The sequence below is a fragment of the Nannobrachium achirus genome, assembly GCF_963921795.1.
Source record: "Nannobrachium achirus genome assembly, chromosome: 24".
Taxonomy (NCBI): domain Eukaryota; kingdom Metazoa; phylum Chordata; class Actinopteri; order Myctophiformes; family Myctophidae; genus Nannobrachium; species Nannobrachium achirus.
The window spans coordinates 43,663,601-43,770,078 of NC_137831.1; the positions used below are offsets into that span (position 1 = coordinate 43,663,601).

The 106,478-nt window shown below is 42.0% G+C and overlaps 2 protein-coding genes across 2 annotated transcripts; one reads left to right on the plus strand and one right to left on the minus strand.

Annotated features, from left to right (window-relative positions):
- Positions 1–45,201: 45,201 nt before the first annotated feature.
- On the minus strand, positions 45,202–67,479 carry stoml2 (stomatin (EPB72)-like 2). The gene is made up of 10 exons (XM_080720665.1): positions 67,339–67,479; positions 63,674–63,829; positions 60,091–60,190; positions 57,029–57,087; positions 55,979–56,080; positions 53,622–53,756; positions 51,019–51,163; positions 49,120–49,199; positions 46,610–46,738; positions 45,202–45,350 (listed from the first exon to the last, which is right to left on the minus strand). The coding sequence occupies exons 1-10, from the start codon at positions 67,396–67,398 to the stop codon at positions 45,231–45,233; spliced, it is 1,086 nt and encodes a 361-aa protein (XP_080576791.1). The 5' UTR covers positions 67,399–67,479; the 3' UTR covers positions 45,202–45,230.
- A 3,189-nt stretch (positions 67,480–70,668) lies between these two features.
- Positions 70,669–78,763, plus strand: LOC308280318 (carboxypeptidase O-like; the record flags this gene model as incomplete). The annotated part of the gene is made up of 8 exons (XM_080720580.1): positions 70,669–70,713; positions 71,332–71,433; positions 71,997–72,101; positions 72,693–72,809; positions 74,048–74,150; positions 75,177–75,379; positions 76,031–76,112; positions 78,486–78,763. 8 exons carry the CDS (start codon positions 70,669–70,671, stop codon positions 78,761–78,763), a joined length of 1,035 nt encoding a protein of 344 aa, XP_080576706.1.
- Positions 78,764–106,478: the final 27,715 nt, after the last annotated feature.

The following is a 106,478-nucleotide window of genomic DNA, read 5'->3' on the forward strand; positions in this document are numbered from 1 at the left end:
GAGAGAGATCTCTCTCTATAGCGCGCAATGAGGGCCACTACAACTCTTTTTCCCGGGCTGAATCAGGGGCCCAGCATGTCCCTGTTTCAGACAATGCACGCAAACAATGCTTAGACAAGTCTCTTTAAATTGGTTCACTCTGGCGCAATCTTGGAAACATCCCCAGGCAGTAAATTCTGACTGACAAGACACGACTCCTATCTCTTTGAACAGGGACTGGGAGCCATCTAAATCTTAAGTTCAGACATACGTATTATCATAAAAATGTTGTATTTAGATACAGTGGCATATTATGGCATGTTACATTTAATTCCAAACTTAATTAATGAATTAGAAAAAAATAAATCTTAATGCTTTGCATCTTTAGCGTTTCAACTTTTCTCCTTTAATATGTTCTAGAGATATGCTGTATCCTGCTGCTGCCAGAATGCCAATATAGCCTCTGCTAAATTCAGAACACTTGAAAAACAAATGTTTAACCACTTGAACGCTAGCATCCCTATTCAGGGGGGAACGCATTGCTGAAAATAGCATATATTGCAGGGTTCCCCAATTAGTTTTCCCCAAGGGCTGAATTATGTCTAGGGTACCAAGCCGAGGGCCACAACATTGCAGGAGGCGACGGTGGCGTTCCGGCTACTCCAGCGACAGTTCAGATATCGTCGTTGTCGGGTGAAAATCTTGTATGTCCAAAACCGTTTGTTTTGCATTTATCATTTTAAAAATGATTTAAACTAGTGAAAACAGCCGATCTACAAGCACACAATGCCTCGCAGCTTGTAGATCTGCTGTTTTCACTACTTTTGTTCGACGGCCTTGTATGATGAAGCAAGGCTTTACTTTGCGAAAGAACATACAAATAATAATATACTAGTGTTGTTGCTGCTCTTATACCACCATTATTACTGGGGTTGGTGGGGTGGCCCACGGGCCGCCTATTGGGAAACCCTGATATATTGCATTGCGCTGTGAGGCGTTGTGAGCTTAGTTGTACATCACCTGTTTTCAAAAAAGAGATTTGTTGTAGAGGGAGAAACAGAGCGGACCAAGTACAGAGCCGACCACAGTCAACTAAGTATTTGTTTACTAATTATAGCAGGTATAAGGGGCATGCCATCCGCTATTCACTGGCAGAACAGGACCACCCATCAGCATGTGTGAAATAGTTGTCATGGAAACTATTTAACTTTAAAGGGGTCATGACATAAAAAATAAAAAAATATATATATATATATATTTTTTTTTGTGTGGCTTTTTTCATGTTTCCTGACCTCAGTTACACCCCCCAAAAAATGAACATTCAACATTGTGTGGTTTTTCTGTAATCTGTAGTTTTTGGAATATTGGCTCAGAAAAGTGGGTGAATTTGCCTCTGGACTAACGCATCATCATCCAGGGGAGCTGAACTGGTAAATGGTAAATGGTGCATTGGAACGATACAAACACAGTGGAAAGTAACATCAAAGGTGATACACCCTCTTCTACAACCACATCCTCTCCTGGATGATGATGCGTACGTCCAGAGGAAAATGAACTCACTTTTCTGAGCCTTATTATTCAAAAAACTACAGATTACAGAAAAACCACTGAATGTTGAATGTTCATTTTTTGGGGGTGTAATTGAGGTCAGGAAATAATATATATATAATATAAAAAGCCACACATTGTTTTTTTTTTTTTAATGTCATGACCCCTTTAATGGCAGATGTGTTACAATAAATAACCCTAGTGTAAGAGAATGTTTCTCTATGTCCTCAGTCATCCTCGAGGAGATACAGAGAACTATGTGTCAGCCCAGAGAAGTGTGCGTGGAGGTCTCTAAAGAATACCCAGAATCCACCAGTCAGTTCTACCTCCCCCGCTGCGTGGCGTTGCACCGCTGTGGCGGATGCTGCAACAACGAAGCCTGGTATTGCACCAACACCAGTCACGCACTGGTTAACAAGACGGTAAGCACCTACTAGCACTTACTATGTGTAGCACGAGGACAGGAGAGGAATTAGCAAACCTTTCTGAGTATGGCCGCAGTGTAATTACTAGACAATAGACATCCTAACATAATGTAATGGCTTTAGATGTGTTTGATTTTCACGCTACCTTTGTAGTGTTTAGCCTATTGAGTAAGCACCATAGGATCTTGGATCAAACCACCATTCGTCACCGGTCAAAAACATCAGCCCAAATAACCCCCATAAGTTGGCCAACTCCACTGGCTCCCAGTGCACTGGGAGACAGTGAGTAAAGGCCCATTCCCACTGGGCCAGATAAACAAAAATATCTTTCTCCATTCAAGTGGATGGTAAGATGCAGATATTTAAAAAAAATCTGTCACAGATATTTTTTATCTGTAGCTTACCATCCACTTGAACGGAGAAAAAAAAAAATATTTTTTATCTGTTTATCTGGTCCAGTGGGAATGGGCCTTAAAGCATTAAGGCCCAATTTTACAAACCTCTGTGCGACGGGCAAGTCGGGCTAAGATAGACTGGGAGGGGGTTCCAGAGGCATGTAGAAGAGGAGCAGAAAGCTCGGTCTCCCATCGTCTGGAGACGTAGGGGGGATGTGGAGCAGAGGGGATTGGCTAGAGCGTCAGGGTTTTGTGGGCGGTTATGAGGTCACTGATGTAACAGGGACTTTGGCCAACGGGTACACATTATTGTGTATCATTATTTAATGCTTTAACTATTGAAAAACAGCAGACATACAAGCTCACCAATTTTTTTTTGACCTGATTCTAAAAGTGTCTTTTGAATCCCTCTAAGGTGTTTCTATGTCAGCAATCTGGCCAGCCATCGTCAAAGAAAAGGTCCTTTTCACTTAACTGGAGCTCAGTTAGTCTGTTCTTGAGAGACTACTGTATGTCAGTGGTTCTCGAACCTTTTCACGTGAAGGACCCCCAACATGATATTTATTTGGCCACGGACCCGCATCTCTAAATATTTAGTTCCAGGGACCCCACAGAAGCAAAGTAATTCTAGGCCTAAATGGGTTAACCCATTTAGGCCTAGAATTATTGAATGCCTTAACCAGTGAAAAACAGCAGATATACAAGCTCGCAGCGCGGCACCGAGTGCCGCGCTGCGAGCTTGTAGATCACACACACACACACACACACACACACACACACACACACACACACACACACACACACACACACGCGTGCGCATGCCTAAACTATAATTTGAACACAGCCCCCGAAATTAACTCATCACTACCCCTAAAAGGGGCTAGAAGCGATGTTTCCGTATTGTTTTGTGGAATTTGTTGAAGCCTAACATAACTCTCTCTCTCTATCTCTCACACACACACACACACACACACACACACACACACACACACACACACACACACACACACACACACACACACACACACACACACACACACTAACCACTCTCTCATTTCTTCCCCTGTCCATCAGTTGGTGGAATTGTCCCCGCCACGGATGGACCGGTCCGTTGTCATGGTGACGTTCGTCAACCACACATCCTGTGAGTGCCTGCACAAACGACCCCTGCATTCCATCATACGGCGAGCTGCCAATGAACACCTGTGAGTGAAACAGTGCGTGCAAGGGTCTCCATGTCATGTGTGAGTGTGTGTGTGTGTGTGTGTGTGTGTGTGTGTGTGTGTGTGTGTGTGTGTGTGTGTATGCGTGCGTCCGTGCATGCGTGTGTGCGTGTGTGTGTGTGTGTGTGTGTGTGTGTGTGTGTGTGTGTGTGCGCGCGTGTTTTTTTTTATTTTTTATGTGTGCACGATAATAGAACTACGTATGCATGCATTTAGTTTATTTGTGGTGTGTGTGTGTTAGAATCAGGGACATGCTGGGCCCCTGATTCAGCCCTGGAAAAAGAGTTTGAGAGGCCCTCATTGCGCGCTATAGAGAGAGATCTCTCTCTATAGCGCTGCTGCCACTCAAAGATTTGACATTTCAGATCATGACAAGTGACAAGCCAGTGGGCAAATTATTGTACATGAATATGTCCAAAACTGTTTGTTTTGTATTTATCATTTTAAAAATGATTTAAACTAGTGAAAACAGCCGATCTACAAGCACACAACGCCTCGCACCGCAAGGCGTTGTGTGCTTGTAGATCGGCTGTTTTCACTATTTTTGTGCAACGGCCTTGTATGATGAAGCAGGGCTTTGCTTTGCGAAAAAAAGTATAAATTTGAAACTTGGAGATACAAGGTTTCTGCCCGACAGTGATGATTTACTTTGTTGGCCGCCCAGCCCCCAAAATGGAACGATGGCCAACATTTTATTTTAATTTTCTTCCTAATGGCCGGCCTGCACTGGCTGGGAATGAACCGGCCGTTCGGGAGTTGTCCCGCTTTTCCCAATGGCCAGCACGTCACTGGTTAGAATTCAGGACTTACTTGTAGCCTAACAGAGTATTTCTACATTGCAGTATTGATACTTTTACTTAACACTTTGACTGCCAGACCCCCCCACCCCCCTCCCCCGGCCAATGCCACCATCAAGGCCCATTCATTTCTGCCCCCATTCCAGAGAATAAATTGAAAATGATGCGATGTGAATATCGGAACAAAAATGGGAGATTTGGTAAAAGAGGATTTTCTTTTTTACCAAAAAGATTTTGGAGTGATTTCGGTGAGCGGTTTTGGAGATAGGTGCTCGAGAGTGCACACTGCGCAAACCAGTCAATAACCTCAGAAATCTAGATTCTGAGATATTTGAGTTCAAAGAAAAAAAACTTTAGGAAGCCATAGCAACAAATTGGTAAATGGTAACGGAACACAAGTACCCTTGACAGAAAGAATAGCATGCCTACTTTAATTTTCTGCAAAGAAAGTGAAAAAAATATTGTACCATCGTCTAGTTTCAAGGGGGCAAAGTGAAAAAGTATGAAATGACTCAGAAGGTGGAAATTGCCTTACATTTTGATAGAACTATGCACTGTGAATTCACTGTGTTTTTACCTGGTCTAAAAGGTCAGGAAGACAAAAAGTCAGAAAAGCGATGTCAACCTTTTATTTTATGGCAACATCGAACCCTAACCCTGGTGAGTACCTCACACATCCAGCATGAACATATTTATGTTCAACAATATTTACAAATATTTCCCAAAAAAAAAAAAATCACAAATATGACTTCACAAAAATAAAATATAACTGGATAAAAGTAAAATAAAATAAATGTGCAGCAAGTAAAGAATAAATAAAATAATATAAAAGTCAAAATAAAGTACTGTATTCTCAAAAAGGCATTCAACAAGCCAACATTCAGGAGTCAAAGGCACCACAAATCAAGGTCAAAGATGGTACTGTTCACCGTGTGTGTGTGTGTGTGTGTGTGTGTGTGTGTGTGTGTGTGTGTGTGTGTGTGTGTGTGTGTGTGTGTGTGTGTGTGTGTGTGTGTGTGTGTGCGTGCGTGCTTGCGTGCGTGCGTGCACCTCAGGTACCTCAAAATGGCCTGGTACCTGTTCCTTGCCATTGTTCTGGGAAAGTACGGCATGGCAATGTTTTTTGACCAGTGCATGGCTCTCCGGCTTGTGAACGATAGCTGTGAGGAAGAGAAGTCCCAGAAAGTTCTTCAGCTCCCCTAGAGTGACATTGGTCCAGGCAGCGAACCTACAGTGTGTATGACCTATGCCTGACTCCTCCGCTCTCGCTATATCCGCCATCATACTGTCCTCTGCGTTGTCATTGGTCTGGTTGCAGATCGGGCTCCCATCCTTCCTCCATCCAGTCAGACTCCACGGGCCCTGTATATGATAGAAATAAATAAAAAATACTAAATGATCGTGCTTCTGTATAATTTGTATGTTCTTTAGCAAAGGCTGTCGCACAAAAGTAGTGAAAACAGCAGATCTACAAGCACAAAACGCCTCGCACCGCGAGGCGTTGTGTGCTTGTAGACACACACACACACACACACACACACACACACACACACACACACACACACACACACACACACACACACACACACACAGATTGTATTACTAAACTATCTATCTAGGTATACACACACAATAAAAAACTAAACTATAAAGAAATGTATTCTTACTGGAAGAAGTTGGAGGAACTTCATACACCACAAACCATGGATTGACATCTAGACCTACTGCACATACAGTATGAAACAGAGCTGATACCTTTATGTACTATGAGGAAAATAATGCTGCTATTTGTACCCTGTATATATATAAAATGACACAATGCGACATAGCTCTGTTTGAACAATGCTGTACCCCCTCCAACTGTATATTTTCAACTGTTTTTTTTATTGTATTTGTGATACTTGCTTTGGCAATGTAAACGTATGTTTTCTCATGCCAATAAAGCTCCTTTGAATTGAATTGTATATTACCAAATGCACCCTACGTGGAAAAAAAACAATAGCAGGTCAGGCTTATTGATTGATTGAAGAATGTATTACAAGCTTGCATTAGAAAGAAGTAGACCTACAGATTCATGGCTCATTTCCACAGGAACACACTTTATGCATCTCATACAGTGGTGTGTTCTAGACTTTTTTTGAGGGCATACGATCAGCTACTATTCGTTTGGCCAGGGCAGACGCTATAGTACATAATCCCTATCAAATACGCTACTTTGAAAGGTTCACGAGGGCAGACGCCATTCATATTTTATTGTTCCTCCATCACGGAGGTATAGAGGCCGGCGCCTGGCGGCGCCGTGCCCGCGTGTGGAGGGTAGTCCCTGGTGCTATGGAGGTTCCAGCGACCCCCTGGGCTAATCCTACCTGCCCCTGCCTTTTATTTTCCGACAGCAGACGCCGTATACGTGCGTTATAGGTAGAACACAGCACTGATCTCATATAACATTGAAAGACAGACGTAAAGAACAAAGTGAATCGTAGAGAACATAAACTTTGTAACGCTTACCGGGTTCGCTGATCACAGCTCAGCAGTGCTTCCTACAGGGCGCGGGGAGAGACCGCACCGATCGGTGGTCTGCCTCGGGCAGCATGCATGTCACCGCCGGAGACTGCGGGCTTGTTGTCCAGAGTTAGACTGTCCACGGGGCATGGCGCGGGGAGAAACCGCCGCGATCGGTGGTCTGCCACGGGCAGCATGCATGCCGCGCCATCGGCGGAGGCTGGGGGCTGAGTGTCCACGGCCACGGGGCATATGGTTCGGCTGCCTGCTTGGTCTCCATGTGCGGCCATGACTTGCTCTCTGATCAGCGGAGCAACGGTCCGGTCTAATGATTTTATAACTAATTCTAGCTCATTCTCTCAATATATCTCTCTCTCCCTCTGATTGCTGTGTGTCCGGTTACGGTAAAGTCACTGAACTCTTGTTGTGTGTATAATGGGCCTCTAGACCCTTGTGTCTGGGGGGAACCGGCCAACCGGAGTGCTCGAATTTGGTCACATGACGTGTGACTTCACAATCCCATAGCCCAGAGGGCCCAGTCTTTGCTGAGGGCAAGATCAGACTGTGTGCTACTGTAATATGAAAAAAAAAGCATCTGGCGTCATATGACGCCAATATTATTTTCTGGCATCATTGCCAAGTGCGTGTCTGACGTCATATGACGCCCTGGCACTCAAAGTGTTAAAGGAGCTATAGTCAACTTTTTCTTGAAAAACGGATGCTAAAATAAAAATAATGTTTGAATGGAAAATATTTTATAAAAAAAATTAAGCTTCATACAGTATGTGTTTCTTTTCAAAAATGACCACAAAAAGCGCAAAATAATGATAAAATAATCATTTTGGCCGTTGTCAGGCTGACTTTGTTTACATCCTTCAAGAATAGAAGAGGGATGTAAACAAAGTCAGCCTGACAACAGCCAAAATGAAAAAGTTGACTATAGCTCCTTTAACACACGGGTGATTAATTTAACTGATTTTGAGATCGCAAAGTGCAATAACTCTCCCCGTGAAGGTCTCAGAAAGTTCCCCTTCCATGACTTTTCCTAAATACTCAAGACATATGTTCTCGTCCCCCCCCCGTCCCCCCCCCCCTTCTGAAATGTTTCCTAAGTATGAAATTATATACCATTATACCACTCTGACTGTTCGGTCATCGGTCATAAAGACAGGTCTCGCCCATTCCTACCCCTCCCAGAAGCAAGGAGAGAATTTCACACCTTTTGCGCTCCCTATTTGAGAGGTCAATAGAAATGCTCATTCACATTTGGAAGACAATAGAACCCCCGCTGGCAGTAGGGGAGGAGGTGTTGCTCTCCTGGGCCAAAATAGAGAGAATTTACCTGTCAATTTGACTGATAAATGCAGTCAGAGTGGAAGTGATTTTTTTCAGTCACCCGAGTGTTAAGTAAAAACATCTAGTACTTTTTCCACTAATGGTGTTTGTGTGTGTGTGTGTGCAGGTGCCCTCGCCCTCAGAGCCCCTGTTCTCCTGGACTAGTATGGGATCCAGTCCATTGTCTGTGTGTGCCGCTGGACAGCACCAACTACTCTGAGAGAGAGTCGGGTATGTGTGCACACTGGGGCTTCTGGCAGGGGCGCAGGAGCAGTGCTCATTTAACTCTGCACTCATGTGAATGTCTCTTTGCCTATCTGTTCTGGTTATTATGTTGTTAAATTACAGTAAAATAACTACAAATGCAAAATTTTACAAAATGGTCACTTTAATAAGGTATTATAATTATATTCTCCACACTTGTATTCTCCCCATCTTGACAAAATGGTAAATTCCCAGGTTCTGCAGGTCAGCTGCACAGGTGCAATGCATTATTGTTAATTGCGGCACGTTTACTAGCATCATGCCAAGTTTAGTTGCTCTAAATCATGCCAAGATATGGCAACATGACTGGTGTCTTGCACGCGCGCCTTTACGCGCATGCAAGACAACAGTCATGTTGCCATACCTTACCTTTTTCTGAACTGACGCCACTGTTTGTGCCGTGTGTTTTACCGTGTGTCTTGTTCTGCTGTGGTCTCCAGAGGCCTTGGACTCGGGGCTGCTGGCTCTGTGTGGCTCCAGCAGGGTTCTGGATCAGTCCAGCTGCGAGTGCGTCTGTCGTAACGGCTTGACCGAGGCCAGCTGCGACCCTGGCTGGACACTGGACCACGACACCTGTGAGGGGATTTAAAAGTTATTCAAACAGCATTCCATGACTACATAAAATATTGTCGTATTGCCAGCGTTACAATTGTAATATTAGATTTGATACAATATATTATGCATGTAAATGCTGAAAATGTATCATATTAAAATATTTGAACTAGGCACCGAAATGGAAAATGATTTGACAGCCCACATTGGTCTTCATTAGTGATCAATTCATTTCGTCGACTGTTTTTTTGTTTCGTTTTTTTCATTCAGTAAATGTTTGTCACAAAATGCAATACAATATACATACAGTAAGATCTAACCTTTAAGACCTGGAACGAGTCTGTGTCACTTTAGATTTAAACTGTTTTAACCATTATTTTATACTGTGGCTATTAATAGCATGAGCTTGTAGATCTTTTATTTTTGAAAAATCGCAAAAAACCTTAGATAGCCGAGGAGCCACAGGCCGAAAATCTGAGAGGACCTGTGATGTCATAACATACTTTTTATTTTATTTTCTTCTACTAATTTGGTCAATAAGGTACACAGAATGAGAGGCCTGCTCTGCCGGAAACATTGCGAAAAAAAAAAAGTCCCATCGACTTCACTATACAGGAAAAGAATACAAAAATAAAAAAACAATCTGCTTTAAGTAGCATGTGAGGGGTCAAACTAGGGTTTCTTCATGATTCTGAATCCATTGCAAGCATTTGTTTTGCATGAAAAACATTCCTTGGGCTAGATTTGAGCCCCACAAAACGGTGAAAAGTGATGAGTCATCTAAAATCACAGTTTTGAGAGGCCAAAATCTAGCCCAAGGAATGTTTTTAATGCAAAACAAATGCTTGCAATGGATTCAGAATCATGAAGAACCCTTAGTTTGACGCCTCACATGCTACTTAAAGCAGATTTATTGTTTGTATTCTTTTCCTGTATAGTGAAGTCGATGGAGTGAATATACAAATGGCCATAACCTTTTTTCGCAATGTTTCCGGCAGAGCAGGCCTCTCATTCTGTGTACCTTAACACTTTGCTAGCCGAAATAGAATGGCTGTTGATAGATTAGCCGTGAAATTTCTATTATTGTATTATATCTGAGACATAATATTATGTTTATAAACATGAGCCCGCCACCCCTCCTTCTTGGACCGCGCCGTTGTTTTTTCTTTTTTTTTCAATCCCCAGGTCGTTAGCTCACCGTGATTATCTGGATCTCCATTGGGATAGAGTGGCAGTTTTGGCCGAGGCATCTTCTCCCCGTGCGTTTCGCGTGCACGATCCGTGCGCATATAATCCAAGAATGACTGAACAGTCGATGTGACCATTTTTGCTATCTTAGCCCTTAGCACTCCAGCTATGCTAATGTTATCATAAACAGTAAACGGACGGCTGCTGGGAAGCCTCTGGAAGGAATGGACCTGACGTCACTTCTGCTTCATGTCAGACGAGCCATGCGCTATCGATGGACGAGTGGTGACTAGGGAAGGTTAGACGATCGCCGATTTTCGGATAAAAATCATTTATTTTGTTTTTAATGACCCAGTACGGTAGACGGCGCGGCTGAGACTCCTTGCTCAGATGTCCGGTATATTCCGGTTTTAATATTAAGGGGCTCCCCGTGGCTTGCAAAGTGTTAATGACCAAATGAATAGAAAAAACTAAAATAAAAAGTATGTCATGACGTCACAGGTAAAACCCTATTCTTTGAGCTTTTGGACCTGTGGCTCCCCAACTAAGAAGGATCACCTCATCTGACATATATAGCGTTCTCTTCTGTCCGCCACCCCTCTCCTCTCCCAGGCGAGTGTCAGTGTGAGGTGCAGGGCGACGGCAGGTGGTGCCCCCCCGGCCAGCGCTGGGACATGGAGCTCTGTGGGTGTGTGTGCGAGGCGGAGTGCCCCGGCAGCCAGCCCCTGAACCCAGACACCTGCCAGTGTCAGTGCAGGGAGAGCCCGCAGTCCTGCCTGCGCCAGGGGAAGAGATTTAACCCCAACACATGCAGGTAAGACGAGCGTGGGGGTCGTCAATTATGTCTGTACACAGCAGGGCATTAACGAAAAAGTCGACAAGTCGACTCAGTCGTTTTCATCACACAAGTCGACTCCCACCAGAGAAAGTCAAAAGTCGAGGTTGAAAAAAAAAAAAAAAAAAAAAAAACGTTCTATTGTGAAAATAGCAGATCTCCATGCTCACAACGCCTCGCATGAAATAATAAAATAAAGTTGTGAAAATGAATTAAAATTATTATTGTCCTGCATCAAACAAAATGTTTTGTGGCCATTTAGAAATTATAGCAGAGATTATCAAATGGTTTATTCTTATTGGCACCCTAGGGCAAATGTCAAACCAGTGGCGTCAGTTCAGAAAAAGGTAAGGTATGGCAACATGACTGGTGTCTTGCGCACGTGCAAGTCACCAGTCATGTTGCTAAACTTGGCATAATATAGTAAACGTGCCACGTAACCCTAACTAAATTCGGACTAATGAACCTTCGGACTAATGAACCTTCGGAATTATGGGCAGTCCCCAGACAGGGAGACATTCATGGATTTATATTTTAAAGTAACTTGTATTCTCCCCCCTGGACCCAGGGTATGGCAGCTGCATACCCCTGCCATACCCAATTGACGCCCCTGTGTCAAACTACGCCTATGATGCCTGGGTGATAATCTATACCTGCCATTAATGATCCTCCAGGATGTCCCACACTCAGCGAACAGATGCTGTCCATGGTGCTGAACAGCCTTCTCTGTTGCTATAGGGATGCAGTTATACCTACCTACATACTTCATGAAAGGTTTAGATAGACAATGAAGGAGATACAAGTATATTCATTACAGGTCTAAAGAACAGATATGACGTTGTTGTCGGATGGAAACCTAATATGTCCAAAACTGTTCGTTTTGCATTTATCCTTTTAAAAATGATTTAAACTAGTGAAAACAGCCGATCTACAAGCACACAGCGCCTCGCACCGCGAGGCGTTGTGTGCTTGTAGATCTGCTGTTTTCACTACCTTTGTGCGACGGCCTTGTATGATGAAGCAGGGCTTTACTATGCGAAAGAACGAACAAATTTGAAACTTGGAGATACGAGGTAGCCACCCGACAACGACGATAAACAGATACAAACCTGGAAATAACGGCGATATGATTATATGGCTACACTAACAGGTCGATTCACCACCACGCATGTGACTTTTAGCATGGCTAACCAACAAGCACAGCGCACCGACTCTGAGATTAATAATTTGTAATAATAGTTTTTAAAATAACCTGCCCATCATGGAAAAGGGAGTATTTTCTGGTCCCCATGGGACCGTTACTGCTTTGCCGAGCAGATGGCTGCTCAGATGGCTCTGATGAGCACACTAGAGGAGCTGCTATGGCAGGGGTTTTCAAAGTGGGTGACGGGGCACCCTGGGGTGCCGTGACGGCAGTCCAGGGGTGCCGCGAGATCATTTGATAATATTTGGAATGTATTTGGACACTTGAAAAAATATTTAGTTTAGTAAACTTGAAGTACAAAGTTATTTTCAGTCAGTTCTAAATCAAAATGGCTATATGTCAACGTTTTCCTCGCAACATAATCAATAAATATCGTCACTGTCAGGCAGAAACCTTGTATCTCCAAGTTTCAAATGTTTGGTAAAGCAAAGCCCTGCTTCATCATAAAAGACTGTCACGCAAAACTAGTGAAAACAGCCGATCTACAAGCACACAACGCCTCGCGATGCGAGGCGTTGTGTGCTTGTAGATCTGCTGTTTTCACTAGTTTAGTACATTTTATAGATGATAAATACAAAATGAGCGGTTTTGGACATACAAGGTTTCCACCCGACAACGAAGATATGCTTTAAGTATAAGGTGCTGGGAGTGAAAACAATTATAATGTAGGGGTGCCTCGGATTTAAAAAAATATTTATGGGGTGCCCGGAGACAAAAAGGTTTGGGAACCCCTGTGCTATGGGTTGTCTAGCTCAGGATCACTCCGTCACATAGACTGGACAAGGGGGTCAAACCGGGGATCTTCCGATTCCCAGACGGCCTTTCTACCCACTCAGCTGCTGCTACCCACGAGCCACAAAGAGAGACAGAGACAGACAGATGTATTAATGCAATGCACGCTGTGCACACACACACGGATAAAAGCATGGATACACGATAGAACGGAAAAAAAGACAGAAACAAAGAGAGAAGTGGGTGCTTTGAGAGAAAGGCATCTAGAGGGGGAGAGAGAGAGAGAGAGAGAGAGAGAGAGAATGCTATCGAGAGCATAATCTCAATGGGCATTTCATACATTCCACCCCTCAGAAAGAAAGAACGCTTTCTTTCTCCTTTTCTTGCCTTTCCTTTCGCTGCCCGGCAGATATTTCCATGGCCTTTTATGGCCAAATGTCCAAACTGCACTGGCCTGTTCTCAGCTGTGTGTGTGCATGTGTGTCTGTGAGTATGTTTAACCCATTTAGGCCTAGAATTATTTAATTCTTTAGCTACTGACAAATAGCAGATATACAAGCTCACAGCGCTGCACCGAGTGCCGCGCTGTGAGCTTGTAGATCTGCTATTTTTGAAAAAGTCGTGAAAACGTGTGCAAATCTTTGAACATATGTATTTTTAAAGCGAACGCTTGTATCTCGAATTTTGCTTTTGGGGGGTCCCTGGAACTAAATATTTTGAAATGGGGGTCCGTGGCCAAATACATGTCATTTTGGGGGTCCTTCACATGAAAAAGGTTTGAGAACCGCTGACATAGTAGTCTCTCAAGAACAGACTAACTGAGCTCCAGTTAGGTGAAAAGGACCTTTTCTTTGACGATGGCTGGCCAGATTACTGACATAGAAACATAGGTTTTTCCGAAAACCTTAAGAAGGATTCAAAAGACACTTATAGAATCAGGTCAAAATTCAAATTTCCACGATTCTTCGAAAATTGCAGATCTACAAGCTCGCAGCGCCGCGCTGTGAGCTTGTATATCTGCTATTTTTCAATAGTTAAAGCATAAAATAATGATACACTATAATGTGTACCCGTTGTAAATGGGTTTAATATGTTCCCAGAACTTGTATGCAAGAGATCGAGCTCTCTGACCCAAGAGAGAGAGAGGAGGGTCATATATGTATATGTCGTATACATGCTACAATCATATGAAGAGGGTTGTTTAAATTCAGTAACATATAGAAACCATATATGGTCACCATAAGCCATCTCTATGAAATGGCCTCTGCAAGGGATTGTCTGGATGATTTCTCATCCACGCTAATGAAAACATCGTACAAAGAGGTTGTGACACTGGGACGTTTTAACCCATTCAGAACGGGTACACTATATTGTGTATCATTACTTTTTGCTTTAATTATTGAAAAATAGCAGATATACAAGCTCACAGCGCGGCACCGAGTGCCGCACTGCGAGCTTGTAGATCTGCTATTTTTGAAAAATTGTGAAAATTAGAATTTTGACCCGATTCTATAAGTGTCTTTTGAATCCTTCTAAGGTTTTTTTTATGTTTCTATGTCAGCAATCTGTCTGGCCATCGTCAAAGAAAAGGTCCTTTTCACTTAACTGGAGCTCAGTTAGTCTGTTCTTGAGAGCCTACTATGTCAGTGGTTCTCAAACCTTTTCATGTGAAGGACCCCCAAAATGATATGTATTTGGCCACGGACCCGCATCTCAAAATATTTAGTTCCAGGGACCACCCAGAAGCAACATTTTTGTTACAAACGTTCGCTTTGAAAATACATATATCGAAAGATTTGCTCACATTTTCACGACCTTCTCAAAAATAGCAGATCTACAAGCTCGCAGCGCGGCACTCGGTGCCGCGCTGTGAGCTTGTATATCTGCTATTTTTCACTGGTTAAAGCATTCAATAATTCTAGGCCTATAAATTTAACCCAGTTTATTTTTATGCCACACTAAAACCAATTCATTGTGGGAAGCTGCTGTGAGAGATACAAACTCCTTGCTCTGGCGTTTAAGGCTGTTTTATACTCCTTAAGACAAGAACAACAGAGTGAGATTGAGAGTCTGTTATTTTTTGCCGGCCTGCAGCTCTGCACCGATGACAGACACTCTCACGAGCATGGCTTTATTCAGGCTTTATCTCTTCCGACATTCTTTTCATTGTTTGTCATCTTTTGGGAGTTTTGATTTTGACATCTGGTCACAGGAGGTGGTACGCGCACACATACGCAGTACTCACTGACCCACAAAGCACAAGTGTTCATTTGTACAAGCACGCGCATACACAGACACACACATGACATGGGACATAGTACACCTGCTGTCCACCCCCTTTGAAGAAGAGGAAGAGAGAGTTCTCAGCAGGGGCGTCTCAAGGGGGGGGGGGGGGGGGGGGGGGGGGGGCAGGCCCAAGGTGGAGGGGCCTTCATTATTTTATACTTTAGCTATTGAAAAATAGCAGATCTACAAGCTCGAGTGCTGTGCTGCGAGCTTGTAGATCTGCTATTTTTGAAAAGTCACGAAAATGGGTGAAGCGAACGTTTGTAACAAAAGTTTTGCTTCTGGGGGGGTCCCTGGAACTAAATATTTTGAGATGGGGGGTCCGTGGCCAAATAGATATCCTTTTTGGGGGTCCTTCAAATTAAAACGTTTGAGCACCATTGACATAGAAACATAGGTTTTTCAAAAAGCCTTAGAAGGATTTGAAATATTCGAAGACTTGCACACATTTTCATGATTTTTCTAGCAGATCTACAAGCTCGCAGCGTGGCATTCTGCGCCACGCTGCGAGCTTGTATATCTGCTATTTTTCAATAGTTAAAGCACAACATGTGAGTGAATCCATGTACCCAGGGCCCAGAATTTGGTGTGACGCCCCTGGGTTCTCAGAAACAACCGAATTCCCATCCATTCCCTAGGGAAAAACACGTGCACGCACACATGCACGCTCACTATACACAGGCATGGGCTTGGATCATATTTTATCCACAAGGGGATGTGAGGATTTGGAAGATCAAGAGCATTCATGCCAAGTGATCAGGGGCGTCACACCAAACTCTGGGCCCTGGGTACAAGGATTCACTGTGGGCCCCCCATGAATGTTAACTATTGAAAAAATAGCAGATATACAAGCTCGCAGCGCGGCACCGCTGCGAGCTTGTAGATCTGCTATTTTTGAAAAATTGTGAAAATGTGTGCAAGAAACCTATGTTTCCATGTCAGTGATGCTCAAACTTTTTCATATGAAGGACCCCCAAAATTATATGTATTTGGCCACGGACCCCCATCTCAAAACATATAGTTCCAGGGACACCCCGGAAGCAAAATTTGAGTTACAAATGTTCGCTTAAAAATACATATATTCAAAGATTTGCACACATTTTCCCAACTTTTCAAAAATAGCAGATCTACAAGCTTGCAGCGCGGCACTCGGTGCCGCGCTGTGAGCTTGTATATCTGCTATTTTTCAATAGCTAAAGTTACTAGGGCTCCTCCAACTTGGGCCCTAGTAACTCAGTCCCACTTTCCTACCCCTTGTGACGCCCCTGCAAGTGATATAATCTCTTTCCCACTAAACATCTTTTCATTCTTGCTCTCTCTATCTCCCTTTCCCACCCACTCTCTCCAACTCCCCTTCCTCCTCCTCCTCCTCCCTCTCTCTCTCTATTTCCATTTTCTTTCTTACTGTTCCAATTCTCCCCCTCTTTCTCCCCTCCGATATCTCCATCCCACTCTCCTCATCTGCTCAGTGCTCACCGTCTACTGAACTATCATCCATCCATATATTTACCCATCTATCTACTATGGCAGTGTTTCTCAATCTTTTTTGGCTTGAGTACCCCCTTTCCCTGATTTCTGAATCCAAGTACCCCCTTTACCCGACAACATTTTGCTTATAAAACTGCAATTGAAATATACATAAATGGAGGTATATGATGCTGTGATAACCCCCCATTTCAAGAATATAAAATCACAAATAAGAAGTTTTCATGTCAATAACTTCAATACATTAAAACACATCCCAGTTTCCTGGTCCTATGTAATTTGGGCAACTCAAGTTTCTCCATGTGTCTTCATTAAACATAACAGTACAGTTTTTCCCCTCCTAATTCAATTTGAGTTAATTCCTTAACTATGAACAATATTAGCATGATTTATCCTTCTATTATTATTTTTGGGGAGCATTTTCGAGTACCCCCTGCAGTATCACCACGTATCCCTAGGGGTACACGTACCCCCATTTGAGAAACACTGTACTATGGTATTCACGGATAGTGATTTTTAGTGTTCGAATGATTCGACCTCAAAGTATTCGAATAGTCGAATATTCGACAGGACTCGCCAAACTGGCCAAACTGTCAAATATTAAGTAAGCAAGAGGCGAACATTGTGAAAATAGCCGATCTACATGCTCACAACGCCTCGCGTTGCTCTATACCCCTGGTATAGACCATTAACAAATTCATCCACCAGGGGCATTGACAACTAATTCTTATGACTTCCTATCTAGCCAAGCTTTATAAACTATATATTTTTTAAAGAGAAAACAATAGAAAAATAAAAATGAGCGAATATTCGACTTTGGTGAACAACGTCGAATAGTGACATTGATATTCTAATATTCTAATATTTGGTGAATGCCCTACTATCTACTATCTACCATTCCTCTCTTACTCTCCCCAGTCACCACATCTCCCTCCCACTGTTCCATCCTGTCCAGCGATGGACAAAGTACTCAACTCCAATACTTGAGTCAACCCCAAGTATAGATAATCCTGGTCAAATATTACTCAACTACAAGAGAGTTGAGTCATGTACTCAAGTAAAGATACTCAAAAATGTAAGTAAGTAAGCCTTGCCATGAGGCCCATAGAGCAGGAGCCCATCTCCTGTTTCTTTGGAAGATGACGCTACCCCCAATCCAACCCTTGATGCTGACTGAGTGCCAAGCAGGGAGGCACTGGGTCCTTGGTATGACCCGGCTGGGGATCGAACCTCGACCTCCCAGTCTCAGGGCGGACACTCTGAGCACTAGGCCATTGAGCTGTACTCAAAAATGTCATCACTGTCCGCGCACGGACACATTTGACCGTGGAAAATACTTGGCCTTGTCCGTGGCCAATTTTAGATTTCCTGTTTTACACAACATTATAATATTCCTATTTTGATCATAATACCCAAATACCGAATGTCAAGTCTCCAGGTTTTCTTCAGAATATGTATGATACAAAGACAATGTAACTCTCTGAGCTACAGACCTGTTATGGTCTCTTTCTGGTAGTAATATTGTCTGTTCTTTTTGTACGTGTGTGGTAGGGCATTCACGAATAGTGATTTTTAGTATTCGAATTATTCGACCTCAAAGTATTCCAATAGTCGAATATTCAACAGGACAGGCCAAACTGTCAAATATTAAGTAAGCAAGAACATGGCGAACATTGTGAAAATAGCCGATCTACATGCTCACGCGAGGCATTGTGAGCATGTAGATCTGCTATTTTCACTATATTTATCTGCGGAACCGAGTCACATTAAATGTAATACCTACAATTCCAAGTGCTTGTCAGGGTTGGGGTCCCCAGTTCAAATATGCTTATTTGGGGGCCACGGCCTGAAAAGGTTTGAGAAGCCCTGGTATAGAGCATTAACAAATATGACTTCCTATCTAGCCAAGTTGTATATACTCTATATTTTTTAAAGAGAAAATAATAAAAAATAAATAAATAAGCGAATATTCGGTGAACACCGTCGAATAGTGACTTTGATATTCGAATATTCGAATATTCTAATATTTCGTGAATGCCCTAGTGCCCTAGTGCCCCAGTGTGGCAAAAAAAAAAAAAAAAAAAAAAAAGTCAAAACCACAAGCCAACAAGCCAGTAAACGTACATTGTTAACATCCACCTCTGATCCTGTCCTCCATTCCGTCTCTGTCCAGTTGTTACAGGTTGCCCTGCAGGAAGCCCAGGAAGTGTCAGAGTGGTTTCTACTACAGCCACCAGGTCTGCCAGTGTATCCCAAACCACATGAGGCCAGAGTGGAAGTAACCAGTCACGGGAAGGCAGAAGTAGCTGAACTCTTATTGGACAATATGGACGTCAAACTGTGGCCATAAGGGAGGAGGAACATTCTGACCTTCCTCTCAGATGGAGAAATTATTGGGGAAATCTCGCTCTTTCGAACGACTGTCAGTTCGACAAAGGAGCGTCGGGAGGGTTAGCGACTCACCCCACGGAGGTTAGGGTAAGGGTAAGGGTTGGGTGTCGAACAGATGACACGTAGTAACAGCGAAACGCTCCCCGAAATTATTTGGGATCAACTGCTTTTTAATGGAGCCAAGAAGATGGAGCCGGAGTGAGGAAAGAGGAACAACCTAATTTACATGAGGTTTGAAGAATTTTAGAAGACCACAAATGGCACATCATGAGTCATATAGAGTGGGCATGTAATGACTCACTTCCAAACAGTAACTGTGTACAAGGCCAGAGTGAAGAGAATTACTGAAATGGAAACTGTATATGACTCAATGAACCAATCGAAAGGAGGGAGGATGGAGCAATCTGATCTGGCCTTGGGGCTAAGAGTCAACAAACAGAATCAACCTGGAATGACATTAATCATGGCAAGATGGTGAGATGTTTCACTTCTTGCAATCTAACCAGGTTACTCTTTTTGAAAGGGTAGATCTGGTTGCAAGATATATTTCAAAGGACTATGATGATTAGAATGGGGTCATAGCGACAGTCACATCATTCATCTGGATCCTAAAGACTTTTTGCCCCAAAACGCATGATGTTCTTGGCTGGAACTGAACAATCCCAGTTTGGATTAACGTTTCCTGTTAATCCACAATTATGGTCTTTGGGGATCTTCATTAGCATGCTCCTGTGATGATTATTTGATAACACCCAGTCTCATGAATGTACTCTCCTTAAGTTCTTTCTTTGTATACAACCTAATCAGTTTGGTTGAACATTCAAAAGACAGCTGTGGAGTGTTACCTTAACTAGTTTCACTTAAATGTCTATTGGATCCCAAAGTCTCATATATGCTAACAACTTTGCCCTTAAGGTGTGTTTTGGTTTCCTCCAGGGCTTAGTCCTATTCTTTTCACTTTGCATTGTCTTCCTCTGTGAGTAAATATTTAAACATTTCAACATATTTAAAGTATTGATACTTGTAAGGATGTAATATTCTGTAATTGCATATTATTTAATTAATGTAACCCTTTTCTGCAAAATGGATGATAAGTTTCTGGTTTTGTAAAGAAACGTTATGTCTTTATACTCTAAAATCATTTACGGAGCTTTTGATGACTGCAAGGTATGGGAAAATGCAGAAATCTGAAGGAAAGTGCATTCAGTGTTTCCCCGATGCATTCTCCATGTTTTGTAGAGATAGTAGTAGTGTGGTAGTAGTGGTTCAGTTCCAGTTTTGGTCTTGCTCCTATGTGTATTTTAATGGGAGATTGGGGTAAGTTAAATAAGATTTTTTTTATTTCCCATTTTCTCTAGCAGTGCAGGGTGGTGTTATTGCTGCTACACAGCTATGGGGGAGACTAACAACTGCAGAGAAACTGCTGTCTCCAAGCGCTTATTGAACATTGAAACGTAATGAATTAAAACTCTCACTGGGGCGACTTGTTTGTGTCCTTGTTACTTCAAAGGTGCTGTCTTGAGCGCACTCCTGTAGAGGTTTACAAAGATATAACTGCTTCAGCAAGATAATATCTCTTCAGCCAAAGATACAAACTGCTTGGAATGAATCAATTATTGCACGACCATGTATACAGACTAGGGCATTAACGAAAAAGTCGACAAGTCGTCTCAGTCGACTTCATTACACAAGTCGACTCCCACCAGAGAAAGTCGAAAGTCGAAGTCGAAAAAAAGTAATAGTTTCTATTGTGAAAATAGTAGATCTACATGCCCACAACGCCTCGCATCGCATATTCATTTTCCCCCTTCCAGGACCTTCCTATACAAACCCATTATAACGTCAAACTCCATTTTAACCATGATAGATTCAATTAAAACACCTGTCCTTTTTTCTGGTGACTCCTGACACCCTCCGAAAATGTGAGCAGGCCGTGTTTTTTCAATAAAGATTTTCATTGATTTCTATTAATGTTTTGGGGAAATGAAAATTATTAAATACAATAAATGATTATAAAAAATAAATGAAAAAGGTTATCGAAAAAACACGGCCTGCTCACATATTCGCGGAGGGTGTTAGGAGCCACCAGAAAAAAAGTACAGTTGTTTTCATTGAATCTATCATGGTAAACATGGAAGGTCCTGGAAGGGGGCAAATGGGGAAAAATTAATATCAAATATCTAAATACCGAATGAAGAAATTCAAAAACTGTCCTGGGTGTTCCCAAAAGCCCGATTAGATGATAAAATGACAAAAAGTTTTTTTGAAAGTGAAATATTCCTTTAACCATCTGGGGACCCCCCAAAATAATTGGGGGGTCGTGTGTGATGGGATGACGTCATCAAACGATAAAGTCGACTTCAACTCAACTTTTTACTGAGTCGAGTTAATTCCCAAATACAGAAATGGCGCGATACTATAATGTAGGCCTAGTTCACTTGCTCCTGGAATTTATAAACAACCCCACCACAAACACAACCTCAAAACCCATTCACAAGCGCGCACCTGTGGTGGAATTTGACTCTTCCATTCTCCTGTTTTCCTGAAAACAAAGATCATCTTTCAGTCACACGTGTGTGTGTGTGCACGCGTGTGTGCCTGGTTCTCTGGCTAAACACCATTCTGTCTAGCTGCCTGGCCCTTGCCATCTGTCTGTTTAATATTTACTGGGGTTTACTCTCAAGCAGTGGAGGAAAAACTACTCACATTTTCTCTTTATAAAGCATCAATACTGCAATGTAGAAATACTCTGTTCAAGTAAAATTCCAGAATAAAAAATGTACTTGAGTAAAAGTAAAAAAAAAAGTATTGTTATCAAAATGTACTTCAAGTGCCCAAAGTAAAAATAGGACCTACTCATTTAGCTATTTTCTCTTGAAGAAATTAGACCATAGAACCAGTGATTAAATTAAAACCCACAAATAACCTACTTATTATTAATTAATCAAAATGGCATAATTTGGGCAGGCAATCCACCTCTGTGAAGTTGGCAGCCCATATGATGAAAATATAATATAAATTGTGTCATTCTTTAGTGCTGGATTTGTGCTGAATTGTGCCGTAAATATTATAATTTGTGCTGGTATAATTATTTAGATATTCTACACACCACCACTGTTTCTGCTGCTATGTTCTACTTGCCTGGCTCCAGCCAATAGACCCACCCGCCCAACTCTCTGAGTGGACTGCTTCTCTTGGTCTGGAAGTGGCATATGACGCGACTCTTTCTGTCGGTGTCTTGGCGCACCGACCAATGACATCAATGCAAGACGGAGGAGGGGTGGGTCTAACTTTTGAAAATCAACAGAAACAGTGGAGGGAGGGGTGGCTCACCAGAGCTCTTAATTGCTCCCTTTGAACTTCAAAGGGGTTCTGAACTGCAGTCATTGATTGAGCCATACAAGTGTAAATAGCTCGTTAGTGCTTCTCTCTAATGAATGAAACATCAAAGACAACAACTTGATGCCTGTCATACAGGGGGAGGGGGAATGTTTTGTGTACACAAGTCAAACACAACCCCTCCCACCAGATCTCTTGTGATTGGGAATTTCAAATTTTAAATCCCCTCCCCTTTTAAATCAAATAGAATAGGGACAACTTCAGACTCGAGCTCCAGCGCAGAGTCTGAAATCAGGCTAATGTTCTACTAGCCTACTACTGCTGCTCTACAACACCCTCTGTATGGCACTTGACTGTACATCTGCTAAATTCTGCTAATAACCATATTAATATTTATGTATAGGCCTATAAATATTATATATAAACACAGTTGATGATTTCAACGACACAAATTAGAGCACATCCAGCACTAAAGAATGAGACCCTTTTTTCTGATTTGGAGCCAAAACATTGGGGTGCAAGGCTCAGCAAACGTATAAGTTAAAATATCTCAGAAATGATATCGGCAGAAATTATAAAATTTATGGCACAATCAGTGGTCTAAGTACAATTTTGAGGTATTTGTACTTTACTTGAGTATGTCCAATACTTTTATTTCTACATCTTGGATCCAAATATTGTGCTTTTACTCCACAATATTTCTTTGAAAACTTTAGTTACTAGTTACTTTGCAGATATACATTCTAATGTTATAATACGTACATAAATCACTTTAGCCCTATTTTATACCGTGGCTATTTGAAAACAGCAGATCTACAAGCTATGATGCGAAACATTGTGAGCTTGTAGATCTGCTATTTTCAAACATTTTGTACTTTTACTTTTGGTACTTTGAGTACATTTATATACCAATACTTTTGTACTTTTACTCAAGTACATTTTGCATTCCAATCTTTTACTTGTAACGGTCAGAGTATGTCTATATTGCAGTATTGATACTTTTACTTAAGAAAGGAACACCACTGTTTAATAGTGACTGGGTGTTTTGGATGTGCTTCAGGACACTGCTACCAAACCTGTCACAGCAGAGGTGTTCAAGACTAGCATACCAGAGGATCCAGGTGCAAACAGGGACGTGCTGGCCATTGGGAAAAGCGGGACAACTCCCGAACGGCCGGTTCATTCCCGGCCATTAGGAAAAAAATTAAAATAAAATGTCGTTCCATTTTGGGGGCTGGGCGGCCAACAAAGTAAACTGTCACTGTCGGGCAGAAACCTCGTATCTCCAAGTTTCAAATTTGTACATTTTTTGCAAAGCAAAGCCCTGCTTCATCATACAAGGCTGTCGCACAAAAGTAGTGAAAACAGCAGATCTACAAGCACACAACGTGCTTGTACATCGGCTGTTTTCACTAGTTTAAATCATTTTTAAAATGGTTTTGGACATACAAGGTTTCCACCCGACAATGACAAAATATAACTCATGTAATTGGCCCACTGGCTTGTCACTTGTCATGATCTGAAATGGCAAATCTTTGAGTAGCAGCAGCGCTATAGAGAGAGATCTCTCTCTATAGCGCGCAATGAGGGCCTCTCCAACTCTTTTCCCGGGCTGAATCAGGGGCCCAGCAGGTCCCTGGGTGCACACATGACAGATGGGGTACTGGGTTCTCCTCCAGCACAGCACAGACAGACAGACAGACAGATGGGGTACTGGGTTCTCCTCCAGCACAGCACAGACAGACAGACAGACAGACAGACAGACAGACAGACAGACAGACAGACAGATGGGGTGCTGGGTTCTCCTCCAGCACAGCACAGACAGACAGACAGATGGGGTGCTGGGTTCTCCTCCAGCACAGCACAGACAGACAGACAGACAGACAGATGGGGTGCTGGGTTCTCCTCCAGCACAGCACAGACAGACAGACAGACAGATGGGGTGCTGGGTTCATCTCCGGCACTCCACTCATCATACATCACTCAACATACTGACAGTAGACTTAAGGGTCATTCCCACCGGGCAAGATAAAGATAAAGAAATATTGTTCTCAATTGAAGTAGCCTGATTTCAGAGAACCAGTCTGCTCTGTCTGCACGGTCAGTCTGTCTATGGGCTGGAGCCAGGCAACAATTGAAGTGGATGGTAGCATCCAGTGTGGACACTACCATCAGGGTTCCCACACATTTTAACCGTTTGAAGCATGCCTGGACTGTACAGATTGGGACACTTTTAAGAACGGTTCATTAGATGAAATCGCCACCGTTACAAACGACTATATTAATGTTTGTGTACAGTTGGTTGTCCCCACAAGGGAGATAAAAATCTACCCAAATAACAAAACATATGTGACCAAAGACATTAAAGAAATTATAAATGAAAGAAAAACGGCCTTTGTAAACAAAGATTTTGGTGCTATGAAATTGGCAGATAAAAAGATAAAAATCAAAATGAGGCAGGCAAAATTGGCACATAGACAGCGGTTGGAGGACGCATTTAATGCCAATAATCACAAAAGGGTGTGGGATACGATGAAATCCATGACAGGAATGTCATCCCCCACGAAACCTATTGTGGCAGATAATGAGCTTGGCTTTGCCAACGACCTAAATACATTCTTTGCTAGATATGAATCATTGGACAACTCCTCAAAGTGCACTGATATACTGAAGGCTGTAACACCTGCCCCCTCAGACCGAATTACTATCACGGAAGAGGATGTAAGGAAAGTGTTTCAGTGTACTAACACGAGGAAAGCTAATGGGCCGGACGTGTGCAGTGCTTTTCTCCTCAAAAATTTTGCATCTGAGTTGGCTCCAGTGTGACAACCATTATTTCAAACCTCTGTAGACACACACACAATTCCTCTGCCTTGGAAAACATCATACATAAAACCACTGCCTAAAATCCAATGTCCAAAAGAACATAAGGATTATAGACCCATAGCTCTCACTTCAGTGATTATGAAATCACTAGAAAGAATACTCTTGCACCATCTTGTTAGTATGACCAAAGACAAATTCGACCCCTGCCAGTTTGCATACAAGAAAGGTTGCGGTACAGAGGATGCGGTTGTCACACTAGTCCACTTAATTACAAAACACCTAGATAAGTATAACATGAATCATGCAAGGGTGCTGTTCTTAGACTTTTCTTCAGCTTTCAACACAATACAGTCTGATATACTAGTGTCAAAGATGGTGCAGTTGGAACTGAATCCATACTTAATACACTGGTATGCTGCCTTTCTCACCAACAGGGTACAGAGGGTGAAAGTGAACGGAACCCTCTCCTCAGCAGTAACTACTAATGTTGGGGCCCCCCAAGGTTGTGTAAGCTCAGCTATACTTTTCACCCTTTATACTGACAGCTGTCGTACTGAGGAATGTCTGTCTGAATGTCGTACTAACAAACCAGACCAACACATTCTAAAGTACTCTGATGATACAGTTTTAATTTCACTCTTAGATAGTTCCAGTGATCGTGGACTGCACCAACACAGAGTAAATAAGGTGGTTGAATGGAGTGATAACAACGCTCTCATCATTAACACAAAAAAGACAGAAGAGATTGTTTTTGGTGCACCACCAGATACACACAGATCTCCCATTACTATTCATGGTGAACAGATCAACCAGGTATGTTCGTATACGTACCTTGGAGTAGTAATAGACCATATTTTGTCATGGAAAGATCAGATTGAATCTGTGTGTAAGAAAACAAAGCAAAGAATCTACTTCCTTCGCCGTTTAAGATCATTTGGTGCTAGTAGACAGATTCTTCTTATGTTTTTCACGTCTGTCATTATGAGTGTTCTTCAGTACTGTAGTACCACCTGGTATAGTCTGCAGCCCTTAAGTCACAACTGCTGCAACAACTGAACATTTGTTCAAAGATAGTTGGACAACCACTTCAGAGGCTATATACGACTACGTATGATAACAGCATTCTAAGGTTGGCAAGAAATATTACCTCTAATAGTAGCCATGTGTTGCATAGAGAATATAGGTTGCTGCCTTCAGGAAGGAGATATGGTGTTCCAGAATACAATAAGGTCAGACTAAAAAGGTCCTTTGTCCATCAGTCGACTTTAAGGCTTAATCAGGAGTTTGGCCATAGGTAGGCTTGGCGGTGGACACTGCTCTTGTCTATATTATCCTTATGTATGTAAACCTGTCTTGTTTTTGTTACATGTGTTAAAATGTTTGTTTATATGTTATGTGTCGCATAGTGTCGCAAGACACATTTCAGTGTGAACTGACAATAAAGTACTATATCATATCATATATCATATCAATTCATTTCCAAAACTTTTCCAGAATATTTAACCCAATTTCAAGGCCTATATAACACCCATTCAACGCAACAAGTCTCTTACTCCTACAGTATGTGCAATGCCCAAAGACAGGCAGCGTAGCAAAAATAAAGCATAGAATGGTGATGGAATGAGATTGTAAATATGTTTTTGTCACATATATTTAGGCTGCAATCACGACTGTTTGGCAACAAAAAAAAAGACTTGCTGCATGTTACATATCTTGTCGATGTTTTACATGTTTTAGAAAATGTTTTTATTAACAAAATTAATAGCCAAAAACAATGCTTAGCCAAATATTTTACCACAACAATTCCAGGACCCTTGATCAATTCCAAAACTTTTCCAGTACTGTAAAAAAAAAAAAAAAAAAAAAAAAAATCTAATATTTCCAGGAATTTCATGACCGTGGGAACCCTGTACCGTCCACTTCAATTGAGAAAGATATATTTTTATCTTCATTCTTCATCTTTATCTTGCTTGGTGGGAATGACCCTTCACAGTACATGTTTCCAACTGCTTGGAGAAATGGATGTAAAATATATTAAGCATGCGCTGCCTGCATCCTGTAAGCCTACAGAGCTGTACAGCGAGGCGCTCCTCAGCCATAGGCGGATTATGAGAAAATGGGCCCCCAGAAACCGAAATGTAAAGGCCCCCCTCCCCCCTTCTTACGACCGCAACAGCCGCAGATTTTTTTGTTTTTTGTTTTTAATGTCCCAAAAACTGAAATGCATAGAATAGTTATAACACACAATATTGTGTAGCTTATTGCGACCGTAGCAAGTTTAGGTCACAGCTTGTCCGTATTTATGTATGAAATACATACACATTTCTTGAATAAAAAAAAAAAAAATCTAACAATACTGTATATAAAATTGGTTGCCGACTTATTTATTTCAGATATATCATCATATATCTTTTAATAATAATAACCTCAGCTAATTGAAGGCTGTGTTCATGAATTGAGGCATTTTGATCAAAACGGACCAATCCTGCAAACTTTGGAATCCAATGTTAGGCAATCAGGATAGAATATGAAATATCGAACAAATCCGTCTTGATCTCATCTCGGCATATCATTTCAGTCAATTTGTGTTACAGCTTAAATGCTTTTATTTTAAATGTGTTGGGCATTATAATAAGGTTGTAACGCTCTTTTAGATGGTCTGCCAAATAAAACAATTGCAAAATTACAATTATTACAGAATGCTGCAGCGCATGTCCTCTCCTCGCCTGGTCTACTCGATTGTCCAATTAATCGCAAATTAAACACATATAAGTTTCAAGTTTAAATACTCTTATCAACATGGGAATAGACAGGTGTTTGCTTTAAGCAAATGCATATTTATTATAGGAACAAAATACTGTCCAGAATCTTCAAGTAACAAAAGGTTTGCATGAAAAAAAGCTGAAATCATAAACTCAAGCCCAACAAACAAAACTTGGTTTCAGTAAAAAGGAGCCTCTCAGGTGCAGTATAGTGACTGGGCATGTTTTTATTTCTCCAAAAATTATGTTTTAGCTAATTCAACATAAAAAAGGCAGAACCAGAATGCGGGACAAGGCAGAAAGAGCCTTCTGGTTAGTCAGTCAATCAGAAGGCTGACAAAGGGTGTGAATTTGATCCTCCCAGTGACATATTTTATAGTAGAATGTGTCCCCCCCCCCCCCCTTGGTGTGAAAGTTTTTTTTTTTTCCTTTTCTTCTTCTCCAGTGTGGAATATGAATACACTGGTGAAACACTTGTTACACTGGTGACATCAATTAGGTTTTTCTCCAGTGTGGACACGCTGGTGGTCTTTCAGGATAGATGACCGACTGAAACTCTTATCACAATGTTTACAGTGAAAAGGTTTTTCTCCAGTGTGAACACGCTGGTGGTCTTTCAAACTAGATGAATGACTGTAACTCTTGTCACATTGTTTACAGTGAAAAGGTTTTTCTCCAGTGTGAACACGCTGGTGTCTGTTCAGCTGAGATGACGTACTGAAACTCTTATCACAATGTTTACAGTGAAAAGATTTTTCTCCAGTGTGGACACGCTGGTGGTCCTTCAAATGAGATGACGTCATGAAACTCTTTTCACAATGATCACAGTGAAAAGATTTTTCTCCAGTGTGGACACGCTGGTGGTTGTTCAAATTAGATGACCGACTGAAACTCTTATCACAATGTTTACAGTGAAAAGGTCTTTCTCCAGTGTGGACACGCTGGTGGTTCTTCAAATTAGATGACTTACTGAAACTCTTATCACAATGATCACAGTGAAAAGGTTTTTCTCCAGTGTGGACACGCTGGTGGTTCTTCAGGCTAAATAACACTCTGAAACTCTTATCACAATGTTTACAGTGAAAGGGTTTTTCTCCAGTGTGGGTACGCTTATGTGCCTTCAGGTTAGATGACTGACTGAAACTCTTATCACAATGTTCACAGTGAAAAGGTTTTTCACCAGTGTCTCCTGAGAGAGAGAGAGAGAGAGAGAGAGAGAGAGAGAGAGAGAGAGAGAGAGAGAGAGAGAGAGAGAGAGAGAGAGATTAAAAAATGAGGAACAATTACAGCGTCCATGTTAATATTACTGATTTAATTGTATGTTTCATCAACCTCTTTTATTCCAACTCCCAGTTTATTTTCCACCCCATTTTTAACACTGACTGACCTCCATTAGTCGCCTCCCAATCGTCACTGTCTTCAGTGACTTCAGAGTCAGATTCAAGCTCGACTTCAACTCCAGAACAGTGCGAAGAGATGGCTTCATCACCGACCTCACTTTTCACTGCTGGCAACGTTGACCCATCATGCTTCTCTGGTCTTTGAAGTAGCTCCTCCTGTTCCTCCTTAATGTGTGGAGGCTCTGGTTCCTCCTGTTCCTCTTTAATGTGTGGAGGCTGGTGAACCGTGTTCAGAGGGAGTTTGTGAAGGACTACCACTGCATGCTTTATAGTAGCCAATAGAAGAGAAAGCTCCTCTGATGTTTGAAGTATCTCTGCCTGGTCCTCTTTAATGTGTGGAGGCTCTGGTTCCTCCTGATCCTCTTTAATGTGTGGAGGCTCTGGTTCCTCCTGTTCCTCTTTAATGTGTGGAGGCTCTGGTTCCTCCTGGAGCAGACTGGAGCTCCTCTCCTGTTCAGGAGAAACCTCCTCTTTACACACAACCATGTGGAGGATGTCTAGGAGAAGAAAAACAAACAAATATCCATGAATTCAAGGCTCCATTGGGTGAGTAATCAATAGGAAAAAAATGGGGTGAACTATCCCTTTAAGTGGTGATGATGATGATATACATGTTTTTCTTTTTTCTTTTTTAAGGCCCACACCGCCAATTTTTTTCACCTGTAGCACTACAGGTTAATCGTTTAAGATTCTCTTACCAGATAATCTAAACACGCTCACACTAACCGATTTGAAAAGATTCTATCCAGATTGAGTCAGGCCCGAACACAGCAATAATAAATAATATAATGAATACAAAATGTCACGGGGGCTGCCTTTCTGAGAGCTTCACACACACACACACACACACACACACACACACACACACACACACACACACACACACACACACACACACACACACACACACACACACACACACACACACACACACACACACACACACACACACACACACACACACACACACACACAGTGTCATCAATATTCTGTGTAATATTCATATCTGTGATGGCTGGTTCAGACAGGGATCTCCATGTATGGGCATAACAGAGATTGTATGTATGTCAGATGTGATAGACGTCACAGCCATGGTGGAATTCGGAAATCTGTGAATCAATGAAACTCAGAGACAAAAAATACTCTGAGAAACGCAAATATAATCACAAACTCAAAAAAGGCCCCAATAAACACCTTGAAGCCAAATTCCAAATAGTCAGTTTAGAGGCTAATAAACTGAGAAATCGGACAACCTCCTTAATCCTTTCTGCCAAAAAAAAATACTTGGATGAGAAAATTTAGGAAAACATCCACAAACCACGAGACCTATGGAAGCTATTTAAAACCCAGCTAGGCTGTGGTGCTAAACTTGATCCATAGCCAGCAACATATCCATTCAAACTCCCATCACCCTCCTCACTGACAGTCTTGATGTAGCCAAAAATCTCAACATCTACTTCACCTCCATGGCCAAAAATCTGGTCAATAAACTGCCCACTCCATCTGGGCTGTTTGGTGTTAGGCACATCTTGAAATTCTACAGGAACCTTGGGGTATGCAAAGACAACTTTAAACTTGCCACAACTGATGAAGTGTTTAAAAAAACTGCGCACCCTACCTCAATTCAAGGCCGCTGGCCATGATAAAATCGCCCCCAAATTTCTCATAGACTCAGCTGCCACCATTGCCCTAATCATTACCCATATTATTAATCTATCTATCAAGCAGGGTTATGTCCCCCAGGACTTCAAATTAGCTAAGGTAACCCCCCTGCACAAAAAAGGCTGTAAACTTGACCCTGGCAACTACAGGCCAATCTCAATCCTTAGTTCCATCTCTAAGGTAATGGAAAAAATTGTCTATGAACAGGTGGCTAAATATCTTGAAGAGAATAAACTGATCTACGAGTTCCAGTCTGGCTTCAGAGAGTCCCATTCCACAGATACAGGCCACATCTATTTGAATGATTACATCAAACGTGAAATTCACGATGGCAAATATTGCTGCATGGTCATGCTGGACCTCCAGAAGGCATTTGACACCGTTGATCATTCTATTCTGATTGAAAAACTCAAAGCTATTGGTCTTGACAGCACAGCAGTGAGATAGATGCACTCTTACTTGGTGGGGAGGGAACAGATGGTGGAAGTCAACGGAACCCTGTCCCCCCCCCCTCCCAGTAAACTGTGGAGTACCTCAAGGGAGTATACTAGGACCACTGTTGTTCTTAATATACGTAAACGACATGTCATCTGCTTGTGACTGCAATCTGTTTCTGTTCGCGGATGACTCGGCTCTCCTAGTCTCAGGCAGAGACATATTGCAGGTTGAAAAGGCCCTTAACTGTTAACTTAACAAGATCTGCACCTGGCTCAATGACAACAGACTCTCAATTCACCTAGGCAAAACTGAATGTATCCTCTTTGGATCTAGTCAGAAACTTAGCCTAGTTGAGAACTTCACAATTAACGTAGGTGACACTGTGATAGAAAGAAAAAAACACATCTGCTACCTGGGTTGCATCCTGGAGGCTAACCTATCCAGTGAAAAAATGACCACCAAGGTAATCAATAAAGTCAACCAACGAATTTGTTTCTTGCAAAGGGTTGCCCCGCTGATCAATATTACATCCCGAAAGACACTAGGAGGTGCTCTTATTGGGCCCCTCATTGATTACGGAGTCCTTGTCTGGTATCGCGACGCCCCAGCTGCCTTAAAGTTAAAGCTCCAAACAGCCCAAAACAAACTAATTAGGGTTGTGCTTGGTCTCCCTCCTCAGACCCACCTTACCGATCATCACCACGAAAGCGTGGGGTGGCTCAAAGTAGCTGACAGAGTACAGCATCTTGCAATGGGCCTGGTGTACAAGATACACTACACCTCCAAGATTCCCATGTACCTGACAAACTACTTCTTAAAGGTCAAGGATGTTCACGATCACAACACCAGAGGTAGCTCCACTAATCATCATCAACGTAGATTTAACACTAAACAAGGCTCTAACTCGTTCTCCTGCTATACCATCAACATGTGGAACGCCCTTCCACAAGCCCTAAAGGAGAGCAAATCCCTAGCCTCCTTCAAAATTGGTATGAAAAGTCACCTTCAGACAGCTGCTACCCGTGACTTGTAAATAGACTAAGCCCGCATGCCCTCTTCTAGCGCCACCTTCAGGCCGATTTTTAAAACACATTTTTGGACACTGCTCCTACAGTTTTTGCCCTAAAATCACGCAAATCGCTACACAGTATGTCTACACTCATCCCATCAACATGAATCTGTCCCATATAGCGCCACCTTCAGGCCAATTTTTAAAAACACATTTTTGGACACTGCTCCTACAGACTTTGCCCGAAAATCACCACACAGTATGTCTACACTCATGTCATCAACATGGATCAGGAAGATTTTGGAAAAACACATTTTTGCCCTATTTGTGGCGATATCTCCCGATTAGGGAGTCTTACTGGTATATGATGTTATGCTTTTTAAACTGATATTATCCTAGATAAAGTACTATGTTCTATCCGTCTGTCTTTCAATGTTATTGCGACCGTCAGGTCGCAGTTACTGTCAAAACCTCGACCAGCTGTGAGTCCGTCAGTCAGTCAGTCTGTCACACGTCACACGTCACACTTTTGCCCTGCTCATATCTCCGCAACCGTTGCCCCGATCCATGCCAAATTTTGCACACACACTCCTTGCCTGCGAAACCACAACCTCATTTCTCACATGGCCCTCTTCTAGCGCCACCGTGAGGCCAATTCTTGCAAAACACATTTTTGGACACTGCTCCTACAAATTTTGCCCTAAAATTACGCAAATCAGTACACACTTGCTCTACACTCATGTCATCAACATGGATCGCTCCCATTTAGCACCACCTTCAGGCAGATTTTTTAAAACACATTTTTGGACACTACTCCTACAGATTTTGCCCTAAAATCACGCAAATCGCTACACAGTATGTCTACACTCATGTCATCAACATGAATCTCTCCCATTTAGCGCCACCTTCGAGCCGATTTTTTAAAACACATTTTTGGACACTGCTCCTACAGATTTTGCCCTAAAATCACGCAAATCGGTACACAATATGTCTACACTCATCTCATCAATATGGATTTCCCATATAGCGCCACCATCAGGCTGATTTTTTCAACCACATTTTTGGACACTGCTCCTACACATTTTGCCCTAAAATCACGCTGCGACCTGACGGTCGCTTATCTCCCGATTAGGGAGTCTTACTGAGATACTTAAAGTGTGGTTCCTGTGGAAATAAGCCTCGGCTTTCTAGGATCTCCTTTTAGTTGACCTTGTACCAGTGATTTGTACTGTCATGAAACTGTACTCTTTTCTATTGCAAACTTCTAATAAATTCTTCAATCAATCAATCAGTCATAGGATTTTCACATAACGAATAACTGAGAAGCATGTTTGGGGTCTCGCAGCATATCTCCATATACAGTACATGGATCTCCATATACAATATGGGTAACTGGTCCGATATACATCACTGGACAGACGGCCAAGACATTGCGCGAATTCACCCTTTAGGGCGAGGTTGCTTGTCGCCCTGAGGCGTCTTACTAGTATGTGAACGGTCACTGTGATGTCAGGAGAACCACTCTGATGAGTTGGGAAAAGGCTCTGTCAAAGTCCTTAAATCTGGGTACGAACTATCGGCTATAGGAAACATGGATGCACCATCCAGCAAGTCATCCACAAAGCCACTGCCTTCATATCAGCCAAGCCCCCAGAACGGCTTGTAAACGTTGAAGCGGCTGCCCTACTGGCCAAAGATGGAATTTCAGGCAGGGTGAAACATACATGCACGAGCATAAGAGCGTGCCGCTGTGGTCTACAATGGTGTTCAATGGACGTCGACGTTGTTCGTGACGTCATTACGTCTCGACATCAAACATTTTGGAACCGAACCTGGTTCCAATTTCCCCCAGAATGCACCTGGATTCAGCTACTTCCGCGAGCACTTGCATTGAAGTGAATGGCTGGGGGCGGGGCTGTCCGCTCTCTATTATATATAATATACTCTAGTATGATATCAGCCTGTTATGGCATATAGAAGAGCAGCGACATGTCACACAGACTACTGTACTAGATTGGGAGAGAAAGAATGGGAAAAACATACATCTGCTCCAAACCACCGACCAAGGAGTCGGTGGTATTGAGAATAAAGGCTCTAACAGAGTCCAGGGTGAAGAGCTATTCACTTCACCGCGGTGTAGTTTTCTAGCTATCACCTAAAAATACATAAAGCCTAGGTGATAGCTAGAAAACTACACCACGGTGAATTGAATAGCTCTTCACCCTGGACTCTGATAGAGGCTTAAGAGGGCCCACTTTCAAGCAGCTTTGTGGTGAAATGTTGATGGGCATCTTCCACCAGCATGGGACCCAATGAAATGTGGATGGAACAATACATGTCTGACACACCACTGAGCCCGACCACTCTACCTGAAGGTTGCAAACCTGCCCCAGGCTACATTTCGCATATGTAGCTGGTGTTTCAGGTGTGAAGGAATTAATATCTCAAATGTTCTTCTAATGTGAAAAATATTAGAAGATTTTACTTTTGCATGGAATGCCATACAACTATTTTGTGTGGATTTTTTTGTTTTGTTTTGGGCATTTAAGGGTTAATAACTAAAAGATGGAAGGCCTGAAAGGGTTAATATGCATTCATCTGAAAGGGAGTAGAAAGCATACCTGATGCATTTGATTTGATTTCTGTGCATGTACAATTTCACAATATATCAGTTTAAAGATTTTGCTGTTCTGGGCATGAAGGGGTTAAAAATGCATAAATATTAAATCTAATGCACTGTCCATATTCACTTTCATGGATAAACACTGTAAAAAGCAAACTTTATGCATTTAGATCAAGTATTTAGCATGAGATGCCATAAAACTCAATTTTGGGTGGATTTTAAGTGGATTGGGCCTTAAGGGGTTAAAGGGGAAGATACCTTAGAGGAGTTGTGTGGAAATTGAAAAAACGTTCCCCCTCTTCTGTGTTGCCTAGAACTGGAGGATTGATTTGGGGGTTTGTATTGCAAATCACAATGTGACGACATCACACTGTTGTACTTTACAATACAAACCCCAAAATCAATCCTCCAGTTCTAGGCAACACAGAAGAGGGGGAACTTTTTTTTAAATTTCCACACAACTCCTCTAAGGTATATTAATGACATAGTTCAATATTGAAAATGGGTGGTCTTCCCCTTTAATAACTAAAAATGCTCAAGGGATAACACTGGGCACACTCTTGAATCCTTGGGTGACTCTAAGCTACAAGAGTCAGTTGAGAAAAAAAATCAAACCTCGTTTCGAAGTGAAGCGGTGAACTTTTATTCTATGTGTTCTAGAGTTATGAACTCTGTGATCTATACATTCTTTATATTCTGAATGAATTAATGATTTTATCTGGAGGGCCGAATTGTCATGTGAAGCTTGACCAATCCTCAAAGTATCCAATCATCAGACCGGGACGGACACTACACACAGGACGGACGTACGGGACAGATAAAACCTGTTCATTCTGAACTGAAATGGCCATATATGGACATGGGACACACCTATTCATTCTGGACTGATATATCTGGACGTACGGGACAGAAAAAACCTGTTCATTCTGGACTGGAGTGACCATACATGGACATGAGGTGACATACATTTTGTTTTTGAAAAAGCCTGTTCATTCTGGACTGAAATGACCATATATATGGGCGTGGGACACACAAAGCCACTCGTTGGAAGCGGTTTTCACCGCTTCAAAAACCTTTACTGATGAAACCACGTTTACCCCCACAGCTCCCGGACTATTATAATACTTCACAAGACGTGAGCTTGTAGAATGTAGATCGACTATTTTCAGCAAACGTTCCCCCTGCATAGCGAGGCTAGGGTTCAAGTGGTTAAACTTACTCAAGTGTGGCTGATCTTCAGGTTCCTCCTGTTTAATAGAAACGGCCCTGGCTGAGTCTGGAGAGTTCATCTTCACCTGCAGTCTGGACTCCACACAATGGTCTGAAATGAAACAATTCAACAAGGACTTTAATAACCTCAGACCTAGGGGTGTCAAGAATATGAAAATAATGGTCTAAAAGTGAATAAGGTGAAAGTAGACAATCTGCTTTTAATGTTTAACCTTGAGCCAGGGACCTGCTGGCCATTGGGAAAAGCGGAACAACTCCCGAACGGGTGGTTCATTCCCGGCCGGTCCAGGCCGGCCATTAGGAAAAAAATAAAAATGTAATGTCGGCCTTCGTTCCATTTTGGGGACTGGGCGGCCAACAAAGTAAATCGTCACTGCCGGGCAAAAACCTCGCATCTCCAAGTTTCAGATTTGTACATTTTTTCGCAACGCAAAGCCCTGTTTCATCATACAAGGCCGTCGCACAAAACTAGTTTAAATCATTTTTAAAATGATAAATACAAAAGAAACGGTTTTGGACATACAAGGTTTCCACCCGACAACGAGGAAATATAACTCATGTAATTGGCCCACTGGCTTGTCACTTGTCATGATCTGAAATGGCAAATCTTTTCTCTATAGCGCGCAATGAGGGCCTCTCTGTATCAGGGGTCCAGCATGTCCCTGCCTTGAGCTGTTAATTATAGCACAGTTGTATTGTATTCATTTCACCCTTAGAAAAAGGGAAGAAAGCAAGAGAGTGAAACCTGCTGCCGTCTGGCTGGTCAGACACACACACACACACACACACACACACACACACACACACACACACACACACACACACACACACACACACACACACACACACACACACACACACACACACACACACACACACACACACACACACACACACACACACACACACACACACACACACACACACACACACACACACACACACACACACACACACAGCTGTGCCTCATGCTAGATGCAGAATAGATATGCCTCATGCTAGATGCAGAATAGATACAGGATAAAAATGCTAATATACAGCATACGATTTGTGAAAGTGACAAACGGGCTTCACAGTTATGTCAGGTGTGTTCATATGCTAATGGTGATGCGGATTCAGATCAATTGCTCCAGCCACCGTGGAGATAGTCGGACAGACAGACACTCAGACAGACAGACAGACAGACAGACAGACAGACAGACAGTCGGAGAATTATATGTTTGATGGGTTTGTATAGGAAGGTCCTGGAAGGGGGAAAATGGGAGGAAATGAATATCAAATATATCTAAATACTGATTGAAGAAATTCAAAAACTGTCCTGGATGTTCCCAAAAGCCTGATTAGATGATAAAATGACAAAAAGTTTCTTTGAAAGTGAAATATCCCTTTAAGATCCTTTTTCACTTCAATATGTTTTGTTGCGACCGTCAGGTCGTAAGTTACTATGAAAAGCTGTCTGTCCGTCCGCCTGTCCGTCACGTCACACTTTTGCCCTACTCTCTCTGGCACCGTTGGTCCCATCGATGCCAGACTTTGCACACACAACTCCTTGAATGGCAAATCACAACCTCGAGCCCTGATTTCTCACATAGCCCTCTTCTAGCGCCACCATCAGGCCGATTTTTGCAAAACACATTTTCAGACACTGCTCCTACAGACTTCGGCCTAAACTCACGCAAAGCGGTACACAGTATCTCTGTAGCCATGTCATCAACATGGATCTGACCCATATTCCCTCCTGATTGGCTACGATTGTCTTCTAATGTTTATGTATGCAATTTGATGGTTGCTTACCTCCTGATTAGGGAGTCTTACTGGTCTTTAAAGGGATATTCCACTTTCAAAAAAACGTTTGCTAATGTTATCGTCTAATCAGGCGTTTATGAATATGAACACCCTGAACAGCTTTTAATTTGCTTCATTCAATATTTAGATATTTGATGTAAATGTTACCAGGCCCAGGGCCTCTCCCCACACACACCCATTGTAAGTTCAAACTTCATTTTAACCACGATAGATTAATTAAAAACACCCATTATTTTGTTCTGGTGTCTCATACTACCCTCCTAATACTTTTTTTTTTTTCTATTTTCCCAAATTATAATTAAAAAAAAGCCTGCTCATGTATTAGGAGGGTAGTATGAGTCATCAGAAATGAAGTTTGAAGTTACAATGGGTGTGTGAGGGGAGAAAAGCCCATACAGTGTTTGCCTGTTGAAAGTGGAATATCCCTACATTATGTGTAACTGCCTCTAAAGTGCTCTTCTGGTACAGAATGCACTATGGCTCAACAGATCTTTATCTATCTATAAATGCGAGAAGTCTCTGCGTGTGTGTTTGTAATCCGCGTATCTCGAGAACCGTTCGTCCCACCGGCTTCAGATTCGGCACGCGCGCTCCCCGCCGCGGCACGGAGTGCAGTGCCGGGCCTCGACCCGACCCGACGCGCGGTTTTCCCTAACCGGCACGAAACGTTCGGAATCTCCTTATGCGGGGCTGATTGTTGACATCAGGCTGTTCCGGAGGAAATCGGCGCAAAATCGGTCATTGTGACATCACTGCAGTGCCGGGCGCAAGCGCTGACTCATTGTGACATCACTGCAGTGCCGGGCCTTGCCTCGACCCGACAGATATCTCCGTATATGGGCATAAGACTGAGAACTCCATATATGGGCATATGGGCAGATACAGAGATCTCCATACAGTATATGGGCATATATAGACAGATATCTCCGTATATAGGCATAAAAGGGACACAGACCCTAGACCCGACAGATATCTCCGTATAATGAGAACTCCATATATGGGCATCTTGCCTCGACCCGACAGATATCTCCGTATATGGGCATAAGACTGAGAACTGAAACCGGTGCAAGCGCTGACTCATTGTGAGATTTGTGACATCACCTCATAAAAGGCTCTGACATCACGTACGCCACATGAGTCAACAAAAAATCTCTGTGAGTGTGTATGTATGTATGTAATCCGCGTATCTCGAGAACCGTTCGTCCCACCGGCACGCGCGTTCTCCATATATGGGAATAAAATGAATGCCCGTATGCGGAGCTGATGTCTGACATCAGAGTTTTCCGCAACCGGTACTGTGTGTCTAGAGATATTCATATATGGGCATAAGTGGACAAAGACAAACAGATGGTCAAAACGGGTCCTATGACAACAGGTATATTGGGGTTTGCATTAAAGGGTGGGGCATTCATGGGGTTTGCATTAAAGGGTGGGGCATTCATTCCCTATTTCAAATTCGGCACGCGCGTTCCCCACCGCAGCAGGTAGTGCAGTGCTCGGCCTCGACCCGACCCGATACACGATTTTCTGTAACCAGCACGAAAGGTTCGGATTCTGATGTCTGACATCAGGATTTTCCGGAACTGACACTGTGTCTGCATAGATCTCCATATATGGGCATAAAATGGATGCAGACAGACAGATACAGATATCTCCATATATGGGCATAAATGGACACAGGCAAACAGATGGTCAAAGATCTCCATATATGGGCATAAAGTGGACGCAGACAGACAGATACAGATATCTCCATATATGGGCATAAATGGACACAGGCAAACAGATGGTCAAAACGGGTCCTATGACAACAGGTATAATGGGGTTTGCATTAAGTTTGTCTCCTCCTCCATCTGTTTGTCTGTGTCCCTTTATTCCCATTATGGAGATCTCTGTATCTGTCTGTGCCTCCGACTGTGTTGCAGACACAGTGCCGGTTCCCCCTTTAATGCAAACCCCATTATACCTATTGTCATAGGACCCGTTTTGACCATCTGTTTGAAAAAGCGACAGAGATCTCATATATGGGCATAAAATGGACGCAGATAAACAGATATCTCCATATATGGCATATATGGGCATACAATGGACGCAGAATCACAAAGTTCTCCATATACGGGCATAAAAGGGACACAGACAGACAGATACAGAGATCTCCATATATGGGCATAAAATGGACGCAGATAGACAGATATCTCCATATATGGGCATATAATGGACCCAGAACTATAACTGCAGTGATCTCTATATGGACATAAAATGGACGCCGACAGACAGACAGATACAGATATCTCCATATATGGGCATAAATGGACACAGGCAGACAGATGGTCAAAACAGGTCCTATGAAAACAGGTATAATGGGGTTTGCATTAAAGGGCGGGGCATTCATTCCCTATTTACATTGTTCCGAGTTGGCCAGGTCGCCGACTAGACGCTGGGCCGCCCGAAGGGCGGCCCAGCTTCTAGTGTCCTCAATGACCAAACACTGTGAAATACTGTGAAAATGACAATAGCCTACATACTGTACAAATATTAGCCACAAAACACATGCATCATAAAATATCTCAATTACAAAACACATGCATCATAAAATATCTCAAACAGACAATCATGCTCAAAAATGTGTCAAAGTACTGCTAAATTCCAAACAGACAGCAGACTTACAGAGAAAGGAATTCCAAGTCTTTAGTGAAATAATATATGCTTTTTTTTTTTTTTGCAATAACAAACAAACTTAAGTCTGTTCTCATCTTGCAACCTGCACCTCAGCAGGTGGGACTTATATACACACTAATTGGCATCACGTGACCTGTGCCATACAATGACACTACCTCAACCATAGATGGCACCAAACGTCACCCAAATACTAGACCATTTACACATTTCCAGCCCAACAATAAAATATTTTTTACCTAGCCCCGCCATTGCTGGGACAGCTACACTTCCCCCAAAATTACAAATACATATTTACTGCTATTTTGTCTAAAGAATTTTGTAATTGTCTCTTTTAATAAACCCAAAGTGTCATATTATTTTACCTTTAACCAACCAACATTCTTTTGTTTTGACCTTTAATCTGACCCCCCCCCCCCTACATTTTTCCCTTTTATGTTATGTAACAAACAGACAGTTCTTTTCTTTGTTTACCTCGCATCAATTATATCGCATTGATATTCTGTGTATTCAGTTCTTGTTTAAACTTGGTGTCAGTAAAAAGGAACATCTCAGGTGCAGCATAGTTAGCGGGGCATTTCATGTTTTTCTTTTCTTTTCTCTAAAAATTATGTTTTAGCCAATTCAACATGATTAAGGCGGAACCAGGGCAGAGCAAGGCAGAATGAGCCTGCTGATTGGTCAGTTATGGACCAACCAGTAGGCTGACAAAGGGTGATGTCACCTACCTTTTTCCATTTTCTGTCAGAGCAGGGGTTAAACTGTTTCCGGTGGATAGTTCCGGCCAAATTGTAGTCCTTTGAGTACTACAACATGACGTTTTGTGGTTTCCGCTCCAGACCGGTTACAAACCCGAAAAGTGAAGTGATCCCAGACTACCTCATCAGTTACTGAGACACAGCTTTCCATTTTCTTCTTAAAGGAGTAGTTCACCCCCAAAATGACTTTTTTTCTACTCACTTAGGAATCTTAGGAATGTGACAAATTAAAAAAAATACATTATTATATTATATATTCTTGAAATCAAGTCTCCATGGCTCCAAATGGCGTTGTGAGTTACCATGAACCCACATAGGATATTCTCCTTTATATCTGACTCACATTTCTGGAGTTGGTACACATTCCTCCAGATCACAGTTTGAGCATTCCTCCTTTAGTTTAAATCTGGCATATGAACCTCTGATTTAAAGTTATTATATAAGGACGGAAACCTTTTCTCTCTCTTTTTAATTTCCTGATCTAACAATTTGGTTGGGTGGTTTTCCACTTCTAATTCGACATTGTCAATTTTAGGTTCAGCTCGTAGCTCTGATTGCATTACATAATGTCTGAAGTACTCATCAATTTCTGCTGTTACATCTTGAATTGTTTGGCTTCCTGATGCCTCATTGATTTCAATTTCAGGTGGTAGTTTTAAGTCTTCTTGGCTGGCAAAGAAAGCATACATAAATCTCGATTATTGTTCTGTAATTATTTGTCTTTCTGACTTGTCAGTTTCAGTTTCCAAAAAATCCTCTGGGTAAAGCTTTTCTTCTTGTAAGGCTGCAAGGATTTGGTCTGGGGTAAAGCCATCCATTTTTCTTGTGCCTTGCCCAAAGGAATTATAATTACACACCCCAGAATAAAGTGACCTTTTGCTCATAATTATTGCACTCCTCAAAATAAAGTGCTTTGCTCAGAAGATCTTTTGGAACACACTTTGGAAATACACTTTCTCAAACTTGATAAAAAATACTTATTAGCCTATCTCTTAGCAGGTTTACAACATAATATTGCAGTGGAATATTCCATCTATTTTAATAAATATTCAAACAATAATAAGATGTCAGTGTCCAATATTACTTTTGACCATAAAATAACAATAAAATGTTCAATTTGTTAAAGTGCCCTTTTTCCTTTTCTCGCACCATACATACAGTCTGACTTGATATCCAGAGCTAATAGACTAAGTTGCACAGAACCTCCAACCTCCTTTACTTTAACATTCAGAACGGGTAGGCTACACATTATTGTGTATCATTATTTTATGCTTTAACTATTGAAAAATAGCAGATATACAAGCTCACAGCGCAGCACCGAGTGCCGCGCTGCGAGCTTGTAGATCTGCTATTTTTTTTAAATTGTGAAAATTAGAATTTTGACCCGATTCTATAAGTGTCTTTTGAATCCTTCTAAAGGTTTTTTGAAAAACCTGATTCTACGTCAGCAATATGGCCGGCCATCGTCAAAGAAAAGGTCCTTTTCAATTAAATGGAGCTCAGTTAGTCTGTTCTTGAGAGACTACTATGTCAGTGGTTCTCAAACCTTTTCACGTGAAGGACCCCCACAATGATATGTATTTGGCCACAGACCCCCATCTCAAAATATTGAGATTCCAGTGACCCCCCCAGAAGCAAAATTTTAGTTACTCTGTCTCTGCTATTTCTCACTGGTTAAAGCATTCAATAATTCTAGGCCTAAATGGGTTAACGACATGAATGCTGCCTGTAACTGCAAACTGTTCCTGTTAGCTGATGACTCAGCACTCCTGATCTCGAGAGAGGACAGATTGCAGGTTGAGGAAGCTCTCAGCACAGAAGTCACCAACATTCATACTTGGCTTACTGACTTACTTAACAAACTGTCTACACCTTGGTAAAACAGAATCCATTCTTTTTTGGGACCAGACATTCTCTGAGGGAGATAAATGTAAACAATTTCAAGGTCAAAGTTAATGACACAGTAATCTCTAGCAAGGAAGAGATTACCTAATTGGGCTGTATTCTTGACAAATACCTGTCTGGGGATGACATGGCAACAATGGTGATCCAAAAAGTAAATCAAAGAACAAGATTCCTTGGCAGAATCTCCACTTTTGCCAACAAAAGTGCCTCAGTACTCTTGCTGGGGCCCTCATTCAGTCCCACTTTGACTACGCTTGCACGTCATGGTACTCCAACATCAAAGAGCCACTAAAGACTAAGCTCCAAACCTCCCAAAACAAACTGATTCGGCTACTTCTCGACCTGGGGCCCATGAACCATGTTTCTCCCACACATTTTGCTAGCTTAAGTTGGCTCAGCGTTGAAGACGGGGTTAAACAACTAAAAATGCGATTGACTTTCAAAATAGTCAATGCAAATCTGCCCTCCATCTCCTCCTCCAAACATCTCCAAAAAGTTAGCGACACCCACAGCACCAGAGGGAGCGCATACAAGCTGATAACAAACCCATAAAGACCATAAATAAAGAGGGCTTCCAATGTAAAAAAAGACTGTAAAAGGTCTTATTTGGGATGTTCCTTTTAGGCAGGGTGTTCAACTGTACTTGTACTGTACTACATTTCAATTGTAGCCTATTGACTATACTTGTACTGTTCTCCATTTTTGTCGAATAAAATAATCAATCAATTCTCTTGTAGAGACCGAAGGACCAGAGGAGACGATGCTGCCTTCTAGTAGCCAACTCGCCGACGCTCTCCAGGCAAGGAGACTGTCGCGTCTCGGCGTCGTTTTGGGGCTCCGAAACAGTCTTCAACTCAGCTTGGCAGAGTTGGCAGTGAATGGCTCCTAATGTTCTGGTACAGAATGGACTACGGCTAAACTGACTAACTATTTGACAAATATTTGTTTTTACAATTTAGAAAACTACATTTGAAAGCAAGGGACACCATGCAGGGTTAATATGGTTCATAGTAATCTTTGTGCACAACTGTGCTCAAAGACTAGATGTGGGAATGTACTGTATTTGGCAAGTTGCATGGCAAGTCCGATTTAGGTGAAATATTTGAGGCAAAACTATTCCATCAATGTAAACATGAATGGTCCACATCGAAAGTCCACATCGGTACAGTTTTGTTAAATCAAACAATTTACTCAACATAGAAAATAAATGTTTTATCTGTCACTGCATTAGTTGAGTACAACACTGAAGTTTGACTCGCATAAATGCATTTTCAGTATACACACACGTGGAAAGATGGAAATCCCACATCATAGATAAACCATGTAACTATAATTTGTGTTAAATTACTTCAGTTCCATATAGTAAATCAAACACTGAGTTGTTATCTCTTTTGCTCCTCTAGTGAGTGTCAACACTGCATTTTGATTCATATACATAAAAGCATATTTATGAGTACACTAGTGTACTGAATAGTGTACCTGAAAAGGTTTGAACGATGAACAAATGCTTTGAAATCCTTTACATTGGCACAAAAATGCCCATATATTTTAATCACAATGTTTATATCCAAAAAAAAAGGAGAGAACAAAAAAATGAGAACACATTTTCTTTAAACAGAACAACGCAGTCGTGCAACAAACTATATAAATTATCCTTCCTATTGTGTCCTGGAGCTCGACTCCTGGGTTGACTCTTCTTTGCTGGTCTGCTCCACTGTGGTTGGTGGTGTTGAGGCCTTTGGGCTCTGCTTGGCCAGTGTGCTGTAAATGGTCATAGCCTGAGGGGCAGAAGATGGATGGACATCACAATCCGATTCATAACACAACCCCGCACTTTATTGTCGAGTAGGGATGGGACGATACGAAAATGTCATATCACGATTATTGTGACAAAAGAAATCGCGATTGACAATATTAGCGCGATAATCAAAATCCATTATCCTGGGGGCGGAACATTTGCCAAAAAAAAAAATAGCAGCTCTACAAGCTCACAACTCGATCGGCAATTTTTTGGCAAAGACATTTGATAAGAGTGAAAAAATTACTGTATCGAGTACGTATATTATAAGTACGTTTTACCAATAGAGGATTTAAGTGGTACCGGATATGCAGCTCAGCAAATAAAAGGTGAATTGATCACAGTGCATGACGGAGGACGATATCACGATATATTATATCTCCACGATACGATTATCGTGAGTGTTTTTTGTCACGATAGACGATAATACAGTATCGCTTATCGTCCCATCCCTATTGTCGAGTCTAGAGAGGTCATACATGGATATATACTCCTCTTTGGTAGTCATTTAAAGATACCGCAGAGCTACGGATAAAGAATGCGACCAGGAATGTGACTATGGAGTCCCCACCCACCCACACGTACTTACTTGAACTGGGGACCCCCCACCCTGACAAGTAGTTGGAATTTAGGAGTTGAAGCATTACATTCAGTTTTACTATTCCACTGATAAATATCGTGAAAATAGCAGATCTACATTCTACAAGCTTAGAGCCTTTGGACTGAAAGACCTGCAAAAAACACTCTCCCAAGCCCGTATAGCCAACATGTGACATGAGACACATTTGAACTTAGGGCTGTCACGATTATGACATTTTACATGACGATTCATTTTCTCTCAAATATTTGCGATTAACGATTTAATTGTGTTTTTGTCGTTGACAATTACATTTTCTGTTTGGCTTTTAGGCTTTGGAGTTACACATGGCAGATATGACACATAACCTAAATATACAAAGAAATGACTTGACATTTGACAACTTTATACTTAAAAAAAAGAACATTGATAGTGGAAATAGCCGATCTACAAGCTCACAACGCGTCGCGATGCGACGCGTTGTGAGCTTGTAGATCTGCTATTTCCACTATTTTTTACATGGAAACTATTATGACGATTATGAAAAATAATCACGATTATGTCAAATAATCACGATTAGACGATTATGTAATAATTGTGACAGCCCTCTTTGAACTGAGTATCATTTACATGTATGAAAATAACTGTGCATGCACACATACCTGCGTGACCATCCCACTAATGTCACCAGTGTTCGTAGGCAGAAGGATGGTGTTTGACTCTTTGGCCAGCTTTGAGAACGCAGAGACGTATTGTTCAGCCACGCTGAGGGAGGCTGCTGCGTTTCCATTCTGTACAAACAGAAACATCAAGATCCCCGGATTACTCCTGATGTCATTTTCAATGAGGTTCTGACAGGAGTCATTGCCATGCTGGCTTGTGGTGGTCAGTAATTGGGTTTTATGATGAAAATAAGAAACTTTTAATGGTGTTGACCAGTATTGACTTCGTCGACTGATGAAAAATTATCGACTGTGTATCGACTAAATAAAAACTAAGCTGTGATGACTAAGACTAAATATATTGACAATTTGTCAACAAAATAAAAACTAGACTAAAACTTTAGGGAGGGACTAGTGGAGAGAAGAGAGTAATTTTATGTTTGGTTGCTCTCAGGTGTTGCGTGCTGAAAATAGCAGATCTACAAGCTCACAACGCGTCGCGCTGCGACGCGTTGTGAGCTTGTAGATGTGCTATTTTCAGCACACAACCAAGTGTAAAATCAGTCATTACGATGCCTTAAAGGCCTACCAAAATACATTTCAGTTGACTAAATCAACTGTAGTTTTAGTCGCCTAAAATCCTATATTTAGTCGACTAAAATTAGACTAAAACTAACACTTTTCAGGTGACTAAATTATGACTAAAACTAAATGACATTTTATTAAAAAGATTGCCTAAAAGAAAATCAAATTTTGTTGTAAAAAAATAACACTGGTGTTGACAAAACCAAGTTAGTCCAGTTTAGTATGTCCAAACATGAAAGGTTCGTTAAAATTTTCGGGGGATTTTGAAAACTATATATTTTTGAGTCCAGACAGAACTATGGTTTAGTGATGAGTCATCACTTTTCACAGTCTCGTGGGGGCTGTTTTTAGCCCAAGGAATGTTTTTCATGCTAAACAAATGATGGATTCAGAATCATTCAAAACCCCCTAGTTTCACCCCTCACATGCTACTTAAAGCCGATTTTTTGGGGGTATTTTTGGAGCTGTGTGGAACACAAGCTCCCCTATACGTGGCCGTGTGTGTAGGTATGTGGGTGGGTGGGTGGGTGGGTCTGTATGTAGCCTGTATGTAGTAACCCTGGGTGACCAGAGAGGTGCTGTTGAGTCTAGCCTTCCCTGAGCATCAACTGCAATACACACACACACACACACACACACACACACACACACACACACACACACACACACAAACACACACACAGCTCCACTTCGAACAGAGGTTCGATTTTTTTCTTTTATAGTATAGTGTATAGTAAGTGAGACAGACACAAACTTTCAGCAGCTGTCAAAAATGTCCCTACGGATTTTGCAAATGGAATCATGGATTTTCTGATTTGTTATACTCTTAAGTTTCCAAAAATATATAGTTTTCATAATCCCCCCAAAATCTGAAGGAAATTACACAAGAGACTTGACTAAAGCCCTTTGCACACAGGACAGTTGCGTTTTTTTTTCTCGTTTGCTGCATGAATAAAACGCATTGGATTTGGTGTGCAAGGCTGTGCGGTTGCAAATGGAATCATGGATTTTCTGATTTGTTATACTCTTAAGTTTCCAAAAATATATAGTTTTCATAATCCCCCCAAAATCTGAAGGAAATTACACAAGAGACTTGACTAAAGCCCTTTGCACACAGGACAGTTGCGTTTTTTTTTCTCGTTTGCTGCATGAATAAAACGCATTGGATTTGGTGTGCAAGGCTGTGCGGTTGCAAATGGAATCATGGATTTTCTGATTTGTTATACTCTTAAGTTTCCAAAAATATATAGTTTTCATAATCCCCCCAAAATCTGAAGGAAATTACACAAGAGACTTGACTAAAGCCCTTTGCACACAGGACAGTTGCGTTTTTTTTTCTCGTTTGCTGCATGAATAAAACGCATTGGATTTGGTGTGCAAGGCTGTGCGGTTGCAAATGGAATCATGGATTTTCTGATTTGTTATACTCTTAAGTTTCCAAAAATATATAGTTTTCATAATCCCCCCAAAATCTGAAGGAAATTACACAAGAGACTTGACTAAAGCCCTTTGCACACAGGACAGTTGCGTTTTTTTTTCTCGTTTGCTGCATGAATAAAACGCATTGGATTTGGTGTGCAATGCTGTGCGGAATCGGCGCTGCGGATCCCAAAAGGAGTCATAAAAGGAGTGATGAGTTTTTTTTTACCGCATGCGACAAGACGCACAAATCGAACTGGGTTCGATCGAGAAAGAAACGCACGGCCGCAGCCACTCGTCGCACGGCTAATTCGGATCCGGTGTGCATGAGGTCGTAGAGAATCATTGTTTTCTTTTTAAAAAAATGAAATTGTCCGTTTTATCCGTGCGGATAAACGCGCCTGTGTGCAAAGGGCTTTAGTCTTGCCACAAACACATTTTGTCTGTGTACAGATATGTTGATGACCGCCTGGGTTCTGATTATGAAAGCGCCTGGTTCACTGTACCTGTTCAGCCAGAGCGTCTGACAGGAGACGGATGGCCTTGGACTTGGCCTCTGCTTTGGCTAGGACGGCCTGGGCCTCACCTTGGGGGAAGCACAAGGACAAGCTGGACGTCACAAACTACGACCTCGCATAGCTCACGGAGACACGACGTTCAGAAAGATACATCTTTAAAGGAGTCATCCAGACCAAAACACATATAGGGTTAAATCTGCCTTTTATCATACCTCTTCATACCTGCTTTAGTCGATTTTTTTCATAGCTGCCCCTGTTGCTAGATTTCGGCTGCCCCTGTCGCTAGATTTCGTGGGCCCTCTCATAACTAACACGGTGGATTGTCCTCAGGCGAGTGCGGTTATTTCTTTAGCTTCAAAGTTAGTATTTTTTATTGGATTGTGTTTACACAACGTCCTGAGACCAACCAAACCGCTGTTTTGACCTCACAGGCACCCTTACTTTTCAAACAGACGAGAAGACCCTCTGCTCCTCCCCTCCCTTTCTAGGCTCTCCTCTCTCTGCTCTGGTGCAGAGCAGAAGCTGTTTGACTAAATACTAACTTTGAAGCACTCGCCTGAGGACAATCCACTGTGTTAGTTATGAGAGGGCCCACGAAATCTAGCAACAGGGGCAGCTATGAAAAAAAATCGACTAAAGCAGGTATGAAGGTATGAAGGTATGATAAAAGGCAGATTTATGTGTTTTGGTCTGGATGTCTCCTTTAAGTGTGAATAACACAAAATACCATATATATTTTTTAAATACATGCATATCGTCGTTGTCGGTGAAAACCTTGTATGTCCAAAACCGTTCGTTTTGCATTTATCATTTTAAAAATGATTTAAACTAGTGAAAACAGCCGATCTACAAGCACACAACGCCTCGCGGTGCGAGGCGTTGTGTGCAAAAAACGTACAAATTTGAAATTTGGGAGATACAAGGTTTCTGCCTGACAGTGACGATATCATAAATGCCAGGCTCATTGCTGACAATAGTGGAGAACCCTGCAGACTAAACTGCATTGTATTACAGCAGTAATTAGGCAGTTTCCCATACACTGGGTTGGGACCCATTTTGGGTCACGAGTAAATATTTAAAATGTAAAACAAAAATGTTTTCTAACAATCGCGGGCCACAGTACTTTTGTAACGGTCGGTAGAGAAGGCCGTGTTTTAAACATGAAGGTGATTTAAAAGTTAGATTAGGAGAAAAATGCATATTTGTGCAGCAGGCTTACGCTGGTGTGAATGAGGGAGAAAGGACTTCCCGGTCACGTGATCTCATGCTGCATTTTGGGAAATGGAGTGTTTTTCGTCACCACGCTAGCTTTGTACAGTAGCTACAGATTGATTCAGTTTACTGTACAATAGGGCATTCAGGAATAGTGATTTTTAGTATTCGAATTATTCAACCTCAAAGTATTCGAATAGTCGAATATTCGACAGGACTGGCCAAACTGTCAAATATTAAGTTAGCAAGAGGCGAACACTGAAAATAGCCGATCTACATGCTCACAACGCCTCGCAACGCGAGGCGTTGTGAGCATGTAGATCGGCTATTTTCACAATATTTATCTGTGGAACCGAGTCACATTAAATGTAATACCTACAATCCCAAGTGCTTGTCAGGGTGGTGGTCCCCAGTTCAAATATATTTATTTTGGAGGTCACAGCCTAAAAAGGTTTGACAACCCCTGGTATAGAGCCTTAACAAATTCATTCACCAGGGACATTGACAGCTCATTCTTATGACCTCCTATCTAGCCAAGTTTTATAAACTATATATATTTACTATAATATTTATTTATTTTATATACTATAAAATAAAAATAATATTCGAATTCAGTGAACAACGTCGAATAGTGACTTTGATATTCTAATATTTGGTGAATGCACTCGTGCCTACCAGCTGCTCTGTTGATCTGCTCTGCTTTCTCTCCCTCAGAGGCCAGGATCTGGGCCTGCTTGTGACCCTCGGCCACGTTGATGTGGGCCTCCCTGGTGCCTTCGGACTCCAGCACCGTGGCTCGCTTTCTGCGCTCAGCCTCCACCTGCAGAGACACACAGCAACATGCAGTGACCAGGTCAGGGGTCTTCAACGTCTTCAGGACAAGGACCCCTTAGTTGAGAGAGAGAGATGAAGCAGGGACCGCAACCTGTACATAGATTCCATATAGTTTCAATGTTTGACAGCACAATCAACAGTGTATTTTGGATTCATGTCAATTTGTGTTTTCAGATATTTAACCACTTGAACCGTCAACACTTAATACACTTGACCTTTTACTCTGTACTTAGTCTGCTCTTTTTCCCCTCTACACCAAAGCTCTTTGCCGAAAATAGCTGATCTACAAGCTCACAACGCCTGGTTGAGAGGCGTTGTGAGCTTGTAGATCTGCTATTTTTGGCTTAAAGTTGTACTATGTAACTTTTTTTATAAAACAAATCTTAAAATTCTCCTAACTATTAAATCACAAAAGTTTTAGAAGATCCGCGCCGTGAATTTCAGCCTGTAAAGCCTTCTCTGTATGTAAACTGAGATCCTTGCCGTGGACCGGATCTCGCGCCAAAATTGCGTCATCACACTACCGGCCAATCACAGCGAGGGTTATACAACTGCCGGCCAATCACAGCGCATCTTGAAGTGGGGTCGCTATGGCAGCCATATTTGTTGTCGCCCGTTTGTACCATCCCTTCTCTAGGTAATTTCGCCTACCAGGCAGGGTGAAGGAGTCCGTATCTCTGGAATTACTGAACGCACAGGAACAAGGGACCCCTTAAAAGATAGATCTCAGCGAGGTGGAGGCAGACGCGGGGGTCTGAAGGTACGAAAAACGTCCGAAAGACGCGGACGCGACCGCGGTTTGCTATAGGGCTAATGACCACTAGTTGGGCATCTTACACAGTATGGCTTTAAGTTCTCCAAATATGGACACTAGGGTTCAAGCGGTTCATATGTTAAAAAAAAAAAAGAAAAAAAAGGGAGAAAAAAGTTTCTACCACACAACAATTTGGAGGACCCCCTGTAGTAACTCTGAGGACCACCTAGGAGTCCCGGACCCCCTGTTGAAGACCCCTGGACTAGGGAGGGACGATATGAAAATTTCATGTCACGATCATTTAATTGTATAAATTGTATATTATAAGAGTTATATATAGTTATAGCTATATTATAATTTAAATTGTATATTATAAGAGTTATATATAGTTATAGCTATATTTAATTTTCAGTATGTATGTGTGTGTACATTTAAATACAACTCTCTGCTCAGCTGTCATATGCTATGGAAGATTGCAGACCGTGCTGAGGACAAAATGGAGACAGAGCACACTCTGCTGGACAAAGTACATAATTACACCATTTAAAAATCACCCAAAGTGGCTTTCTTTACATTGTGCTCTGTGATTATTACAGGGTTCCCACACATTTTACCAATTCATTTCCAAAACTTTTCCAGAATATTTAACCCAATTTCCAGGACTATATAACAATAATTCAGCTCAATAACAGGTCGCTTACTCCTATGCGCAATGCCTAAAGACAGGTAGTGTATGCCAGTGGTTCTCAACCTTTTCAGGCTGTGACCCCCGAAAATCATATTTTAACTGGGGACCCGGCACCCTGACGAGCACTAAGAGTTGAGGAATTTTGTATAACACGGTTCTATTGGGTAAATAGCAGATCTACATGCTCTACAGATCTACACGCCTCGCAACGCGAGGCGTTGTGAGCATGTAGATCGGCTATTTTCACAATTTCTGCCTCTAATATTTGACAATTTGGCCCATGTTTAATTTGTCATTTCAGAGGTATTAACAAAATCAATAACCAAAGACAATACATAGATATTTTTTCCAGGACCTTCCAGGACCCTTGATAAATTCATTCAAAATATTTCCAGGAATTTCATGACCGTGGGAACCCTGATAATTACACCATTTTCAAATCACCCTAAGTGGCTTTCTTTACATTGTGCTCTGTGATTATTATTACGTTAAGTTAAATGTAAATCTGTTACTACATACACCAAAACCAATATATCTGTCAACAAGCCCAGTTAATCTTTTAACTGATTAAAACCGGGAAAGCATCTGTGTAATTTTAGATTTTTAGAATTGGCCATTACAAAATAGCAAATATACAAGCTCACACAAGCTTGTACATCTGATTTAGAAGGCATTAGTAGAATCTCTTCCTAATCTCATCAACAATCCATCAACAATCAACCTCCAGCCCTGATTTCTCACATGGCCCTCTTCTAGCGCCACCATCAGGCCAATTTCTGCAAAACACATTTTTGGACACTGCTCCTACAGATTTTGGCCTAAAATCACGCAAAGCGGTACATAGTATCTCTAAAGTCATGTCATCAACATGGATCTGTCCCATTTCCTAAATTCCCTCCTGAATTGGCTATGATTGCCTTCTAAAGTTTGGTATGCGACGTGACGGTCCCTTATCTCCTGATTAGGGAGTCTTACTGGTTAATTAAGTAGAATGTGCCTTACCTGCATCTGCATGGACTCTTTGACACGAGGTGGAACCTGGATATCTTTGATTTCGTAACGGAGGCAGCGGATCCCCCAGTCATCTGATGCTTGGTTGATGGAGTGGACTATCTGGGAATTTAGGCTCTCCCTTTCCTTTAGATGAAAAGAAAAGATATAGAATACATTTGAAAAAGACGAGTGACAAGTACATGTTGCAATTTAAAACGAACTCTTTATGCACTCGTCTCAGTAGCCTCAGCTACTGTCACTATAGTATATTTCCAGTGTCGTTTTATTTATCGATTAATTTTTTTAGTCTAGGCCAGTGGTTCTCAACCTTTTCAGACCGTGACCCCCAAAATAATAATATTTTAACTGGGGACCCGTGACGAGCATTAACTCTCCTACTGCCAGATTATTTATTTATTTATTGGGTCTGGTGCCATCAAAAAGCGGCTTACCTTTGCAACGTTATAGTAGATAGACAGACATTTTTTTTTTTCTTTTTTTATTGTGCAATAGTGCACTTTGGTCTGCCAGGCAGCAGAGGGCGGCGTCATGCGAGAATGAATGTGAATTTGCCTGTTATGTGTTGAAGAAGAAGAAGACCAGTCACTGGCCACAGAGCCTTACAGCCAGAGGAAATCAACAAGGAAGTGAATTGTTCTCCGTTGATGTTAACGCATAATGGATTTTTTACACCATCACCGCGGAAAATGTGTTTACAGTACACGGCCGCGCGACCCCTCATCAGCTTACAGTCATCAGACGAACGAACCGAACGAGCGCCGTATTGGCGCAGAGGTCTCTTGAGAATTGGGGCGAACGTGAACGTTCAAAGCGTGGGGAGAGTTAAGAGTTGAGGCATTACATTTTGTATATCACGGTTCTATTGTGAAAATAGCAGATCTACATGCTCACAGCGCCTCGCAACGCAAGGCGTTTGAGCATGTAGATCTGTTATTTCACAATTTCTGCTTCAAATATTTGACAATTTGGCCAATGTTTAATTTGTCATTTTAGAGGCATTAAAAAGTCCTTAAATTGTCACTTTAGAAATGTGCATACTGTATATACCCTCTCTATACAGTTAAACTTTATGTTGGTTTGTCTACTGTTGAGTGAGAAAACAATGTTGCCCATTAAGTTAATCATCTGGGGACCCCCCAAAATAATTTGGGGGTCCTGACCCACAGGTTGAGAACCACTGATCTAGGATGTATGCTATTATGTAGCGTGGATGATGTAGAGTAGACGTAGTAGGGGTGGGCGATATGGTGATAATTATCGTTGAGACAATACAATGTCTCCACGATATGCCTTTTCAGAGGTATCGTATATATCGTGATACAATTGATGGGGCCTTGTAAAAAATCCTGTTTAATTGTTAATAGACAGTGATTCATTGCAGAATTTAATTTAAACCTGCATTTTGGTCTAAATCAGTAGTTCTCAAACGTTAAAGTGTCAAGGTCTCCACTTAACTCTGACAGTATACAAATGAAACCAATAAGGGTCCATTTGGTTTCATTTGTATACTGTCAGAGTTACATATTTGTAAAGTTAGGACAGCTAGGGCTGTCACAATTATTACATAATCATCTAATCGCAATTATTTGAGGTAATCGCAATTATTTTGCATAATCGTCATAATTGTTTCCATGTTGGAAAATGTTCATATATTTTCAAACAATTTCAAAAACAGTGGAAATAGCAGATCTACAAGCTCACAACGCGTCGCGACGCGAGCTTGCAGATCGGCTATTTCCACTATCAAAGTGTGAAGTTGTCAAATGTGTCAGTAATTTCGTTGTATATTTAGGTTATGTGTCATAATTGCCACGTGCAACTTCAAAGCCTAAAAGCGTGAAAATGTGTGCAAATCTTTGAATATATGTATTTTTTAAGCGAACGTTTGTAACAAAAATGTTGCTTCTGGGGGGTCCCTGGAACTAAATATTTTGAGATGGGGGTCCGTGGACAAATACCTATTATTTTGGGGGTCATTCACATGAAAAGGTTTGAGAACCACTGACATAGTAGTCTCTCAAGAACAGACTAACTGAGCTCCAGTTAAGTGAAAAGGACCTTTTCGTTGACGATGGCTGGCCAGATTGCTGACATATAGAAACATAGGTTTTTCAAAAAATCTTAGAAGGATCCAAAAGACACTTATAGAATCGGGTCAAAATTCGAATTTTCACGATTTTTCAAAAATAGCAGATAACCGAGTGCCGCGCTGCGAGCTTGTATATCGGCTGTTTTTCAATAGTTAAAGCATAAAATAATGATACACAATAATGTGTACCCGTTCTAAATGAGTTAACACAGTCAGTTTACATTTGTTTAGTAGCCTTGCTAGTGTATCTTCTTACCCTGAAGACCTTGTCCAGGGTGAGCTTTCCCAGCTCTGAGCGCATGGTGGTCTGTGCCAGCTGTGTGACGGCATATTCTGGATCCTCTACGCCGTAACTTGCCTAAAAAAAACATCAAAACATTGATCAGTTCCTAGGACAGGGTTCCCCAATGGCCGGCCCGCGGGCCATTTGCGGCCCACGGGGGGGCTACTGTCTGGCCCAAACCACCGCGAGGCGTTGTGTGCTTGTAGATCGGCTGTTTTCACTAGTTTAAATCATTTTTAATATGATAAATTCAAAACGAACGGTTTTGGACATACAAGATTTTCACCAGACAACGACGAAAACTGTCGCTGGATTAGTGGGAACACCACTGTCGCCCCCTGCAATGTTGTGGCCCTCGGCTTGGTACCCTAGTAGACATAATTCAGCCCTTGGGGAAAACTAATTGGGGAACGCTGTTCTAGGATGTGTGTGTACTTAAATTGTTTTGTTCCAAATCTTCTACCATGGCTGCTTTTTAAAGGACAACTTTGTTTTTTTTACAACAAGGATTCATATTTTAGATTGTAATTAGAGAAAAGAAGAGTGTTAGCATGTTTTCATGCACTGCTTTCTATTGTTTTAGCGATTTTAGTATTTTGATTTCAGTGGGTGGGGGCATGCGTACAAGTGGCTAAATATGTCTTTTTGGTCACAATAATAGTTAAAATCACAAAAACAAAGTAAATGAAAACATTTTAACAAATTTCTTTCTTTTCTCTAATGTCTAAAATATGAACCCTTGTTGTAAAAAAACTAAGTTGTCCTTTAAACACACCCAAAAACACATAGATAATGCCTTTCTTTTCAAGTTATGAATATGAAATAACAAAAATGTTGCAATAAATTACAGAATCAATTTTGTTTTTGATATCCCCCCAAAGATTCTGCCATCAAAACCTTTTCCAAAATTGGACATGTATATAATTTATATGTGATACGTTTATTTTATATATCGATGTGTGTACTGTCAAACCCAGATCTCACAATATACAATAACCAGAGATTGATCAAAGAGAAACATACTTTATGTGGGTCCATAATCCTTAGATAAAGGACTCCGTCAATCTGTAGTGTCACGTTATCTGTGTGAAACACAAATGAAACACCATTAATTGCCCGAAGTTCACAAAGTCAACAAGAAAACAGGAGATGCACATTTGAGAGGAAACTGGTGTCCAGCATGTGCATTTGTTAGATGAATACACTAATTATATGCACTAGCCCTTACCCGTTCAAAGATATGAGCTCCGAAATGATGTGCAGTGTGTGGGTTATGGGATGTGCACTGTGCACACAGTATATGAGGGATGGAAAGTAACTTTAACTGGTGCTTGCATGCTAATATGTAGGAGCATCAATGTAAGAAATACCCGTTCCATTTAACGGCTACAGAGATACTGTGTACCGATCTGCATGATTTTTGGACAACATCTGTAACAGGGCCAGAACCCCCCCCCCCCCCCCCCCCGCCCGCCCGCCCGCCTGCCCGCCTGCACACACACACACTCCCCCCCCCCCTGTGTGTGTGTGTGTGTGTGTGTGTGTGTGTGTGGGTTTGTGTGTGATTGTGCATGGCCTGAACAACAGCGCCCCTCCCTTAACATGTGTGGTCACAAAAGGTACTGTAGGCTAAATAGATATAGATACACCATAAAAATGCTATTATACAGCATACGATTTGTGAAAGTGACAAACGGGCTTCACAGTTATGTCAGGTGTGTTCATATGCTAATGGTGATGCGATTTCAGATCAATTGCTCCAGCCAGAAACGCTGTTTCATACAGACAGACACTCACTCACTCACTCAGACAGACATTCGCAAAATTATAGTATAGCTAATATACAGCATACGATTTGTGAAAGTGACAAACGGGCTTCACAGTTATGTCAGGTGTGTTCATATGCTGATGGTGATGCGATTTCAGATCAATTGCTCCAGCCACCGAGGAGAAACGCTGTTTCATACAGACAGACACTCACTCACTCAGACAGACATTCGCAAAATTATAGTATAGATGGACGAAATGTATTCTCTACAAGTTAACAACTCAATTTATTATTTCTACAAACATTGAAGTTACAATCCGGGACGTAGCGTGTGGAAGGAACACATTACTCCAACCAGTTCCTTTCCCCTCCATCAGGCCGGGGAAGGCAGTATAGAGACCAGCATGTTTTTTGTGAGGGTAACCTACCCTAGGGCAGGGGTTCCCAAACGTTTTTTTGTCTCAGGGCAACCCATAAATATTTTCTTTTAATCCGAGGCACCCCTACATTATAATTTTCACTCCCAGCACCTTATATTTATAGCATATCGTCGTTGTCGGTTGGAAATGTATGTTCAAAACCGTTTGTTTTGTATTTATCATCTACAAAATGTACTAAACTAGTGAAAACAGCTGATCTACAAGCACACAACGCGTGTGCTTGTAGATCGTCTGTTTTCACTAGTTTTGTGTGACAGTCTTGTGTGATGAAGCAGGGCTTTGCTTTACCAAAAGACGTATACATTTGAAACTTGGAGATACGAGGTTTCTGCCCAACAGTGACGATATTTAGTGATTATGTTGGAGGAAAACGTTGAGATAATAGACATTTTGGTTAGAAATGACTGAAAATAACGTTGTACTGTAAGTTTAAAATGATACTAAATATTTTTTCAAGTGTCCAAATAAATTCCAAATATTATCAAATGATCTCGCAGCACTCCTGGACTGCCATCACGGCACCCCAGGGTGCCCCGTCACCCACTTTGAAAACCCCTACCCTAGGGGACACGGGGAGAACATGTGAACTTCACACAGAAAGACCCCTCTCCGAGCTTGTAGATCGGCTATTTCGGCAAATAGGTTTGGTGTAGAGGTAAAAAAGAGCAGACCAAGTACATAGTGAAAGGTCAAGTTTACAAAATAGCGACGATTTAAGAGGTTAAATGTCTGAAAATACACATTAACAAGAATCCAACATAGACCAGGGTTCCCACACATTTTTACCAATGAATTTCTAAAAGAAATCCAGAATATTGAACTCAATTTCCAGGCCTATTTAACAATAATTCAGCGCAATAACGAGTCTCTTACTCCTATGTGCAATGCCCATAGACAGGCAGTGTTGTAGCAAAAATAAAGCGTGCATGCCACAAACGGACCGCGGCGTGCACGATAGACACGCCCATGTCAAAAGGTAAGAAAATTGTGGCAGGAAACCCTCAAAGTTGATTTATGGTGGCAGTAAATGAGTTAACAAAATCAATAAACAAAAACGATACATAGCCATTTTTTCCAGGACCCATGATCAATTCCAAAACTTTTCCAGTACTAAAAAAATGAATAATAATAATCTAATTTCAAAATATTTCCAGGAATTTCATTACCGTGGGAACCCTGATAGACTGATGACAGTGCTGTTAACTGTTCTGCTGCCCTTGACGACGCTCACCGTCATTGAAAGGGTTAATACCATGGCGCCGTTGACGGCGAGGACTGTCAATCTTACTGTATATACAGTAAAGATATTATTACTTACTGTACGTCGCTCCGGTCCCGCCCGCATCGGTAATGTCCGCGATTTGTTTACAACGCACGTCGGGCGTGCACGCGAAGTTAACGTCCTCCATAGTAAATCCATTGAGAGGCCCATAAAGAGACTTCATTTTCTCCAAAAGGGACATTCTTATACAAAGGATGGTCTCCACTCTCCATACTGTACACAAAAGCTGGGCGCAGACATGTTTCTCTTCTGGGCTCACACTGTCATGTGACTAGATGACGTAATCGTTGCCGTCAAGTGATAATCCAAAAAAACAAAAACAACCCCCTTCCGGCCCTTCAAAATAATAGTGGCGGCCTATGGAGGAAACGGCGTGGCACCGAGGCACCAAGCAAACCTTCAGATTAAGAGGCAGTAGTTGTGTTAAACAAGTGAAGTCTATGAATCTATCTATGAAATCGATGAAAATCTGCATCACACATTTATACAATATGTAGAGGGGGTCCCAGTTCATCTCTCTCAGCTAAGGGATCCATGGCATGAAAACAATTGGTTCAGATAATGTAATGATGAATGACGTGATGACGTTACTCACCTAGCGATACAGCTGACTGTTCGGGGACGTCTATGACGATTTCTTTAAGGCTCTGAACGTAACGGATGCGGTCCAGTATGGGGATGAGGAAGTTCAGTCCCTACAGGAAGTAAAAGAGGATTCATTAATCTTCTATCATAACCCAGTGATTCTCCTTGCCTGGTCATCATTCATCCATAAACCTTATTCCCCCCACCACACACACACTTTTCCCTCTTTCATTTAATTTGTTTGTTTCTCCCACCCATGTGTCCTGTTTCCTGTGAATGTATGACCTATGTATATATATATATCTGTAAGAGATTCCGTTAGCCGGTATTTACCGGCCATTGACCAGTTAAATGTTTAATTGGACGGTAATTATAAAGTCCACCGGCCACCGTGGCCGGCTGGGAAAATGCCTCTTAGGCTATTTTACCATTTAATCTTATTATTCACATAATTATTTGTCTAAAGTAGTAAAGCTACAACCATTAAAACCTATCATAATTTTAAATTTGTATCATGTTCCGTCTTCTGTGAGTCTGACGACAGCGGAGCTCACCGCCACTGCTGCTGCTTCATGCTGCGCTGTAGAGGTGGGATGTTCGCGAACTAATCGAGTCTTTTGAACGGCTCTTTGAAATGAACTATATGATTCGGTTCACAGTAGGGAGCCGTTCCTGAACAGCGGTGGGAAAAGTACTCAATTTCTTTACTTAAGTAAAAATATCAATACTGCAATCAAGTAGAAGTTTGGAATGTTGTCTTAAGTAAAAGTACAACAGTGTTGGTATCAAAATGTACTTAAACTACCAATATTAGAACGTAGTCTACTCATTATGCAGATTGTCCTGTTTCACAGGTTTTCCAATGAGTAAAATGTAGAAAAAGCATTTGAAAATAGCTATTTTCAAATGGCAGGTTTGTAGCCTACCTATATATGTCCAAAATAAATGTACCTTATATAGGGTTGAAGTTATTTGTAATTATAATAAAAATCTACAAAGTAACCATGATGAGCCAGTCTTTTAAACGGCTCTTTGAAAGGAACGGATCCCAGAGATCCGGCTCACTTCAAAGAGACATAAATCCCATCTCTATGCGCTGTGCACATTAGATCAGTCTATATTCGTCGTACGATGGTCACGCGCATTGGAAATATCAGAGCTTCAAGCTCACAACAAGTCGAAACGCGCCGCGCTGTGAGCTTGTATGTCTGCTATTTTAGACACGCACACAGCCTTACGGAGAAGCACACATCACGTTTCACAGCTGACAGTTCCAGCACCTTGTAACAATCAGCGCTATACAGCGTGGGTTTAGTGTTATAATCAGAACAGAACTGGGGTTCTTCCAAGGTAATCTAGACCAAGCTGGACCCAGTAGACGATAATAAAAAAGGGACCCGAACTCTGTGGAATCATGGATATTATACAAGCACGCACATGACTTTCTGATCGCATGGATGTGATTCCATCGTGGTCAAAGCAACAGAGGCAAGTCAAGTTAGTAACCTTCCTTGCGCCAACACAACATTAATAAAACAAAACAAATGTTGTGTGTTTGCATATTAAGGTTTAATGAGACGTGAAGCCAAAATCATATACAATTATTAATTTGCAGGCCACTGTGTGGCAGGGCGTGCAAACGGTTCGCTTGAGTTGCGTGCCCACTTTAACCTATTCACTTCTTTTTTGGCAAGCGATACCACTACATACCGTAAGTAAGTAGATAGTTAGGATATAATTTTGTTAACTCAGGAACAGATTGCAATTGCATCTGTGATAAAGAGGAAGGAAGCCCAGCGCTGACATAAAATGGTGTAATTATTAGAGATGGACATCGGTATCGGCCGGTATCGAAAATCGGCCAGTATTATATAAAATCGGCCTCAATCGGTGACCGGCCGGTCCTAACGTAATTTCCGGTTTTCCGCCGATCAAAAACAGTACGCAACATGTGGCTCAACGCGCGCTGACCATGCCTCGTCCAAATTTCGCTGCTCAGTTTGTAGACAGTGTACGGTAACCACCGTAACAGCTCGCTTGGGCCGCTGTGACGGTGGTTACCGTACACTGTCTACAAACTGCGCAGCGAAATTTGGACCCGGCTCATTTCACGTTCCGTTTGGCAAGTCGGATGACTTTTGGCATTGAACTTACCGAGGCGCGTGCGTGTGCGTTGTCCTCGCGAACATCGGCGTGGATGACGGCCTCACATGAGATCTTTAGCGTGGAAGTTTAATCCAAACAGTAAATGAAGCCCAATGAAGCTAATGGTGGCTGCCTGGTAGCCTTTGGTTCCTGTTTACAGTTAAGAGTCGCATCTGAATGACGAAACGAGCCGCTGAGCTTGATGGGAAATGTAGTGTTTTTTATTCCCCAGCAGTATGCTGTGTGGACTGTTCTGATACACATTATGAGGAGCTGATTTTCAGTATGAATTGGTTAATGCAATACAATACAGCAGAATGTTATCTCTGCATGAGCTTTCTATGATGATTTTCCAATAAAAACGTTTTTCTTTATAAATAACCTAATATATAATATATAATATTTATATATTTTTTTCCAAAAATGATTTAAAGAGTCAGAGTCGTACTATATTCGGGCTAATACGGTATTCCAGTGTTTAACTGGGGTACTACGAGTACCCCTGGTGATACCCAGAGGTACTGCATGGGATACTGAAGAAATTACATGGTAGAATACCAGCCAACTGAGATGTGTGAATTTTGTTGATCAGTTGATGATGATTGGTTGTTGATTACTAGTTATTGACATGAAAACTGACTGAATCTTATTGTCAGTGTTGAAAATAAATCTGCTCAGGATGCACTGTTTGAAACTCACTCCATTTCTTATTTGTGATGTTATATTGTTGAACAGGGGTGTTATGCATATAGCCTACCATAGTTGTGGTTTTAATTGCAGTTATATAAGCAAAATGTTGTCTGGGAAAGGGAGTACTTGGATAAAAAAATCATGGAAAGGGTACTCAAGCCAAAAAATATATGGTGTATTGTATAATTATTGTTCTTTCTTAGATAGAAAATCGGTATCGGAAAAATCGGTATCGGCAGATCAGAATTTAATAAAACCGGAAATCGGAATCGGCCAAGAATTTTGCAATCGGTCCATCTCTAGTAATTATCAGTTGGGTGCACCATGCACATACAGTATCTCATCTGCAAACACGTATGTGACGTTCAATATAATATGTCCGATAAATTAATTGATTGGCCGGTAAAATATAATCCTGCCGGCCAAGGTGGCCGGCCCCAAAAATGCCTAGTGGAAACCCTGACTGTACATGATACTGTATATACATACTGATATTGTATCTACATTTTATGTAATCGATATCACTTGTGTCGTGTGAAGTCGTTTTCACCAATAAAGTAAAGAGGAACAAAAGAACGCGTTCATTTAACGAATATGATGTTGATAACAGGTTATCGCGACACAGATTATTAAAATACATAAATGGCAGATAAGAATTGACAGAAACATGCAGATAGATAATGAATAGCCAATTCCTCTTAGAAACGTATTAAATAACTAGTTCTAAGATCTTGCTTGTTGTAATGCGAGGACCGTACCGGTTCTAAGATGCGGTCAAAGCGCCCCATCCTCTCCACCACCCAGGCCTCCTGCTGTGGTACAAACATGATGACGGTGTTCATGGGCAGGGAGGAGGCCCATCGCTGTTGGGCTGCTGTTACCCCAAAAAACCTGGGCACGGTCCGCTGGGAATGCTGAGGAGACACACAATCAAAAGAGACTATTTAGATTAGTATGTGAGCTGAACACAAGACCTCTACACCAGCAATCCGGACCAATAATAATTATTGGAGTTAGAGTTATGATTTATGGCTAGTTTAAAGCAGTGGTTCTCAAAGTGGATTCCAGGGACTCAAGCTGGTTGCACACTGCACTGCGCTTTTTTCGTTGCGTTTTGGAAATCCGAAATCTGGAGCCCAGGGAGAGAGAGAGGAAAGAGAGAGAGAGAGAGAGCAAGGGACTCAGTGCAACAGCTGCGATAATCGTAAAAAATAAACCCTTGTCCGAAAATAAATACGAAACGGGCGGCAGTGTGCAAACATGTTTGATATAAGGTGGGGTAGATTTTTTTATTTTCGTGCTCCGAAATTCACTCCAATATTCGTCCAGAAAAACGCAGCAGTGTGCAAAGACCTTCAGTGGGTTCCTTTATGCCCCTATCATAGTAGGCACCCCGGTGATAAGCTATCCAACGCGGTGTAGTCTTTTTAAGTTATTACGTCATTACTCGCGGTGAAAGAGCTATCCACCGCGAACCCCGACACATCTCTCTGTTTTTACTATCAGACAGATCGGCCCATCACCCCGTTCACTGATTGGCCGATCTAGACCAGTCAGTCACAGTGATAGGACTTCACCGTGACTGACTATGATGGCCTCCACTTGTTTTCTCACTTAAGGTGGATAGCTTTACAGTGAGGCGTTGTGTGCTTGTAGATCTGCTGTTTTCACTACTTTTGTGCGACGGCCTTGTATGAAGAAGCAGGGCTTAACTTTGTGAAAGAACGTACACATTTGGAGATATGAGATTTCCACCCGACAATGATGATATACTAGTGTTGTTGCTGCTCTTATACAGTACCACCATTATTACTATTGTACAAATGCCCCGCGGGCCGCCTATTGGGGAACTCTGGTCTAAAAGTAACACTGTCAGAGTTAAGGGGAAGACCTTGAAATGAAGACAGGCTATGCACCCACTGCACACAAAATGTGGTGGAAACAGAGCTACACTTTCTAACCACCTGCTCACTATACCAAGACATCAGAGACACATTCTTCCCACAGATTACACACACCTGAAGTGAGTTTGAAAACATGAGCAATGATGAAAAACTCCCATGCCTACTGGGAGAAATACAACAATGTGCGAACACAGCAGCAAGATTTGTGAACTGTTGTGACAAAATAAGGCTAGAAACACAACCACCCTAAGGACTACAAACCATGGCTTGACATCTAGACCCACTGCACAACATACAGTATGAAACAGAGCTGCTACCTTTAAATGCATTTTGAGAAGAAATAATGCTGCCATTTGTTCGAAAAGCTTTATACCCTGTGATTGTCCAATATCTTAACCATTACCCCAAAGGGATATCCCTATGGAATGAGGGCAGATACTAGACTTTTTGAGGCTTCAAATTGGACCTTTGACCTCCTCCTGCGGGGAAGCCCGGATCCGGGACACGGCACCAATATAACGGAGGGGATCCGAACCTCCCCACCCGGCTTCGAACCTGGGTCTCCCGTGTGATTGTCCAATATCTTAATCAGTGATGTTACTAGGTTTTCAATGTAATGGGTCCCGGGACCCACAGGTGGTCATTCAAATGGGTCCCAGAAAAGTTTTATGAGTCCTCAATACAATGTTTTCGAGCGCTGTGAGCTTGTAGATCGGCTATTTTCAAAATGTTTGCCTATTTCTTATATTTATTTTACAATTTGGCTAATGTTTGAACTTAGAACTACTAAAACTACTAAAACATGTGCCCCTAATAAATCCGGGCGCGCAAAATGGCGTCGGACGTCAGTGGAATCAAAACATTGACGTTTCTATCGCCTGTTTAAGACTTTCTACATGGATTTTATTTGTGTTAACGTAGGGTAAAGTAGGATGCTTTCACCGATGAACAATGGTGGTGTCTGTGGAATTTTATAATGTTTTTCTTTTACCGTGATGCGGTAAATTATTTTAACATGGTCTCCAATGGAGGCGCATCCCCGGGACCCCAGGACCATGACATGAATGAGTCCCTGGGTGACTTGAATGAGTTTTTGATGCGGGATGCGCACGTAATGACATCACTGTTAACTATTACTACAAAGGGATATCCCTATGGTATGAGGGCAGATACTAGACTTTTTGAGGCTTCAGGCTGGGGCTGCGACTCTCTCCGCCACATATATTTATAAAATGTCACAATGCTGCATAGCTCTGTTTATACAATGCTGTACCCCCTCCAACTGTATATATTATGTTCCCCATTTTCAACTGTTTTTATTTAGCATTTTTGACACTTTGTTGCAATGTAAACGTATGTTTTATCATGCCAATAAAGCTCCTTTGAATTGAAATTGAACCGAATTGAATAGGGGTGTTTCTGAATAGAGCCCCCCCCCCCCCCCTTTGGTTACAAAGGTTGAGGGTCTAAATTGACCCATACAAGTCTGTTGATTGATTGATTGATTGAAGGCTTTATTAGAAGTTTGCATAGGAAAATGTACAGATTCATGACGGTACAGTTCACTGGTACGAGGTCTACTAAAAGGAGATCCATGAAAAGACTAAGCTTATTTCAACAGGAAACCATTTAAGTATCTCATATAACATTGAATGACAGACAAATAGAACACAGTACTATGCAGTAGATATGTAAAGAAAAGGAGAAAAAAAAGAAAACAGTAGGTCTAAACAAACAGTAATACAAGGAAGGGGCAGGGAGGGTAGGGTTGGGCTAGGTTTTTACCAGTTGCGAACGGCTGCTGCCTTGTAAGTGGTTTTTCAGGGCAATTTTAAAGGATGCTAGTGATCCACACTCCTTTATGGCCTTCTGTAACTCTGACAGTATACAAATAACCTCGCCCACCAGGCTTAGTATACAAATGGAACCAGGTTCATTTGGCTCCATTTGTATACTACTGTCAGAGTTAAGGGGAGACCTTGAAATGTGAAAGTTTGAGAAGCACCGTTTTTAAAGGCACGTTGCTATCCCTGCTGGGTCATCCACAGTGTCTCAGCATGCAGAATGAATGGTGATGACACTTTACATCAGCAGAAGGTCGTGGTTGAGAGTGCATTTAAAAACCAACGTGACGTTAAACATACGACTCATACGAGCCTTTCCTTCGCATTCACACACGGCTAACACGTGGCGAACACACGGGTATAATATTATGCTCACATAACCCAACGTCTACGCATAAAACGTGTTTAGAACAAACTGTCACGTAAAAAAAACGTTAAGTAAGTTAGCCAAGTTAGCATGGGAAGCTAGCCGGCACCACAACGATTTACACTTTCTCCTTTCCACGGTGTCGCGCGGCGAAAATAGCCGATCTACAAGCCCAAGACGCGTCGCTCCCGTGGCGCGTTGTGGGTTTGTAGGTCTGCTCTTTATGGGGGGAACCCTCGCGATGCTTCGTCATACTTAAAGGAGTAGTAGACGTGAAAAGGCGATGGCAAATCATAAAAAGGAATTACCTTCACAAGGAGCGCCCCGCTGGTCCGACACAACGCCCGCAGCATGACTGTTTGAACCATGGATGTGTTCAATTATTGTTTTTAATGCGTAGTTATTAATTATCTTTAATTTGAACACAAACACAACACGCTCCAGTTTGGTTGTCCTGTGCTGTCTCCTCTGTTGCGCGCGCACTCACCACGCCCACAACCTGCTAGAGATGAGACGTTCACGAACGAATCGAGTCTTTTGAACGGCTCTTTTGAAATGAACGATGGGATCCGGTTCGCAGTAGGGAGGAGCCGTTCCTTTTGTAAATGAACAGTTGTGGAAAAAGTACAAACATTCTTTACTTATGTAAAAGTATCAATACTGCAAAGTGGAAATACTCTGCCACAAGTAGCAGTTTGGAATTAAAATGTACTTGAGTAAAAGTACAAAAGTATTGGTTTCAAAATGCACTTAAAGTACCAATGTGGTTGAAAGTAGGCTACTCATTATGCAAAATGTCCCATTTCACAAGTTTTCCAAAGAATAAAATGTAGAAAGAAACATTTGAAAATAGCAGATCTACAAGCTCACAATGCGTCTCACACATTGTGAGCTTGTAGATCGGCTATTTTCAAATGGCCGAAATGTATATAGGGCCGAAATGTATTCAGGGTTGAAGTGATTTAGTAATTATAATCAAAATCTACAAAGTGACAAGTAACTAAAATGAGTCTTTTGAACGGCTCTTTAAAAGGAACGGATCCCAGAAATCCGGCTCACTTCAAAGAACCATAAATCCCATCTGTACTCTGCTGCGCACGCACTCACCACGCCCACAACCGGCTTCTTCTCCTTTTCAGTATCCGGCATCCAGTGTATATTGTTGCATTACCGCCACCTCCTGTTCAGCTCTGCACACTTAACACACATTAATAATGAAATAAATTACATGAATATCAGACAGTCTACCTTTCCCCAAAATAAATGCATGTATATATGGTATGACCAGAAGGCAGAAAGCAGGTATAAAACTTACTATAATTTATCCCCATCCATTAAATTAATGATCAGAAGGGGGTTTGTCAAAAGCGGTGGCATTGATTGATTGATTGAATAGGCTAATTGATACAAATTTAGCAAAAAGTAAGATTATGATGCTGAAAGGATAACCCATGAGGTCTTCTTTCTATCGTGATCCCATATGTATTCAATTTATCAAGACACTTAAAGACGTACAATAGCAATAAATACCATCAACACTAGGAGAACTCAAAAGTAAATTATATGTACATAAAACATGGGTAGGGGAGTTAGAATACCTAGCTGTCTAGTCTAGGACCAGTTGCAAATTGCAGACAGGCGCTCATTCATGGCATCTGAGGAAGTCATGAGGTCAATGTTGCTAGTAAATGATTCACAGGGGAGTAAACTGTACTCTCCATGATTTGGAACCAGACTATGATGTTGTAATACCATTTACTGGTCAAATATAATACTGCAAAGTAGGAGAGATGGGATGAGACATGTACAAAATATTCGCATGAAAATACAAATATCAATATATATGTCATCTGTGGTTATTGCTTTTCTCTCAAGCTGTTATCTCAGATTGGGACAGCAATGGAGGAGGAGTCTGAATGGAGAACAAAAATCTGTTTATCAGCTGGCATTACACCCACATCAATCAAAGAGACTAGGGACCCGAGATAAGGGTGTGGCTGCACAACATTAATATGGACATCTGGTGATGATACATGTCATGAAAAAAAAAAAAAAAAATCCATTAAAGATTAACCAGGTAACAATAAGATCACATGACCTCGCTTAACCAGACAGTTAGACAAAGGTCTGTCTTTATCTACTATAGTCTCTCAAGACAGATTCAGATTCTTCCACCCTTTTTTTGCAGATGGGCTCCCAGATTGGCCTTTATCAGATCCAAAGAAACAATAAAAGGATCTCTACCATGCCATATGGTCACTCTGGGTGTATGTATTCCCCAAAAAGGAAGGCAACAATGCATCACACCGTGGGATTAGTTTTTCTGATGCTTCTGTCTCAGATTGGGACGGCAACGGAGGAACGGTGAGTCTGAAGTGGAGATGGCAGGGATCTCCTGTGTCAAAAAACTGGTCATTTATAGAGTAGGCCTATGGTACATAGGTATGTATGTTCTGCTCTGCACAATAAATTGCTACATAATTTGTGGTACTATGATAGTACTGTAACTATATACATTTTATGTATAGTGCTTACTTTCCCTTAAAGGTCTGACTCCTCTAGGATTCGTATCAAAGTGTCCCTTAAATGTTAACTCTACGCCAGGGGTCTTCAACAGGGGGTCCGGCACCCCCAGGGGGTCCTCAGAGTTACTACAGGGGGTCCTCCCCTTTTTTTATAATAACCACTTGAACTCTAGTGTCCATATTTTGAGAACTTAAGCCACAAATAGCAGATCTACAAGCTCACAACGCCTCGCAGCGTGAGGCGTTGTGAGCTTGTAGATCTGCTATTTTCCGCAAAGAGGTTTGGTGTAGAGGGGAAAAAGAGCTAACTAAGTACAGAGTAAAAGGTCCAGTTTACTAAGTATTGATGGTTCAAGTGGTTAAATATCTGAAAACACAAATTGACATGAATCCAAAATACACTGATGATTGTGCTGTCAAACGATGAAACTATATGGAATCTATGATAAGGTTGTGGGGGTCCCTGCTTCATCTCAATCTCAACTAAGGGGTCCTTGGCCTGAAAACGTTGAAGACCCCTGCCTTAAATGTTAAACAACAAAATGGGACACAATTAATATTGCTGTTGACCATTTCCCAAGCATTCGCTATGTTTGATTTTAGTGGGAGACTGGATTATACTTTACCCATTCATTTCAGTATGGTTTGGCAATCAATTTACAGAGTCTTGAAATTTGTTTGAGATAAGTAATCTCAACAAACATTGTTGCATTTTAATGGTAGCCAGAAAAGGCAAAAAGATATTTTGCAAACTAAATTAATTTCTCAGTTTAATGTTAACTCAACTATTCTCTGTAAACTCTGTAATATTTTAATGTAAAACTTAAAAATAAAATAATAAAATGTTCTTGGTAAATCATTTAGTCTCTGACTAACAATCCTATGGTAGTAATGAGTTTGACTTATTAACTTTGTTAACCTATTTCTAACATACATATTTTTCTCAATGGATATGACAAGAATTATACATAGAAAATGTAAGTAAAGTAACTTGTGTCTTTATGACATGCTGTGCTCTTGTGTGTGTGTGTGTGTGCGCGTGTGCGTGTGCGTGTGCGTGTGCGTGTGCGCGCGCGTGCGTGCGTGCGTGTGTGTGCATGTCTGTCTAACAGAATGGAATATGAGTATGACTACTACAAATACCACCCAATGTCAGAGGTAAATCAAACACACACACAACTGTGTGCACCATGTAAGCTAATGTTTTGGCACGCGCGCGCACGCACACACACACACACACACACACACACACACACACACACACACACACACACACACACACACACACACACACACACACACACACACACACACACACACACACACACACACACAAACACACACACACACACACACACACACACACACACACACACACACACACACACACACACTGAGTACATCCCTGTATATACATACATACTGTATAGTATATGTTACAGTTTATTTGAAAAACCAGTCAGATTGGAAAAGGAGCGCTTGTTTTAGTTCACCTTATGGGCAGTCCCTGGAAGAAGCCCATGTCTCAGTGGTCGAGCATTTGACTGCATTGGTCCCACGTCGGTGAATGCTAACCTGGTGAATGCTACTATGCCTAAACCTAACCCTAACCTCAGTAAAACTCTGCCTAAACCTAACCCTAATCCTAACCCTAACCTCAGATTCCTACTTCCCCAAAGGAGCGGTTGCTCCACCTCGTGCCCAAAAACGAGCGCTCCTGTTCTCAATCTGACTGACTCTCAAAAAAACTGTGACATAATACATTCCTTCCCACAGATCACCTCTTGGATGGAGCAGATTGTCACAGAATACCCTTCACTTGTGTCCATAGTGGCTTACGGCAAGACGTATGAAAACAGAACAATTAGTCTTCTCAAGGTAATCCTTCCTCCCTCTCATGCGACATATTGTATCAAAACAGACATACATGGGCAACTGGCGGCCCGGGGGCCACATGCGGCCCCCACCTTCACTGAATGCGGCCCGCAGGTTAATACTGGAATACTGATATATATTATTGATTTCAGCTGTTACAATTCCAAACATGACCTGCTTTAATTCCATCAGTCTATATTAGTAGCGTAATGACTAGTATAGTAGTAATAAAATGTACTTATTTATGTCCAACAATGTATTTGTATTTATAAAGTTAACATGAGTATATAACTAAATGCGTTTGAAATTAAATCAAATTGTTACATTTCAGGATTCCAAGATTAAAAAAAAAAAGAATAATAATTCGGGATTCCAATTCAAAAGAAGCAGAAATAGCCGATCTACAAGCTCAAAACGCATCGCAGCGCGATGCGTTTTGAGCTTGTAGATCCGCTATTTTTGCATGTGGCCCTCTGGAGTGAAGGTGGAAATATAGTGGCCCTCGCCATCATCAAAGTTGCCCACCCCTGAGGTAATTTATCTAACCCAGAAAACCTGTTTCACAGATTGGCGAAAGCACTGGAGTGACAAAGAAAGCCTTCTGGATAGACTGCGGAATCCACGCAAGGGAATGGATCGCCCCAGCGTTCTGTCAGTACTTTGTCAGAGAGGTGCGTGCGTGTGTGTGCGTGCGTTAGGGCATTCACCAAATATTCGAATATTCAACTATCAAATAGGCTACACTATTCGACATTGTTCATCGAAGTCGAATATTCGCTAATTTTTTTATTGTTTTCTCTTTAAAAATATATATAGTTTATAAATCTTGGCTAGAGAGGAAGTCATAAGAATGAGTTGTCAATGCCCCTGGTGGATGAATTTGTTAATGCTCTATACCAGGGGTTCTCAAACCTTTTTAAGCCGTGACCCCCAAAATAAACATATTTGAACTGGGGACCACCACCCTGACAAGCACTTGGAATTGTAGGTATTAATGTGACTCGGTTCCACAGTTAAACATTGTGAAAATAGCAGATTTAGATCGGCTATTTTCACAATGTTTGCCTCTTGCTTACTTAATATTTGACAGTTTGGCCAGTCCTGTCGAATATTCGACTATTCGAATACTTTGAGGTTGAATAATTCGAATACTAAAAATCACATTCCTGAATGCAATAGCGTGCGTGTAAATACATTGTGAAATCAGCAGAAGTTGTGCATCTCATGTTCACAATATGCATGTTCAACTCTCCCGCCATCAGATCCTCCAGGCATACAAAACAGACCCAAAGATGAGTGAGATGATGAAGAACATGGACTTCTACGTGACCCCTGTGCTGAATGTGGATGGATACATCTATTCCTGGACGGATAATACCGTGAGCACCAATGTATAATATTTATAGGAGCAGGGCCGTGCAGAGAATGTTAGAGAGGCAGGGGCTGAAATTTCTAAAAGGGCCGCCCTTTTGGTGAAAATATTGAAAATAGCAGACCTCCAAAGTCCAAACTTACTTTTGGTACATTATAACACACTAAACTAAGCATAAAAAAGGCAATACCGGAGATGTGTGGAGAACTTATTCTAATCTCTTCTGGGATGGCAGTGTCTCATGGAGGTAGAGCCTGGGGGTCGGAATGTTTCCAGATTAATTCCCAGCTCCTACTGGCAAGGTGTTGTAGTGTCCTTGAGCAAGGCACTAAGTGGAACCCCTAACCGCTCTTGATGAGCAGGTTGATGCTTGCAAAGTAGCCTCTGCCAGCGCCGTCGGGTGTGAATATGAACGGCATTGTCACACGTAATGTGTACTGTAACAGTGTTCTTCCTTTTACTGAGTGAAGTGAACAATGTGTGAAGTGCATTGTAAAGGGCATTTGAGTGGTCAAAAGGACCAGACTATCTCTATTGCATCAAACCATTGTTTTGGCAGTTAACTCTTGTTTATGTTTTACTTTTATGGTGTCCTAGGCAGCCTGTAAAAGATAAGAAAAAGCATGCATTGTATTGAAATACTCCCAACAACACATTTTGGTTTTGTTCAGGTGCTAAACTGTCCACCAGAGATACGAGAAGAAAAGCCTTTTCAGGGAACAGCAGTTGGCAGCGTATCACAATGAGATATAATCTTATCAGTGCGGAATAAATGATTTTGCATCACACCTCCTCATCACTTTTATTATTCAAGAATCCTTGCATATCGTCACTGTCGGGCAGAAACCTAGTATCTCCAAGTTTCAAATTTGTACGTTTTTTCGCAAAGTAAATCACTGCTTCATCATATGGCCATCGCACAGAAGTATATAGTGAAAACAGCTGATCTACAAGCACACAACGCCTCGCACCTTGTGTGCTTGTAGATCGGTTGTTTTCACTACTTTAAATCATTTTAAAAATGATAAATACAAAACAAACGGTTTTGGACATACAAGGTTTCCACCCGACAACGACGATATACCGGTACAGTATCCGGCATTCCAGCAAAAGTTTAAAATATGAAATATAGCCCATGATTTATCAGTGACGCACAGATATCTGTACAGAAATACAAAATGTTTGTATATACTTGATTGACTGCCCGGAAGTTATGAATTGATCAAACCATTTTGACTTCTGCAGACTCGGCTGTGGAGGAAGACCAGATCACCAGGACCAGAGGATTGTGCCTGTTTCGGTGACGGTGGCACGGACCTCAACCGCAACTTTGACGCCTTATGGGGGAGTGAGTGTTCTTCTATAGATCGATGGATGTATTGGGTCTAGCAAAATACGCAGCCGTCCAAACTCAGCCTTGTTCGGGCAGATCTAACAACCAATTAACCTTTTGGAGCCGGGCCTTAAGTGACAACATGGGAAACTTTATCGACCACTAGATTGTGCGCACATGCACACGCACACACGCACGCACGCACGCACACACACAAACAAAACTGTTCTGTTGCTGGTTTGAGAGCTGAACCCATTATAAATGTGGACTCCCAGAGGGCCCCACTGTAGAACCAACAGTAGCATCAGGGCCGTCAAATTCTGGGCCCTGTGTGCTTTAACTATTGAAAAATAGCAGATATACAAGCTCACAGCGCGGCACTTGCTGCCGCGCTGTGAGCTTTGAGATCTGTTATTTTTGAAAAGTCATTGAATATTTCAAATCCTTCTAAGGTTTTTTGAAAAACCTATGTTTCTATGTCAGTGGTGCTCAAACGTTTTCATGTCAAGAACCCCCAAATGATATGTATTTGGCCACGGACCCCCATCTCAAAATATTTTGTTCCAGGGACCCCCCAGAAGCAAAATTGGAGTTACAAATGTTCGCTTAAAAAATACATATTGAAAGATTTGCACACATTTTCACGACTTTTCAAAAATAGCAGATCCACAAGCTCACAGCGTGGCACTCGGTGCCGCGCTGTGAGCTTGTAGATCTAAGCGGTTTGACACATATGGATATGAAGAATGTTATTGTCACCAAATTACATTTTCGCTAGAAACAGGCTATATCAAATATGAGTGAATGACTATCATAAACCATACAGAGACACCTCCCCAACAATATCGCGCAAACAGTTTGATTATTTTTGGACCACAATGCTTATATTATATGAGACGATTTTAATGTTTAATCGTATTCACCATAGAGAAATTATTTCCGTGAACCGGGGGATGAGCGAGTCACGTCATGACTTCACTGCTCTATTGTACCCTGATTCAACAGGAGTACGTTCAATTACTCTGATGTGTTTCCACACAGCCGTTGGGATGTCCCATAACTGCTGTTCTATCGTGTACTGCGGCGCCAAGCCCCTGTCTGAGCCGGAGGCTCAGGCCGTCACCGACTTCGCAGGGCGCAGGAAGGACGACATTCTCTGTTTCCTGACCATCCACTCCTACGGACAGATGGTTCTGGTCCCCTACGGCCATCCCAATGTCATCTCCCCCAACCACAACGAGCTGGTATGAAGGTCTACAGCAGTGTTTCTCAAGCTTTCAAATTTCAAGGTGGTGCATCTTGGGAATGGGCTTATTGTGTATCAAAATACATATTTAGCCACTTGCGTGCGTGCCCCCAGGTTGGGGGCATGCATGCAAATCAAAATCGTTAAAATCACTAAAACGATATAGAAAGAAGTAAATGAAAACATTTTAACACTCATCTTTTCTTTTCTCTAATGACTATCTAAAATATGAATCCTTGTTGTAAAAAAACAAAGTTGTCCTTTAACTATGACAGAGTCCCTGGAATCCACTTTGGGAACCACTGGTCTACAGTGAAGATATACACAAGCAAAAAAAAAGAAAAATCTAAAATATTGCCATGCAAATTTGTAAAGCTTATACAAATATCACAAAATACAACACTTCCATTGTCAACCTTGCTGTCTGTGTCATTCTACCCTGCAAGCCAAATGACGTCATGATGACGTTATGATAACGTTCTCCTGTGAATGTTCAGAACTGGGCCAGATCACAGCCCATATGTATGGGGATGATCTTGACGTCATTACCAGGACGTTATATGGACTTATGGATTATTGTTATTGTTAGTAATGTCACTGATTGGTCCAGGTTCTGACTGTGCTTGCTGGGTAATGTTTGGTTTCTCAGATGGAGGTGGGTCAGGCTGCAGCAGATGCCATAAAGGAGGTTCATGGGATGAGCTACACTGTGGGAAGGGCTCATGACCTGTGTAAGTATAGACCACTGTGGGATGAAGTACACCTAAACCACCATAGCAATGTTCTAAATCACTTTGCTTTTGATTTCATATAGTGGCGTTTCCATAAAGTCTCTTAATGCGCATTAAGGCTTTTGTTTATGGAAACACTTCAAAATTCGAATAAACTTTCATTATCCACAAAAAACCTTTGGGGGAGGTGGATTTTGAGGCTTTATCGAAAAAACTAAATGCACATTTGTGAATGGAAACGGGTCAGCCAATGCATGCGAATAAATTATGACGTTCTGGTCCATCGTCCCCCTAGTTAACACTTTCCCCTGCCGCTTAATTAACGTCCATTGTATAGCTTTAGCCCACAAAACAAATCGGTTGTTACATAGGCCTACTACGGAGTATCACAGACCATGTGTAAATTCCTCCCGTTTTCACAACGTGCCAGGCTGCCAGCTGTAGCTCTTTACAGACTGTTGTGCAAAGACAACCGCCGACAGAACCAGTGGTGGGCAAGGAAGTAGGGAGCGCTGAGTCGGCCCATGCGACCGTCGCTAATTCGAATGACACCCACAAATGGAAACAGGCAACATTTTCTTTGTCTTAATGCGCATTTCTGATGATTCACTTCCTATTTTCGAATACGTTTATGGAAACATGACTATAGAGGTGCCCCTGTGGTATGCAGAATGCAAGATTAAGTTGGAAGAAATTATTCATCATAATTTATTTAAATTAAATTGACCCCTCCCATGGACTACATTACCTCTCCATTTTCTATCTAAATAACTTTCCACTTAAATTCACATTTACATTGAATAAAATATAAATACATTTATTTTTATTATGTGGGTGATCTTGGAATTGGAGTTGATTCCACTGTCCTCCCCCTAAGAGGGCCTTTTGGTATAGACAATAGCCGACCTCCAATCTCACAACGCTACAACACTTGATACCACACTGTACTAAGCATAATCAAGTGAATACTTGATTATGTGGCGTACAGCATGGATTTCTACACAGAGAGGGCAATTCTTTCAACATAAGATGCTGCATTCAAGTTCAGGAGAGTTTGGGAAAGGCAATTAATTCTCTTGAATGCTGCCTTCAGGTATGGCAAAAGAGGGCATTTGCATTTCTTTCACCATAGTAAAAACTGCATTCATGGTCTGGAGAGGGCACATCTTACAGTATGTTACAGACAGATAAAAGGGCAAGGGCTCAAGCCCCCTTTGATGTATATGTGTGCACATGCACACGTAGTTTCGCATCTTTCTCTGTAGTAGTATATGGTATATGCATTGTGTATTCATGTGAATGTTATATAGATTCTTGTAAACAATGTTTTTTTTTTTCTGTTCGGACCTTATAGGACACATCCACCCTGGCACTATTTTGGCAGCTGCTGAAAGTTTGTGTCTCATTCACTTACTATAGCCTACACTATACTATAAAGGAAAAAATTGCATGGAAAAACATTCCTTGGGCTAAAAGCAGCCCCCACGAAACGTGAAAAGTGACGACTAATCACGAAACCATAGTTTTGTTGGGCCGTTTTTAGCCCAAGGAATGTGTTTTTTTTTTTGGCAAAACAAATGCTTTCATTGGATTCAGAATAATTAAAAACCCCTAGTTTGACCCCTCACAAGATTATTTTGTGGGTATTTTTACTTTTGTTATAGTGTATAGTAAGTGAATGAGACAAACTTTCAACAGCTGCCAAAATGAATAGACTGTAGAAAAATATGGACGATGCGAAGCCATTGGTTTCTATGCAGCACAAATGGCCCTTTCTACCCCTTGGAATGGGTGTCGCCATCATAGAATTGTAAAGGCATCAGAGATGCTATTGGCTGCCAACAGTGACGTGCAACCGCAGGGATACATGGGAGAATGTGGTCGGAGCCTCCCGAAATACAGCACACGAAGAAGAACACAGCCGGCTGGTATCAGTTTAGTTGGCCACGCCCCCCCGCAACTTTATCATTTATTTTAAAATAAATTGGACCACATTTCGACAAAACGAATATGATGGTGATTGAAAGGCAATTTTTAACTAGCGATAGGAACCATACAGTATTCATGAAAATGTTAATTAAGGTTAGAAAACCAAATGGGAAAATGAATGGGATCCAATGGGAATAATTATTTTTGCGATCGGCCGGGGGGGGGGGGGGGGGGGGGAACAGCGCATCTAGCGGCCAATCATAGGAAGTTTTACTTCCGTATTGAAGTCATTTTAAATCGGCAGAACTATGCCCCTGGCCAAAATAGTGCCAGTTTTTTTGTGTCCTACTGGGTCTATAGAACAGTAGAAACACGGTTTACAAGAATCTATAAGAAAAATTCCTTTAACTTCTTTTTACCACATAACTACTACATACACTGTAGACCCCCATTCTGGCCTCTCAATGGACTGGGCTCGTCTTGTCGGGATCCCCTTCTCCTTCTGCTTCGAGCTCAGGGACCGGGGCCAGCACGGCTTCCAGCTGCCAGAGGACCAGATCAAGGCCACGTGCGAGGAGGCGTACGCCGGAGCCCTGCACATCGTCCAGCATGTGCACGACAAGACCTTCGCTCCTCAGTCCGGTGCAGTCCTCCTCACCGCCACCGCCACGGTGTGGACCACACTGCTGGCGGCATGCGTCACCGGCGCCGCGGCACTGTGAGAGCGCGGCGTGGCGTTGGGCGCAACCCCTTCTGGCACTCAATAGGGCATTCACCAAATATTCGAATATTCGAATACCAAAGTCACTATTCGACGTTGTTCACCGAAGTCGAATATTCGCGTATTTTTTTCGCTTAAAAAATATATAGTTTATAAAGCTTGGCTAGATAGAAAGTCATAAGAATGTGTTGTCAATGCCCCTAAACATAATTGAACTGGGGACCCCCACCCTGACAAGCACTTGGAATTGTAGGTATTAATGTGACTCGGTTCCACAGATAAATACTGTGAAAATAGCAGATCTACATGGTCACAACGCCTCGCAACGCGAGGCGTTGTGAGCATGTAGATCGGCTATTTTCACAATATTTATTTTCACAATGTTTGCCTCTTGCTTACTTAATATTTGACAGTTTGGCCAGTCCTGTCGAATATTTGACTATTCGAATACTTTGAGGTTGAATAATTTGAATACTAAAAATCACTATTCGTGAATGCACTCACCACATATCGTCACTGTCTGGCCAAAACCTTTTAACTTCCTTTTTTTTTTGGCATAAATCAGGGCTATTGAACACCCATTATATCTGAGCGTTGGTTAAAATAATATTGAACCAATGGAAAGTAGTAAAAAGTGCTTGGGACAAAACTTCCTAACTCCACACTTTCTGCCAAACCAGCTAACTCCACCCAAATGGCCCTCTCTTTTTTTTCATAAATATGTGCTATTGAACACCCTTCACGTATGTGTGTTGGTTAAAATAATAGTGTACCAATGGAAAGTAGTAAAAAGCCCTTCGGTCAAAACCTCCTAACTCCATTTGAGCTCATTTTCCCGAATATTTACATTTTGGATTCAGGAGGTTTCGGCCCGACAGCAGAGATATGCTAAATGTGTGAGAAACTGGGAAGAGCAACGGATCTGAAACGTTTGATTTAATTTGTACAGTGATACCGTTTATGTTTTAATTCTGACAAGTTTGTTTTTGGGGTGTTTTTCTTTCATAATTGTTATTTTCCAAATTTGATCATTAACATTCAACTGAACAAAAAACACAAATGACTACAACAAACAAAACTAGCATAACTATCGCCACAACATATCTGCATAGGCAAACTCAACATTACATGGCACGCAGTCATCTATGACAAACTTAAAAGGACCACTTCATATTGGTCCCCTCACCCTGACAAGCACTAAGAGTTGAGGAATTACATTTTGTATAACACGGTTCTATTGTGAAAATAGCAGATCTACATGCTCACAACGCCTCGCAATGCGAGGCGTTGTGAGCATGTAGATCCGCTATTTTCACAATTTCTGCCTCCAATATTTGACAATTTGGCCAATGTTTAATTTGTCATTTTAGAGGTATTAAAAAGTCCTTAAATTGTCACTTTAGAAATGCGCAGATACCCTCTATAGTCTATACACTTAAACCTTATGTTGGTTTGTTTACTGTTGAGTGAGAAAACAATGTTGCACATCAAGTTAATCCTCTGGGGACCCCAAAAAAAATGTTGGGGACCCCCAGGGGGTCCCGACCCACAGGTTGAGAACCACTGCATTATATAAGATGGCAACATTTCGGTCTTACTTGCCCTGTGTCTTAGAGCAGTGTTATTCAACCAGTGGTCCTTGAGGGGGTTCCAGGTGGTCCCCAGCTAAACGATGTAGAGTTGGTAACCAAATGGACCCTTATAGATCTTTAACTCTTGGGAGAGTAAAATGAAACCAAATTGACCCATAAAGGGTCCATTTGGGTCCATACATACATCATGTATGCCTAGAAGGCTGTTGTTAATAATTTTAGTAGAGATTGTTTCCATTTTCTGTCAAATTCCTGGTCGATGGCATGTCATTGGTAGTGATGCAGAGTGAGCCTGTTAGTTTTAGAATACATTTTAAGGTTCCTTTTATTGGTTCACAAATCACTAAATGGATACGCACCTGCTTATTTATCTAAAATGCTTCCCCGGTACATGCCTGATAGACCACTTGGGTCCTCTGGTCTTTTAATAATTCCCACGGCTGAAACTAGGAGGCACGGAGAAGCAGCCTTCAGTTTTTATGGTCCAACTCTGTGGAACAGCCTGCCCGTAAACCTGCGGCTCACAGAATCCACTGACACTTTTAAACGAAATCTCAAAACGCACCTTTTTAGCATTGCTTTTACCTAGGTTTTACCATACTTCTGATCTTTTTTCCATCCTAATTTTTTTTATCTCTATTCTTATTTTTCTGTTCTGTGTTAAATTTGATTATTCTTTCCTTATTGTTTTTAAATGTTTGATCTGTGAACTTGAAGCACATTGGGCTGCACTTGTTGTATGAAATGTGCTATATAAATAAAGTTTGATTAATTGATTGATTGATTGATTGATTGAATAGTGCCATCTTATAATGAGCATTAGTGAAGAAGACCTTTTATATCAAGTTGAAAGTGCTCATTTAAGATAAGTGGATGCTTTGCCATTCCACAAGTAGCATACATTACAGGACGGAATAAGAACATTCTTAAATCATATCTAATATCAATGGTACATACATAAATCAATAGAAGACTGTTGTTGATCATTTTAGAAGAGATTGTTTCCGTTTTCTGTCAAATACATCAGTCTGCAATCTTAATTTGAAGTTTGAATTATATAGATTTTGGTTTCATCATTCTGTCAATGCACTCATGCACACAACCGCGCACTGGTCGATAGAGAGGGGAGGGGCATATCCTTGCCCATTTCTTTTGCCAGTGGTGGACGAGGTACTCAGTTCTAGTACTTGGGTAAAAGTACAGATACTAATGGTCAGATTTACTCCACTTACAGCCCAGCCAACATGTCCACCTGGGTACCATATGGGCCCAGTGTGGGTAACTGGGTACCAAGTGGGCATGGGCTAGAAGTGGGCAAACTTGGTGGGTCCCATACGGGTTTTTGTGTGGGCTAAGTGGGCATGGGCTTGAAGTGGGCAACGTTGGTGGGTCCCATAAGGGTTTTGTGTGGGCTAAGTGGGCATGGGCTATAAGTGGGCAACCATGGCTGGGTCCCATGAGGGTTACGTATGGGCTAAGTGGGCATGGGCTATAAGTGGGCAACCATGGCTGGGTCCCATGAGGGTTATGTTTGGGCTAAGTGGGCATGGGTTAGAACTGGTCAACCATGCCTGGGTCCCTTATGGGTTATGTGTGGGCTAAGTGGGCATGGGTTAGAACTGGTCAACCATGCCTGGGTCCCTTATGGGTTATGTGTGGGCTAAGTGGGCATGGGTTAGAACTGGTCAACCATGCCTGGGTCCCTTATGGGTTATGTGTGGGCTGAGTGGGCATGGGTTATAACTGGTCACGCGTGTCTGGGTCCCTTATGGGCTAAGTGGGCATGGGTTAGAACTGGTCTACTATGCCCGGGTCCCTTATGGGTTATGTGTGGGCTAAGTGGGCATGGTTTAGAACTGATCAACCATGCGTGGGTCCCTTATGGGTTATGTGTGGGCTGAGTGGGCATGGGTCATAACTGGTCACGCGTGTCTGGGTCCCTTATGGGCTAAGTGGGCATGGGTTAGAGCTGGTCTACTATGCCTGGGTCCCTTATGGGTTATATGCGGGCTAGTGGGCATGGTTTAGAACTGGTTAGCTATGCCTGGGTCCCTTATGGGTTATGTGTGGGCTTAGTGGGCATGGGTTATAACTGGTCACACATGTCTGGGTCCCTTATGGGCTAAGTGGGCATGGGTTAGAACTGGTCAACTATGTCTGGGTCCCTTATGGGTTTTGTGTGGGCTAAGTGGGCATGGTTTAGAACTGGTCAACTATGCCTGGGTCCCTTATGGGTTATTTGTAAGCTTAGTGGGCATGGGTTAGAACTGGTCAACCATGCCTGGGTCCCTTATGGGTTATGTGTGGGCTAAGTGGGCATGGTTTAGAACTGATCAACCATGCCTGGGTCCCTTATGGGTTATGTGTGGGCTGAGTGGGCATGGGTCATAACTGGTCACGCGTGTCTGGGTCCCTTATGGGCTAAGTGGGCATGGGTTAGAGCTGGTCTACTATGCCTGGGTCCCTTATGGTTTATATGTGGGCTAAGTAGGCATGGTTTAGAACTGGTTAGCTATGCCTGGGTCCCTTATGGGTTATGTGTGGGCTTAGTGGGCATGGGTTATAACTGGTCACACATGTCTGGGTCCCTTATGGGCTAAGTGAGCATGGGTTAGAACTGGTCAACTATGTCTGGGTCCCTTATGGGTTTTGTGTGGGCTAAGTGGGCATGGTTTAGAACTGGTCAACTATGCCTGGGTCCCTTATGGGTTATTTGTAGGCTTCGTGGGCATGGGTTATAACTGGTCACGCGTGTCTGGGTCCCTTATGGGCTAAGTGGGCATGGGTTAGAACTGGTCTACTATGCCTGGGCCCCTTATGGGTTATGTGTGGGCTAAGTGGGCATGGTTTAGAACTGGTCAGCTATGCCTGGGTCACGTATGTGTTATGTGTGGGCTTAGTGGGCATGGGTTATAACTGGTCACGCATGTCTGGGTCCCTTATGGGCTAAGTGAGCATGGGTTAGAACTGGTCAACTATGTCTGGGTCCCTTATGGGTTATGTGTGGGCTAAGTGGGCATGGTTTAGAACTGGTCAACTATGCCTGGGTCACTAATGGGATATGTGTGGGTGAAGTGGGCATGGTTTAGAACTGGTCAGCTATGCCTGGGTCCCTTATGGTTTATGTGTGGGCTTAGTGGGCATGGGTTATAACTGGTCACGCGTGTCTGGGTCCCTTATGGGCTAAGTGGGCATGGTTTAGAACTGGTTAACTATGCCTGGGTCCCCTATGGGTTATGGGTGGGCTAAGTGGGCATGGGTTAGAACCAGACAACTATGCCTGGGTCCCTTATGGGTTATGTGTGGGCTGAGTGAGCATGGGTTAGAACTGGTCAACTATGTCTGGGTCCCTTATGGGTTATGTGTGGGCTAAGTGGGCATGGTTTAGAACTGGTCAACTATGCCTGGGTCACTTATGGGATATGTGTGGGCTAAGTGGGCATGGTTTAGAACTGGTCAGCTATGCCTGGGTCCCTTATGGTTTATGTGTGGGCTTAGTGGGCATGGGTTATAACTGGTCACGCGTGTCTGGGTCCCTTATGGGCTAAGTAGTGTAGTGGCCTAGTGAAATTACCGTTACGGAGCGGATAAAAGCACCAAATTTTGCATGGTGATTCCTTAGGGCATAACCTTCAATTTTAGCCTAGGAGCCGCTTGAGACGCCCATAGGGGGCGCTATAGCAATCAAACAAAGGGAAACAAATGAACTAAATGCACAATTACGCAAAAACTCCCCACATATTTACATGAAATGTTGTGGTAAGGTGTAACATGGACAGAGGGAGACCCCCATAAGTTTTTATTATGATCCATGGGTAGGGGGCGCTACAGTGAACAAATAAAAAGGTAATGCATGATTACAGACAACATAAACTGTACTTCAAGATTGGATTACAAAACGTCTGGAAGGGGTAGAAAAGCACTGGAATACTCATTTTGATGGTACATATCTGAGCGTCCCTCAGCCGTTTAAAGTTTCTACCCATTATTTTTACAAAGTTATCATAAATTAGTAAAGTAAAGTTATGTAGTAAATCGATTAGGGGCATGGGAAATATTTTAATTTCCTGACAAATGACAATCAACATAAAACATCCTTAACCACTGCTATTATTTATTCAAATATTGTAGTTTTGATACTATTGTCATGTGTAGTTTAGTTAAGTTTATTATTAGCACATTAACAAAAATGTAAATCATATGAATGTGTACAATATACTGTGCAAGGAAAGAAGAAGCCAATAGGTTTTCTGTAATCTTTTCCTTAAGAAAAAGAATAATTCAACAAGATTTCTTTCTGCTTAGTCTGTACCCATCTAGTGGTTGTGTGATGTGTGTTATTTTTCCACTAATTCCAGAAGCATTCTGTGTCAATTCCACAGCTGTGAGCCATGTACAATTAGGCATGTCACCTTGACATTTTGTTTATTTCACACCCGTTTGCCATAACTAATAGTGTGTTTTCTATAACCAGGCCTAGCTCTAGACCAAGAGGTCAGTCAAATGTTTGTTCAGCAGTCCTCACTCTTTACTTTTCCTGCTTGCACATTTAAGAAGTCATTGCTTGTAAGTAAGTACAGCTTATCTCATTGTGCAGATATTTTTTGGTTAAAAATATAATATTGTTGTCAATTCATGTGTGTATTAAGAATGTTAAAATGCAATCCATTTTCTATCCTGTTTTACATACCTGTTGGCTAAAAGTATAGGATTGTTTTAGTCTATTTACACAGTTGCTAAACAATAAAATGTTATTTTTGGTGCAAACAAGGTGCATTAGTGTGGAAAGGGGTTAAGAAAATTAATTTGATCATAATGCTTGTGTGACTACAGTTTGTGAGGCCTCAAGATGGAGCTGAATTGGGATCACTGTATCATCTGCCAAAAAGTCACTGATGAATCCTTGAGATGTCCCTTGAGAGGCCCCAGTGGTGTCAAAACAGATGCTTACAGTTCATTTCTGACTAATGTAGAGCAATTCAGGGCCATTAATGCTCTTCCAACTGAACTTTTCTTTGGGGATGATGCAACTGCTAGTGCTTTTGCTTCACATTCAGCGTCTTGGCACAAGTCTTGCTATCTGAAATATAACAACGACAAACTGGTCAGAGCAAAAAAGAAGCACAGTGCTGAAAACCCTGATAACCCTGATAACCCTGGAGGGAAAAAGCGAATGAAGCGCCATGCAGTGGATATTGAAAAGTGCTTCTTCTGTGAGGGTGGCACAGATCAAGGCGTTCTCCATGAGGTGTCGACATTTGATACTGACAAGAATATCCGAACCATGATCACTGCACTAAATGACACTCGGCTTATGACCAGGATAGTCGGAGGAGATTTAATGGCAATGGAGGCAAAATACCATAGAGAATGCCTAGTGAAGCTGAGAAATCGCTATCGTAGTCTCACTCGGAGATCAGACCAACCACCAGAAAATAGAGATGAGAAAATGAATGAATCTCGAGCTTTCATGGAACTGAAGAACTACATTGAGAAATCTGTGGATTCTGATGTTCTCCTGTTCAAGCTGTCCGATATCCACTCTTTGTATGTGAATCGACTTGAGGAGCTGGGGATCAAGAAACAGGTCAACAAGACTAGGCTGAAAGATCGCATTCTTGAACACTTTCCGGAGGCACAGGCACAGTACGATGGACGAAACACCGTTCTCATTTTCAAGGAAGGAATGAGAAACATGTTAAAGGAAACTCTAAGAAGTAGAGATTTTGATGAAGATGCTCTTATCCTGGCTAAAGCGGCAACCATTATTAGAAATGACATATTCAACCATACAGGCTTCACATTCACTGGTTCTTTCCCTGAAAAATGCCAAGAAAACTCACTGCCGACAAGCCTCAAGTATCTTGTCTCCATGATAATGAATGGTTCCAACTTGAAAGATCAAGATAAATGTGACTCTCAGCCTTGCCTCACAATTGGACAGTGCATCGTGTACAACACAAAGAAAAGGGCATCTCCCACTGCCGAGAAGACCAGACACACTCTGGAACGTGAACCGCCACTCCCTGTTTACATTGGCATCAATGTCCATGCACAAACCAGAAGCAAGACACTTGGCAGTTATACCAGATGGGCATTAGCATTTCATATGATAGGATTATACAGATTGAAGACTGGCTTGCCACTTCTACATGTGAACGCTTTGAAGCAGATGGTGTTGTGGCTCCTGCTGGTCTGCGGAAAGAGCTGTTCACAGTTGGTGCTCTTGATAACCTAGATCACAACCCAAGCTCAACAACTTCTGTGACCTCATTTCATGGGACTGGAATCAGCCTTTTTCAATTGCCAACCAAGAGTGAGCCTGGTGTGAATAGACCACCCATTATGATACCACCTTCTGAAAACAAAAAACATTCTCTGCCTGACAGTTACGCCTCTGTTCCAGCTGTGGCTTTGAAGAACACATCTGTTTCTGTACCCAAGTGTGATGTATATCCAGTTACGGGCTTGTTGGATGGTGCAAGAGCAGCAGAACACAATTGGGTCAAACATGCACTGCCGCTTCTAGATAAGTTAGAACTGACCTGTGAAGAACCAATCACCTGGGCTGCCTATCATGCTGATATGCAACCTCCAGTGGAAGACCCCCCAGCAATATGTGCACTCCTTCCTCTATTCTACGAGAAATCTACCACACCAGCTATGATTAAGCACGGCATGGATGTTCAGCGACAAGCTGTTGAATATCTGAATCCAGGCCAAATCCCCGTCACTACATTTGACCAGCCTCTGTTTGCTTTGGCAAAATATGTACAATGGAAATGGCCAGACACCCATGGCGAACGTGTTCATGTGGTTATGCTCGGTGGTTTACACGCCGAAATGGCCCTCTGGAAGACTCTGGGTGATCTCTTAGAAGGCTCTGGTTGGACAACAGCGCTTACAGAAGCAGAAGTAGCGTCAAGTGGTAATGCTGACTCGTTTCTAAAAGCATCACACCTAACTCGAACACGGCGTGCCCACCAAGTCACTCTCTTAGCACTGCACAATCTACAGGAGGAGGCTTTCAGACTCAGTGCAGGCCCCAAAGATGGAGACTCATTCATTGCTTGGAGGAATGACATGCTGAGTAAGAGTCCTACCTTCAAGTTTTGGGATATGATCATGAGATATCAAACACTAATTCTCATCTTTGTTAGGGCTCACAGAGAGAAGAATTTTCTTCTATATGTAGAAGTATTGGAGGAACTTGTCCCTCTATTCTTTGCCCTGGACCATGCAAACTATGCAAGATGGATGTCTGTCCATATCAGAGACATGAAGTCTTTGCCCAACACGATCAAGGAGGAGTTTGAAAAGCATTCACGCTGGGTTCTTTCAAAGACATACAACAAGTTCTCTGCAATCCCTTTCGACCAAGCGCATGAACAGGAGAACAAAATTGTAAAAGGGTCAGGTGGTGCAGTTGGTCTCACAGAAAACCCAGATGCTTTCAGACGGTGGATGCTCACAGGACCAGAGAAGGCAAGATTGCTCAAGGAGTTTGAGGAGGAATATCTCCCTGATGAGGACAAAGATAATCCTAAGAACTTTCAACACCACGAGCAGGGTCTTTCAGCACAGAAGGCTTTTCAGAGACATGTTGTCAGCCTGTCTGAAACTATTAGAAGAATGGGAAATCCTTTCTTGGATGATTTTAGTGACCTAGTAACTCTTGACAGTCGCAACTGCACAGATGCATCTGTGGTCAATACAGTGCACATCTTGGAAGAGACAGGAAAGCAGCAGTACCAGGACTTTGTCAAGAAGGTGCTTGATGAGCGCACAGACTCCATCCATGATCCAATAAAGAGAAATTCCTTTGCTCTCTTCAGGCAACCTCGACGCAAGACAATGCCTAAACACGGGAAAAAGATCAAGGTGCTCCAGAACAATGTGGCACTCTTTGGCCAGCTATACGTTGCTATGCAGAGCCGTGAGAGTGACTTGGATGAATTCTTTGCCCATGAGGTACAGTCCTTCCCTCCTTCCCTCTCAGACTTCGGCAAGCTTCACCTCACTGGCACAAAATCAGATCTGCTGCAATGTCTGGAGCAGCCCGGACAATCAGAACCACCATCAAGCTATGACTGCCGAATCCTGGATGGAGCAGTCATTGTCCACTGCTTGCCCACATTTAGAGTGAGCACATTTGATAAGTATGCAGATGAAGTCTTCATCCCTTACTTAGAGAAGCAGCTGCAGGATACCAGGCGCTTGGACATTGTTTGGGACACTTATATCCCAGACAGCTTGAAGGAGTCCACCCGTGAAAAGAGAGGACAAGGAATTCGCAGGAAGGTGTCTAGCCAGACAAAGTTGCCAGGTAATTGGTTGGACTTTCTTCGTGACCCTTTGAATAAGGAGGAGCTGTTCACATTTTTGACAAAGAAGATTGAAGAGTTCAGCTGGCCACCAGACAAAGCTGTGTATGTTACATCTGGGCAAGCGGTGTCATCTTTGGGTTCCAGTAGCACCATGGACAGCTGCAACCACGAAGAAGCAGACACCAGGATGGTGGTTCATGTGCAGCATGCCTTGCAGCAAGGTGCAAGAAGTGTTATTGTGCGTACTGTGGACACTGATGTCATTGTCATCCTTGCAGGTGTATTCCATGATTTACTTGTGATTCAACCTTTGGCAGACATCTGGGTGGCTTTTGGAATGGGTAAAAAATACAGGTTTTACCACATCAACAACATATGTAAAAGTCTTGGTGAGCCCAGGTCTCAAGCACTGCCGATGTTCCATGCATATTCAGGTTGTGACACAACATCTGCCTTCAATGGTAAGGGTAAGAAATCAGCTTGGCGGGCCTGGCAAGCCTATGATGATGTCACGGAAACATTTGTCCATCTGGCCAAAAGTCCTTTCCAGCTGTTGGATGTCGATAGTCAGCAGTTCCAGAAGCTCGAGAGACTGACTGTTATCCTTTATGACAAATCGAGTCCTGAGAGCTCCATCAACCAGGCAAGAAAAGAGCTTTTCTGCCGTGCGAATAGGCAGATGGAGAAACTGCCACCCACCCAAGACGCGCTACTTCAGCATATTAGACGGGCAGTGTATCAAGCAGGTGAGGAGAAATTCAGATTATGTCATGATTGATTATATGTGACCTGATGTCCAATAGATTATGTTCACCTTATGATTATTCATTTGTGCCATATGATATATTGTATCTTCCATGACTTTACAACCAAGATGTCTCCCATAGGACTGATATCCATTTTATCCCACATCACAGGCATCTGGACAACCAGTACAAAAGCAGAGCAAACGATTCCAACTCCACAGGGCTACGGATGGAACAAGGAACTGGGGTCGTGGGTGCCAGTTTGGTCGACTATTCCCGAGGTCTCCAGAGCATGCAGAGAGCTTATCAAATGCTCTTGTAAAGGGGACTGCTCCACCTGCAAATGCGGCAAAGCCAATTTGGACTGCTCACCACTTTGCAAGTGCAACTGTTAGGACCGGTAGAGGGTTGATTCTGTTTGGTCTAACTTCCTGCTGTTGTTTGAGTTTGTATACATGACTCAATGATTTTATTTTATTTATGTTTTTATTTTATCTTTTGCATAAAACAGAGCAAACTGGTTAATAGCAATGATGCAGCGAAAATAAAACTCAGGAAGACTGACATTTGACGTGATGTTCATTCATTTATATATCAGCCTATAGAAGACACTTTCTCCCCCCTCCTTTTTTGTTTATGATTCCGAGGTAGACCAGGTGTGTCCCAGACAAGCACTATTTGGGGAAAAAAAGTGTTGAAAGAGCATAATTATCATTAATGTAACAACAACAACCAATTGTAATATCAAATAGCGCCACCTATGGATGGATTGTGGTCAACATTTAATGGAGTAGACCTATTCCCCAGCTAATGTTACACCATCCCACCAAATTCCAGCAAGAGCCGTTGGCCGCCGCGTCCACGTCCATGGACGCGGCCGTGGACGCGTCCATGGACGCGGACGCGAAAAAAACGTCCGTGGACGCGAGGCCGCGTCCACGGACGCAAACGGCCGGCCGTCCCGGCCGTGGACGCGGCCGTGGACGAGGCCGTGGACGCAGACGGCCGGGGACGCGGCCGTGGACGAGGCCGCGGACGTGGACGCAAACGGCCGGCCGTGGACGAGTCCATGGACGAGGCCGCGAAAAAAAGGCAGCGAAAAAAAACAAAAAAAGGGTCTATTGTATGTATTTTTTGATGGAGAATTCAAATATGACCCTCTTTTTTGCATAGGACAACTCTAACCTGCATCAATTGGTATTTTATAATTGCCAATTGTACCCTATCCATCTGAAAAACAAATTGGATGTCTATTGTATGTATTTTTTGATGGAGAATTCAAATATTACCTTCTTTTTGGGATATGACAACTCTAACCTGCATCAATTGGTATTTTATAATTGCCAATTGTACCCTATCCATCTCAAAAACAAATTGGATGTCTATTGTATGTATTTTTTGATGGGGAATTCAAATGTTACCTTCTTTTTTAGATAGGACAACTCTAACCTGCATCAATTGGTGCATCAACCTACTATCTATCTATCTATCTATCTATCTATCTATCTATCCATCTATCCATCTATCCATCTATCTATCCATCTATTTATTTATACTTCACCTTTAGTCCAGAAGAGAGTTCAGCATCAGGAACTTGCACACATGTAACTGTGTCATGACTGTGTCATGGAGCTAAAACAGGGCTATGTTAAATACTCAAAATGACTCTGATGGACCAATCAGGGTGGTGGTGGGGGGAGGGATCAACAATAGACAGAAACTGGATAATGCTTTGTTAACTGTCCCACCTAAGTCCCTGCTAGTCTGAACAAACATCACCTTCCCTCTCATAACACTACTACTACTACATTTATATAAAGCTGCTCTTGCATTTGAATTCAAGTCTGACACAAGTTAAGGTTAACTTAGGTAGTATTTCATTTTGCTGGCTTTTAGGGTCTGTGTGTGAGTGTGTAGGCTCACAAATTATTATAATTGTCATTAAGTGACTCTATCTATCTATCTATCTATCTATCTATCTATCTATCTATCTATCCATCTATCCATCTATTTATTTATACTTACTGTTTACATTTTCTATAAATATTTATTTCTATATAAAACTCAGTTGTGTGGAGTTATTGTGTGCCTTTTCTTGTAGCTAAAGAGTCCATTTGTTCACTAGACATTAAGTCAAGGTTACTATTTTGAGTTGAAGCTAAGTGTTTTATTGCTTTGTGGTTTAACATGATTTAAAAGGCAAATTCATTGTTATGGTTACTTTAGAAGACTGCTTTTGCATTCATGAGTTAAAAAGAGAGCCAAGCTAATTCAAAGAGTTAAGTTAAAGGAACACAAAACATGACCTAACTCGCTGCCATTGGACAGACAGTTACAACATAGGCCTACTCTTATCTTTCACAGAACAGACAATTATCATTTGTTTTATCTATTTGAGACTATGTAGCTGCTCTATGGGAAATAGAGCATTATATCAGCCTATTCAATTGATAATGACCAATGGGTGCCAGTTTCTAAGTAGTTAACCATATTAACATAACAATATATGTGGCCTAGACATGGATATTGCCCAATCAACTCGTAATCTACAGAAATGTCCACCACATCACACAGTATAAAACTTAGTAGGCTCAGTGGATTCACCTATGTTAAATCATGTCAGGTTAGTTTGGTTCAAGGTTCAAGTATAATCATTTATGAGACAAAAATGTAAACAGCACAAATGTACAATCACATCTCGGCTAGAATGATAACATAAAGTCCTGACTACTCCTTGTTATTGTGGTCCTAAATACTACAATGATTAGTTTGGATGCATTGCTTCTATCATGTCCAATTAAAAATAAATACATTACATACATACAGAAATCTGCCTTCTCCTGTATTGTATTAGTGACATTCATTATAAATAGTAAAATAACAGGACAGAGCAAAAAAGGCCTCTGTTGTGTCTTTATCTGATCACATGCAATCAGACACTCACACTGCACAGCAATATATAAACTTTATTACAGGCTCAAGGCCCACAGGGTAAGAAGACAATACATTACAAAGATAATAATTAAAAAAAACAACAACAGAGAGTACATTCACAAAGCCCCACCGGAGCTAAAGAGGCACTCATGCCAGTGTCCTCTAACGGTAGACGTGTACCTGACAGAGCTTTCCCCACATTGGTTACAGATATAAGGTTTCTCTCCGGTGTGAATTTGTTGGTGTATTTTGATATGTTCCAGTCTAGGAAAGCTCTTTCCACACTGGTCACAGCAATAAGGTTTCTTTCCAGTGTGATTTTTCTGGTGTGCTTTGAGATGATGCATATCACTGAACCTTTTCTCACACTGGACACAGCAGTATATGGCTTCTCACCAGTGTGGATTTTCAGGTGTCTTTTCAGAGCCGTCTTCAGAGTGAACCTTTTCCCACATTGGTGACAGCAGTAAGGTCTCTCTCAAGTGTGAATCTTCTTGTGTTGTACGAGGCTAGATTTTACAGTGAAACGTTTGCCACAGTGTTCACAGCAGTAAGGCTTTTCTTCGGTGTGAAATCTCTGGTGTACTTTCAGAGCAGCCATTAAACTGAACTTTTCCCCACAGCTGTATGGTTTCTCTCCTGTGTGAATTCGTTCATGTATTTTGAGATAAGACAATCGAGTAAAGCTTTTCCCACACTGGTCACAGCAATAGGGCTTCTCTCTAGTGTGAATTCTCTGGTGTTCTTTTAAAATCCCCTTTTGAACAAATCTTTTCCCACACTGGTCACAACAATAAGGTTTCTCTCCAGTATGTGAACGCTTATGATCTTTTAATTGTCCAGACCGAGCAAAATACTTCCCACATTGTTCACAGCTGAATGGCTTCACTCCGGTATGAATTCTCTGGTCTACTTTGAGATAATAAATTGAGCTGAAGGCTTTTTCCACATTGGTCACAACAGCACTGTCTTGGTTTAACTGAGGACAGCACAGGACAGGGAGAGAAAACACACACCTGATAAGAGCCAGATTCACACATTGATCAGCATTTAAGTAACATCATCATTATTATTGTTGAGTCTGAAAAGAACAATACAATGTGATAGATCTTTACACATCTGACCCATAACATTATTAGCAATTCACATGGTTAATATAATAGGTGAGTCTTCTAGCTTTTTAAAAATGTAATATTTCATTAATTCTTTCTCTTACTAAGTGTAACATCCCACTTCTTAATTGTATATTATTTGGAAAGGGTTAGCAAAATGTTTGCCATAAATTCAATGCTGAGTTGCATTTGTTTTCCTACATTTTCCCCTTCAATGTATTATTACAATGTATTTACTATTTCTTACTTAGGTCTACTTAACTTTGTATTTTTACATTATTATATTGATCAACATTAACACATAGTGTGTGTTAGGTTAGGTTAGTTGCAGAGTGTCCACAACTGTCCAGAATACACTGTACATAATAGACTCCAGACTTCAAGTGAAGATGAAATCTCTAGACGGCACCAGCGGCAATTCTGATGAACGGGTGGAACCCAAAGACCATCAAGATCTCTGTAAGTCACAGACTGAGTAAGTCTCCAGATAAACTCACACACATCAAAGTGTTTAAACATTACTTTTATCATTCATGACATAATATCATGTTACTGTTACCTACATGCCTTTATATGGGGAGAACCAAGCAACTTTGACCCAGTTATGATTTTGCTTTTAATAGAAAGGAATCCCTTACATTGTTGTATGTTAAATTACTTTCTGATCTGTTTGTGTTCATTATAACAGCCACAGGAAAGATACATTGTTTCAGATTGTTCCAGAGACTGATGACAGACCCTGGATGTAGCTCTGTCAGGTACACGTCTACCATTAGTGGACACTGGCATGAGTGGCATGAGTGCCTCTTTAGCTCCGGTGGGGCTTTGTGAATGTACTCTCTGTTGTTGTTTTTTTAAATTATTATCTTTGTAATGTATTGTCTTCTTACCCTGTGGGCCTTGAGCCTGTAATAAAGTTTATATATTGCTGTGCAGTGTGAGTGTCTGATTGCATGTGATCAGATAAAGACACAACAGAGGCCTTTTTTGCTCTGTCCTGTTATTTTACTATTTATAATGAATGTCACTAATACAATACAGGAGAAGGCAGATTTCTGTATGTATGTAATGTATTTATTTTTAATTGGACATGATAGAAGCAATGCATCCAAACTAATCATTGTAGTATTTAGGACCACAATAACAAGGAGTAGTCAGGACTTTATGTTATCATTCTAGCCGAGATGTGATTGTACATTTGTGCTGTTTACATTTTTGTCTCATAAATTATTATACTTGAACCTTGAACCAAACTAACCTGACATGATTTAACATAGGTGAATCCACTGAGCCTACTAAGTTTTATACTGTGTGATGTGGTGGACATTTCTGTAGATTACGAGTTGATTGGGCAATATCCATGTCTAGGCCACATATAGTGTTATGTTAATATGGTTAACTACTTAGAAACTGGCACCCATTGGTCATTATCAATTGAATAGGCTGATATAATGCTCTATTTCCCATAGAGCAGCTACATAGTCTCAAATAGATAAAACAAATGATAATTGTCTGTTCTGTGAAAGATAAGAGTAGGCCTATGTTGTAACTGTCTGTCCAATGGCAGCGAGTTAGGTCATGTTTTGTGTTCCTTTAACTTAACTCTTTAAATTAGCTTGGCTCTCTTTTTAACTCATGAATGCAAAAGCAGTCTTCTAAAGTAACCATAACAATGAATTTGCCTTTTAAATCATGTTAAACCACAAAGCAATAAAACACTTAGCTTCAACTCAAAATAGTAACCTTGACTTAATGTCTAGTGAACAAATGGACTCTTTAGCTACAAGAAAAGGCACACAATAACTCCACACAACTGAGTTTTATATAGAAATAAATATTTATAGAAAATGTAAACAGTAAGTATAAATAAATAGATGGATAGATGGATAGATGGATAGATAGATAGATAGATAGATAGATAGATAGATAGATAGAGTCACTTAAAGACAATTATAATAATTTGTGAGCCTACACACTCACACACAGACCCTAAAAGCCAGCAAAATGAAATACTACCTAAGTTAACCTTAACTTGTGTCAGACTTGAATTCAAATGCAAGAGCAGCTTTATATAAATGTAGTAGTAGTAGTGTTATGAGAGGGAAGGTGATGTTTGTTCAGACTAGCAGGGACTTAGGTGGGACAGTTAACAAAGCATTATCCAGTTTCTGTCTATTGTTGATCCCTCCCCCCACCACCACCCTGATTGGTCCATCAGAGTCATTTTGAGTATTTAACATAGCCCTGTTTTAGCTCCATGACACAGTCATGACACAGTTCCATGTGTGCAAGTTCCTGATGCTGAACTCTCTTCTGGACTAAAGGTGAAGTATAAATAAATAGATGGATAGATAGATGGATAGATGGATAGATAGATAGATAGATAGATAGATAGATAGATAGATAGATAGATAGATAGTAGGTTGATGCACCAATTGATGCAGGTTAGAGTTGTCCTATCTAGAAAAGAAGGTAACGTTTGAATTCCCCATCAAAAAATACATACAATAGACATCCAATTTGTTTTTGAGATGGATAGGGTACAATTGGCAATTATAAAATACCAATTGATGCAGGTTAGAGTTGTCCTATTCCAAAAAGAAGGTAATATTTGAATTCTCCATCAAAAAATACATACAATAGACATCCAATTTGTTTTTGAGATGGATAGGGTACAATTGGCAATTATAAAATACCAATTGATGCAGGTTAGAGTTGTCCTATTCCAAAAAGAAGGTAATATTTGAATTCTCCATCAAAAAATACATACAATAGACATCCAATTTGTTTTTCAGATGGATAGGGTACAATTGGCAATTATAAAATACCAATTGATGCAGGTTAGAGTTGTCCTATGCAAAAAAGAAGGTCATATTTGAATTCTCCATCAAAAAATACATACAATAGACACCTTTTTTTTCTTTTTTCGCTGCCTTTTTTTCGCGGCCTGGTCCATGGACTCGTCCACGGCCGGCCGTTTGCGTCCACGTCCGCGGCCTCGTCCACGGCCGCGTCCCCGGCCGTCTGCGTCCACGGCCGCGTCCACGGCCGCGTCCACGGCCGGGACGGCCGGCCGTTTGCGTCCGTGGACGCGGCCTCGCGTCCACGGACGTTTTTTTCGCGTCCGCGTCCATGGACGCGTCCACGGCCGCGTCCATGGACGTGGACGCGGCGGCCAGCGGCTGTCTCTCCCAAATTCTGTGAAAATTGGTGCTGTAGTTTTTGTGTAATCACGTAGTAGCTTTTTTGTTTGTTTGCTGTAGCGCCCCCTATCTATGTATCATAGTGAAAATGTATGGGGGCCTTTATCTGTCGATGCTCCACCTTGCCACAAAATGTCATGTAAATAAGTGTTGTCGTTTTTGCGTAATTGTGCATTTAGTTCATTTTTGTCGCTTCATTTGATTGCTATAGCGCCCCCTATGGGCGCCTCAAGCGGCTCCTAGGCTAAAATTGAAGGTTATGCCCTAAGGAATCACCATGCCAATTTTGGTGCTTTTATCCACTCCGTAACGGTAAGTCCAAATCTGAGCGCTAAGCAACCACACTAAAGTGGGCATGGTTTAGAACTGGTTAACTATGCCTGGGTCCCCTATGCCTACAAGCAGAGAATGAAGAGCGAGCAACCCAGGGTGAGGTCTGTACAGTGCTGGTCCACAGATAATGTATCTAAACTCCAGGGCTGCTTTGAATCGACAGAATGGTCCATCTTCAAAGACTCAGCCACAAGTTTGGATAACTATGCTGACACTGTCACCAGCTATGTTAAATTCTGTGTGGATGGTTGCATCCCAGCGCGAACCGTTCGCTCCTATCCCAACGAGAAGCCGTGGATGAACCAGGATACTCGTCTGAAGTTGAGGGAGCGCCGAGCCGCCTTTCAATCTGGGGATGAGGAACGGTACAAAAAATCCAGATACGACCTGAGGAGGGCGATCAGAGACGCTAAGAGACAATATAGGGACAAACTGGAGAACAACTATAGTGGCTGTGACGCACGGCGTATGTGGAGAGGGCTGCAGGCGATTACGGATTACAAACCGAAGCCGGCTGTTATTAACACCTCGGACTCTCTACCGGACGAATTGAATAACTTTTTCGCCCGCTTTGAATCTCACAACACGGACCCAGTTACACCGGTGCGGGGTACACCCGGTGCGGTGGAGCTGCAGGTGACACAACGAGATGTGAGTAAAACTTTTAAAAGCGTTGGGACTCATAAGGCGGCCGGTCCTGATGGGATTGCCTCACGTGTCCTTAAGTTGTGTTTTGACCAGCTTTCGGGAGTCTTTACTGACATTTTCAATATGTCCCTGTCATTGTGTGTGGTACCGTTGTGTTTCAAGGAAACCATAATTGTACCCATAGCAAAGAAAAATCCTGTCACCTGTCTTAATGATTATCGCCCTGTGGCTTTGACCTCTGTTCTTATGAAGTGTCTGGAAAAAATGGTTATATCACATATAACGCACATTATCCCTGCCAATACTGATCCATTACAGTTTGCATACTGTGCTAATAGATCAGTCGATGATGCTATTTCTCTCGCACTACACATTGCCTTGAAACATCTGGAGAATAAGAACTCTTATGTCAGACTACTCTTCATAGATTATAGCTCTGCCTTTAACACGATTGTACCATCTAAGCTTGTGTTGAAACTCAGGGGTCTTGGTCTGGGCAGTAGTATCTGCAACTGGCTGTTTGACTTTTTGACAGGCAGGCCACAATCTGTACGAATAGGGAACAAGCATTCATCTAAGATATTGACCAGGACTGGAGCGCCCCAGGGCTGTTGCCTCAGTCCCTTGTTGTATAGTCTGTTCACCTATGACTGTGTTGCCAGGTGTGGCAATAATTCTATTCTCAAATGTGCAGATGACACCACGGTTATAGGACTAATATCCAACGATGATGAGAGGGCCTATAGGAGGGAAATTGAAGAGCTAACCCTATGGTGCCAGAATAACAATCTCTCTCTAAATGTTAGTAAAACAAAAGAGATCATCGTTGACTTTAGGAAATCTGAAGTCAATCACAGTCCCGTAACCATAAATGGTTCACCTGTAGACATAGTGGACAGTTTCAAATTCCTGGGTGTTCACATAACAAACTCACTCACATGGTCTCAAAACAGCGAAGGTATCCTTAAGAAAGCGCAGCAGCGATTGTACTTTCTGCGGCGCCTCAGGAGATTTGGCCTAAGCACCAAGGCTCTTGTTAATTTCTATCGCTGTACCATAGAAAGTGTATTGACAGGATGCATAACAGTGTGGTTTGGTAACGTGACTGCTCAAGACAGTAAACAGTTACAGAGAATTGTGAAGAGAGCTGCCAAAATCATTGGCACAGAATTACCACAGCTACACACAATCTATAACACACGCTGTAAGAAAAAGACAGAGAACATCTTAAAGGACAGCTGTCATCCCGCCCATTCCCTGTTCTATCTCCTCCCATCAAAAAAACGTTACCAGAGCATCAAATCTCACACCACCCGTTTCAGTAATAGTTTTTATGCTCAAGCAATCAGGTTGCTTAACGAAGAGATGGAAGCGAGACGTAGGTAGTCATGTGCAATATACGCAGTTTTTAAACTGTACACTGTCACACTGTATGGTTGTTTTGTTGTTTTTTGGGTTGTCCTGGGTGACCTGTTGTTGTCGTATTGTTTTGTGTGCAATAAGGCTGAGAGTGCTCTTGGCACAAGCATTTCATTGTTTGTCTGTACTTGTATGGATACGCATTTGACTAATAAACCGAACCTGAACCTGAACCTGAACCTATGGGTTATGGGTGGGCTAAGTGGGCATGGATTAGAACTGGTCAACTATGCCTGGGTACCTTATGGGTTATGGTTGGGCTAAGTGGGCATGGGTTAGAACCAGACAACTATGCCTGGGTCCCTTATGGGTTATGTGTGGGCTGAGTGAGCATGGGTTAGAACTGGTCAACTATGTCTGGGTCCCTTATGGGTTATGTGTGGGCTAAGTGGGCATGGTTTAGAACTGGTCAACTATGCATGAGTCCCTTATGGGATATGTGTGGGCTAAGTGGGCATGGTTTAGAACTGGTCAGCTATGCCTGGGTCCCTTATGGTTTATGTGTGGGCTTAGTGGGCATGGGTTATAACTGGTCACGTGTGTCTGGGTCCCTTATGGGCTAAGTGGGCCTGGGTTAGAACTGGTTAACTATGCCTGGGTCCCCTATGGGTTATGGGTGGGCTAAGTGGGCATGGGTTAGAACTGGTCAACTATGGCTGGGTCCCTTATGGGTTTCGAGTGGGCTGAGTGGGCATGGGTTATAACTGATCATGCGTGTCTAGGTTCCTTATGGGCTAAGTGGGCATGGGTTAGATCTGGTTAACTATGCTTGGGTCCCTTATTGGTTATGTGTGGGCTAAGTGCGCATGGGTTATAACTGCTCACGCATGTCTGGGTCCCGTATGGGTTATGTATGGGCTTAGTAGGCATGGGTTATAACTGGTCATGGGTGTCTAGGTCCCTTATGGGCTAAGTGGGCATGGGTTAGAACTGGTCAACTATGCCTGGGTCCCTTATGGGTTATGTGTGGGCTAAGTGGGCATGGGTTAGAACCAGACAACTATGCCTGGGTCCCTTATGGGTTATGTGTGGGCTGAGTGGGCATGGGTTAGAAGTGGTCATGTGTGTCTGGGTCCCTTATGGGCTAAGTGGGCATGGGTTAGAACTGGTTAACTATGCCTGGGTCCCTTATGGTTTATGGGTGGGCTAAGTGGGCATGGGTTAGAACCAGACAACTATGCCTGGGTCCCTTATGGGTTATGTGTGGGCTGAGTGGGCATGGGTTAGAAGTGGTCATGTGTGTCTGGGTCCCTTATGGGCTAAGTGGGCATGGGTTAGAACTGGTTAACTATGCCTGGGTCCCTTATGGTTTATGGGTGGGCTAAGTGGGCATGGGGTAGAACCAGACAACTATGCCTGGGTCCCTTATGGGTTATGTGTGGGCTGAGTGGGCATGGGTTAGAAGTGTTCATATGTGTATGGGTCCCTTATGGGCTAAGTGGGCATGGGTTAGAACTGGTCAACTATGCCTGGGTCCCTTATGGGTTATGAGTGGGCTGGGTGGGCATGGGTTATAACAGGGCATGTGTGTCTAGGTCCCTTATGGGCTAAGTGGGCATGGGTTAGAATTGGTTAACTATGCCTGGGTCTCTTATGGGTTATGTGTGGGCTGAGTGGGCATGGATTATAACTCCTCATGGATGTCTGGATCCCCTATGGGTTATGTGTGGGCTGTGTGGGCATGGGTTAGAACTGGTCAGCTATGCCTGGGTCCCTTATGGGTTATATATGGGCTAAATGGGCATGGGTTCGAACTTGTTAACTATGCCTGGGTCCCTTAAGGGTAATGTGTGGGCTTAGTGGGCATGGGTTATAACTGGTCACACGTGTCTGGGTCCCTTATGGGCTAACTGGGCATGGGTTAAAACTGGTCAACTATGCCTTGGTCCCTTATAGGTTATATGCAGGCCGGGTGGGCATGGGTTATAACTGGTCAACCAAAACTCGGTCTCATATGGGCTATGTATGGACTAAGTGGGCATGGGTTAGAACTGTTCAACCATAGCCGGGTCCCATAAGAGTTTTATATGGGCTAAGTGGGCACAGGTCAGAGTTGGTCATCCATGTCTGGGTCCCGTAATTGTTTTATATGGGCTAAGTGTGTATGGGTTAGAACTGGTCACCCATACCTTGGTCCCAAATGGGCTTTGTGTGGGGTAACTGGGCAATGGTTAGAACTGGTCAACTATGCCTGGGTCCCATGAGCGTTCTGTGTGGGCTAAGTGGGCATGGGTTAGAACTGGTCAACTATGCCAGGGTCCCTTATGGGCTATGTGTGGGCTGAGTGGGCATGGGTTAAAACTGGTCAACTACTCCTGGGTCCCTCATGGGTTATGTTTAAGCCAAGTGGGAATGGGTTAGAACTGGTCAACCAAAGCTGGGTCTCATATGGGCTATGTATGGACTAAGTTGGCATGGGTTAGAACTGTTCAAACATAGCCGGCTCCCGTAAGAGTTTTATATGGGCTAAGTGGGCACAGGTCAGTGATGGTCATCCATGTCTGGGTCCCGTAAGTGTTTTATAAGGGCTAAGTGGGTATGGGTTAGAATTGGTCACCCATATCTGGATCCCAAATGGGCTTTGTGTGGGGTAACTGGGCATGGATTAGAACTGGTCAACTATGCCTGGGTCCCATGAGGGTTCTGTGTGGGCTAAGTGGGCATGGGTTAGAACTGGTCAACTATGCCTGGGTCCCTTATGGGTTATGTATGGACTAAGTGGGCATGGGTTAGAACTGTTCAAACATAGTCAGCTCCCGTTAGAGTTTTATATGGTCTAAGTGGGTATGGGTTAGAACTGGTCACTCATATCTGGTCACTCATAATCATACCTCTATTTTTGTATGCAAACAATTTCACTTGATTGATGGACAATAGGATATCACAAAAAGTCACAAATCGGTTATGGTGAATACGAGGGAGAGCGAGGGTAATCCCATACTAATATTAGGAGGGTGGGATTGTGTATCTACCTGCCTGTATGTCTGATGACAACTCGCTGGACAGAGACCAAACGAATGTCGCGTAACTGCTTTGACCAACCTTTGGCTGTCTGGGAAACCCTGATAGAAGAGGAAGAAGTATAGACAGTTAAGGAATTATGGTCCAAATGATTGACCACCGGACCTATATCTATAAATAAGGCTTTCTCCAACTGGACAATCTATAACTAGGCTATGGGGTCCATATGGGAGCTTCAACATTTTTCAGGCCAATGACCTCGAGATGAAGGACTGCCACTATTAAATGTGAAATTGTGTTGCAGATGAAACTTAATTAGTCTAATATCACATATATGCCGATAACTCATTTGGATGACACAACTTTAAACCCTTTTATCCACTAAATGAAATGCATAGTTACTGGCTTTTGTAGGGCAGTCAGTGACAGCCCATAGCAGGTTCGAGTCCTGTTCCCGACTTTTGTAGGGCAGTCAAAGTGACAGCACATAGCAGGTTCGAGTCCTGTTCCCGGCTTTTGGAGGGCAGTCAGTGACAGCGCATAGCAGGTTCGAGTCCTGTTCCCGGCTTTTGTAGGGCAGTCAGTGACAGCACATAGCAGGTTCGAGTCCTGTTCCCGTCATCTCATTCTCCCTTTTTCCTGTCCATCTCCACTGTGTAGTATCAATAAGAAAAACGAAAGACCCTCAAAAATATCTATAACTGGTCAACCATGGCTGGGTCCCTCAAGGGTTATGTATGGGCTAAGTGGGCATTGGTTAGAACTGGTCACCCATATCTGGTTCACATATGGGCTATGCATGGGCTAACGAGGCATGGGTTAGAACTGGTAAACCATAGTCGTGTCCTGTATGGGTTATGTGTGGGCTGGGAGGGTATGGAACTGGTCAACCATGTATGTGTTCACATATGGGCCTTATTTGAGCTAATTGGGCACAGTTTAGAACTGTGTAGGTCCAGTACACACACATACACACACGCACACACTCACACACTCACACACACACACACGCACACATGCACACGCACACACATCTAAGGATATATATTTGTGTCACAAATACAGTATGGATAAATATATTTCATCAATGACATATGTTTGCGTGTGACAAATACAATCTAGCTGGGCTCATGTGAAGAATATTTCACTGACATTAATAGGTTACAAAAGCGATGAATCAATCAGACTTTCAGTGGATATATCCCATAGGGACCTTTTGGGTTATCAGAGATAGTAATTCTTTTAAAAGGGGGTCTGTCTAAGCCAGTTTGACATGCCTGATGCATGTCAAACGGGAACTGCCCATAAGTCCGAAATCTCATTAGTCCTACATCTCATTAGACCGAATTTAGTTAGGGTTAGGTTTTAGGGTTATGTTTAGGCATAGTTTTACTGAGGTTGGGGTTTGGGTTACATTTAGCCATAGTTTTACTGAGGTTAGGGTTAGGTTTAGGCATAGTATTTTTCACCAGGTTAACATCACCAGATTCTGACTAATGGGATGTAGGAACAATGAGATTTCTGACCAATGCCATGGCACCGAGTGGGTATGTGGCCAGGGACCCTATTTGAACCATTTTTTATTTCAAGGACCCCCCAGTTTGACAGGTAAAACTGGTCCCACTATACCCATAAGGGACCCAGGCATAGTTGACCAGTTCTAACCCTTGCCCACTTAGCCCACACATAACCCATAAGGGACCCAGGCATAGTTGACCAGTTCTAACCCATGCCCACTTAGCCCACACATAACCCTTGTGGGACCCAGCCATGGTTGCCCAGTTATAACCCATGCCCAGTTAGCCCACACATAACCATCATGGGACCCAGCCATGCTTTCCCAGTTATAACCCATACCCAGTTAGCCCACACATAACGCTTATGGGACCCTCTAAATTTGCCCAATTCAAGCCCATGCCCACTTGATACCCAGGTAGAACACATTGAGCCCATTATGGTTCCCAGGTGGACATGTTGGCTCATCAGGAAACCATAACTAACTATTGTTTTAACAGTATAAAGATGGATTTATTTCTGCATAAACAATATCACAAAACAATCAGTAATAGCCTAATCTTGGAGGTGAATAACCAGTGTATAACACTCTTGTCGTGCAAGTACAGTAACAGCAAGGGAAGCAGCTATAAGAACGTAGACAGAATTATGAGCTATCCATGTGCAAAAGTTGAAGGGTGTAGGACTAACCTTGTGCCATGTAGCAGGCACATGCATACCTAGACATCAAAGGGGGCTTGAAACCCTGCCCTTTCATCTGTCAGTAAAACGTGTCCTCTCCAGACCACGAATGCAGTTTTTACAATATGGTGAAAGAAATGCAAATGCCTCCTTTCCATGCCATACCTGAAGGCAGCATTCAAGATAATTGCCTTGTCCAAACTCTCCTGAACTTGAATGCAGCATTGTCTATATAAATCCATTCTATAAGCCACATCGTATTGACTTGATTATGCTTAGTTCAGTGTGGTACCACACACTGAAAATAGCCGACCTCCAAACTCACAAATGAGCTTGTAGGTCTGCTATTTTCGATGTTTCCAACAAAAGGCCCTTTTTTAATGTCAGCCTCTGCCAGGCAGGTTCGCCGCCTGAAAAGGTTGAGAACCACTAAGGGCCGTGCATTCTTTTAGAGCCTTTTTTCTCTTCAGTTTGACTGTCCATTTGACGTACATTTAGAGGAACTGATTTAAACGTGGCCCTAAGAGTATGCATCGGCCCTTAGCCTAATCATTTATGGGCCATAATTAAAGTGAATACAAAGAAAATCAAGTATAGAAAGGGGTCCCCATGATTATTTTGGTGGGTTCCTAGTTCAGACATGATTATTTTGAGGTGTCCCCTTGCAGTTGAACTCACCTCACCGCTACTCACCAGTTAAGACTAGTGGGGTGGCTCAGAGTAGATGACAGAGTAGAGCAACTTGCAATGGGCCTGGTGTACAAGACACACTACACCACTAAGATACCCATTTACCTGTCAAAGTACTTTATAAATCTATCTTCTGCTATACCACCAAAATGTGGAACGCCTTACCGAAGGCCTTAAAGGAGTGTGGTTCCCTAGCATCCTGTAAAATCGCCCTGAAAAAACACTTATGGGTGGCAGCTGTTTGCAACTGCCAATAACAAACCAAGCCCAGCCTTACCCTCCCTGACCCGTCTTTGTATTTACCTACTGTATATATTTTTTGCACTGTTATTTAAAGCCCCTATCATAGGCCAAGGTGAAGAGCTATCCACCGCAAATTTTAGGTGGAAAGCTTTCCACCTCAAGTCAGAAAATAAGTGAAGGCCATCACAGTCAGTCACGGTGAAGTCCTATTCACCGTGACTGACTGGTCTAGATCGACCAATCAGTGAACGGGGTGAAGAGCCTATCTGTCTGAAAGTAAAAACAGAGAGATGTGTCGGGACTCGCGGTGGATAGCTCTTCACCGCGGTACAGACTCTGATGGGGGCTTTAGTCTCTATGTTTTTTTGTTTTTTTTCCTGACCATATCTACTGCATAGTACTGTGTTCTATCTGTCTGTCATTCAATTTTATGAGATACTTCAATGGTTTCCTTTGTAAATAAGCCAATTAAGTGCTTTCCTAGGATCTCCTTTTAGTTGACCTTGTACCAGTGAACTGTACCATCACGAAACTGTACTTTTTTTTTCTATGCAAACTGATAGTCTTCAATCAATCAATCAATCAATCAATCAATCAATCAATAATCAGTTCTATGATTGTTTTGGTGGGTTATATATTATATTATATATATATATATATATATATATATATATATATATATAGCACAATGTGTCAAAGTAAAGTAGAAGTCGTGAATTCCAAATTTATTTGAGTAAAAGTCCAAAAGTATTGCTATGAAAACAAAGTAGGCCTAGTTAAAGTAGCCAACTAAAAGTAGAAAGCACTCAGAATGTCCCTTATGACCTTATCACAAGTTTCCAATTTCATGAAGCATGAAACCTTTTGAAAATAGCAAATCTACAAGCTCACAATCCATCGCATCATAATAAAATACTCAACTAAAGTACAAATACCTAAAATATACGTTCACTGAAATGAACGCACACCGCTACTTGAGTAAATCTACTTAGTTACTTTAACCATGTGACCGGAAGCTTTCAAAGCTCTGCCTTCCCACGTGACAGAAATGGGACCTGTGATTGGTTACCCACTGGAAGTGACGTCACAGGAGATGACGTGTTTAGTTTGAATTCAGAAAGGCGGGCCGGTGTGGTTGTGTTTCGCTCGTACAGAACGATTAAAACATTGCGTGTGGTAATGGATTAAACCACCCGAAAGAAATTTATTGGACAGTATTTCGTGAATCCCGGTCTATTTCCCCGACTGAACACACTCCGTGGGTCTCCATGGCTTGGATGTATCACAGTAGCAGGGAGCTGATTGATTAGCA

Excerpts from the sequence above, each read along its gene's own strand:
- stoml2 (XM_080720665.1), bottom strand. The coding sequence starts at position 67,398 with ATGGTTCAAACAGTCATGCTGCGGGCGTTGTGTCGGACCAGCGGGGCG. Across the intron at positions 57,088-60,090 it reads ACAGTCAGCTGTATCGCTAG|ATAACGTGACACTACAGATT; the intron begins GTGAGTAACGTC and ends TGTTTCACACAG. Across the intron at positions 56,081-57,028 it reads GGATTATGGACCCACATAAA|GCAAGTTACGGCGTAGAGGA; the intron begins GTATGTTTCTCT and ends TGTTTTTTTTAG.